At 43.4% G+C, this 140204-nt stretch overlaps 1 protein-coding gene and 1 long non-coding RNA gene across 3 annotated transcripts; both read left to right on the forward strand.

Moving 5' to 3' along the window:
* The first annotated feature begins 15694 nt into the window (after nucleotides 1-15694).
* UBL3 (ubiquitin like 3) lies at nucleotides 15695-78531 on the forward strand. Its single transcript, XM_058688627.1, has 5 exons — nucleotides 15695-15828; nucleotides 67143-67251; nucleotides 71996-72082; nucleotides 75407-75484; nucleotides 75805-78531. Exons 1-5 carry the CDS (start codon nucleotides 15802-15804, stop codon nucleotides 75855-75857), a joined length of 354 nt encoding a protein of 117 aa, XP_058544610.1. The 5' UTR covers nucleotides 15695-15801; the 3' UTR covers nucleotides 75858-78531.
* A 16316-nt stretch (nucleotides 78532-94847) lies between these two features.
* On the forward strand, nucleotides 94848-100879 carry LOC131487719 (uncharacterized). 2 transcript variants are annotated; one of them, XR_009249917.1, is made up of 2 exons: nucleotides 94848-96698; nucleotides 100719-100879. It is a non-coding gene; the product is annotated as an uncharacterized LOC131487719 (long non-coding RNA). The 2 variants fall into 2 exon arrangements; XR_009249916.1 differs by lacking the exon at nucleotides 100719-100879 and adding an exon at nucleotides 99582-100461.
* The last annotated feature ends 39325 nt before the right edge of the window (nucleotides 100880-140204 follow it).

Raw genomic sequence — 140204 nt, forward strand, 5'->3', positions numbered from 1 at the left:
TTGTTTCTTTGTTTCCAACTTCATTGAAGTGTAGTCGACGCACAATAAACAGCCTGTTTTCAAGTAGCTGATTTGACAAAACATTTTAAGAATATCTGGAGACCAACATAGGCAAACAAACGTATTAAAAAATACATGACAGTGATGACCTACTGTGAACCATTTCAAAAGAAATTGTTTTAATGCCAAAAGTAAGTAGGGAGAACATTATCTATAAACAAAGGGCTCGTGTTCAAAGTGGACAATATCACTTTATGGAAAAACGTACCGCATTATTTTCAACATTTTCCCACAGATCAATGAAAACTCTATGCTGCGTTGGTGTTTGGAACCTCTGACATTCAGACTTCCTTAGAGGGTATGAGCCTGGATGCAGGGGGGCAATCTGGGGGGCAGTTGGTCCCAGTAAGAAATGGACCGAGGTTATGGGAATGGGTAGGGAGATGGGGCGACAGATTCAAGAAATACTAAGAAGGCAGAAATCAGTAGGCGTTGGATGTTGGAGGTGAAAGATGGAGAAAGTCAAGGATGAACCATGGGGAGAGGGAGATCCAACATAGGAGGAGAAGGAAGTTTGGTGGAGAAGCGTGTGATCCTTTGCTCAGGGGTTTCCATGGGGCATCCTAGTAGCAAGGTCTAATGGGCAGTTGGGATGCTTGGATCTGGAGCCCGGGAGAGCAGTCTATGCTTGAGATACAAAATTGGACACCATCAGCTTTAGTGAAGGTTTCAAATACCTAGAGTAGAGCGTGTGCAGAAGGGGAGGAGGGGAAGATCGGGGGAAGAAGAGCCATTGGTATTTTCTTAAGCTCCCCACCCCAACCAGAGAACTTTAATGAGCAGCTAGGAGTGCAAAGCACCATAGAAGGAAGCAGGTAAGCTACTAACCTTTGATAAGATCCCCTCATATTTGTAGAGGGATTTAAAGTTCGTACAATTCTTTTGCATCAAATGCCTTACTGAATGTTTGCAGTCATCCTCTTAGCTAAGAAGTACACCCAGGTAAGGAAACAGAGGCCAAAATCAACATTTAAGGATCAGATATAGCACACAAATTAGGGAGGAAGATGGAAAAGGAGAAAGATAGTAGTTGGAAAACCTGCAAAGGGGGAGAGTGTAGCAAACTGTGTGTCATTTTTTAAAAGATAATGACAGTGAACTTTTCTAGAGTGCCTTTTATCTACCAGACATTGTGCTAAGTGCTTTATAAACTATTTCATTTGGCCCCCAAAGCAACCCTCTGAAGGAGATACTATTATTAACCATATTTTACAGTCGAGACGCTCACATTTGACACCGATTAAGTAAACTTGTTCACAATGCTGTGAGTGGTAGAGTTGGAATCCAGTCCCAGAAGGTCTGACAGCAGATCCATCCAAGGGCAAGGGAGCGGTCAGTTACATCAAGGGCTCAGAGAATTGGTCAAGGATGACCAGGCCCGAAATGTGTCCATGGCATTTGGTAGCTCAAAATCTTAGCTCGAGAGTCCGGGTGAAGTGTGAGGAAAGCAAAAAGGACGAATGTCACATTGAAGCGGATACGGCTGCCACGTATGGTCTTGAAAAATGTGTGTCGCCTCTGTTATGAGCAGGGTCACTCCTCCCGCGTTTGACAGGTGTGCAGCCTGCACAGCTCCAAGCAGCAGCCCGGCGTGAGGGTTAGATGGAGTACCCGGGACACCCTCCTATATACTTTAAAGAAACTGATGTTAAAGGAGACACGAGGGAGGGGGGCGCCTAGGTGGCTCAGTCAGTTACGCTTCTAACTCTTGGTTTGGGCCCAGATCACGACCTCACGGTTTGTGGGTTTGGACCCCGCATCGGGCTCCACGGTGACGGTGCAGAACCTGACTGGGGTTCTCTCTCCACCTCTCTCTCTGCCCCTCCCAGGCTATCTCTCTCAAAATAAATAAATAAGCTTGAAAAAAAAAAAAAAAGAGAGAGAGAAACCACGTAAGTCAGGAGTTAGAGTAGTAAGAAAAGAAAGAGCCCCCCCCCCCTTTTTTTAAGATGAGAGATATATAAGCATATTATAATGGTAAAGAAGAGGTTGCCTGGGATGGTCCCAGCCTCCCTGTAAAATTGTCAACAGTGTCCCCTTTCCTCCAGCTTTTCCTGGTGAGGACAACATATTATATGGTCGTTCTAAGTAGAAGAATCTTGGGAGGGGGAGAAACGGAAGATGTAAGAGAGAAGGGCTGTGTGTTGGAGCGAGGTTCTGGAGATAGAGGGGAGAGCTCCTGGGCAGGTAGAGGGTTGTCTTGGAAGGAGGGCCACAGGGCTTCCCCTGAAGAAGACAGCCATGAGGTCAGAGGAAGTGTGGATGCTAATGGGTCAGGGGCTGGATACAAGTTTGTGAGATCTCTTGCCTGACCCCTTTTCTCTGTGAAACCAGTGGCCATGGGGTCACAGTTTAGGGTTCAAATCTCATGTTCAGTTAGCTTTTTAGTTTGTTAGCCATGAAGCCAACCTTTTCACTTAGGTGTTTCCACGGTTCTCTATAACAAAAGCAGACAGTGTGGGAGATCCGAGCTGAGCCTGAACAAATCGATGAAAATACATGCCCTAAGAGAAGGTGATTTAGTCGTGTTACTATGAAAATGTTAGCACAGAATAGTAGCATGAGACAAATCTACACCACTAATGCTTGAAGCGTCTCTCCAATTTCACTGTAATTATAATAGTAGCTTATTATTGAAAGCTTATTATGTTCTAGAAAGAATTCTACTTTAAATCTATATTTTAATATAATAGTCTAAACGTATGCGCTTTTCTATTTTTATGATCCCCCCTTTTTTATAATTGGTGGGAAAATCGAGTAACTCACCCAAGTTCACATACCTAGTAAATGGCAGAACCAACATTTAAATTCAAGGTTCATACTCATAACCAGTGTTATCATCCCCTCCCCCTCTCTCACTATAATCTGTTGATTTTTTTTTTTTTAATTTTTTTTTTTCAACGTTTTTTATTTATTTTTGGGACAGAGAGAGACAGAGCATGAACGGGGGAGGGGCAGAGAGAGAGGGAGACACAGCATCGGAAACAGGCTCCAGGCTCCGAGCCATCAGCCCAGAGCCCGACGCGGGGCTGGAACTCACGGACCGCGAGATCGTGACCTGGCTGAAGTCGGACGCTTAACCGACTGCGCCACCCAGGCGCCCCACTATAATCTGTTGATTTAAGTTCATTTCAGGTCTTCTCCTTTATCTGTGGCGTTAATCAAAGTTGTCCTTACGATAAAATGACCACTGAATCCCCCCCCTTGAAAGAGATGAGGCAGGAATCTGATACGTAGGCTGCCGACACGTGGGACCAGACCCCCGGTTAAACAGGGCATCGGTTCTTTGATTGTTGCTGCCCCTATGGGACAGTTCAGTCTTGGCTGCCATGTGAAGGCTCTAAGGGGCATGCTGGGCGACGCTATGCTGGCTGGATTACTCAGTTTGAGAAACACGGTCACGAAATTCAGCCATGGGGGCAGTCGCCCAGTAAAAGAACTGAAAGACTGAATCAGCAGTGACAGAGGCCACTCTCTGACTCCGGTCGTTCTCCAGCTGTAGTGACCTCCCTGTCGATGTTAATACGTTGGAAGCTTTCAAGAACAAGCATAAGGCTTTGGAGAAATCTCTTTGATTCTTTATTCTGCTCTTTTAAAAATTTTTTTTTTTTCAACGTTTTTTATTTATTTTGGGGACAGAGAGAGACAGAGCATGAACGGGGGAGGGGCAGAGAGAGACAGGGAGACACAGAATCGGAAACAAGCTCCAGGCTCCGAGCCATCGGCCCAGAGCCTGACGCGGGGCTCGAACTCACGGACCGCGAGATCGTGACCTGGCTGAAGTCGGACGCTTAACCGACTGCGGCACCCAGGCGCCCCTATTCTGCTCTTTTAAATATTAATATAGTATGCAACATGTTTGTTGATTATGCCACTATCTCCTTTGGGGACTAGAAAAACAATGTGAACAGTGTGGGATAATTATGGCTCAATCGATCAAAAAACTAGTGTCAAAAAATGACTACGGTAGAGATTGTTGGGACACAAAAGAAATAGAATTTATAGTTCGTGTCACAAGATTAGTGATCAGGACAGTTCTCTTGGCTACAGTGACGGGGATATAATGCTGATTTAGGAATTTTTAAAAATTGTCTAAGGTTTTATTACTTTTGGCATTAAAAATTTTGTTTTTCGGGGCACCTGGGTGGCGCAGTCGGTTAAGCGTCGACTTCAGCCAGGTCACGATCTCGCGGTCCGTGAGTTCGAGCCCCGCGTCAGGCTCTGGGCTGATGGCTCAGAGCCTGGAGCCTGTTTCCGATTCTGTGTCTCCCTCTCTCTCTGCCCCTCCCCCGTTCATGCTATGTCTCTCTCTGTCCCAAAAATAAAAATAAAAAAAACGTTGGAAAAAAAAAATTAAAAAAAAAAAATTTTGTTTTTCATTGAATAACCCTATTATGGTGGGCTGATTCCTATGACAATGAAAACCAAGAATAATGTTGTATATAATAATATCAATTTGATAATATATCTTATATTTATTGGTGTATTTGTCATGACCTAACACAAAACTATAAAATAATTCAACAATTGCATAATGTCACTAGGAACCATTTTGCCTCTTTGTTTCTTGGAACATATTAGAGGAAACGCATTCTTTTTTTTTTTTTTTTTTTTTTTTAAATCTCACTCCCTAAGTAGTAAGTATATTTAGAGGAAACTCATTCTTATGCACATCTGCCAATTACAGACAAAATGTGGCTGCTTCTCAAGATGGGTCTATTTCTTCATTTGTTTTTGTTTTTGTTTTAATTTTTTGTAAGGTTTATTTTATTTTTGAGACAGAGGGGAGGGGCAGAGAGAGAGAGAGAGAGAGAGAGAGACAGAATCCGAAGCAGGCTCCAGGCTCCGAGCTGGCAGCGCAGAGCCCGACGCGGGGCTCGAACTCACGGACCGCGAGATCGTGACCTGAGCCGAAGTCGGCCGCTCAACCCACTGAGCCACCCAGGCGCCCCAGATTTCTTCATTTGTTAGAAAAGATGGACATGATAGCATCTCTAGGTCCCTTCCAGCTTTAGCACTGGATGCTTCAACAGTGTGAGCAACAGTAGGGTCAGGTCAGGAAGAAAGGCATTGTGGGACATCTGTAGGGAGCAAAACACAAGAACTACCATTCTGGCGGCTTATGAAGTCTCAGACAATTCCAAAACAAAACAAAACCAAACAAACCAGCTAAAAACAGGCTACTGCTAAAAGATGCAACTTTTGTTTTTCACAAAAAGGACCCAGCCTTCCCCCAGAAATTGTCTTCTTTTCTGTTGGCATATTCTCTTAGTCGCAGGAGAGCCATCGAGCGAAGCCTTGTATATCATTTCTGTGGGAATGAGACACGCCTCTAGGCCCGAAGATAATACGAGAGGGTAATCCCTGGCTTTACACAAATCACAGAAGTGGGAAAGGCATTTTAGAAGTTCATCTCTTCAATGCCCTCATGGACAAGTTTTGGGGAATGCTGTTTATTCACTGGTAGGCTCTAGGGATACAAAGATGAGTAAAAGTCAGCTCTGGCCATTCAGGAGTTGGTAGCTGGAGTAGGTGGAGACCCATGACACCCATGGACGCACAGGTGGATGCGGTCTATGAGATAAATAACAGAGCTGCCAAACTGTAGCAAAACTTGGTGCTCCCTCCTCCATCCCTGATGTGGTGGCCCAGAGACTGTATTACATCAGTAACTTTTTGTAAATCTGGGAATAACTTCGGAATTTTAGCAAATTGATATTTGTCCTAAAATGACCTTCAGGGTGGAGACAGTGGGTCTACAGTCCAAAAGCAAGCTCCCAGATGAGTGGCCCTCTGGGGGAACTGGCAGGTCAACCACAAAGCACAGGGTATTTTTTTTTCTTAGTGTAATAAATTAGCATACACGGGCAGGGACAGCTCCCAAAAGTCTAAATAGAAGAGGTTTTTCTATATGGTGTGTGTGTGTGTGTGTGTGTGTGTGTGTGTGTGTATGGATGTGGGTGTGAGTATGAAGCTGAGCTTGCAAAGCACACACTTGTTTTTACTTGGAGTGTATCTTTCGTTGGAGTGGGGAGGAATGGATGAGATGATCTAAGAGGGGCTCACACCCCTCTCTGTTACCACCGAACACTGATGCGGTGTCAACAGAATACGTATGTATCATAAATGTGTAGATACAGCTGTAGGTACATATGACGGCTGGAGGTAGGGTGCTAACATTGGTATTCTCGTTCATTGGTAGCATTCGTTTTTGTAAAGATTAATTTTATTTGAGAGAGACAGCATGAGCAGGGGAGAGAGATAGAGGGAGGGGAGAGAGAGAGACAGACAGTCAGAGACAGAGAGAAAGAGAGAGGATCCTAAGCAGCTTCCACAGTCAACATAGAACCCAATGCGGGGCTCAATCCCACGATCCCGGGATCATGACCTGAGCCAAAACCAAGGGTTGGATGCTCATCCGAGTGAGCCACCCAGGAGCCTCCAAAAGTATCATCCTAAGCAGGAAAATAACATGGCTGTGCGGTTCAAGAACCCCAGGAATGCTCACAGACTTTGACTCAGTGATAACTGTTTCTGGACTGTTGCCTAAACAAGTAATTCAAAATGCAGAAACCAAACAATTGTTGCAAAAACCGTATGTGCGAAAACCAGACAATTGTGAGCGAACCTTTATGTCCTCCAAATAGAAAGCGATTTCCTAAGTTGTAGCACATTGATGCAACAGAATAGTATGCGGCATTTATTTTTATTTTATTTGTATTTTAAAAAATTTATTTATTTATTTATTTATTTATTTATTTATTTATTTATAGAATTTCAGGCAGGCTCCACCCTGTTGGCACAGACCTCGATGTGGGGCTTGAACTCATGGAACTGTGAGATCATGACCTGAGCTGAAACAAAGAGTTAGGCGCTTAATTGACTGAGCCACCCAGGTGCCCCAGCATACAGCATTTAAAAGTGAGGAATAGGAAGTTTACGTAGCCATTTGTAAACATGCATATTTGTATAACGTTCAAAAAAGGAGTTTTCATTTAATATTTAAATGAAAAAATTATGTATCCCATAAATGTATGAAGATTCGTGCACAAAAAACCTAGACGGAAATATACATAAAATGAAAATGTTTTTCTAAATTCCTGAATTTCCAGAATATTGATATTCCTCTTTGTTTCAGAAATACCAGACAACTCAATTGTTTCTGTGGAAAGTCTTAAGGAATGAAAACAAACAAACAAACACAACTAGAACTAAAACATAAGTTTAGCAAGGTAGGTATCAGAATACAAGGTCAACATATAAAAACCAGTTGTATCTCTCTATGCGAGCAGTAAATAATTGGGAAACATTTTAATTCATTGCTAACAGTGTTAATAATAATAACATACTGAAGAATAAACTTCACAAAAGACATGTAAAATGCCTATGTTGAAAACTATAAAACATGACTGAGACAAAGTAAAGAAGACCTAAAAAATGAAGAGGTATATCATGTTCACGGAGCAGAAACTCAATAGTGTTAAGATGTCAATTCTTCCCATATTGACTTCCAGAACCAATGGAACCTCAAACACCAGCAGGCTGTCTTTTAAAAATAGATATTGACAAGTTCACTCTGAAACTTATATGGAAATGCAAGGCATCTAGAATGCCAGAACAATCTTGGAAGAGAAGAACAGATCTACCGGACATAGGCTGCCTGACTTCAAGACTTGAAGAGATCAATGGGATAGATTATGGCAGCCGAGTCCAAGAATAGACCTATTTTCATACAGTCAGTTGACTTGATCTATCTATCTATCTATCTATCTATCTATCTATCATCTATTTATTTTTTTTTATAAAAATTTTTTAAATGTTTTATTTATTTTTGAGGCAGAGAGAGACAGAGCGTGAGCAGGGGAGGGGCAGAGAGAGAGAGCGAGACACAGAATCCAAAGCAGGCTCCAGGCTCTGAGCTGTCAGCACAGAGCCTGACGCGGGGCTTGAACTCACAAACGGTGAGATCATGACCTGACTGAAGTCGGATGCTTAACCAACTGGGCCACCCAGGCACCCCAGTCAGTTGATTTTGAACCAAGACGTCAAATAAATTCCATGGAAAAAAAAAAGTTATTTCACCAAATGGTGTGGAACAACCCTAAAAGTATATAATAATATAAATAGGAGAGCTAAAACAAAGTAGAAAACACAGGATAATATCTTCATGACCTGGTGGCAAGCAGGGAGACGGAATACCATTAAAGAAAAATATTTGTAACTAAGACTTCATCAGACTGCAACAACTATGCTTGCCAAGAGATACTGTTCAGAAAATGAGAAGACAAGCTACAGCCTGGGGAATATATTCGCAAAGGACTTATTTCCAGAATACCCACAATGGAGTGAAAAAAAAAGGGTCAAGGGGCACCTGGGTGGCTCAGTTGGTTAAGCGTCCGCTTCATCTCAGGTCATGATCTCACAGCTCGTGTGTTTGAGCCCCGCATCGGGTTCTCTGCTGTCAGCACAGAGCCCACTTCGCATTCTCTGTTCCCAACTCCCTCTCTGCCCCTCCCCAACTCATTCTCTCTCTCTCTCTCTCTCTCTCTCTCTCTCTCTCAAAATAAATAAATAAACTTAAAAAAAAAGTGTCAAAAGAAACACTAATACTGTGTGAACCTCACATATGTGGAACCAAAAAAAAAAAAGGAGAGAGAAAATACATCTTGGGATGAATATACGTCATGTAGTAGAATGACTAAAAGTCCCTGTTTTTGTGGGACTTTGTTGGCAGGACAGGGAGTAGAGGAATAAGCGTTGTATTGCGGAGTCAGTCCTCATGATCAGGTGGCTTCCTGATCTGTGAAATGAAGAGTGGGGAGTTTGACAATCCCCCAGACCCCTTAAGAGGTTTTAAATTATGTGGATCCAAGAGGTCACACAACAGGACAACTAACCCAAAATACACAGAGAAGAGGTGTCATTAGAGTTTGAGGCCTTTTCCATCTTTCTATGAAAACAAATCTTATCATCATGCTTCCCGTTGGCTCCATTTGCTCTCACGGTAAATCCAAACTGCCCTGGAAAATCTGATTTAGTGTCTAAACCGTAGAGTCCTGGGGGACTGGGCTCCGTTTCTCTCTGTTGCCATTTCCTTATCCCACCCCTGTCCCTACTCCCAAGCAGGAACCTGAACTTCAGTTACCTCCCCTTCCTGCACCCCTTAGCCTTAGTCTGGGTCTTGACCCGTGTGTTCTCTTCCTGACCACCCTGCCTGCTCCACTGGCTTTTGCCTGGTTCGACTCCAGACACCTCAATGCCAAATTTGCCTTATCTCCTGGGTGCTTATTCCTATGGTGGCATTTATCAACTCATCACACGGCATTTTCATTTTCACTTTATCTGTCTCTACCTCTTCCTGGACTCTGAGCAAAGGAGAGAAATGCCTTAAGATAGAGAGACTTGGGTTCTATCAGAGGTGAGGTCAATGCCCTGGTGGCTAAATGAGTGCAATGGGGTGGGGGGCGGGGGACAAGTGCGAAAGCTTGTTCCTTAAACCACTATGACTGTGGCCAAAGGTCACCTTGACAAATCACAGTACCTTTAGGTTATCAGTCCTATAAAGGAACCTTGATGGGGGAAAAAGAGGGAATTGAACTTGAAGGTATTTAGCTTACATAGTGTTTCTCAACTGTGGCTGCATGTGAGAATTACAAGGGGGAACTTTGAACAATACCAGGTCCAGGCCCTGCCCCCGGAAAATCTGATTTAGTTGTTCTGGGCTATGGCTCAGGCATCTATCTGTCTTTTTATTTTTTTTTTTATTTTTTTTTTTTTAAACCATACTAACCCTAAGGAGACAGAAGCTGGTTGGCTATGCTATTCTAAATTTTTTTTTTTTTCAATGTTTTTTATTTATTTTTGGGACAGAGAGACACAGAGCATGAACGGGGGAGGGGCAGAGAGAGAGGGAGACACAGAATTGGAAACAGGCTCCAGGCTCCGAGCTGTCAGCACAGAGCCCGACGCGGGGCTCGAACTCACAGACGCGAGATCGTGACCTGGCTGAAGTCGGCCGCTTAACCGACTGCGCCACCCAGGCGCCCCTCTATCTGTCTTTTTAAATGGCTCCTAGTGGGGCGCCTGGGTGGCTCAGTTGGTTGAGCGCCCGACTTCGGCTCAGGTCATGATCTCATGGTCTGTGAGTTCCAGCCCCGCGTCGGGCTCTGTGCTGATGGCTCAGAGCCTGGAGCCTGTTTCAGATTCTGTGTCTCCCTCTCTCTCTGCCCCTCCCCCGTTCATGCTCTGTCTCTCTCTGTCTCAAAAATAAATAAACGTTAAAAAAAATTTTTTTTAAATGGCTCTTAGTGACTCTGATGAGGACCAAGTTGAGAATCTCTGGTCAGGGAGGTATAGGGTGAAAAGGGCTGGCCATGTTTGCAGTGTGTGTATGGGGGCTCCTGGGAGTACAATTAAGTCAGCCCCAGTGTCCCATCTATGACTTATACAACTTAATTCCATTCTCCTTATCCCAAACTCCTTCAGATCGCAATTCTCAAACCAGAAGCCCTCATGCATTCATTCTGCTCCTGCAAGAGTAAAGACTACAGGGGACAAGTCCATGACTAAATCAGTAAGCAAATTATCTCTACTTTCAGAGGAAAGACCTTGGCCGGTTGTGCCAGGGAATTACATTTCTTGAGACCCCTTGTATGTTAGGAGTCTTTATATTGGCATTAGGGGGCTTCCTATAGACTTTCTCAAGAGAAAGAAATGTAGAATCCTACAAAGGGACCCTTTGAAATGATTCTTCCACGGGAGCTAAAGAGGACCGGGCCAGCCTTGGGCAAAATTGGACAGATGTGGCAAAGGGTGTCTTCGGGGCTCTTGCTTCTATTTTCTGGCCGTACCAAGGTGTCTGTGCCTCCTTGCCCTCTCCCTCCCCCACCCCCCCAGGCATTGTTGGAGACCTTTCTCTGCCTCTTGTGGCATTTTCCTACTCTCAGAGCTTTAATAACTGACAACGAATGGTATAATGAGATAATCAACCAAAGTAATACTTGATTAAAGGTTATTGGTCTCATAGAAAGAAATACTTCTGTCTAGTTAAAATTCATGAGTTTCCTTGAGAAAGCCCTTAAGGAAAGATCCTAAGATGGGAATCATTTCAGATCCCTAATGGCAGATGGGGGACGATATATTTTTAACAATTTCATTGATATGCAATTTACGTATCATAAAATTCACCCATTTTGCAATGGCCAAAAGGTGGCAGTAACTCAAATGTGCACCAATGGATGAATGGATAAACGAGATGTGGTGTATATATACCACGGAAGATTTATTCAGTTTTAAAAAGGAAGGGAGTTCTGACACATGCTGTACCATGGATGAACCTTGAAGACATTATGTTAAGTGAAATAAGCCAGTCACAAAAGGACAGTCACTGTCCGATTCTGCTTACATAAGGTACCAAGAGTAGTCACGTTAATAGAGACACAAAGTAGAATGGTGGTTGCTAGGGGCTGGAGGGAGGAGGAAATGGGGGCTTGTTCGATGGGTTTGGAGCCGCTGAATTGTGCCCCTGAAGACGGTGAAGGCGGTAAATTTTATATTACATGTATTTTAGCATAATTACAAAAATAATAAATTCACCCATTTAAAGTGTACAATTTAATGGTTTTTAGTACATATAGAGTTGTGCAACCATTGCAATAATCTAATTTTAAAACTTTCCCTCCTCTCCCAAAAGCCCCTCCTCGTACCCCCGAGGAAACATTTGGGGAAGATATTTTTAACAGGCCACAGGTGTTACTCAACACTCATAGACTCTTAGAGAAGGGACCTTAGAGATTTAGTCCTACCTCCTCAGATGAAGAAATCGAGGGTCAGGTAGGCAAAGCGTCTTGGCAAAGGTCTCATAGCTAACTCATGACAGCGTCAGGCCGTTTCATTTCCTGGGAAGTTATTTTTGCTGGTACCAAAATGCTGTCTCTCGCGTTCTTTCAAACTGATGCTTACAGTAGATGAATAGTCTCTGGAGGTATCACTGCTCCCGGTCAGGGACGACCGGGCTCTTTCTTCAGCCTCCCTTCTCGTCTGCCTGAGCTAGGAAGCCGAGAGTAAGAGGAGAAAAGTGGGAGAATTTGAAAGTGAAAGGAACAGCTTTGAATCCAAATGACAGCCCTGCCTTAGTTTAAAGCTAGGTTCTCTTTTCTGCTTATTATGGATCTTTGATAAGAAATATAATTGCTGAGAAGTCTGTTTTGCTTGCTGTTTGCTATGAGCATTGTGAGACCTTTCCTGATTGTAACCCGCTGTAGAATGGGCTGTAAAACTTCCTAAATGTAGTCTGATATGTAATGGAATGAGTGATTGTATACAAACTAACCGGCATTTCTCGCTTCTGTAAACCTGCTTGCTTAGCACATTCCTCACCTACCCCCTTCCCCCTTTCTTCCTCCCGCCACAAGTAAAAACCTCCCCTGTGCTATTTGTCTCTGTCTATAAAAACGCTATACCAACCCTAATCGTGGCCTCTTGTGTCACCGGCGACGAGTGCGCAGAGGACCAGGTTCGAACCTGCAATAGACGACCCTTGCCGCTTGGCTTTGACTTACGACTCTGGTGGTCTTTTGTGGGAGGTTTTGGAACTTCAGGCATTACAGAGAGTGTTCATTAATGCTCCCTTACGCCTTGGATTCTGTTAGGAAAGAGTTATAACGAGCTTTACTGAGAATGATGTCTCCGCCTCTCTTAGAAGAGCGATCGGAAACACAGCTGGGCGCAGCGGTTTTCCGTTTGAGAGATGTGGCCTTTTTTAGTGGCGGTAGAGGTGCCCGGCAATGAGCAGCATCATGCGTCAGAAATGTCAGGGTCTCGGGCTGGCAGTGGCGGTCACTACGTCCGTTGCCGTGTGGCTACTAGAAGGCCGCAGAGGAAGTGTGAGCCAGAGTTTCTGTGGGTCCTGCCAGCCTCTGCCTCCTGCCTTTCTACCTCCAGTTGCGTTTAGGCCTAGCGCAGCCTGGGCCAGGGCGGTCATTGGATAAAGGTTGGAGTTAGGGGAGTGGTGGATAACTAACTTTGTGAGTTAGTCCGAAATGTGTTTCGTGCTCCTTCTGAACTCATTGGTCAGTTGAAGCATTTTCAATGGCTCTCATTCCGGGAGGCCTGGTGGGAACAGCTCTGCGGTGGCTAACCATGAAGAAGGAGCAACCAACGACCAGAGGCCCTGGGAAATCACATGGCTAGAGAGTCAGGAATTTCTAGACCCAGGCCTGGAGCCTAATTGTGGTGAGATTTGGGCCTCTTTTTTTCTTCCGTCCTTCGGTTTCTCTGTGGATGGGAGCCACCCTCCCTCCTGGTTACCACCCTAACTCACCACAGGCTGATGTGGGTCCCTAGGAGTGCTTGGGATTTCTCCAGTCGGGCTACACAGGAGGCACATACTCCCAATGTCCTGTGAGTTTCCATCCTAATGAGACAAACCTGACTGCGGAGATTGCTGTGGGGAATGACATAGGCTTCTCAACAATGAGTTCCCTGAGGACAGTGCCTAGATTATTCATTTTTAAACTCCTGGTGCCTAGCAGAGAGCCTGGATCGTGTGTTTGCTGAATGAATGAGTAGTAACATTTCACATCAAATGACGCCTTATTATTTACAAAGTGATTTACTTCCCATGCATTAACTCATCCGCACAACTGGATGGTAGGCAAGACTGTTTTACAGATGAGATCACATCGCTGTAGGTTGGAGAGGTGACTTTCAGACTCTAAATCTGTTGACATTCTTTTATAAGTGTCTTACTGAGACTGCCCTTGCTAAGATACTCTGCCAAAGCACTGAGAGATCTGGACAGGGATTCAGATAGACGTTGGTGGTTTCTGAATTTTGTTCCTAAATCTGGAGTAGCCATAGTCTTCCTCTAAGTTTCTCCCTAATGGTATGATTTTGTGCTATTTGCTAATCACTGTGGGTGTGTAGGGTTTTTATTACATTCGAGTTAAATAAAATTTGGGGGCTGGCCTGGTAAACTGGTGAATCCCCATGTAGTTTGTAGCAGCTATTTCCTATTGATACACAATTGGCGTGATATACTACTGTACCTCATACAGGTTTTGGTAATTTCAATTAACTGGATTGTAGCTTTGTGGCCCTAGGTCTTCAAGAAACACATGTTCAAACATTCTCCCCGCTTAATGAGATCCTTGTTCCTGTTGAACTTCTACGACCTTATTGGAAATCAATGATTGCTTCTGATCTTCCAAATGCAATGCTGAAAAGACCTAGATGAAATCACTATACAAAATGCTTTGAGATTGCAGGATGTGGAGAGCGCGCTGTCATTAAAATGAATGATTCTTCTTGGAGGTAAACCGTATTTTTAGTCTGTGCGTATATTGTGCTTGAGGGGATTTCTCTGTGCAGAATTATTTTCTCCAAATAATTCACCCGCTCACAGGACTCCTGGTAGCAGGTATCACCTAACTCCTAGAGGGCAGCTGAGCTAAAGCGAGCTTTCCTTTCCTAGCAACTGTTGCTAGGAGGGGCGTGGCTTCGGAGTCCCGAGAGGCCGCCTTAGGCCGCCCCCCCCACCCCCCACCCCCGGCGTAGACTACACTTCCCATGATGCTCGAGGGTGGTCTCCGTAGTGACGCACTGGGTGTCCGCGGAGCGAGGGGGGAGGGGGGGCGGGGAAGAAAGGAAGGCGGGGGCGGGGGCGGCGGCTGCGAGGAGGGGCCGTGCTCTCCCCGTGTCCCCGACTTGCGCTCAGGCGGCTGCCGCCGCCGCCGCCATGTTGGCTTGAGAGGCGATGACAGGAGGCGGCTGCGGCGTTTGAGACTGAAAAGTGGAGGAGGTGGAGGAGGAGAGACAAAGCTCCGAGAGGAAACCATTCCCGGGCTGAGGAGAGGGAGGACCCGGCCTCTTCCGGGGACCAGCCGAAGTCGGCGTCGGAGGGGAGGGGAAGGCGGCGACGGGGGGTGGCGGAGGCAGGAGAGGAGCGCCGAGAAGCCGGAGACGATGCGCCCCGAGACCCGCCGCTGCCCGGAGGCGCCCGCGGCCTGAGCCCCGAGGGGCCGTGGGGTCTCCCGCCCGGCCCGAGCTCCCCGCGCCCCCACCTCCCTCCCCGCGCTCGCCGCCCCGGGCTTTCGCTTCGGCCCCCAACTAGTTAAATGCCCTTGAGCGCGGGTTTCCGCGGCCCGGCTCTGAGCCCCGGCAGCGCGAGTTGAGCCGTTTCCCCGAGCCGACCGCCGGCGCCGGTTCCTGCGCGGCCGCCACTCACTGCTCACGCGTCCATGTGTAGCCACATAGTTATCTGTGTACATCCACGCCGGGGCATTTTCCTCCTGCTTAATGAGGACTTGACTCGGGAGCAAGTGTGAATCACTGCCGGGCTGGGAAAGGAGGAAGGCGGATTTAACCCCCTCCCACCCCGCTCCATGTCCGTGTGTCACTCGGCTCGGTCTACCTGGCGCGGCCGGTCCTGGAGCTGCTGCTGCTGCTGCTGCTGCTGACGACGACGACGACGACGACGACGGGGGCTGCTGCTGTCCGCCCGGGAGTTCCCTCCGGCTCCGGCCACCCAGTTCCTGGGGATTGTTCCTCTTCGCTCGGAACCTCGGCCAGGCCGGCGCTGTGACTCCGAAAGAACTTATTTTTTGGAAAGCACATCACGAACCGATCGAGATCAAGGTTGATTTCTGTAGCTTGAAGACTTCTGCTCTTTTTTGTTTGTTGTAATTTCCCCCCCCCCCCCCCCCCCCCCGGTAAACATCTGGGTGTATATCAAACGGCAAGATGTCCAGTAATGTCCCGGCGGATATGGTAAGTGAAGGATAAGTTACGACACTGATTTAATTGTGGTTTCCAATCTTATTTAATCAGAAAGGATGCAGGCGTGGGGTGAAGGTCTGCGGGGGACTGTTGAAACGCCACGGTGCGGGAGATTTGGAGAAGTTGGAGGTTCTGGTGTCCCCGTCTTAGGAAGTACCGCTTTTAATATGGCTTTTCTCATTTGGTTGTGTTTTCTGAATCATTTAAGACGATGGAGAAGTAGGGAAAATGTGGCAATGTAGCTTGAAGTGGAGAAAATCTCCTCCCTGTCTGTTAGAAGCCTTTGAACACTTGATCTTAGAGCTTCTGAAAACGTCAGTGACAGTGGGCAGAGCTGAGGACGGGTGTCCTTACTAGATACAGAGGTAGACAGGAAAACGGGAATCTTGTTCTGTGACACTGACGGGATCATTAATGCAGTAGATACAAACTTGATGTTTTCAAGCGCAGGGACGTGTAGGTCTGCAAGAAAAAGTCTACTGGAATTCGCTGGGAGCTTTCCAGTATGTCTGGGTGAACAAGTACGGCAACAGAAATGTTAAGATGTTTTGGAATTTTTACACATCTAGACTGACCGCATATTGGTGCTTCTTACGGATTTTCAGGACTTTCAGTAGCAAATATTTACTCGTATTACATCATTGGACTTTTCAAAGCTAATAAAACAAATTATTGAGCCTTGATCCTTGAATGTTGAGAACTTGAAACAAAAAGTACTCTTGCTTATTGATGCTTTTCTTTGGGTTTCTAAAGGTTCATGTTTGTTAAAATTGTGAGTGTGTTGGCTAACAGTAACCGTGCAGGCTTACAGTGCTGGGAGGGGGTGGGTTTGTGCGAATTGAAATTACACTTCGCAGTCTTAGGGACGAACATAATGCAATTAACAGGAAGATGAATGATCTTGTTTATGAAAGAATTGAAGTTAACATAACATTAACATTTGAGTGTTCGTGTGTTCCAGTGAAAAAACAAAATTGAACTTGGCTGGTTAAATTTTAAAATGTCAGATGTTTCTATAGGATCGAACCTCATTTACAGACTCACAAAAAACCCAAAAACCACCCACCTGAATGGCTGTAAATGGCACCTTTGACCTTGGTTTCAAGCCATTTTGCTTACGTTTGATTTGCCATTTAACATGCTATTTTAATGTATAGGAACCACAATGTTCTGTCTCTTGTGTGGCCACACAGCAACTTACACTCTCTTTCCTGAGTCTTAAAACTCCTGCATCGTCCCTTTAGTTTTCCTTTCCCTCCTGGTGTGCACACCCCAGAATGGTCTCCTGCCTGCCCCATTAATGGTAGCTGGATATGGTTTCCTCCACTCCACTCTCGAAGTTGCCTACATAGGTCTCTGGACTGAGCTGGAAAGTGCTATTTGCCCTGTTAGTTGAGTGTTTTTTGGGCTCATCACCCCCAGCAAAGATTGGTTCTCTAAAGCCTCCATGTTATATCCGTGCAAGGTATGTCCACTCTAAGTACTGTTTATTCTGCCACAGAAACTGTAATGAAATAGATTTGTGTCATTAAAACAGTGCCACTACTTTCTTCAGGCCCAGTGCCGGAGACAAGCTGGAATGTGCGTAGCATCAGTTACAAATTGAAATGATTTGGGGAATACGGTTTCCAAGTCAGAAGGTTCGGAAGCTAATGCTCGGATCAGGGGGACGGGAACTAGTGGCAAGGTTTTATTAATAGGTGCAGTTATAAAATATAACTATTTCTGTTTTAGACTGTATTTTAAGGCCTTGATTCGGTGGTGCTTTGAGATCCCTTGATTAAAGGTGATATGCAAGGGCAAAGCAGTATTATGTAATAAACATATAATGCCCTGATGATGCTGTTTCAGAGTGTGCCTAATCTACACCTCAGATTAGATTGTTCTGAGTATTTTTCATGTCTAGTTTTGAAGTTGCTCAACTTGTTGGAAGTCTTGAGGCTTTTTTCCTCCTATGTCACAACCTCTTAAAGCTTCATTTGCTGTTACTTCCTTAACATTGCATTTTTGCTTAAAAAGTGCCTTCATTAGATACGTGCCTAGAATTCTCAACTTTCTGAAACATAGCATGACAAATATTGGTTAGAAGTTGTTGATTAAAATGTTTTGTATTTGTTAAACTCTTCGTATCAATAACTGATACTTTGCGTTTACTTTCAGAACAGTTTTACCACTTCGAATCCTACCCTACCCCCACCGCTTTCCACAGTCTGACCTTTTTTTTGCAGCATAAACTCCAAACTGATCAGGATACGTATGAATACATACATTTTTGCTAGGTGCAGTAAAATTTTCGAGTTTCTAAGTGGTGACAGCTAGTCCGTGCTGTGTAGAAACAAATGTTACGCTCTTTTACATGTTAATGATGCTTGTCTGTTGTAAAGGAAAATTCATAGTTGGGAGATGAGGTGGGTGGGGCAGTGAAATTATAACCTCTATCATGTTTTCATTAAAGATAATTCATTCTTGAGCTACAGTAATTGCTAAATCAATTGATGTTTTTGATAAAGTCTTTATATGACAACGATTGTGACTTTTTTTTTTTTTTTTTAAATTTTTATTTATTTTTGGGACAGAGAGAGACAGAGCACGAATGGGGGAGGGGCAGAGAGAGAGGGAGACACAGAATCGGAAACAGGCTCCAGGCTCCGAGCCATCAGCCCAGAGCCCGACGCGGGGCTCGAACTCACAGACTGCGAGATCGTGACCTGGCTGAAGTCGGACGCTTAACCGACTGCGCCACCCAGGCGCCCCTGTGACTGACTTTAAAATAGGTTTTTTAGCATCGTTTTTTGTTTTATAAATATAACTCACATTTCCAATTTCTTTCGAAACATTCAATAAATTTTTGTGTTTACCATAAGGAGTCTCTTTTTTTATAATCCGAATTTAGCAAATCCATCTTTTTTGGAGGGGGAGTGGCACCCCTAGTGAATGGATTTGTAAAATTTACAGTTGGTACTTTAGCAATTAACATTCTGTAAATATGATCTATAAATAAGTGTATTTACATAAAATACTGGTTTTTCTTTTGCTAAGCGTGATTGGGTTTGAACTAAGAGATTTACTAACATTCTAGTGTAATAACTTATTTGTGAAAAAAGTCTAAAAATATCTGAACAGAATATCATTGTAATGCATTGTGTTTAAATGATTCATTTCCTTTATGTTTGTTTTCCCAGCCCAAATCATAATTCATGATGGGGCAGTATTGTTAATAATTGTAGGATGGATTATGTTAATGAGTTTAGGTTTTCTGAAAGAGGGTATTTACTCTTTCTGCTAATAGTAAGGCCTAAGGCTGGGTAGATAAGGTGATGATTTTGTTTTCTGGACTGGGAAAGCTATCAAGAAATAAATTACTGTATTTATGAAAGTATTATAGAAAACATTTGAGCTACTGTTTAGAGCTTTGGACTAAAATTATATTTTATGCTATCTGTAAAATTGAAAGCCCTACTTAAGAAAGAAATTGGCCGTGTGAGGATAACAGCAAAGCAATTTTGGTATTTGAAACATTTTTCGGTGATGAAACTCTTGGAGAAAAGCTCTATCTTTTTAAGCTGTTCATGTAGAAATTGTAACAGATAGAACAATTTTTAGTCTGAGGTTAAATAAGATCATGATAATTTGAGTTTTTTCGGTGCTTCAGGACTATTTTTATTGTAACGGATCTCTTCCATTTGTGGAGAAATGTGGGAGCCCTCTGGTGGACAGGAAATTACCAAAATGAATTTCCTTTCAAAGTGAACTTCTATCACTTTTCCAAGTTGAAGTAAAATGAGCGACGCAGAGTCTACCAGGGGAAGATGTCATGCTAGAAAAAGGCCCAGGGAACAGAACATTTTTAACTTCGAAAAAAGAGGATGTAGTACCTCACAGGTTCTCCTTACCTACAGCTCCTTTTAATTTTTCTTTCTCTTGCTGGAAGTCTTCTTTCAAGTGTAAGTGGAGAGGTTTTATGAAGCTAAAGGGTGGATAAATAAGTACGTTTATATATAGAAGTATGTGACCTGAGGAACAGCTTGAAGAATGTATCTCCAGTGGAACGTTCTTCTAAAATTGTTTGCCTTGAGTATGTCTTGCATTCGGTGTTCTGGATGAGACACTTATTGTTAAGAAAACAGAAGACAGGGGCGCCTGGGTGGCGCAGTCGGTTAAGCGTCCGACTTCAGCCAGGTCACGATCTCGCGGTCCGTGAGTTCGAGCCCCGCATCAGGCTCTGGGCCGATGGCTCGGAGCCTGGAGCCTGTTTCCGATTCTGTGTCTCCCTCTCTCTCTGCCCCTCCCCCGTTCATGCCCTGTCTCTCTCTGTCCCAAAAATAAATAAAAAACGTTGAAAAAAAAATTAAAAAAAAAAAAAAAGAAAACAGAAGACAATTTACCTCAGCTTTGAATGCCTTTTCCTTTCTAGCTCTGAATCCTACTCCGGCTCATGTTCCCCTCCTGTGAAAATGGCTTTTAGTTCATGGCTAGCCCTCACGTGTGAATCCTTTTCTGTCAGTGCGTTTGAGATTCTTCTTCTACGATGACAATTATATAGATATGTCTTATTTCTGATTTTTAAAACAGAATAGATATTTAAGAACAAATGAGTGAATTTTCTTGACTCATGGAGCATTATTTTCTTTGTTACTTATAGAAAAGGTAGATACTGTTGCATACCACTGCTCATTATGCTGTTAAATATGAAGTGTAGGATGTCGTCTTCTCTTTCTACTTTGCATAGGAAAAATGTATTTTTAATATTAAGGCTTGAAATTATTTTAAATCAGTGGTTGCCTAATAATGGCTCTAGTTTTCATAATAAGGAACAGTAAAAGTATTTTAGGAGAGCGAAATGTATGCTTCTTAAATATATTCTTTAAGAATTCCACTCATTCTGGGAGAAGAAATTGAAAGTGATTGTAGAATATATGGTAACTGGAAACACTGGGGAATAAGTCATTCTAAATCAGTAAATTTTCTGAGTACGTGAAGGCTCTTTTGGAAATAGTTCAATCTAACAAGTTGGATTACTGTCCTGTGTACTTAAGCATAATACACTACACATAATTTAACTTATTTTGGGTGATCTAGAGTCATCATTTGAATAATATCGATTGGGTTCAATGAGCGTTCCTTGTTGAGTACTTCTCTGTGTAACGTATCATTATTCTATAAGCTACAATTTCACACCCTGAACACCTAATATAGATTGTGAAGCTTTATGCCCCTTCGCTGTGTCAGTAATTTACAAAGTGACATGAGGCAAGTCAGTTGAGATGTGAGAATGATAAGATTAGAATTTGTATCGGTTAATTTTATGCTCCAAAAAGGGGGAGGCATTGAGGTTTTGTATTAATATATGGATTGTCTCTGAGGCTTTTCTAGGCCCACATTCAGATGGTTACAATGAGTGTGGTTTGCTGCGGGAACTTAGGGGAGTTGTGTAATGTAGAAGCCAACAGCATGAGTTTTCTCAGAAGTTTTGTGGTGTTTCTGTGGTATATTACATAGTTACTTTAAAAAATGCCTTTTAAAAGACTATGACTTTGAATTGAGATGGGGAGCAGAGGCTCACTGTCCCAAGTATTTAAAAGGGTTGCAAAAAAAGGACTTGTAGAACTTAAACCTGAATTACACATTTTATTATAGATGCTGATTTTTTCCATGGTGATAAGAAGCTATCAGTATTATGCTACCTAGCAGATATTTTTGAGAAAACAAACAGTAAGTTGTCTCTACAAGGCAAAATTGACATTTTAATCATTAAGTGAGAAAGTATCTGCTTTTCAGAAGAGACTAATGTTATGGAGAGAGCATTTTGAAAACATGTTTAGACATTTCCAGTCTGTTGAAAAATCTTACAGAGAATTTCGGTGGACTTTGGACCCATTTGTTAGAACCTAAAAAGCAACACATTTTACTCAGCTTGCAAAAATATCTGACGTCAGGAAAAAGAAAATGTTCATATCGTTGACATCTGGTAACTGACTTTAAATTTTTCTTTTTCTTTTTTACTTTTTTGAGTTTGTTTTGAGAGAGAAAGTGAGCAGGGGAGGGGCAGAGAGAGGGACAGAGAGAATCTCAGGCAGACTCCACGCTGTCAGCACAGATCCTGATGTCAGGCTCAAACTCACGAATAGTGACATCGTGACCTTTTTTTTGGTTTGTTTTAATTTTAATTTTTTATTTTTTAAAATTTACATCCAAATTAGTTAGCATATAGTGCAACAATGATTTCAGGAGTAGATTCCTTAGTGCCCCTTAATGACATCATGGCCTGAACCAAAACCAGGAGCTGGATGCTTAACCCACTAAGCCACCCAGGTGCCCCCAGTAACTGACTTTGAATGAAAACTTGTGCGGGGGTGCCTGGGTGGCTCAGTCAGTTGAGTGTTCAGCTCTTGATTTCGGTTCAGGTCATGACCCCAGGGTCCTGGGATCAAGCCCTGTGTGGGGCTCTGCGCGTGGGGCCTGCTTGGGATTTTCTCTCTCCCTCTGCCATCCTGCGCCTCCCCCCCCCCCCCCCCCCCCGCCCCAACACCGCACTTGCTGCGCACATGCTCTCTTTCTCTGTAAAATTCAAACAACAACAACAACAACCAACTTGTGCATATTTGGTGATGGAAAAGTGATACAGTTTAGTAAACCAGTAAGTGACATGTTTTTCCATAAAGATCTATGCATCTTTGTGAACTAAGTTTTTCAGTTAGGATTTATAGCAGTGCTTTTTTTAAAGTTTGTTTTTATTTATTTTCATAGAGATACGGAGAGCAAGTGGGGAACAGGCAGAGAGAGAGGGAGGCAGAATCCCAAGCAAGCTCCATGCTGTCAGTGCAGAGCCCAATGCAGGGCCTGATCCCATGAACCCTGAGATCATGATCTGAGCCAAGATCATGATCTGAGCCGAAATCAAGAGCCAGACTCTTAACCAAGGCGCCCCTGACTTATAACAGTTCTTAAATCGTCAAAATACATTGAACTTTACAAATTGAGAAAGCAAGATTTCAAAAAAAAATTTTTTTAATGCTTATTTATTTTAGAGACAGAGTGTGAGTGGGGGAGGGGCAGAGAGAGAGGGAGACACAGAATGCAAAGTAGGCTCCAGACTGTCAGCACTGAGCCCGATGCGGGGATCTGAGCCAAAGTCGGACGCTTAACTGACTGAGCCACCCAGGCCCCAGGAAAGCAAGACTTCTAAAAAGGCATGTTAACAGTGCTGTCACTTAAAATGTTAATTGTAATAGCGTTTTTAGTGATTGCAAGATTAAAACAAATTAATATTTAACATGGTCAATAGTTAAAATTGAAAACAATATTTTAATCTTTTAATTTGTTTTGGTATTTGTTTTATAACGCACATAAAATATGATTTGTAAATGAAGATACATATATTGGAGGTATATGCGCAAGTATTTTCGAGCTGGGATGTTTAGTCAAAAGAATTTAGAACCATTGCATAAGATGACTGCAGATTTCTGAGCTTTTTGAGTTACTGTGTTCGATATTTATAGTTGTTTTTGTCCCCTGCCTTGTTGAGCAGTTATATTTTTCTTTGGTCAGTATGCTTACCTCTCGCTCTCTCTGACCATTTACAGTTGCTGATTCTTATTTGCTATGGATGTGGAAGACAGATTTTCAAAGTGTATTAAAGTATGTTAAAAATATCAAATGGCGTCCAAGTAGGATTTTCAGGAGTTGCCGTATAGCAAAGTGCATGATCTTTATTTCATGGACTTGATCATGTCTATTCTGGTTGCTTAGAGTTCTGTTCACTTGAGGGGCTCATTTTCTGATCTTAACTGTGTTTTGCAGAGATGTAGATTCTTGATAGTGAAAGGTACATGATTAAAACAATAAAATTACACGTACAGCTTTATTTTGAGCCGAGAGCAAGGAGTAGGTAGTCTTTGCTGTGTACTTGCTATACCAGGCAGCTGCTTGGCATTTTATATATCATTTTACATGATAACATTTCCTTTAAGTGACCCTGGGTAAGTAGAGTTGGTTTATAGGTAAAGAAGCTGCCACTGCCTACCAGGGTAAGACCACCAGGAATGCATCTGGAATGAAACAAATTAGGTTAATGACATGCTGCAGCAAGGAAGGGCGCCTGCCCGAGGAACCATGCCAAGCCTCAGTGACAGGAAATGGGAGAGGTTTGGGGTAGGGTTTGGGTCGTGCTGCATGATTCTAATGAGGAGCCGGGGGAAGTACAGACTAGCTCTGGATTGTATACCCTCAGCCACGAAGTGCAGGTGGGTTAGTAATCTCTCAGTGATCTCTCAGCTGTCTTTGTTTAGGAGGCAGGAGAAATAAAGGGGCTGGGGCAGATGTTAGTCATTTTGGAACTCTGGTGTGGCCGTGGGAGAAGTTTTGTTGCCTATTGGTCTTCTCTTGGCCTTGCTGTGTCTTGTCCAGACATCACAGGGTGATTATCAGCAGAGCTGCTTTTTACTTTCTCACAGTCGAGGTTTAGAGAGGGTAAGGAGGTCATAGAGCCAGTAAAAGGTAGAGCCGGGATAGGAATTTGGGTCTGATGGTAACAGTGATAAGTGAGCTAAGCCCTTTCCCCCTCCTGTACCTGCTATATCCCTCAAGCACATTCTCCGAAGCAGAATACCTTAGATTCCTTACCAACACCTTCCTGCTGGCGTTCACTGCTGGTTGGTCTGAGATAGCTTGGTAAGGTAGAGCTGACACCTGTTTTATAGATCTTGGCAAAATACCGTATAACCTCTGGGTTGGAATGATTGTAATGAGCGTGGATTCTTTTATTAATTGCTAGAATTAAAGGGAGTTTTCTTTAAACTTGTTGGAGCTTTGAGAATATATATATCATACGGTAGAATTTTTTCCTATAAACTCACCACTTTGAATGTAGAAACTATTATTGCTTTATATATCTAACGCAGATTTTTAATGGATTCAGTGCTTTCAGAGTATTTTGGTTTTGTCTTTGTACTGTAGATACTTTTGTATTGCAGGTTTTCTATTGATTGGTTCAAATCCAGTAGCATTTTTGTGGTCTATATAAAATATATGTGGGCAATTTTCTGTGAACTAGATTCTGAGAAGAAAATGTTCTTCCTGCTGATGAAAATTGTCTGAGGCGTTAAATCTTTTGTTTATGAACTTAAATTAAGATGGTAATTCATTATGTTTAGACAAAATGTTCTCATGATACATGTTCAATTTTCCTTACTTTCATATAAAATTAGTGTTTTTGCCTTAGAAATATTCCTGCTTTTGTATGCTGCTTTTTTCACTTAGTCATATGTCATAAAGAGCTATCCATACAAATAAGTGTAGAACCATATTATAATTTTGAACTGATTCTGATGTACATAAATTGTTTAGCTAATTTCATACCTATGGGCATTTAAAAGCTATTATAAACAATGATCTAATGCATATTTTAAAACATATCTCTGTACCTCGTCTGATTATTTTATTTAGTTTTTAAAAATGTTTGTTTTTGAGAAAGAGAGAGAGCACGAGCACAAGTGGGGGAGGGGCAGAGAGAGAGGGAGACACAGAATCGGAAGCAGGCTCCAGGCTCTGAGCTGTTAGGGCTCGAACCCACGAGCTGTGAGATCATGACCTGAGCTGAAGTCGACGCTTAATGGACTGAGCCACCTACGTGCTCCTGGTTATTTTCTTAGGATAAAACTCTTAGGAATGTAGTTGCTGTGTGTTAGATACGTGTTAAAATTTGGGGGGGGGGGGGGAAGAGGGATACATATTTATAAGTTTAAAGCATCCTTGGAATACTCAGTAACTTTAACTTTTGTTTGTGCGTTACCCTGTTCGTATGCTAGATTATATTTCATTCACAATGTTTGCATTTTTGTTCATGAAAGAGGTTGACTAGTAAAGGTTTAGTTGTCAAGCTTATGATGACTTCATAAAATGAGCTGGGAAATGTTTTTGTATTCTTTGGTAGAGTTTGTGAGGATTGATTTTATTTCATCTATAAATGTTTGGAAGAATTCACTGGTGAAGCCATCTGGAGTTTTCTTATGGGGATTGTTGACTCTTTCTTACATACATACATGAAGGACTATTCACATTTTCTGTTACTTTGTCAATTTTGACAAGTTTTGCTTTTCAAGGGATTTGTCCATTTTATCAAAATTTTCCGATTTGGCTTACAATTTTACACGCTTTTTATCTATCTATCTGTCTATCTATTTGATGTTCATAATATCTGTGACGATACCTGCGTTTTAAATCTGCTTACTGGTGATTTGTGCTTCCTCTTTATCTCCATCAGTTTTTAAAGAGCCAATTTTCAGATTTAAAACATTATTTTCTAATTGGTTCCTGCTTTTTTTTTACCTTTATTTCTTTCCTTCTAGCTTTTTATTTTTATTTATTTAAAAAAAAATTTTTTTTAACGTTTATTTATTTTTGGGACAGAGAGAGACAGAGCATGAACTGGGGAGGGGCAGAGAGAGAGGGAGACACAGAATCGGAAGCAGGCTCCAGGCTCTGAGCCGTCAGCCCAGAGCCTGACGCGGGGCTCGAACTCACGGGCTGCGAGATGGTGACCTGAGCTGAAGTCGGACGCTTAAACTGACTGAGCCACCCAGGCGCCCCTCCTTCTAGCTTTTTAAAAAAATTTAATTTGCTGTTCTTTTTCCAGTTTCTTGAGATGGATACTCAAATCATTAACTGTCAGTCTTCTTTTCTTAATATTTTTTAATGTTTATTTATTTTTGAGACAGAGACAGAGCATGAACGGGGGAGGGGCAGAGAGAGAGGGAGACACAGAATCAGAAGCAGGCTCCAGGCTCCGAGCCATCAGCCCAGAGCCCGATGCGGGGCTTGAACTCACGGACTGCAAGATCGTAACCTGAGTTGAAGTCGGACGCTTAACCGACTGAGCCACCCAGGCTCCCCAGTCTTCTTTTTTTAATGTATGTATTAAGTCATGGAATTTCCCTATAAAAGCAACTTTAGCTGGATCTCACAAGTCTGATATGTTTTTTTGTTTGTTTGTTTGTTTTTTTTAATGTTTATTTATTTTTGAGACCGAGAGAGACAGAGCATGAGCAGGGAAGGGGCAGAGAGAGAGGGAGACACAGAATTGGAAGCAGGCTCCGGGCTCCGAGCTGTCAGCACAGAGCCCGACGCGGGGCTCGAACCCACAAACTGTGAGATCGTGACCTGAGCCGAAATCGGACGCTTAACCGACTGAGCTACCCGGGTGCCCCTGATATGTTTTTATTTATCACTCAATCCAAATATTTAAAAATATCCATTGTGGTTTCTTATTTGATCTGTGGGTTATTTCACCAGCTGTGAGATCATGACCTGAGTGGAAATCAAGAGTTGGACGCTTAACTGAGCCACCTGGACACCCCTGGGTTGATCCATTTATTGTCATTATCTCTAGTAATAATCTTCGCCTAAAAGCTTGCTTGCTTATGTATGTATGTATGTATGTATGTATGTATGTATGTATGTACTGGATGTAGTATACTTTTGGCTTCTGTTTCCATCTTTTTTTAAAATGTTTCTTTGGGGGCGCCTGTATGGCTCAGTCGGTTGAGCGTCCGACTTTGGCCCAGGTCATGATCTCATGGTTTGTGAGTTCGAGCCCCGCGTCGGGCTCTGTGATGACAGCTCAGAGCCTGGAGCCTGCTTCGGATTCTGTGTCTGCCTCTCTCTCTCTGTCTGCCCCTCCCCCACTCATGCTCTGTCTCTCTCTCTCTGTCACTCTCTCTCTGTCTGTCAGAAATAAACATTTTAAAAAAATTGTTTAAAAAAAAGAGGACTTTTCAAAAAAAAACAAAAACAAAAACACTTCTTTGTCCTTAGAGATAAGATGAATCTCTTCACATACCATATAGTTGTTTGTTTTTTTTTTTTCTTAAACTTGATAATCTGTGTTGTTTCACATTTAATGTAACTGCTTTAGCACAATTTGGGGGTTTAAATTGACCATTTTTATTTGTTTTCTACTTGTACTATCATTTATAACATCTTTCCTCATTTTTTGCTTTCTTTTTGATTAAACATTCCCCCCCCCCCCATGTTTCCCCTCTTAGCTTTTTTGTTATAAATTCTTTTATTATCTCCTTACTGGCAACCTTAAGATTACAATATACATCTTTGACTTATTTGAGTCTATCGTAAGTTATTTCCTTACTGCTTCCAGGAAAATGGAAGGGCCTTACAATATTTGAATCCCATTTCTGTATTCCATGCTTTGCTTTATTGTAAACCCCCAAAGATGACATTATTGTTGCTGCTGAGATAATAGTAATGGTAGTAGTAATTAGTAATAACAGTGTTGCTGTTTTTATTAAAATAGCCGTTACTCATCACTTTATCATCGCATTTACCCTTTTTGGAAGCCTTCATTTCTTAATGTTTCGCTGCAGTGACCTCTGGGTCATTTTCCTTTGTTATAAGGAGTTCCCTGTAGTATTACTTTCAGTGCAGGTCTTCTGGTAATAAATTCTCTGCCTTCATATGCCTTAAAAGTGCATTTGTTTTGCCTTCATTTTTAAAGGGTCTTTTCTTTCTGCACTTTCAACTTATTTTATAATTTCTGGCTCCCCCTGTTTCTGTTAAGTCAGCTTTTGGTTTTACTGTTGCTTCTTTAAAGTCAGTGTGTTTTTCTTTGACAGTGTTTAAGATTTTATCTTTGTCTTTGGTTTCCAGCAATTTTACTATTGTGTGCTTATGTATGACTTTTATTGTAATTATTCTGTGTAGAGCTTGTGGAGCATCTCAACTCTGTGGCTTGTTATCTTTTGTCACTTTGGGGATTTTCTTAGCTGCTATTCTTTAAATATTGTTTCTGTTCAGTTCTCTCCTTTCCTTCTGTGACTACAGTTACATGTATGTTAGGTCATTTCATAGTTTCTGACCACTCACCCCTACCCTACTCTGTCATTTTGGATATTTTTTTTTTTACTGATTTCAAGTTCACTTACCATATCTTCTCTGTGTACTGTTCACTTATACCCAATTATTAAACTCTCAGTTTCAGTTTCTGTATGTTCAGGCCTAAAATTTACAAGTTCTCACAGTGTGTACATAAATTTTCTTGAGCACATTCATCATTGGTGTACTATTCCTGTCCGATGACTCTAATACCTAGATTACCTGCGAACCTGTTTCTGTTGTCTGGTTTTTGATCATTTGATCCTTTTTCCTAGGATACTTGGTAATGTTTTATTAACATTATGATGAAAAATTATAGAGGATTTGAATGATGTTATCTTTTTACAGGTAGGTTTTAATATTCTCTGACAGGCAGTTAGGAAAACATTGGTCACTTTAATTCATCAGTGATTGATATGACATGAGGCTGAATTCTGGGCTGTCGGGAAATTCACTCCTAGTTTGTAACCCTTCTGTACTCTCACTTGAAAGTTTGGAGTATTTACCAAGATGTTTCTTTTTGGTAAGCCTTGGCAATTGTAAGTACAATTAACCCTTGAACAACACAGGTTTGAGCTGCACAGGTCCACATATATGTGGATTTTTTTTTACAATACTGTCAATGTATTTTCTTTGTGATTTTCTTAATAACATTTTCTTGTCTCTAGCATACTTGATTATAAGAATATATATGTATAATACCAATAACTTACAAAATAAATATGTGCAATAATTGTTTATCTTATTGGTAAGGCTTCTGGTGAACAGTAGGCTGTTATGTTTTGGGGGTGTCAAAAGGTATATGTGGATTTGTGACTGCAGAGGGATTGGCACTCCTAAATCCCCATGTTGTTCAGGGGTCACCTGCTGATGAAAGCCCTGCTTAGCCTTTTAGTCTCTTTGCAACATCTTTTTGCTGGGTTTTTCTGCATTTCAGTCCATGTTTATGATTCAGCACATTTCTGGAGGGCAAAAATTGAACCAAATGTTGGGCTCATTCTTTGAGATTCCTTTTTATCTGAGATCCTCAATTCCTGTTTACCTCGGTAGTACAGAATTCCAGTTTTGTCTTCTCAGTCCAGTGAGACTGATGCAAACACCAGGATGTGCTTTGTGTTGGCTTTTATGCTGTGTATTGGTAGTTGGCAAATACCCAAAGGGGAAAGAGTGGCGATCGCGAGGTGTTTCTCTTCTCTGTGGGCTTTTGGCTCCCAATGTCCTGGATGTCTTGGTTGCTCCCTCTATGCCTTCAAATAGCTGAGTTTCTTTGTTTTCTTAATTTTATCTCACTTTTATCGTTGTTTTCAGTGGGAAATTTTGTTTGATATTGCTATTCCCTCATACCTTGACCAAACTCCTCTCCCCACCCCCACACTCCCATTTTGGCCCTGCACTCACCAGTTCTCTCTCTCTTTTATTCTAATGGTAATTGAGAATAGCTACGATTAATTAAATACTTAACTATGTCACTTCCCATGCCACCATCAGCCCAGCCGTTGCTTAAGTTAGGAGTCATCTTTGATTCCTCGCTCCCCCCCCCACCCCCCCATCCAGTCCATCGCCAAATATTTCTGGAATCTGTCAACTGCTCTTTATCTCCATACTACCACTGCAGTGCAAGCACCGTCTTTCTCCCCTGGACTCTCCTGCATTAGTCTTGGAGCTAATTCTTCTCCTTCCATTCGCATCACCCTATACTACATTTTCCAAAAATGGTTTGAGTGATGTTTATAAGACATAAATTGCATTCTCTTTGCCTCTGAAAAACAGAAAACTTAAGCAGCTTTCCATTAAAGAATAAATTCACATAGAATAATATAACAGTCCCAAGGCCCTTCAGAGTCATCATCTGGCTCCTGCCTATCCCTCTGATTTTCTATCATTTGACTTGTGAGGCTTCAGTTACACTGGGTTCTTCTCAGTTCCTCAAACAAGTCACAAGCTCTTTTCCACAGCTAGTTTGAGTCTTCGCACATTTCAGTACCTATGCCAAAAACACTTAGCAGTATACTTCTATGCCCTCTGTATATGGCTAATGCCTTATTTTTTCTGTCCTCAGAAGATACTTCCTGACCATTATCTAAAGTTGAATTTCCTTGCCTTCTTGGTATATGCCTCTGGACTCATTAGTTTCCTCCATAGAACTTGTCACACCTTGTAATTCATTTGTCTGTCTTTCCCAGTAGACCACAGATAGAGTCTATGAGAATAGATATATATAGCTAGTACTAGCATGGTGCCCTTTGTATAGTAAGTTCTTCATAAATAGTTGTAGATGAAAGGAATAAATGGCTGTGATGGGAACTGTACCAAGCTTATTACTCGAAAGATTGAATCCTCCAAAAAAACCCTCAGAATAAGCCTGTCAGGTAGGTAGGTTCTAGTGTTAGCTGTATTTTATTGCTAAGGAAAGTGAGATTTAAGATGTCTGGTCATTTTCCTGAAGCCACTGGCTAGGTGGGCTTTTTTGTGTTCTTGGATTGTTTTTTACTTTTCCAACTTTTGGACCATTCTTTACCTCGCTTACGTCATTTCCTCTTCACTGTGTGTTTAAAAGTAACTGCTGTGATCATACAAATATTCTGGTATTGCAACTTAAGCTTTTTGCCTAATAATAGCCAAAATGTCAGAAAAGAAATTAGAAATTTGTAATGGAAGTTGAGAAAGTATTAATAGGACTTAAATACTTGAAGTGGTGAATTTTCAGTATGGCTGTCAAGTATTGTGACTTTCAAGCTATAAAATCTCATCCTTTTGTGACTAAATAAAAAGGTTACGTTACAATTAACTACATATATTTGAATATTTATATATATTAAATACCTATTTGAATAAAACATTTTGAATCTTTTATATCTAAAGGAGATCAGTTACACAGATTTTTGATTTTTGCACTCAAAATAATTATAAAATTTCCATGGTAGACATCATTTTATGTCTATACTTATTAGTCTAATATAATAACCCTGCCCTTTTTATTTCTTTGCATTATTCATTCAGTTAATCAACAACTATTTGTTGAGGATACGCTGTATGCCAGACATTTTTTAGTCTCTGGTATACAGTGGTAAATGAAACAAAGTCGCCCCCCCCCCCCCCCCCCCCCGCCGTGGAGCTTACATTTAAGTAGTGGGAAGACAGACATTAAACAAATAACTGAAATGTATAGTAGATGTTCGTAAGTACCACAGAGAAAAATAAAGCAGGAAAGAGATTGAGAGTACTGAGAGCATGCTTGTGTTGGTCGGTTTTAAATATTGTGTTCAGGGAAGAGCTGACCAAGATACTGACATTTTTATATGGATCTCAAGGAGATGGGGAACGAGCCATCCAGACATTTGAGGAATCACGTTCCAGGCTGTGCGAATACTGCCTCGTTTGATTTCTCATTTTTCAGTTTCGCTCGCTGTTTCTTCTGCCAGCCCTCCCCTTAAATGTTTGTGTTTCTCACGGTTTCTGTTTTCTTTCCTTCTGCGTGAACTAGGTGATTATTACCTTCCTCACAACTTTTTGCAGCAAACATTTGTTGGATTCCATTGTGCCAGATAGATTCTGTCAATAGTTAGAGCCCATCAGTTTTCTGTCATGTGTCTCGGGTCAGTTTCCTCTTATCTCCACTACCTTCAGCCAGGTCTTCATCCAGATACTGGTCTGCTTTCTCCAGTACTATCTACCTTTCACTCTTTCCCCAGGTTTGCTTTTGAAAACACACATCTCCTCATTTGACTTTTCTACTTAGTGGCTGGCCACCACTTAAAGGCCAGTCCAGGCCACACTGCTTAGTTGGTGGCATTAAGGCTCTTGGCGGTCGGGTTTTGATCCGTTCTCTTCTCTTGCTGCTGCCCCTCGGATGTGGCGTGTGCTCGAGTTTTGATGGCCCCCTTGCTTGACACACATCTTTCTGTTAACCGTTAGCTTCTGTCTTTCATCTTCTCTCTGCTTAGGACGCACCGTTCCTCCCCCTTCTGGTGCCATTTGTACCTGAGACTTGTTCTCAACTGCAGTGCTGACTGGTAGCATCTTGTCATCTTGTCAGGCACTCGGGCACCATAGGTATCACCTGCTGGAGGCTCCAGACCAAGTGACAGTTGAGGCAGAGCTGCCTCCTAGGAGGGAGCAGGGGAGGATAGCCAGAGGGCAGGACTGCTTTCTTCCGGCAAGAGTTAGCCACAGTGTAAGGCACCAAGTCCAGAGAGATGGGGCTTAAATCCCGTTTGGGCCTAACTAAGCACCTCTGGTTCTGAGTCCAGAGATTTCTAGGTAGCGGCGAGTCTCAGCATTTCCTGCTGAACCATCGTAACTCCGGATGAAGAAGGCCAGATCTACAGAAAAGCCAGGTGAAAGGATTGGAATCCTAGGCGACTGGGCAGGAATAAAGGTTGTTTCCTCTACTCTGGTCCTTGTAGATATTTCTGTCTGTTCCTTCTACTAGACGGAGAATCTGTTCTTTGAGGCAAGAGAGAAGCCCTGTCTCCCTCATCTTGCTCTACTCCTGCACCTAGCGCTGTGCCTCTTATGCAGAGAATACTTCATGAATGTTGAATTAGCACTGCAGCTTTGTCCAGTAGAACTTTCTGAACTGATCAAAATGTTCTTATCTGTGCTGTCCAGTAAATAGCCACTAGCTGCGCGTGGCTTTTGAGCACTTGCACAATGGCTAGTGTGACTGAGGGACTACATTTTTAAATTTTATTTTAATTAACTTAAATGTAAATAGCTATATGTGGCTAATGGGCTGTATTGGACAGTGCAGTCATATATAGTTTACATAGTTAATGCTCTCAGTGGATTAAAGAGATCTCTGGGTTTTTTTGTTTTTTGTTTTTTTCCTTTCTCTTTCTCTTTTCTTTTACTTATTTTCCAAATGGTCCCAAGTTGCTAAGCTTTGGGTCCTGTTTTGTGTGTGTGTGTGTGATTTTTCTGTTCTCTCAATGTCAGCATTCATTTTTTGCTACTATTGCTATGTATATGGTCATCAGCCTTACTTAAAGCTTTTTGGATTTTAGTCTAAGTGGCATAAAAAGACCTGTAATCAAGCTTATAGCATCCTCTTAAAAAAGAGCAGATAGGTAGGAACCTGGGAGTCATCTCTGACCTCTTTTTAACCCCAGTAAGAATGTGAAATCAGCCTTCAGGAAAGAAGAGAGGGCTAAAAATATAAATAACTGTGCACAGGCCAATTGAAGAAAAAATCGTATCAATATGAGATTACATGAATTCACCAAGAGAGAGGGGACAGCCCAAAAGTACAATACCTCTATTTAGAGATGGGAGAGAAAAAGAGCAGAATTACAGGATTTTTTTTTAAAGTTTGTTTATAGTGAAAGCCACGCATGGAGAAACTCAAGGAGGAATAGTCTTGGGCGATAGTAGGCACTGCAGGAAGTGAAGAATAAGGACGAATTAAAGTCCATTTTGGGTAATATGGTGAAGGCTATGTGGATCCTAACTCACTGTCAAGTATTTCAATGGGGTCAAACAGTGTTTTCCTTGTAATTCTTCCATATTGAAGTGCCAGGCTTTGATGGATTCAATATGGCCACTCTTTTTGAAGTCGTTACTGTTTTTGACTTTCGTGTCCACATCTACCTTTTCTCAACCCTTGCTGTGTGTCCAAATGTTTTGCTTTGCTACTGTATTATCTAGACAGGCGTTAATGGTTCTTTTTGCTCTGTCATTGATTCTTTTTAATCCTGCACAGGTGATTTTCCCTATTACCTAATACTAGGGCTGTTGTTTCAGTAACAACCCTTCAGTTCATGCTTTGATGCCGGGTTTACTAAGAGATGTCGTTTCTTGTTAAATTATCCATGCCCGGAGAAAGACAGTTTTGCTAAAAATTGGGGCAACTTGCCTCTTAGGGGTGCTGTCAGACTCCCAGTGGCATAGGAAGCAAGCAAACAGCTCTTTCATTTCCCAAAGTGTTGTCTACTTTGCGCCTTTGGGACTTAGGGCAGGCAGCCAAGAAAAATAAAAAACTGGGAAAATATTTCCCCTAAATATCTTTGTTCTAAAATAGAGATGGGTTCATTCTTAGGTTGTGTATAGTGCGTAAAGCAGATGAAAGCTTATTGTACTTTTATTTTCAAATTATGCCAACACTGGTCTTTTCTGAAATCTCGTTTCTCAATTAGAACCACCACATGTACAGCTGAATCCTTCCTGGAATAATTAAAGTGGCCATTGCAGTTGGACACAAGGGGAGAGCAGTCTACCCTGAATTTGTAAAACCTTTTCCTTGTTTACCAGGTGATTTGAATACCTTATGTCAGTGATAGTTACCTGGGAAATGCACTAGAGATAGTCATAAGTACAAAGGGAGATGTCTGAGAATAGGTCCATCAGAGAGTAATGAGACAAGAAGAGTGGTGCCCACCATTTTCCTTCTGTTTGAAACAGTCAGTACATATATTCATTTTAGCTAAAGAATAACATTCTCAATTTGACCATCCTTGTTTTGTTAGTCTTAGCATCTATTATTTTTTTTAAACGTTTTATTTTTTGAGGGAGAGAGAGAGAGAGAGAGAATGAATGAGCAAGGGAGGGGTAGAAAGAGAGGGGGACAGAGGATCTGAAGCAGGCTCTGTGCTGACAACAGAGAACCCGATGTGGGGCTCTAACTCACGAACTGTGAGATCATGACCTGAGCCGAAGTTGGACGCTCAACCGACTGAGCCACCCAGGCGCCCCAGCATCTGTTTTTTGTTTTTTTTAAATAAACTGTTTAGAAGGAAAGGTAATCATAATTCTGCATTATCAAGTAGGTTAATGAGGTTGCCACTCAGCAATAAATGAATGTAACTTATCTTACATAGTAAAACGAAATGATACTTAATCCTTTCTGTGATCTCTAGATTTACTTGTCCAGTGTTTTCTAAAGGGAAGTATTTATCTGGCTTGTCTTATTTTGCCATTTTTTTGGCCATAATCTATTTATTTTATGTATTTGCATTTACAAATCTGAATTTCATTGTTTTATTATTTTATTCTAATTTTGTAACTGATTAGAAAAGCAATAGCATTATTGTAAAACTTGTAAAATAGAAAACATTTTAAAGAAAATAATGCCATATAGAAACTTCGTACAAATACTATTAATGTTTTTGCTCTCGACTCTGTAGACTTTGTGTGTGTGTGTGTGTGTGTGTGTGTGTGTGTGTGTACAGTTGATGATTCATTTTGGATTGTTCTGATTTGGGGAGGTCTTAAAGGTCAAATTTAAGTGTAGGCACTTTAGGTCAACTCAGAAAAAAACCTTTATATATTTTTAAATGTTTATTTTATTGAGAGAGAGAGAGAGAGAGAGACAGACAGACAGACAGACAGAGGATCCAAAGTGGGCTCTGTGCTGACAGCAGAGAGCCCGGTGTGGGGCTTGAACCCACGAACTGTAAGATCATGACTTGACCCAAAGTCAGACACTTAACCGACTTAGCCACCTAGGCACCCCCCAAAAGCCTTTAAATCTTTGACTTTGTCCAAAGAGTGAAGTAGGCCTCTTTTTAACACATCGTATCTGTACCATACCTTTTTTTTTTAAAGATGCAGTCTTTCTGGACTTTCTATAGAGTCTAATATGGATGTGCCTAATTTTAATTCAGTAATTTCCCTAAAGTCAAAGCAAAGCAAATATTCACCTAAATCAGAGTACTACTTTATTTTAGTAGAATCAAAAGGAGGAGGAGTTGGAGTATTTTTATATTTGAGATTTGCAGAAATGCTTAAAGTCTTTCTAATCTCTCCAAAGGACTCAACTTTTTTTTTTTTTTTTTTACACCCCCTCAAATAATAGTTTGCTTTATCCTATTTCTAGTTTGGAGACACGTATATAGTATATGATAATAACATCTATATACATCTTTATAGTACACAAGAGTTTTAAAAGAATCTTATACTTTGAATTTTATTTATACTTTATTTACTCCCCTGTCCACCTGTCAAATAAGGTAAAAACAAATTCCTAAATGTAGAACTTACAAAATTTGCACACTGTGTTTACTTTTTAGAAATCACATTTGTGTAAAGGTCATTGGCTTACTGAGTTTAGTCTCCGTCAGTTTATAAGCTACTTTGCTTGCCAGATCTGTTCAACCAAGCAGAGTATTCTAGTGGTGGTATTGTTAATGATACCAAAATTAATAACATCAGCACTTTTTCTCAGCAGTCCTGAGATGAGCGATTTCTGCTTCTAATTTAAGTAGTCCAACAAAGAGGGCTTTAAAAAGACCAGTTGCAGTCACCTGGTGACTACTTACAAAATACTTTTTAGTTACATCTAAGTTCCTTAAGAACCACATTTGTTAATGATTCTATTTTAGGAACTTATGTGCAGTCAGGTAATTCAGATTATGTATTTCTTTACCACATCAGTACGATACCATAAACCAAAAGTAAGTTTAAAGAACGTTGGTCAAAGTTTTTATATGCCCTTGTACTAGAGAAGTATTAAGCAAGTAAGTTGGCATACTAAACCTTGTTATCTGTGGAATACATATTCAACGTTTTTTTGGGGTTTTTTTTTTTTTTTTTTTTTGGGGGGGGGGACAGAGAGAGACAGAGCATGAACGGGGGAGGGGCAGAGAGAGAGGGAGACACAGAATCGGAAACAGGCTCCAGGCTCCGAGCCATCAGCCCAGAGCCTGACGCGGGGCTCGAACTCACGGACCGTGAGATCGTGACCTGGCTGAAGTCGGACGCTTAACCGACTGCGCCACCCAGGCGCCCCTGGAATACATATTCAATGAATAAAGGATACATTCAGTGATTAATGAATGAATAAGGAAAATGGTAGAAAATTCAACCAAAGAAGTTAGCATATTTTTTTGGAAAGGACAGAGTCTTCAAGTTCCAGGTGAAATTTAAGATGCAGAGGAATAGTAGCACAGTCTTTGTTTGAAAGGTTAGTTAGACCTACCAATAAACTTTACGGAATGGCTTTCTGAGCAATTTGATTAGTTACCCGAGAACCGTGATTCCTATGAAATAACGTAGTACAACTGTAAATAATAAATACAAGCTCAATCCTGATATGTATACAGCTTTGCTATGTCATGAGGAAATTATTTTTTCTCTGTGATGAATCTCGTATACTAAGATATGTAGTCTACACATAACAGATTTAAAAAACACACAAACATCAGATATACTGAAACACTGCTCAGATTTCAGTCTTTTATAACAAGATCCTTTTGGAGCCTAAGTCAGTATGCCTTCTTGTCTGGTTTGTGTTATTTTCAATATGTAAATACAGTTTAGATTAGCATGTATTGAGTGGTCAGGTGGGCAGTGTTTTAAGTGCATCAGACGTGTTCAATAAAATTTCCCAAAGTGCTATCAGCTAGGTATTGCTATTCCCATTTTATAGATACGGAAACTGAAACATGGAGAAATTGAGCACTTTGCTTGTATCTGGTGGAGTTAGGATTCAAACTCAGACCTTCTGTTTCTAGGGCCTATTATGTGACGTAGGTAATGTCTCTGGATTTCTGGGAAGTTGTGCTATATTATGAAATACTACATATATTAGAAATGAAGCAGTTCATTTTACGTAAGCATGTGGTGATGTTAGAAATACGGCGGCCTTCATTTAACAAATAAGAGTAAAAAAGCTAAAGGGTTTACGTTAGTATCTTTAGCATGCAGTTAAGTTTACAAAGTTAAAGGGTCAACTTTATTATCTTTAGCGTGCAGTTTACTGTTTATATCATGGTCGTAACCTAACATGTTGATTTGAGCAATGTCCATCCATAGTCGATTCTTGAGATGAGGAGAACAAAAGTAGGGTGGAGGGTAACCCAAGGACGAAAAACCCTTGAATGTAATGTTTTAAAATGTCTAATACCACTTCAAATATAGGAACCATGAATGCAAAATAAACTCCAGGGTTGCAAGGAATCTGGTAGTAGCCAAGATCTAGAATTCATTTTATGTTACTATAAAAATCTAAGGACCTCCCGGTGAGATGCTGCTAGTCTCTGGTACATCTTTTTTGCAGAGTCACTAACATACCACTACCACTAGGGTCTTCATTAGAGAAGCTTCTTTCCAGAAAAAAATAAAATGCCGTATGTTAGAAGTGCTGTAAGAGACATTATTAGGCTTATCCGAACACCATAAACCATTCTGTTGAGTTTATTTGTAGAATCTCTTACAATTTCTGAAGTGGCTGATATTTCATCCTTGCAGTGGTCTCTAGAAAAATCTGCGGGGGGGTGGGGGGGGCGGGTAAGGAATAGGGGAAAGGGATCATTATCCTTCCCTGTGATGGAAGCCTCAGGTCTTTTAATTAGCCTTTGACATTAATGAATGTTGCTCATTAATTCTTTTGAGGGGTTTGGAGTCTTTGTTTTTTTAAGTTTACGTATTTTGAGAGAGGGAGGGAGGGAGGAAGGGGGAGAGAGAGAGAGAGAGCACATGCACGAGTGCACAAGCTGGGGAGGAGGGGGGGGGGGAGAGAGAGAGAGAGAGAGAGAGAGAGAGAGAGAGAGAGAGAATCCCAAGCTGACCCCACACTGTCAGTGCAGAGCCAGACACAGAGCTCGAGCCCACAAACCATGCGATCATGACATGAGTGGAAAATCAAGTCCGATGTTTAAAGGACTGAGCCACCCAGGTGCCCCAAGGGGTTTGGATTCTTTCTAAACCATTTCTCTCTAAATTGCTAATATGTTTCTCTTTTAACTTTTCCTATTAAAAAAAAAAGATGTCTGTAAGAGCAGATTTTATTTTAGAAGACTCATAAAAAAAAGAAATCTATAATTTTCAGTGCCGTAGTATTTTAATTTATTATTATAAGTAACCAGTAGTTATCCAGAATCAGTTACAGAAAATGTAACTGCTTTATTATATCAGGTCTTCTAATTCCATAATAGGCGGGTTAAGTTTTTTCCCAGATTTGTAGTACTATTAAAACCATCTTCGTAGTTTATGGACTTGGCAGAATCTTGTATTCGCAGGTGGCTGTATTTCTTTTGAAGTCTGTAACCATGTTTCTTTATTCCAGGACTTGGGCTGTGGATACACACTGCAACAAAACAGCTGGCCTTGCTTGGTCTTTCTCTTCAATCTTACACTGACTGTTCATTTCTCTCTCTTCTTTTTTTTTTTTTTTTTTTTTGTCCCAAGCTAGATGACCTGCCCTACAGTTTGACTCAACTCTTTATAACATTGGGAGTCGCTTAGGTGGCAGTTTGCAAATGCTTAAAGTTCTATGAAAAATTGCAGACGTACACAGAAATGGAGAGAGTAATATAATGAAACCACTATGTATCCATGTTCCAGCTTCAACAGTTCTCAACTCGTGGTCAGAAATGTTTTATCTGTAAACCTGCTCTACTTGCTCCTGGGTTATTTTGAAACAAATCTCAATTATGTGTGATATTTGATACATATGTTGCGATATATGATAACGACTCTTTGTAAACTGCCATAATACCCAACACAGCTTCAGAGTTAGCAGTAATTACCTAAGATTACCAAACATGTAGACGTAGAGCATATAAAGGCAAATTTTTATATTACCTGTTAGCAATTTGAACTGAAACCACTGAAAAATTAACATTTCAAAATGTGGTTAGCATTTAAATGGTTTTTGTCTTAAGAGCATTGAAAAGTAGAGAATACATAGGACAGATTTTTTTTATTTTGTTTTTTTTTTTAATGTTTATTTTATTTTTGAGAGAGAGAGAGAGAGAGAACATGAGCGGGAGAGGGGCAGAGAAAGAGGAGGACACAGGATCTGAAGCAGGCTCCAGGCTCTGAGCTGCCAGCACAGAGCCCGATGCGGGGCTCGAACCCATGAGCTGCAAGATCATGACCTGAGCCAAAGACGGACGCTTAACCGACTGAGCCACTCAGGCGCCCCAGGACAGTTCTTTTTAAATCCTACTTTAGACAATATTCTAGAGTTCTGCTTTTCTATCTTACATCAGAAAGAAATAAAAAAGCATTTTGACTTGGCCGTCAGAATACATACATTGGCCGCGAATGTCAAGCACATACACATTTGTGACATACATATTCTGTGAAGTAAGATTTTTTTTTTAAGTAACAAACTTTTTGAAAGGCAAAAAAAAAAAAAAAATATGCCTCAAGATCTAAAAATAGTTCTTGAACAGAAATTTCTTTCTGGTGATTGATTGGCTTTACTTTGGGAAATCATTATGTTGCTGTCTTCCTTTTTTATTGAGAGGAAAAGGAAGAAAATAAGTATTTTTACCTCTGGTCAAGTGACCTAAATAGTTTGTTCTCTTTTTCCTTTGCTCTGCAATAGATTAGTATTTATTTAAATAATTGATGTTGAGTGTCCCTGAATTCCTGTGGTTTGAAGGCTTTCCAGATACTATTAACTTTCTCTTCCCGACAAAGAGGATGTGCGTGATAGTATCTTTTTTTCTTTAGTCAGTCTAAAATTAGACTTCTTGATAATGAATTAAAAAGCTTGTGAATATATGTGAACCAGAGGTGAAATACGGCTGTATTCTGATTTCTTCGCTGTTTCTGCTTCTTAACTTCCTTTTTTCACTCCTTGATGCAGTTAAGGGTGAAAGGAGAGCTAAATATAAACGTTTGCAAACAGTTCAAGCTCGAAGTTATGATTTGTATAACTTTGAATAAAAGCAAGTATTTATAAAACTCTCTAAATCAAATTTAATTTGCAGTTCTTGGCTTACAGAGAACGCAGTTCTTTATGTCTGGTTGCCGTTTACCCAGCTCCCTGCTTTTCCGTCTCTCAAAACCTTGACCCATTTCGGTACCAGAGTAGGGATTGGCCACGTGTACGTGTGAATTTAACAAAGTTGATCTTCTGTTACCTGGAGGTCATTTTTTCTATGATTACTTTCTCCTTTTAGAGTTGGATCACAGATTGACATTTAAAAAATTAAAAACCTTTAGAAACCTTGTCTTCTCTAATACATTTAAACTATTTTGTTTATGGCCTCTTCGCGTGACTCCATTGACCCATTCTGTCATTCCCATCACTGCAACTGCTAGCCTTAACTTCGAAACCCTAAGCATCCCCCTCCCCCACAGCGCCCGACAAGGGTGGGCAAGGGACTGAAGCGGTGATGAAAGTATGGGCACAAGTGTAAAATGGCTTAAATCATACTTTTAAAAATTCAAGGCTTCTGCTGCCTCTACATGTATGCCACACGGGAGGCAAAGGAAACAGAGAGACTGAAATTTAATTATTACAATTTATATTTTCATTCGGAACACTTAACATACTGCTGTAGTAACTAGCAGTCCTCCCCCATATTGACCTTCAACATCTAAACTTTTCTGGTTTAGATGCCTTTTTTTTGTTCATTTATTCCAGAATGCCTCCAATATAGCAGACAGATTAAGTTTATGTATTCACCTTCTTCATTCACCTTCTTTCTACTCATGATTTTAAATTTTTTTTTTTTTTAACGTTTATTTATTTTGGAGACAGAGAGAGACAGAGCATGAACAGGGGAGGGGCAGAGAGAGAGGGAGACACAGAATCCGAAACAGGCTCTAGGCTCTGAGCCGTCAGCACAGAGCCGGACGCGGGGCTCGAACTCACGGACCGCGAGATCATGACCTGGGCCGAAGTCGGCCGCTTAACCGACTGAGCCACCCAGGCGCCCCTCTACTCATGATTTTAAAGAATGAAGTGGTTCATCACTTGGCACCGTGGCTTGGGTTTGAACGGTCTCAGCACAGAATTTGCAAGGCTGAAGAGCACGCGGCATAGCACATTGCCACAGAGTCTGTCTTGCTCTTGAGGTTGTTGCATGCAGCCAAGACAGCTTGAGTTCCATATCTTCAATCAAGAAATGATGCAGCCTAAGGTAGATAATCCCTAATTTGCCTAGTGGTTATCTTTAAGCAATCTCTGCTACCTGCAGCTTAGCTAAGACCAAGAAAGTAACGGCAAAGGTCTCCCAGACAGCAAAACAGTAACGACGACAAAGATCACACCAAGTCTGGTAACCAGATTGATAACAGCTTATTACTAAACGATTTCAGAGTTCAATGTTGGCGGCATAGTTGCTCTCATTTTATTTAATATAATTTATTTTTTTTAATGTTTATTTATTTTTGAGACAGAGCATGAACAGGGGAGGGGCAGAGAGAGAGGGAGACACAGAATCCGAAACGTGCTCCAGGCTCTGAGCTGTCAGCCCAGAGCCTGACACGGGGCTTGAACTCACGAACCATGGGATCATGACCTGAGCGGAAGTCAGACCCTTAACCGACTGAGCCACTCAGGTGCCCCTGGGATTCCTTCTTTTGTAACCATGAACATTATTTCATTAGAACAGTGTCACTAATATTTACTAATGACACCTTTTTCCTCTAGGATTTTCATCTTATTTCAAAAGTGATTTTGATTCTCCTTCTCCAAAGTATATTAGAGTATTGTGGTGTATTAATTAAGGTTACTTTATTTTCATTGAAATGAATGAACTATGCAGAGTGAATTAGAAAATGAGAAATAGCATTTTGAAGATTTGGATACAGTTTTTAGTATTTTCCCTAAATTTGCCTTTGCCTGAAATTGTTTTTAATATTTATCTAGGCTCTGATTTTTATTTAGGGTTGCTTCTTAACTCATTACCAAAAAAAAAAAAAAAAAAAAAGTGTGTCTGTCGAAAAGAAAAATAAAATCAGAGCAAAGAGAAAGTAAGGCAGAATGCTTTTTTCCAGGGGGCAAAGCAAAAAGAGATACGTCATTTTTTAAATGAGGTTAATAAGGTTAACACTGTAAAGCAGATTTTACCAGTTGCTTAGGAAAAGGAAATTGTTTTTCCTGGTCCTAAGTCTGAAATTCTTACATAGGCGTTTATAAAAGAGGTATCAAGGGGCGCGTGGGTGGCTCAGTCGCTTAAGCGTTAATCATCCAACTCGGGCTCACGATCTCGCAGTCTGTGAGTTCGAGCCTCGTGTCGGGCTCTGTGCCGACAGACAGCTCGGAGCCTGGAGCCTGCTTCGGATCCTGTGTCCCTCTCTCTGCTCCACCCCTGCTTGCATGTGCTCACGCTCGCTCGCTCGCTCGCTCTCTCTCAAAATAAATAAATAGACATTTGTTTAAAAAGGAGATATCAAGGGGCGCCTGGGTGGCGCAGTCGGTTGGGCGTCCGACTTCAGCCAGGTCACGATCTCGCGGTCCGTGAGTTCGAGCCCCGCGTCAGGCTCTGGGCTGATGGCTCGGAGCCTGGAGCCTGTTTCCGATTCTGTGTCTCCCTCTCTCTCTGCCCCTCCCCCGTTCATGCTCTGTGTCTCTCTGTCCCAAAAATAAATAAAATAAAAAAATAAAAAAATAAAAAGGAGATATCAAGTAGTATAGTAAGTAAATACAGGGAATTTTAATGTCCTGTTCACAATTTGGTAAAATGATTATTTAAAGAATAGCACTGTCAGTAAAAATACAGTGCAACAATAAATATAATTAAAATTTTTCTAGTAGCCACATTTAAAAAGTAAAAGAAATGGTTGAAATTAATGTTTTTAACCTGATATATAAAAATATTATCATCTCAGCGTATAATTAAAATAAAATTATTAATGGTATTTTACATTTTTTTCGTACCAAGTCTCTGAAATCCGTTTACAGCACATTTCAATTTAGGTGTTAAATTTTCATGAGAAATAGTTCAGTCTGTAGTTAGATTACATAAAATTTACACTGATAATTATCAGTGAAGTAGTATAATACTTCAATTTGAAGTATATTAAATATGAATTGGGAAATACAGCCCCACAGTAGGAAAAAAGATAGATGTTATTGTGAAGCCTAGAACCGCTTCATTGACACGGAAGCTACTGCGTAAAGCATCAGCAGTCACAAAACAAAAAACTGAATTAGGAGTATGCACGTGTATCACTGGGTCAGGAGCGAGGACAAAGGCAAAGACAGCATGTCTTTTCAGGGAATGGCCATGTGATACACAGAGACAGATTTCAGAATGAAGAAAGTGGTTTTGTTTTGTTTTAAGTTTATTTACTTAGCGTGCATGGGAGGGGCAGAATGAGAGGGAAAGAGAGAGAATCCGCGCAGGCTCCGCACTGTCTGTACAGAGCCCAGAGCAGGGCTTGAACTCAGGAACCACGAGATGATGACCTGGGCTGGAACCAAGAGTCAGATGCTTAACCGACTGAGCCACCCAAGCACCCCAAAGAAAGTGCTTTTTTAACGCAATATGTATTTAAGCTGAAGAACTCCTCACTTAGTGTATAATGAAGCAAAGATTTTGGGATAATTAAAAAAAGCATTAGACTGGGATCAGTAAATACGTGGCATCGTTGCGCTACAGCTTTGCTCCGCCGGCCCCCGAGCCCTACCCGTTGCCCATGATAGACGTGGATAATTAACCACAACTCCTGTTATACTGAGCCCAGAGATGGCTGTGGAATCCCTCCTAATGGAGCATTTTTGGCATCTGCTATAAATCAGTAGGAATTGGCAAGAGTAATACGCCCCATTTTCCAGCCTGGCATTAGATATTTTCTGGTTATCATTACTATTTTTTTCTAAAGTAGACTAATGTAAAGGTTAGTATGTCAATCAGTATGAAAGAGGAAGTAGCTACCCACTAATTCAGTAAAGGACTTTTTTCCCTCCATGACACAGTTTTATCTAATTGAATGACTTGCATGTAATTTACTAACAGACGATACAATCTGCTAATTAGGATGCACCCCAGTTTATTCTAGAATGGGTCCATATTTTCCCATATTTTATAAATTTTTATAACTGTATAATGTTCCATCAGCTTGGTCTGCCTATTTTTCACCTTTTTCTTTTTTTGGATATTAAATCTATACATTGTTGGGGTTTTTTAGAAGTAAACATTTTTATATGTCATAGCTTCGTTTTCCTCTGCTTCTTTTGTTTTTTTAACAACTTACATCAAATGAATTTATAGGAGTGGGATCTATCAGTAAAAGAGGGGGACCGGTTTTTACAGATCATGACTGCTAATCACCAAATGACCATCCAGAAGGGTTTACACCATCTAAGCTCCTCTTGCTCCTGAAATCTGTCCACCTATCCGCTATCAGAACTTACTCATCTAGGGCCTGGAATTTAAACCTCTCCTCATTCACTTAATTAGGGTCAGAAGGGGAAATGAGCTGTAATTTAAACCTATCAGTCATATTACTTTGTTGGTATCTTTTGTCAAATATATAGTAGAAGAAAATGTCAAAAACTGGTATTTCGAAAGACATTTTAAAATTGTGAAATTCAGGGGTGCCTGGGTGGCTCAGTCGGTTGAGCGTCCGACTTGGGCTCAGGTCACGATCTCGCGGTTTGTGGGTTCCTGCCCCGTGTCAGGCTCTGGGCTGACAGCTCAGAGCCTGGGGCCTGCTTCCCATTCTGTGTCTCCCTCTCTCTCTGCCCCTCCCCCGCTCATGCTCTGTCTGTCTCTCTCTGTCAAAAATAAATAAACATTAAAAAACATAAATAAAATTGTGAAACTCAGTGATTTATCTGTTTGGATTGGCTGTAGGGTGTTTGGAGAAGTAAAATCCTTGTAAGATCATAAATATAGACATGATAAAGAATGATTGTTCGGCAGTTGGATTTTGAAAGAAACTCTTGAAACCTTTAGATAGTAATATAGTCGTTCCTTCCCTTTTGCCCTCATCCCAGAATCATTTTAGGAATTTTTATCCTACATCCATGTATCCTGCCATTGTGTAAAATACTTTTACCCTTTGGACTTTTCTTTTGGTACTCACAGTTGTGGCAAACGCTGTCCTTTAAGATTTGGTCTTATTTTGAAAGCAAGCAAAAGTCATTCAAAACAAAGTCTGAAATAAAATGATGATAAACTCTATAGTCTTTGTATATGGAAGGAAATAAAATAAAATACAGTAGTGTAATTTATTGAGTTTAAATACCATCAAAACATTTTTACTTACACATAGAATATCTTTAGTTATTCTTATTTCAAATGGTTTGAAATATCCTTTTTTGCTGTGTAGTTTAACACATGAAGTTACTCGTTGCCTTGGATTTCTCCAAAATGTAGTCTTGATGATTCAACAGGTTAAAGTGCTTAGTCTAGTGTTTCTCAACCAAGATGATACTGCCCCCCTAGGAGACATTTGGCAATGTCTGGGGACATTTTTTTGTTGCCATTACTTCTTAGAGGGTGAGGTGCCACTGGCATTTAGTAGAGAGAGAGAGAGAGAGAGAGAGACTAGGGATGACACTACACAGCCTCCAGTGCACAAAACAGCCCCTCACAGCACAAAATTGTCCATTCTAAAATCTTCAGTCATGCCGAGGTTAAGAAACCCTATCTCCGTCTAAGTTCGTGGTTCAGAGGTAGTCAGAGCTGTATTCAGTCTTCTACTTGACCTTGGCAAGACGTTTAATCTCAGTTAGGCCTCAGTTTCCCCATCTGGAAAATAAAGATAATAATATCCTTTTCATATAATTGTAGTTAGCGTAGTTTCTGACACATGGTAAGCAGTCAGTAAATCTTAGTGTTATTATGAGCACCACCACCAATAATATCAACCATGTCAAAAATTACTAGAATGGTAAAGTTTGATGAGCGCTTACGAAGATCCTACAATTCAACTTCTTTGCTAAGTTCCGTCAATTGAAAAGTAATTCATATATGTGTTCTTTGTGTAATAGCTGTGCAATTGTATACCTAGGAGTCTTTGTTTTCTACATCTTCTTATATGTGCTTCAGGCTACCTTATTCAGATTTAAATTATCAAAATACTAATGGTTTAAAGACTGAAAAAGTGTATAGAATGATTGTAGGTGTTCAAGGACCTTGACTCTTTGGAAGAAGGATGGTTAGTAAGCATATGGGCTATAACTGCTGCTTTTTAGAGCCGCCTTGTGAGTGGTTCCTGTAGAAATCATGCATTGGCGATCATGGTAATCATGGTATTTTTGTCTTCCTCTCTAATGGCCCCCTGATGATTTTATTGACGCACATTGGGGAAGATAATCAGATGGCTCAGTGCTTCCACCACGCCTGCATTAAGGATATTAATAATGCCACCACAAATACCCACTCTGTGAAAAGCTGGCTAGTGGTGAAAGCAAGTAGAAGGAAGTAAAGACACAAAAGGAACAGAAGATATTGTGATTCTTGCCCTTGAGGAGTTTATAATCTAATTGAGGAGTTACACCTTACTTACAAGTTTAACTCCTATTCACAGAGGATTTATAGGCTTACACGTATGTTAGACCTCCCATATAAAGTAGGAAGTAACTGAGCAAGGTTAGGAAAGGGAAAAATCAAGGGCTGCCATTTTATTTGAAGCTAAGTATATCTTTTATATAAATATGAGACTAACAGTATTTTAAGGTCTTAGGATTTACACTATATGTTCATACTTTATTTGATCTTTGCAGTAGCTGTAAAAGGTAAAGTAACCGTTCTTAAAGTGCCTCCCTAATGCATGGAGGTCATGTATGTAATGTGAATGAAACTGTAGATTTGAACATGTATTGGGAAATATCTGTGTGCAGTTAGAAGAGTAATAGTCTGTCTCCAGCGCTGCCCTGGCCAGTGGACATAAATGTGTTAGGAGACCTGAAAGGAGATTACCGGTGTTCACCAGATAACCGTATCTTGACAAAAATATCCTACAGTGACATTGCACTCCTTTAATTCTAGGATTCTGTCTGCACCTTTCAGACATATTTTACTTAACCAACATTTGATTTCAGCTCAGATCATGATCTTGTGGTTTGTGAGATAGAGCCCCGTGTGGGGCTCTGCACTGAGAGCACAGAGCCTGCTTGGGATTCTTTCTCCCTCGCTCTCTGCCCCTCCTCCATCCCTCTCTCCCTCCATCCCTCTCTCTCTCTCTCTCAAAATAAAACTTAAAAAAAAAAAAAAAAAAAAAGTACAATTTTAAGAATACCAGGATGATTCCCAAGGAATGACATACTGTTCTTAGGCAGATTTGATTACTCTGAAGTCAAGTAGCAAGTCAAGGGAGAAAAAGGCATTGTCCCTAATTTGAGGGGTCATATAGTGTGATCAGTCATGTGTCCACTGTTGTTCTACCTGGAGGGAAATTTCCCACTGGTCTGTTCACTTATACCTGGGTTGAGGACAAGATTTTTATTTCGCACTCCTGCCCCCATAGAAGGTGGTCTGAGCATCTGGGATTGTTGACCTCAATTGTCCACAAGTTATCAGGTCAACAGAAAGTCCGTACTATACCCCTGATCTTTGAGTCAGTGATTTCTTTTCCCTTTTCCTTGGGGACTCTGTCTCCATTTCTTTCTCCCTAGTTTGAATCATCATTAAGCTTTTGCTCCATCTTCCAAGCCCTTCACCCCCACCTCAGTCTTGTCTTCATGGAAAAACTACCCTCAAATGCATAGCAATAAATTTTTCTGATTTGAACCTATGTTCGTAGTTTCTTTGGGTGGAATTCTGCTTTTGTGATTTTGTAGGCCCGATGCCTTTAGTTCTTCCCCAAAACTGCTTCCAGAAAACATTCTTGGGGTAAGTGGGTGGTGCTACCAAGATTGGTGTTACCAAGAGCAGTCAGTGGTGGAGGGAAATTTACAGAAAATGAACAGATGAAACTATCCAGCTATAACCCTGCCCTTAGTAAATGTACAAGACAACACTTAGAACTGGAATCAGAAGTTAATTCAGTCTATTTCCAGAATGATTTATAGAAGTTGTGGCAATACTTTCCCTTACAGTTAACTTTCTAACAGATGGTTGGGTTTTTGTTTTGTGTTTTGTTTTTTGTTTTTAAAGCCAGAACAAGTCAGGTTTATTTATTTAGGGAGCCTATATTTTGGAAATGAATGGGGCAGTCCAAGAGCTTCAGCTTACCCAGAATCTTTGACCATATAGCTAATCCTGGAGTAAATTCTGTATAAAGGTATGCGAGCAATTCAGTAAGTAAATAGCAATGAGAGAAGTAAGAAAACCATTCAACTTCAGAAGAACCTGAAATATCAGAGGAGTCATTTGAAGTGAAACCCTGGTGTACTTTAAAAAATTTGAATGCTCTACACAGTTAACTAAAACTTTTTAATAGTTATAGGCAGTTTAACATAGTGGCTAAAAGCACAAAGCTGGGAGCCAGGATTGGATCGAAACCCAGTTCTGGTACTTCTTAACTGTTGGACCTTGGGCAGGTTCTAGAGTCTCTGCTTGAGTTTCCTCCTCTGTAAACATGGACATCATAATAACTTTCCTGTCGGGTCACTGTCAAGAGTAAATGAGTCAATATATGTAAAATACCTAAAAGAGGATCTTTTAGGACATAGTGAGAGTTGCATGTGTTTGTGATCATTAATAGTGTTACTACTTTTCACTGCATGTTAGGTGTATGTAGTCTTATTATTAGATTAAATAGACAAAGGAATTCTCTGGGAAACTGACAAGCCATATATAGACTTTTTTCTATAGAAATGTAATTCAGGTCACAAACAATGGATGTACAAATGAAACTTGGGGACATAAAAGTTTATTAATTAGAATTGGTTGGAATCCAAATTATTTAGTATTTGCTAAATTTTTTTAGTTTTTTTTATTAAAAAAATTTTTTTTTAAATATTTTGTTTATTTTTGATAGAGAGAGACAGAGCACAAGTGGGGAAGGGGCAGAGGGAGAAGGAGACACAGAATCCGAAGCAGGCTCCAGGGTCTGAGCCGTTGGCCCAGAGCCTGATGTGGGGCTCGAACTCACCGTGAGATCGTGACCTGAGCCGAAGTCGGACGCTCAACTGACTGAGCCACCCAGGCGCCCCAGTATTTGCTAAATTAAAGCCATTTATCATAGAGCTGTTCCTCGAAGGCATTAGATCCTGTATACATAAAAGCTTATGTGTAAGTATATGGAACCAAAATCCCTGACTCCAATCATGAGTGAACAGCCTGAACACTCAAATGTGAAATGAATGGTTGCAGTGTTAGCAGCTTAAGACTGCCAAGGATTGTTGGCTTCAATAGGTAAGAACTGTAACAGTAACTTTGGGTGGAATCCTGCCTTTGTTATTTCATAGGCTTAATGCATTCAGTTCTTCCCCAAAACTGCTGCCAGAAAACATAATCAAATATATAGCCAATTTCATGATCTTAGAAGCACATACTAAAGTGTACCTGCTAATTTCCCTTGATTTTGTAGGTCTTAAATATTTAAGCATTCACATAGTAGGCCAGCAGTAAGTGTCCAACAAATATTTGTTGCATGGATGAGTTGTAGGACAAGGATTAAGAATGGCACGGGGGAAGGGGGGTGGCGCAGAATACCCAGGAAGACCAATTAGTAGGAGACTACTGGTAAGAGTCTAAACTAGGATGTTGACAGAATGGGGGCAAGGGGTAGGGAAAAAATAAATGCAGTAAACACTGCAGAAGAAAAATTAATAAAATCTGGTAACTGAGGAGCTATGGAAAAAATAGTTGTGATCAAAATAATATTTTATTATTTTTTTATTTAAAATTAAAAAAAAATTTTTTTAATGTATTTTGAGAGAGCACGTGCACAAGCCGGGGAGGGGCAGAGAGAGGGAGAGAGAATCCCAAGCAGGCTCCGCACCATCAGCACAGAGCCCCATGCGGGACTTGAACTCACAAACTGTGAGATCATAACCTGAGCTGAGATCAAGAGTTACATGTTTAACTGACTGTGCCACCCAGGCACCCCTCAAAATAATATTTAAAATCATATCCACTAGCAGCCTCCCTTGTTGAGGAATCTGTGTTCTTCGTATCTTCTAACTTTTTAAAAAATGTTTATTATTTTTTTTGAGACAGAGACAGAGCATGAGCAGGGGAGAGGCAGAGAGAGAGGGAGACACAGAATCTGAGGCAGCTTCCCGGCTTGGAGCTGTCAGCACAGAGGCCAATGCGGGACTCGAACACACAAACCGTGAGATCATGATGACCTGAGCTGAAGTCAGATGCTTAACCGACTGAGCCACCTGGGTGCCCCTCTTCTTCTCCCTTCTAGAATCATTATTGTATTCTCTACATTAACCTTTACAGGGTACCTATTTGTCACCTGACAAACAGAAGTAAGCTAGAAGGGTCAACATACATATGGGTACGAGCGTGTGCGTGCGAGTGTGTGTGTAAGATGGAGGGTGGTAGCTGCAGTGTTAATAGGGAGTGCCTCTTAGCTTCGTTTGCTTCTGCAGAAAACTGGGAAAAAATAATCTTATTATATTACCTAAAATATCATCTTTTATGCCATAGTCCTACTTTATGAAACTTTGAAGATAAAGTAAGGACAGTTCCTTAGGGATTAGTAATTTTTCACACACTAATGTCATGAATATTCTGAAAATAAAATCTGATCTAGGAAATGAAAGTGATAGGAACACTGTCATTAGTTCTTATAGTAAGAGGTCCACAGACTCATTAAATATCTTTCCCCGACTTTTATATCTGTTTTATGGTGTTAATTACTCTGTTATTGTTGATAGAAGTTAGCAACTTCTGAAATTTCTCACATATTCTGCAGATGGTTATTTAATACACATGAGCATAGGCTAGTTCACTGGTTTAAAAAAAAAAAAAAAAAAAAAAAGCCTTGCTCAGCAGATAGTCCAAGTGACACTTAACTGCTCAAATGAAGAGTTCTATCTTCTGGTTCCTTTATAACCTTACACGACGTTTCTTTATCTCGGAGCCTAAGTTTCTAAATTTGCAAAAAGCGTAATGTATTTGCAGCTCAGTGCTGGGGGTCCTTTAGTTCCTGAATTATTTGTCTGGCAACGATACTTCCTGATCTTTTCTTGTTCGTGTCTTCAGATAATTGTCTAATCTACTCATAACAATCTTTCCTGTTGATAAACATTTCTTCTTTTGCTGTTAGTCATTTACTTTCTTCCAGGAGTTCACCTGACCTTTTCCTTAACTATTTCTTTGTGAACATTTCCCTTTTATTTATAATTTGTACTTTACTGCCCTGCAGTTCTCTGTTTCCCCTCTTTGAAACCATCTGCTATCATTTGTTTTGCTTTCTGTATTGTAATACTAAATGTTCTGATGTTGCTGGATTTATGTTCTGTACCAACTCTTTATGGACATTCAGGGTTTGTTTTTTTAAGATGCATTCATCTCCAGTGACGAGCATTCGATGATTATGTTAATTAACATTCTTAGATCTAACATTCTTGGATAGTATATCCTGCATAGATCTTATGCTGTGTTGTACTGAAAATCGTACTTAATGTTGTATGCCGATGTTGATGCGTTTATCACATTTGCCTGTTTCGCTCCCTTTTTGTTATGTACAACCGTGCTGCTGAATAATTCGTCATCCTAATCCTAAGTGAACTGATAGATTATTTGTTACAGTTTCAAAATTTAATAAATAATAATTAAAGCATACTTGTATTCAAGTAAGAATCCATGGGTATTCCAGAGACAGTAATTTATAAATGAGAACCTCAGTATTAAGAGCACATGAGGTCATGGCTATCTGGGGCACCACTAAGTGACAGTATCCCTAGTCACAGGTTGATGCAAATTGTCTGTGCAAGCTGAATAGGACTGCACAGCACAGGCAGCCTGGAACAATCGGTTTCTTCATGGACAGACAAATGTATTCTTCCTAAATAGGAGAGCGTGCTATCACTTTTGAATAATGAGTTGACTGACAAACATATTGTAAAGAATAGAATGATTTTTGAATGTCTTTTTCTTTTTTCCCTTTTCAGGGCAACTGTTTTTCACTCTCACTGTGGTCTGTTTCAGGGTTTATATTGCAAGATAGTTGTGTGTGGAAAATAGTCTATCATCACCTAACTGTATAACAGTAAAAAATATTAAAATACACTTTCTTCTTGGTAATTGTTGGTAGATCTCCTTCGTGGATATACTGTTACGTGTACATTATTGAAATATTCTAGGAATGTTGTCTCTAGTCTGGCATATTCTAGTACATTATTCATTCATCTTCCAGTATATTATGTACCTACTGTTTTTCAGGCACAGTTAATCATATGAGGTTAACTATGTGCATTAATTAAATATACATGTTTTTCTTCTTTTGATCTGAAATGAAGGTTTAATTGGGAAACACAAAACAGCCAAAGGCACCTCATCTCCACAACTGTGCTTATTGCTATGTTAGCAACTTCTGAGAGAACTATTAAGAAGTTTTAAGATTGATTTTCCAGGGGCGCCTGGGTGGCGCAGTCGGTTAAGTGTCCGACTTCAGCCAGGTCACGATCTCACGGTCCGTGAGTTCGAGCCCCGCGTCAGGCTCTGGGCTGATGGCTCGGAGCCTGGAGCCTGTTTCCGATTCTGTGTCTCCCTCTCTCTCTGCCCCTCCCCCGTTCATGCTCTGTCTCTCTCTGTCCCAAAAATAAATAAAAAACGTTGAAAAAAAAATTTTTTTAAAAAAAAAGATTGATTTTCCATCCTCAAAGACCATGATTTAATTGGAGAGTTAAAACATATATAAAATGTATCTTGCTACAATAAATGATAATAGATAGGATAACCTTATAATTTATTATGTAGATTAAGATACTTTTGAGAGCAAAAGGGAGCACTGTTCCTCCTAATAGTAATCCCACAACTGTAGATCCGAACTGTCCCAGATGAACCATGAACACATAGGGCCGCTCCGGCACATGCCATGATTGGATGGAGGCCCTGAGGGAGGAATGGGCACCGTCATCCAGAGTGGTCACAAAGGCTTCAAAGGAGGCATTAGAACTGAATGAACAGAATCAGGAATTCATTCTTACGATTCTTGGCAGGATAGAATTATAACGAATTTGGCTGGAATAGAAATTTGGGTAGGGGAAGAGTAGTAATTGGATTGGACTGAGAAGTTTGGATTGTGAACCATGTGGTCTTGAGAAGTTACTTAATCTCAGTGTCCTAGTTTACCATCTACAACATGGAGGTGGTGTCTCATGGGGTTGTATAACCGTTAACTGTGTACCTCATGCAAAGTACTGTATCACTTGTAAGTGATTAGTAAACGTTAGCTACCTATAGCACAGTGAGAAAATTTTAAGGTGTTGAAATTGTTTGGCAATGTGCAAGATGGATTAGGGGTGAGAGGCAGCAGAGAGAATTTGCAAGAGTTTAGGAACCCAGTAAAGGGAAAAAAAGCGCAGAGTAACTGACAACCCTGAGCCTTCAAGCCTGAGTAACTGGGAGACCAGGAGAGTTTAGCAGAAATGATAACTGTTATTTAGGAAGAAATAAGTTTAAACATAGTCTTTGAGAGGACAACAGGCTATCCAATTAGAAATGGTCAGCTGACAGTTGGAGAAACAAAATTGGTGTCCCATGGAGAATTAGTTTGGGAATGTTCCACACAGGTGACAGTTGAAGCCCTATCCACCCCCAGAGTGTGGGGAAGGTGTTGGGGAAAGAAAAGATTGATGAGGGAACCTTGGAAGGCCCATATTTGGAGTACAAGAGGAAAAAGAAAAGCTAAAAGAGAGGGTCAGAGAAGCAGGAATAGTATTCCCCAAAGTATGTTTTACCAGACACTAGATCTGTGGGGGGTGGGAGGAGTTGGGAGGGGGGCAACAGGTCATATGGGAAAGAACATTGGTTCTGTGGTTAAATACTACAGCAGTCTTGGGTGAATTTGTTCACTGCAATTCTCTGGGTTTTTAATGTTAACACACATGACAAATCTCCAAGATGGAAATGTACGAAGCAGTGTTTTGCAGATTCACTTGATCACTGAACTGTTTTTTTCTCCCAGAATCCTTCATGGAGGCCAGTGTTTCAGAAAACACACTCGGGGAATTACAGAAACCTAACGAGGAGAGGAATTAACTGTGTCACATGTTACAGAGAGACTAAGGAAGATGAGAAATGAGAAGAAGCCATTTGATATTTCTTATTAGATGGTTGTAAGTGACCTTCAAGAGTACGGTTCAGTAGTGTGGCTTCCAAGGCAGATTCACAGGGAATTAAAGAGCGGAGTTAGTGATGAGGAAATGAAGGCAGTGGGTTTACATCATTCCACCTCTATGAATTCAAGTAAGAAGTGTGACTGATAGGAATAACAGGGTCATTAGAATGTTTCCATATCCTACATATATTTTTTATTATGTATAATAAAATTCTTATATTTCTAAGTAACATGACCTTTTTGTTTAATGCTAATCATATGACATTAGAGCTGGAAGGGACTTGAATAGTCATCTAGGACAGTCCCTCAGAGAACCATTTGTTTCCCTTTCATAGGGCAAAGGCACACATGAAAATTATTTTGTTTTCTAACCATAGTCATGGCATCAAGTCTAAGCCATTTTCCTCGTTAAAAAAAAAAAAAAAAAAAAGTTTAGGGGCGTCTGGGTGGCTCAGTCGGTTAAGTGTCCAACTTCAGCTCAGGTCATGATCTCACGGCTCATGAGTTTGAGCCTTGCGTCGGGCTCCGTGCTGACAGCTCAGGGCCTGGAACCTGCTTCGGATTCTGTGTCTCCCTCTCTCTCTGTCCGCGCCCCCCCCCCCCCCCCCCCCCCCCGACTTGTGCTCTGTCTCTCTCTCTCTCTCAAAAATAAACATTGAAAGAAAAGGTTTGTGGAAAAATAAGTCTTTGCAATTGTGCATTTTTATTTTTTAAGTTTTTTTTTTTTTAATGTTTATTTACGTTTGAGAGATCAAGAGATCATGACCTGAGCCGAAGTCGGACACTTAACCCACTGAGCCACGCAAGTGCCCCTTAGTTGTGCGTTTTAAGATGTTCATCTTAATGTGTATTGTAGTCTAATATTAAAGGCCATTTCTGGGTATATCCTGCCCTTTCAGCAGTGGTGCAAATATGTAATTCACAATTATACCGCAAAAAGGAATGTCACTGTGACATCCTCTAACAATAGGTATAAAATAGGTTATTTTAATTACAACTATTTCAACATTTTGTATGATAAAATATTATGCCATAACACTGATGGTTGATTTTTTATTATGTGCAAATCAGGTTCCACGTCAATATAGTATGTCTGACAAATTTGAAATTCAGTAAACCAACTTTTTCAGTGACCTGCTTATGTTAGCCCCACTGCCTCCTGAGGTGATTGAATGCTTTATCGCAAATCCTAAGTACTTATGTTTTGATCATCTTTGTATCTTCTGTGGCATCTAGCCTCGTATCTTGTTTAACAAACATTTGTGTGTTCAGTCTTTTGAAGTATCAGCTCAAAGTAGCTTTATCGGTCCCTCTTCCCCTTAGAGATTCACAAGTTCATTTGGGCGTATGAATGACTCTGAGGAGTTTTGCAGAGAAGAAACTGAATTTTTAAAAAATATTTTTTGGTTTTTAGATGGTGGTGAAATACACATAATATTTACCAAATTAACCATTCTTATACTTCGTATAAAATGAAACACTTTATTGTATCAGAATTACCTAGATGAGATTACTCCCCTACTGTTTTATTATATTTCAATAATTTAAAACTTCAGAGGATCAAGATTAATTATTAATGGGAAGTTATTTTTTTTCACAAACCATTGTCTTTGTGTTCTTAACTGTTCTTAAATGTACAGTTCAGTGGTATTAAAGACATTCATAATGTGCAACCATCCCCACCGTGCATTTCCAGAAGTCTTTTCATCTTGCGAAACTGAAAATCTGTAATCATTAAACATTAACTCTCCGTTACTCTCCCCACCAGCTCTTGACAGACACCTTGTTTGAATTTTTTAACCTGGCATTTCCAGATTTATTCTACAGTGTATAATGTAGAACTCTTTTTCTCTTAACATTTACTTATATTCCATACAGGTTCTATCACTCAGAGAAACAGGATTAATTTTCAGCTACTATGGAGCAGATTAAGGAATATTTTGTCTCACAAGTTGTGTGAATCCTAAGAGAAGCAAGCCCTTCTGGAGTGGCTGTATGAATGAGACAGAAGTCCAATGTTGAGAAAGCTGTAGGAGGAGGTTGAGAGAGAGTTTGGGGAGACACTGAAGTATATGCTAGAACAAACCCTGACCCTGGAGAGAGAAAATCTGGGTTCTGTTTGGCCTCACCACTACTTGGCCGGCCTCTCGGGGCCTCTTTTCCCTTGTGCATTCTCTACCTGTGAACCAGAGGAATTCTGTACAAGTTGAGTGGTTGAGGAATATTGTGAAAGGCATAGTACTTAGAGTAGTGCTGAGAATTCGATAATAGCATAGAAGCAGCAAGGGAAATTGATACCCCAGCAGAAGGGCAGATGCTCACCTCGCGGGGAATATGGCCAAGGCTCAAGCAGCGGCACAGCCAAGACAAGTGAGCAAGTGTAGAGATCTAAAAGATTCATCCTGCGTCATACCTGGTTTTATCAGAGCAGCTGCGTGATTAGAGGGAAGAGAAAGTACTGTTCAGGAGCTACCAAGATAGGACGTGGGCTGGAACTACTCAAATGAGATACTGCATGTAAGGAAAACTTCTGTTGCGTAGCTGATACTCAGTAAATACTAATCTCCTTCCCCACGACTTCAGGCTATTAGCCAAAGAACACAGACCATCGGATCTCCACTAATGGGAGATGGGCAGAGAAAAGGAAGTTGTCATCCTCCTGAAATACGTAATAGATAATTTGTAATATTATAAATACAGGAAAAGCTACTCTCTCCCTTCCCCAATGTCCTCTTTATCGCTTTGCCTTTGCCAGTTCCGTTTCTCCTATCTATAATTTAATATCTTCGGTGCTTGCTTGACACAAACAGTTGTACTGAACTGTTGTTCTTTTTTTTTTTTTTTAATTTTTTTTTCAACGTTTTTTATTTATTTTTGGGACAGAGAGAGACAGAGCATGAACGGGGGAGGGGCAGAGAGAGAGGGAGACGCAGAATCGGAAGCAGGCTCCAGGCTCCGAGCCGTCAGCCCAGAGCCTGACGCGGGGCTCGAACTCACGGACCGCGAGATCGTGACCTGGCTGAAGTCGGACGCTCAACCGACTGCGCCACCCAGGCGCCCCTGAACTGTTGTTCTTAATTAAGCGAGTCCTAAGGCCTGAACGTCTTTCTCAAAACAAAGGTTTCCCTAGATACAAATCCAGTGTCCCAGAGAGACTGCTTTGGTTAAATTCAAATTCGCTATTTAGTCCATAGTATGTATAGGAAATTAGACCGCTACACTTGCATGTTGAAATCTCGTTAAAGCAGCTAGCTTGTATCCTACTGTCAGGTTTTAATGTGAAACAGAACCATAATTCATTTTCAGAACCAACATGTTTTCTAAGTTTACAGGATTTGGAACTTGAAAGATGATAATTCTAAGAATGATTTGGAAGGCTTTCTCAAGAAAATATGTTGTTCAGTCTTCTCATGGAGTTTTAATTTTACCAAGGTTTCCCAGACTTGTTTTGTACTCTATAAAGTATTTAAAGAAAGAGCCTTGTATAGTTAGTATAATGTGATCTACTAAACTAACAATGGTTTTGATGATGACAGTGATAGATAATTTGTGATAATGGCTAATTAGACACTGACTGTGTGCCAGGCACTAAATGTCATATAAATTTTGAGCTACGTTATTTGATTCTGAACTGTGCTTACAAGAACCCAATGTGTTCTTTGTTTCTTCACTGATGAGTAAAAAAAAAAAAAAATCAGTCGACATTTTGTAGAAAGCAAATAGGCTAATTTAATATTATTAATTCATTTGTATAGCCCAACAGTTTCTTGTGTTCAGTGCTCAAAAAATAATAAATAGCTGGCAGGTTCATATAATTTAAAAAGCATGAAATGCTGCTTTGGTATGTCGTTCTCCACCTACATTTTAAAATGAGTTAGGTGTTCTGGAAAATCACATGCCAACTAAAATGAGATGTCATGAAAGTTTACTTTGGAACTTAAACTGGAGAACTCTCTAGCCTCCCCTTTGCCTATGGTTCAGGGCAGGTAAGTGTTGTCACCTATAAAGATTTTATATTCCGTGTGTATTAGAATCGACATCATGCTGAGTGCTAAAAAGAGTGTAGAAAAAGATCCCATAGTTTCAAGGCATTTAGCAGATCTCAATGTACCTTAGTTTATGACCCCCCAATACAAGTAGATTCATAGACAAGAATTTAGGTGTGTTTTCTTAGAGGTAAAAATCTGTTTCCTTGGATGCCTTAACTTCTCCACAAATAGGACTTCTGCTTCGTTCCAGTGGGGAATAGGAACGCTTTCTTGGCTTCTCTAATTCTATTTTGAATTTTTTTTCTACTGTTTTCTTCAAAAATTTTGTGTCATTGCTCAGGAGGATTTATTTATGCCGTCCCACCTTAAACACATCGAAGCCAGAGTGTGTGGGGCTTGGGGTGGGGAGCATAGGGCACCCAGCGTTCTACACACAAGGGCCTTAAGCAAGTAAGAACTTGGCAGTTTTGAGGAGCTGAAGAAAGATACCTGTGGTCAGAGCATAGGGAGGGCAAGAGTAGTTAAGATGATGACCAATAATGGAGACCTCGGTAAGGAATTTGCCGCGACCACCTGGTTCACTTGACCCGAGGGGTGAACATCAAATACTGGGCTGTTAGCACACCCCGGTTCAAATCTCAGTTTACCCACTTATTAAAGTCTCTAAATGCATTCCCACAACTCTAAACTGGGAGTAGGAAGAACTGCTTCAGAAATGGGCTGGGTGACTAGTAACTAAGTGCAGTACCCAAAATACAATTAAAGCCACACAATAAATGGCAGGTGTTAGCATTTCTGCTCCTTTATTCACTGTACCGAAAAAAAAAAAAAAAAGACCCGACTCTGGAATGTCGGATTCCAGGTTCTCCTTTTTGTTTTTAAAATTAATTCAGCTAATATTTATGAGCACTTAAATTTTACATCCTAGCTACCCCTCTCCCCCACAATGATGTCTCTCATAGTTTCAAGGTTATGAAATCCTCAAAGGCTTTCATAATAAGTCTTTTGTAATACAGACACCAAGCACACTGTCTGTTTCAGAAAATATTTGAAGAAATGAACAACTAAAAGCAAGTTTATGAAATATGATTACCATAATTTAGCACTGCAGTTGTGTGAATAATTTGTTTTAAATCAGTTCTATGTAAAAAAAAAAAAAAAGCACATTTCTTCCTCATTCCATTTTTCTGTGATGTTTAACAGAAATCCAGAATATACCATTTATAAATCTATAACTCTAGGAAAAAGAAAATATGCTTATCTATTTTAAAATTTATACATTGTCTTAAAATAAGTCACTGATAGACTTATATACTTTTTTCTAGATCAAGTAGCTATTTTAATACAGTATTAATTTTTAAAAAGCATTAATTTGTCTTCAAATGCAAATAAGTAAAGACAGACATATAATACCATATACATTTTTAGCAAGCTGAGTGCTTAGTTTAAAAAAAATTTTTTTTAATGTTTATTTTTGAGAGAGACAGAAACAATATGAGTGGGTTAGGGGCAGAGAGGGGGGGAGAGAGAGAGAGAGAGAGAGAGAGAGACAGACAGACAGACAGACAGAGAGAGAGAATATATATCCTAAGCAGCCTTCAGGCTCTGAGCAGTCAGCACAGAGCCTGATGTGGGGCTCGAACTCACGAGCTATGAGATCATGACCTGAGACGAAGTCGGATGCTCAACCGACTGAGCCACCCAAGGTGCCCCTGAGTGCTTACTTTAAAAAAAATCTTTTTTTTTTTTTTTTGGTTAAATGTTCTTTATTTTTTGTTTTGTTTTGTTTTGTTTTTTTCAGTATATGAAGCTTATTGTCAAATTGGTTTCCATACAACACCCAGTGCTCATCCCAAAAGGTGCCCTCCTCAATACCCATCACCCACCCCCCAAAAAAGTCTTATTTTGAGATAATTATAGGTATGCATGCCCATGTAAGAAATGGTACAGAGGAATCCCATATTCCCTTCACCTGGTTTTCCCTGATGGTAGCATCTCACATAACTGTAGGACGGTTATCACAGCAGAAAATGGACTCTGATAAAATCCACAGACTTTATTCAGATTTCTCCAGCTTTACATGCACTCATTTGTGGGTGTGCGTTTGCGTTTAGTTCTGTGCAGTTTTATCACATGTGCAGATTCATGTGACCACTCACCGCGGTAAGACACAGCACAGTTCCATCACAAGCATCCCTTGTGCTTCACTTTTATAGACACAGCCACCCCTCCTCCTTCTCTTCCTAAAACCTGGCTACCACTAATCCGTTCTCCATTCCATAGTTTTGTCATTTCAGGAATATTATGTTAATGGAATCGCACAGTCTGTAACCTTTTGCGGTTGGCTTTATCTACTCAGTATAATCCCCTTGAGATAAATTGAGAGCTTCGGGGGAAAAAAACTGATTTGCAAAGAAAGTCTAACATCTCTCCACTGGCCACTTGCTTGCCCTTGAGCAAAAAGGGCAGGAATGAGCACTACAAGGGCTAAGGTTCCTCACTTGAACGTGCAGTACCCCAGTACTCATTTTATTCTTCCGAAACTCAGAGGAGAAGTCGGGAACTCCTTTTCTGGTGAACCTGTTGATCTCTTGGTAGAAAACAGCCCTATTTCTCTTAAAGGACATGGTCCATCTCCATAGTTGTCTGTCTTATTTCTAAAGACCATTCCAATTAATTCCATCTTCCATTCTCCCTGTTTACTTCTCTAAGTTTTTTTCATCCTGACCAATTGAATACAAATTGTTGTGTGAATTAAGTTCTAGATGCGGTTTCTCCAAAGTGCTGTAATCTGACAAATAGGAATGACAATTTGACTAAAAACTTTTTTTTAACTTGAAATTACATACATAGAAGAATCCTTATCATTTCCACTGGCCTTAAAGAAAATGATCGTGGTAGCTACCTCACTAATAGTCTTGTTTTGATTTGTTTTGCCTCAAAAATAATTATGAAATGTAGCACTCATTTGGATATCTAAACGCCATCCTTGGGGATTGTATGACATAATAACTCCATCTCATGAAGTCATTCAGAGTCCTCATTAACAGTTTGATTTTTAGACAAGTATGTACATGTGGTATATCACATTTTAAACTGTAAGAGGTTTTTTTTTTTAAATTTTAATGTTTATTTTATTTTTGAGAGAGAGACTGAGCACAAGCAGGGGAGGGGCAGAGGGAGAGGGAGACACAGAATCCGAAGCAGGCCCCAGGCTCCCAGCTGTCAGCACAGAGCCCAACACAGGGCTTGAACCCGTAAACCATGAGATCATGACCTGAGCTGAAGTTGGACGCTTAACCAACTGAGCCACCCATGCACCCCAAGAGTTGTTTTTAATCCATGGTTGATGAGCCAAGAATCCTACTGCTTCACAAGCGAAAGTTCTTTTGAGGTACTGACTTAGCTTTTCAAAGAAGTAAAACGATCTTTCATTAATAAATATTTAATTGGAACATAATCTTTGAAAAAATTTTTTAGGGGCGCCTCTGTGGCCCAGTCGGTTGAGCGTCCGATTTCAGCTCAGGTCATGATCTCACAGTTTGTGAGTTTGAGCCCCTCATCGGGCTCTGTGCTGACAGCTCAGAGCCTGGAGCCTGTTTCAGATTCTGTATCTCCCTCTCTCTCTGTCCCTCCCCAACTCATTCTCTCTCTCTCTCTCTCTCTCTCTCTCTCTCTCTCTCTCTCTCTCTCTCCCTCCCTCCCTCCCTCCCTCCCTCCCTCCCTCCCTCTGTCTCTGTCTCTCTGTCAAAAATAAACATTTAAAAAAATTAAAATTTTTTTAATCTTTTTTTTTTTTTGAGAGAGAGAGAGAGAGCGAGAGTGAGCATGAGCTGGGGAGGGTCAGAGAGAGAGACAGAGGCATAGAATCCGAAGCAGGCTCCAGGCTCTGAGCTGTCGGCACAGAACCCGATGCAGGCCTCCAACCCACAAGCTGTGAGATCATGACCTGAGACGAAGTCGGACACTTAACTGACCAAGACACCTCTGGAACATAATCTTTTAAAGGAAACTAGCTCACATTTATAGGAATGCCCTGCATTTACTGACAGTAGCTATAATTAACATTATTTATCTGAATAAGCTTGAGAAAATTTTTACTATGATAGGAGTAGTTAACTACTGACCCACCTGTGTATCCAGATGTTTATCTGGGTGATTGCTTTCAAGACTTTTCCTAAAAAGAGGCTATGGGATTTGCTGTTTTCCTCCATTGGTGTTACAGTCCTAAGATACACTTGACTGTATACTGAGGCAGACGGAAGCTTCTAGTCTAGAAGCAAGGTCATCACATAGAGAAATAAGCGTAAGAACAGATCTAGACTCATCCATTGACTTCCGCGTCAGTAACCCAATCTTCAGCCTCTTTTGAAAATTGGGTACAATATACATGTTGAATATGGTAGATCAGAATTAATTTTATTTTTTGGAAATGCCTTACTAACTGACACCATTTGTGTAAACTGTGGCACGTTGCTCACAGTGACGATCCAGAGCCTGACAAATTGAGCACAGAGGTGGTCACATGTTGGAAGTATCTGTATGTCCATAGGACTACCAAGAAATGATTATTATCCATTCTTATTCTCCATACCACACTGGCCATTTGATAAAATGCCCAGAACGCTGAGGCCTGGATTTGAATCCTAGTGCTTGACTTTTCCAGTATATTTCCACTTGGATATCGAAACCGAAGAAACTGAACTATTGGTAAACAAATAACGCATACTGTATGCCAGGCATTGTACCAGGCACTGGAACTGTGTTGGGCAATGTGTTCCTTTACTCGGCAACTTAATTTTGTGAGTTTATTGCTGTTATTTTTAATTTGGGACATAAACTTCATTCCCGAAGCGGTCTTTAACTGTTATTGTCAGTTTTAGATAGTTTTAACTATAAGATTTGATAAGTTCTAGATTTATATGTTCATACAGACTTAGAGTTTTTCATATTCTCTTTCTTCCATACCCACAGAGGGGATTAGGTTCTCTCTGAGGTAGATTTTGAAATCTTACCTTGCTTTTTGTTCTGATTTTGTAGCCCAAAGCCACTTTGAGACGCTACCATGAGTTACAAACTGAACTGTTTTCTGGGAGCAGGCAGGTATCTTAAGGGCATGAAGCAGGCCAGTGTGAATAACCAGTAGGGCTTAGTAGGCCTGTGTCAAACTGAAAAGTTTATGTCAACCCATAAACATTAAAAAAATTTTTTTTAACCTGTGACAAACACAGCTAGAGGCCAAAAGTTTCTAACATTCTGAAAACTTATATGCACACAGATTCTTTAGACCATTGATTATGAAGCAAAAGTGAAACATCAGTTTGCTGGTGACAGTGATTGGTATCAGTTTTAAAAAAAGAAATGCTGAGAACTTTGCTGCATGAACCCATTTAGTGTTACGTATTTATGCGGGGGTGTGTGTATGTTATTTTGTTTAATCTATTATGGACACCTTTCCTGGTCAAATCATATAGATCTATATCTCATGTTGTTTAATGACTGCAGATTTCCATAGTAAGGATGTACTATCATTTATTTTCCTGTTTCCATATTGATGGATGTTAGGGAAAATCTGAAGTACGCTTTGACGTTGTCTTTACAGATCCTAAGGAGTCTTTTTTTCCCTTTTTTCTTCGTTATTTTTAGACATTATAATTTGAATAAAAGCCCAGTAGAAATTAATTTTGAACTTAAAAAGATGATTCTGAGAAAAAGTAGATTCATATCATTTACATAATCTTTAGGAGGCTTGAATTTAATTATCTTTCTGGTTAAACACATGTGGCTGAGCCATTATGAGGGGCATAATTTCTTGGGCATTAATGACTGAAGGGCTCGTATACTATTGTAGAAGTGGGAAGCCATTGAAAGTCTCCATATAATTTCAAAGCATAGTGTATATTTATCAATATTCACATATAAAGAGATTGCTATGAGTAGGGCATCTCTGACAACTAAAATTCGTATTATAGGCTTGTTGGGTTTCTTGCCTTAAGAATCACTCATTACTGATTTGTTATAGGAAATAAGTATGTGGTGCTTTCTTAAAATGTAATCGTCCTTACAAACTATTATTGAATTATTCAGATGGAACTTGAATTTACTTGTTTGCTGCAGTGTGATTTCATCAGATTTCTTCCTATATTAGGCTCTTTGGTCTGATTCCATTCTGGTTAGGAAAGGCGGCAAGAAATTCTTACTGAACATATAGAAAGCTTTTCACCCGGAATATAGATTTTTCTCTGATCTTCTAAAAAACTTTTTTATGGAGATACAATGCACATACAGTTAGAATACAATTTCTAATATTGTATCTACCCCATCTAATATGGGATCCAGCCACATCCCAGTGAATGAGGAATTGTTTGTGCAGAGCATTTTTCTAGAGGAGTTATTTTATAACTTTCAATACTTTTTCAAAGTGCTGAGGCACTGGGAAGTGGCATTGGCCATGGTGGTGAGAGATAGTAAATCAGTGACCTGGTATCTTTAATGGGACTGTGTTAGGAGCCAATTTATTCACTGTAGACGTGGCCATCTTCAAGATGTTCTGGTATTTTTTGTTTTTTTTTTTTTTTTAGAGGAAAAAGTATTGGTAACTGAAGAAGAGAGCTTGGCTAACCTGGGACTGGGTACAATCAAACCAGTACAATGACGTTCTCTGTTCTTTATATATAAAGCAGCTGGGCCGGTCCCAGGACTCCGCTCTGGAGTAGGCCTAACTTTGGGGAGGGTCTTATTTGCCCTCTTTAACAGTCCCAGAAGTACAGAAAACCCCACCTGCATTTCCGTAACAGAGAAATGAGTGATACCATAGTTTTTAAAAATAACATCAAATTAATTCTGGATAGCGAAAAAATATTTTTAAAAATGAACATTTAGAAATGTGTTACAAAAGGTATAAACAAATATATTTCTTTGGAAATGTAAATTCATTGGATCTCAAAAACTTTATTTATTTACGTTAGTTTATTCACTGAGCGTGAATTTATGGCCTTTGTCACACATAGCTCCTCCTTTACTGTCCCCAAATAAATGATTGCGTTTGGGATTGATACACCTACTATTATTGATTCCTCCTTTAACCACTGTAAAGTCTTTATTGTTTCTGGTTAGTTTGTTTAGACTTGAGTGATTTTTATAGGCCTAAATGCTATGTATAATTTATTGTTCCCTCCTCATTTTTTCTAAGAAGTAGATTATCAACTAAATTTTTTTCCCATTTAGTGATGTGATCTGCAAGGTCAACACCTTTGTTTTTCAATGGGTAGTATGTATATTACAGTAATAGTGATAACATATAAAAGTCCAATTCTGAACATTGTTAGAGCAATTAAATATAAAAGTATGATGAATTTTGGTTTTCCTTTGTTCATTTATTAAGGCAAATATATCTGCCCCATACATAATAAATAAAATAATGGAAATAAAGTCATATGCGAAATTCCCATTCTTTAAAAAAAGAAAGGCTTTATAGAATTTAAATAAGTAAAACCCAGAAAATGGCATTTAGTAATACTTTAGAATGTGATTGAAATGAAAAGCCTAGAGTCATATTTTTACTTTAAAAATGTCAAGATTTATATTAAAAGAACCATTGTCTTCTTTCAGATAAATTTGCGCCTCATCTTGGTAAGCGGGAAAACAAAAGAGTTCCTGTTTTCTCCTAATGATTCTGCTTCTGACATTGCGAAGCATGTGTATGACAATTGGCCAATGGGTGAGTGGTGTTTTTCTCTTGAGAATGAATAATGTTAATTCTTGATACCCTACCTTGTTTCACAAACATTTTGAAAAAATTAGAAAGATACAAAAGAAGGACAAATAATTGAGGGTATCAGCCTTCAGCGTTAAAGGGGAAGGAACACTGTGTTCATCCTTAGGTTTTGCTCTCCTGCTACCTCATTGCAAAATGGGGAAGGAGCCAGTTTGCAAAACCCCTGTTTTTGCCTCAGAACCATTTTAATGTAAATGAAAATTAGTTTTTAAAAGGAAAACACAACATAGCTAACACGTGCACACGCTTTCATATCAGTAAATCTATTTAGACCAGAATACAAAGTAAGAGGAAAGAGAAACAAGGTTTTAAAAAAATTATAATGCATTCTCATTGTTCTATCCTATATGTAACCAGTTTAACATTGAGTTTAACACAAAGTTCCTAATTCATGTCACTTCATGTGTCCTCTGATCTACAAGGGGCAAGAAGGTATAAAATCCATTTACGCGTTGCATTTTCAAGCCAGTATCCATGACAAAACAAACTTTGAGAGAGGGAAGGATGGTATTCCTTTCTTCTCTGATTCTTTTCCAGGTAATGAGACTTTGTCTTGCCATCCTAAAGTGAGTCGTTAGCTTGTGTTTTTCCTTTGAACTTTGCCTCAGTCATCTAGATCCTTTTTAGGGCATGTGTTATAGTGATAATGAAGGTTTCAGCTGATTTCACTTAATTTTACTAGTGAAAACAATTTGGACTTTTAAGGGACAAGACTCATTTCAACAAAGAACACAGTGTATTCAAAATGAATCAATCAGATCAGTGTTTCTGAACCTTAAATAATATATGGAACTCCTTTAGAGGAAGAAAATTCCTGCAGATTCCCTAGTGCTGATTCCAATTATTTTTGTTAGAGTGTTTTTTTTTTTTTTTAAGATAGAAACATAAAACCCAATTAAGATGCTTTATCCTTATTAACTCATATACAACCACAAGCACAAGTATAACTCAAAAACCAATAATGTTCGAATTAACAACATTAATGTGCCAGATGATGTATATTTGCTAAAACCAACTCCCTCCTTGCACCACAAGTGAAGGACCATTGAGCTTGGCTTGCCTCTGCCACTGTGTGCTGTATGAGGACCCAGTTATCTGCAGGTTCACCACAAAAGCTTCCTTCACACAGTGTACCCAATTGTCACTTAGCAAGAATGCATTGTTTACGTATTTAGCCAACCTCCGTTCTTTTCTTATGAGCCTCTTGACAATTAAAGAGGTACTGCTTGGTGCCAGTACGATCATAAACTGCATATGTGGGCAATAAATCCCAAGGCAGTACAAGGTGATTATTTGAACGATGTGGATAATCTCTTCCAGATTATCATTAAAATGAAAGCATGATTTAAAAATTCTTGAGGAGGACTTTTAGACCCTAGGAGCACGGCTGTGTTGTTCATGAACTCAGGATTCATAGACCTGTGCTTGAGAAACACTGGTTTAGACAAATACTTTCAAATGACTGGATCTTTTTTCCATTGGTAACCAAGGGACTAAGGGTAACCTCTAAAGGTTAGAGGTAAGAAGGAATTTCAGAAAAGCGGAAGAAGATTAAACTTGGGGCTCTAAGAATATTAGATTTTCTTCATAGCCAGGCAGGACAGATAACTATAGTAGGAAAAGCATTTAAAATTTTTTTCTTTTAATGTTTATTTATTTTTGAGAGAGAGACACACACACAGCATGAGCAGGGGAGGGCAGAGAGTGAGGGAGACAACAGAATCTCAAGCAGGCTTCAGGCTCTGAGCTGTCCACATAGAGGCTGACATGGGGCTCGAACTCATGAATCATGAGGTCATGACCTAAGCCAAAGTTGGACGCTTGACTGGGCCACCCAGGTGCCCTGGAAAAGCATTTTTAAATACCTGTGTAATAGTGATGTTTTACTAAATATGATAGAGAAGATTACTTCTCTGATTTGGGGAGGAGAGGGTAAAGGTCAGTTTGGACATCGATGGTATTGTAGAAAATGTTACACAAGACAAAAAAGGGCAGTCCCTCTTAAACAGTAATTAGTGGAGGGCAGCATTGTAACTTGTGGCAAAAAAAAATACCTTTACCATCATAATTGTTAGACTTAGATATTAAAATTGCTTTTAATTCCTTAAAAATCCTGACAGAGTAAACAAAGACAGGACTCAAGTGCAGGTGTTTGCCATAAATGGTGTCCCAAATGAATGAACCGCCATCTACGAGCACTGAAATCGTATCAGTCTTACGTTACTTATTTTCACATACAAATTTTTGAGCCCAGCCTTTCCTAAGTTTACCACTTATGCTTTGCAGTTTTAGACAATGCAGGGAATAGGAATCAGTCGTTTTTATTTTTTTATTATTTTTTTTTTTTAATTTTTTTTTTCAACTTTTTAAATTTATTTTTGGGACAGAGAGAGGCAGAGCATGAACGGGGGAGGGGCAGAGAGAGAGGGAGACACAGAATCGGAAACAGGCTCCAGGCTCCGAGCCATCAGCCCAGAGCCCGACGCGGGGCTCGAACTCACGGACCGCGAGATCGTGACCTGGCTGAAGTCGGACGCTTAACCGACTGCGCCACCCAGGCATCCCAGTCATTTTTATTTTATATAAAATATTTAAATTAAAAACCTAGCTCTACATTTTATCTCGATACACCAAAGGTCAGCACATGTAAAGATTTGCTAATATGAAATATTAGTGCTAATAATGAAAGTGTAGTAAACATTAAATGAGTAGAAAAAAAAAACCACTTGGTGCGGTGTATTTTTGGCAACAGTTAGCTGTCCTTGGTCTGCTCTGGCAGTTTAGCGGCATATTGCTAATAGGCGGAGTAATCAGACACCTAGCTCTTACCGGGTTGGGGTGCAAAACAGTAGCCACTAAATACATGTTACTAGTTGCTGAAATTCCTCCTTAAAGCATTGTTCTTCTGTAGGTCTTGCTAAATTTTAGATCCTCTGAGAGGGGAGGGTAGATACCATATTAAACCCATGAAGTGCATGGAAATCACAACAGTCTCTAAAATCATGAAGTATGTAGCTTTAAGTTTCTGCATCTCAAAACAACAGTTTAAATATTTTTAGAATATTTTTTTTTCCAGTGAATTAGACCCTGTCATTTGTCTTTATTTATATGGACACTTTCATCTTGACCAGAAATAGTCTATTAAACAGCAATTTGGGGTGTGGTGAATTCAGAGTAGCCCATACTAAAATGGTAAAGGCTTAGTTGATCTTTCTTTTAGAAGAAGAGGGACCTGAGAGCACTAGGATCAGAAGGCAGCAGAGGCACATAAGGGCGGGTGGGGGGACGGACCAGGAGAAAAGGTACCGGGGGCTGGGGGAGAAATGACTCCAGTGCATGTCTCCTCTCCCACTTCTGTTGTGCTGAGTCAGTGGGGGGCACGCTTTTATCAAGTTCATATTCATCATTTTGAACACTCAGAAGGAAAGTGCTCTACTTACCTCTTTTCTGTCACTTCTCTTCAGGATATTTTAAACTCATCCTTGTATTGATAGTTACCTCCTGGTAATAGGAGCTTCTGTAGGAAACAAACACATCATACTAGAATTCTTGAGGGAGATAATAGAATTCTCAAATCTTTGTCACAGTAGGAACTGAAATTATTATATCCACCAGCTAGTAAAATGACTAACCCTGGACCCTGGCCAGTACCAGTCCTTGTTAAATCATTATTTTAAGAGAGTAGTATTCCATATTTCACTATAACATACGTTATACACAAAGTGAAATATTCTGTTACCCATCCAGTTTGTCTTTTGATTTTCTTTATATACTTCCCTAGCTTTCATATTTGTGTAGTATCTTCTAATATATGTTATTTTTCGAGTTTCGTCAGAGTATTTGGGCAAAGTGAACTAAAAGTTGTGTCTTCTATAATGTTTATCATTTGGCTTCAGAAGACAATGTAATAAATCAACATCCAGAAGTAAACATCGTTAATTTTTTTTGTTATTTTAAAATTTTTTGTTCTCCAGCCTTATTGAGGTATAATGTTTTTGTTATTCTCTATATGGGTATATTAAAATCTTTGTTAAATTGTTTCTAGCTTCAGATACATAATTTAACAGGTACGGATATCAGAACATTGTAATATTTGTTAATTACTGGTAATAGCAATTAATTTTCAAATGACATTTCACTTTACCTAGGATTAGATTTTTTTCCCCATCTTGTTTTAAGTTTTAAACTTCAGGACTATATTTTGTTCTTTTTTTTTTTTTTTTTTTAATTTTTTTTTCCAACGTTTTTTATTTATTTTTGAGACAGAGAGAGACAGAGCATGAACGGGGGAGGGGCAGAGAGAGAGGGAGACACAGAATCGGAAACAGGCTCCGGGCTCCGAGCCATCGGCCCAGAGCCTGACGCGGGGCTCGAACTCACGGACCGCGAGATCGTGACCTGGCTGAAGTCGGGCGCTTAACCGACTGCGCCACCCAGGCGCCCCTACTATATTTTGTTCTTAAGCAAAAACTAGTCTTTCTGTAGCTCTTATTAATGAGAAGCACTACCAAGAACCAGGCCTGCAGTGATTGACTGTTGTGAGTGGTGACTGTTTCCATTATTGGGAGGCTCCAGGTGTCTTCTTTGATGTGTTCTCTGTCCGATTTGCATCTGAATGTTTTGACCAATGAAATAATACCTTAACTCTGTCTTTAAATACACCTAACAGTTCACTCCTTCTTTTCAGACTGGGAGGAAGAACAGGTCAGCAGTCCGAATATTCTACGACTTATTTATCAAGGACGATTTCTACATGGAAATGTCACATTAGGAGGTAATAATCACCTTTGTAATGGGATTTAATGTTTACTTCATGCAGCATTATTCATTTGTTTGTTTAAATGCCTTGTCTGGGGCACCTGGGTGGCTCAGTTAAGGGCCGCGCTGCCTTTGGCTCAGGTCATGATCTCACAGTCTGTCGGTTCAAGACCTCCCTCGCGCTCTGTGCTGACAGCTCAGAGCCTGGAGCCTGGTTTGGATTATGTGTCTTCCTCTCTTTCTGCCCCTCCGCCGCTCGTGCTCTGTCTCTCTCTGTCTCTTAAAAATGAATAAATGTTAAAAAACATTTTTTAGGGGCACCTGGGTGGCTCAGTCGGTTAAGCGGCCGACTTCGGCTCAGGTCACGATCTCGCGGTCCGTGAGTATTGACATATGTGAGAAATTTCCCTTACATCTTTCATTATCTTTTTGTTGTGGCCCCAAAGTTTCAACTTTGTATTAAAGGAAGATCATGGGATTTGTGTTAAAATCAAGCTCCTGATTCATTCCCATTAAAGTGTAAATTTTTACTAGTACTTCTTTGGAATTTGTGTTTGTATAATTAACAGATTGACTTGTTGTTACTGTTTTCCTTCTGTATTGCTGTCAGTATTTTCAAAAACAAAATAAACGACTTCTGGTCTTAGTGATTTAGACAAATAACATGAAAGCATAAGCCAGACCTTTCAAGTTGATCAGTATACCTGGGTGTTTGATAAAGGTTGAATAATAACATCCAACTGTTTGTTTTTTGGTCACAATTGTTCTTTTTAGTCTCCGTGTGTTCTTGTGGATAATAAAGGAGACGGTACACAGGGCCGTAGTAACTGTCTTCAGATGTTTGAATGGCTTGTGTGGAGAAGGGCGTAGGCTAGGTTTGCATGGCTTGAGACTTGCTCTGGTTTAACCTCTAAATTAGACTTAGGACCAACAGCTGGAAATCAAGTGGACAGATTATTCAGTACAAAATTATGTGAACATGTCAGGCTGCCTAAAGAAGGGATATAACACTAAGGGAAAAGAGTGAAATCCTTGTTATTGGTTCCGTACAAGTAGTAGGTACAGCCATGGGTGGGGTTCAGGCACTTTGTGGGTGGTTAAACCAGGAGACTTGGTGCTTCTAATAATTTTTTTGTTACCAAGTTTCCTTAAAACATAGCCCTGAATGTCCTTTTTTGAGATACAACCTTTTAGTTGCATAGAATTTCAGTCTACCAAAGAAATGGTATGATAACTGTCTTATTAAGGATAAAGAAGGATAAAAGAAAATAAGATCAGCTACAAGTTTGACATCCAATACATTCCAGATCATTGTTTCCCAAAATGTGCAGGAGACTCTGGCATAAGAATCAGCTGGAATACTTATTTTGAAAAATGCAGATTTCTGCTTGCTGGCTAGTTGGAGGAAAGCTCTCTCTCTCTCTCGCAGTCTCTTTCCCTCCCTCCCTCTCTTTCTCTCTCTCTCCCTCTCTCTTTTTCCCCTCCCCCTCCCCATCTCCCAGTCTACAACTGGAATAATTGAATTCCTGGGTGATTTTTATGTAAGGTTGAAAACTGTTGTGGATATTGTACGGTGTCACAGTAGAAAGCAGAGGCATCCGCAGAGAAGGAAAGAGAAAGCCTCTTACATTCTTGTATCCCTCTTCCCTTTACCTTCTTTGATACTGTTAGCATCAGTATCTACTATTTCTAGTTAAAATTCAAATGCAGAAGAAAAATAATAATCCCCATCATATGTGTAGCTTCAAATGGTAAACCTTTACCCAGCAGCTTCCCAGGCCTGTGCAGCGTCTCCATTCACTTACCTGTTTTCTGAGATTCGTTGCTTTCTCAAACTGATGATGACCAGAACAGGGTGGTGTTTACCGCCTGCCTTCTTTGTTCCGAGCCCCGTAAGCACTTTCCTTGGATTACTTCATTTAATCGATACAGCTGGAAGGGGCAGGTGGTGGAATTGCCATCTCCAATTTGGGCACGGGAAACTAAGGCCTGGGAGCAGGTGACTGACTTGCCCGTGACTCGTCTCCTGTTGGCAAGTCGCAGAGATGTGATTTTCAACCCAGATCTGGCTTACTAGATAGAGTCCAGAAATGGAAGGGGAGTGATATGCAGCTTTAAGTGCAGTCAGGTTTTCCCAGTACACTTAATGAGACTTTTTATAATAGCAAATCTTATTTGCATTTTATTGTTAAATCAAACCTAGGGGATTCTCCGGAAAAGTCCCTCCTCTTCTTTCATCGTAGTGTGTATTTATGAGCCATCCTACTTCACTTGAACTTGAGAAGTCAAGAGAGTAGACCAAATAATGGCTGACCAACTTTAAGTAAGGTAGAAACTCACCTTGGTTACGTTAAATATTAATAGCATTGAAGGTATTTAGTACTCTTCTTTAAATCTGCATATTAACCATCATCCTATAGAGCAGGATTTCAGAAGCAGGTAACGGGAGGGCCACACTTGCCTGATTATAAACCTGCCTTAAGTTTGTAGTTATTGAAGAGAACGTAGTTCTGGATGTCAGACCTGAAACATCCCGCCTGTGGCAATAACTTCCTAAGTTGTTTTATACTGGTTGCTTCTAATTTTATATACAGAATAACAAAGACATTCACCATGAAACTCAGTGTTTGTATTTGCTTAAGTGGTTCGTGGACATATGGGTGTGTGTTACATTATTCTACGTCTCAAACTTTTCATAATAAAACCGTTCTATTAGGAATGAGAAAAACCTTTTAAATTAAGACTTAATTAGAAAACAAGTGATTATTAAGATTATTAAGAATACCAAGACAGTGATTCTCTTAAAGTAACCTTTGAGAGAAAATTGTTTTCTAACTGAATTCTACAGGGTTGAGAATAAATATTTAAAATTAAGTTTGTTGTTTCTTCTGTTTCGACACCACGGTGGTATGTTCAAGGCAGTAATTTTCTTAAGTGACTGCATATTTCACAGATAATTAGATTTAGAAACAAGTCTGTCTTAATCTAAACTTTTCCCTAATCTAGAAAAGGTAGTCTCGAAACATTTTTTTAGTTTCTTTTCTCCTCTTGTCCCCTTTACTCTTGTCCCCTTTCTTAAGCATTTTCTCTTGTCCCCTTTTTAAGCATTACGGATATCTGTGTCAGACTAATGGCCATAGCTGGGCAGAATAATTTCTGAATTGTTTCTGAGAATATTGACCTAATCTCATTTTGTAAGACGTGCTCTAACTGGTAAGAAGTTCAGTCTGCTGAGGAAGTCCTGCAGAAAGCGATCGATTCTTTAAGTGGTTTCAGTTCCGACTGGTGATTTCAGTCGGTCGGTATGTATGTCACAAACTACCTTCTGCTTTTCCCATAGCATTAAAACTTCCTTTTGGCAAGACAACGGTGATGCATTTGGTGGCCAGAGAGACATTGCCAGAGCCAAACTCTCAAGGTAAGCCGGGTACCGCAGAGGTTGTTACTCACTTGAGCCGTGGAGACAGGCACTCGAAATGGTTCTTGGTTTTTTTCTGAACCTTCTGAGGGAAAGGAAGTTTTCATTGTTTATGGACAGAGCTTGTTAAGCAAATAACCAGACATCCTGGAAACAGGGCTATAATGAAAACAGGCTATAATTATAATTACAGCTTTTTAATTAAAAAAAAAAATTGCAGACATTAAAAACAAATTCTTACTATGTTTGGATGCCACCCCTCCCCCCCAGCCCCTGATTCGAGCACTTTTGTAAGCAAGGCTTCTCTGCATTTTCTCTAGGTCAGAGGAATCGCGAAAAGACTGGAGAGAGTAATTGTTGCGTAATCCTGTAGACACCGTGTGCTGCGTGTGCTGTCATGTGGTCTATGTCTTTCACGCTGCTGGGACAGAAGAGACCCGACATTGCTTCGGAAACCCTTAGGAAGAGTCTGCCTGTAAATCCATGGACCTGAATGATCCCATGAACACTGTCATCTTTCCTCATCAAAGTAAAAAGAACCAAGAACATTTTTTCACCGTGCGTTTTTATTTCTAGTATCTTCGTTTCTGTTGAGCAGTTTTAAAATCTATTGGTTTTTGGATGCTGTCAATCTCTAGGCGCACAGTTCGCAAGTTACCTTCCTAGCGGAAACCATTTTGCCGCCACAGAAATTTTCATCACCAGAACTAACAAATCAAGTGTTCCAAATACAGTTTGCACTAAAAAAGATTGACATTATTTTCTTCATCAGCAGATTTTACAACATGGTTTATGGTACCTTAAAAGTGCTCGGAAACACAATTCCGCACTGGAAAACACTCAGCAATTAATGAAGTTAATTAGTGGGCCCACTGGAGAGGGAAAAATGGAATAGAAATGGAAATGTTGGGTGAATTCTATCAAAGTCAGCCATGGTGGCTGCACTGGCACAGAGTACAAAACTGAGTGTGACTATTTTCATGGCAACAAATGAAAAAACAAAACGTGCCTGTTGTTTAAAGCACTCGGCGGAGAGCTGACGAAACGAATTGCTTTTCCTTTCACACCTGCACTCCTCAGTCCCGCGGTCACTGAGTGCTTGTCCACACAGCACAAAAGGGGTGCGAGTGCGCTTCCTAGCCTTAACGTGGGAGGGTCAGTTCCATTCTCGTAGACGTTCATTGCCGCACAGAGATAATAGAAAACCTCATTTACTTATCAATTTTATGTATTTGAAGATCAGCAAATTGGATTTTTCCAAAATTGCTCGTCTGTAAGTGTCCAGTGTCACACTCACTCATTGGGGTTCAAATGAATTCTTAAAATTGAAATAATTCTCCATAGTAACCGATTTTGTTTCTTTATGTAGTTTGCATTTGGTATTAGTGCTTGCAATTGTATTAAAATCAAAAGCTGATTTTTAAGGCGTACTACATGATTAAGGAGGCCATTCTTTTGTTTTGTACCAATAATTTAAAAATTGATAATGCTAAAACCAATTTGCACAGCACTAAAGCATGAGCTAGTTTCATCTAAACCTGTAAAGATATAAAAGATTTTATATTTTTTCACTGGGAAGAAATTCTTCCTGGATGAAATTACAAATATGTGTAGAATATATTTAATAAAAAACTTATAAAATACCTAACTATAGAACTTAAATATAGATTGGCGTGTAGTATATAGAACAATATTCCATATAAATAACTTTAGCCTTTATGAGAACGAAGTTGCAGGCTGACATTGTGTTCTGTACTTTAAGTGTCCATGGCCCTTAAGAAAACTTTAAGTGTAAATGGTTTCCAGTGGTCAGCTTTGTCTAAAGGTAATCAGGTTGTTTTACTCATTGTCAGTGCTTTGATGAAAAGGCTTTATATGCAGTAGATCTACGAAAATATTGTTCATACTGATCAGAATTAAATTTGTATAGAGCAGAGTTTTAAAATGAATGTAAATAGCACTAAACATTTTCTTTCTGCAACCTGTACTTAGAGATTCTTTCTGTAAACTAAAAATAAAATATCGTAGTGCATTTATTTCAGTGGTAATTTTCAAGGTCTTGATTAAGTTGATTGTTGTTTAAGCACCGTCTCATCCATGTTAAAATTGTGTTCTACTTTTAGTTCTGAGTCTTTAAAAATTTTGTGTCATATTCCATTGTTAGTTTCAGGAGTATTCACAGCGTATCTTTGATATTTAACCTGGTTAATTTGTGCACAGAGCAACAATGGGTAGAATTATGCAGTCTCTGTTATCACTAAAATGTTGTATCTGGATGTTAAATATTTATATGCTTTGTTGACTAGCTCAAATGTGAATTCCGTTAGTGTTTGACTAAAGAAGAATCTGGTAGTTACTACATTGGGCAATTAAGCCATTTCTGGCTCTGTTCTTTTGTGAAGCAAACTACTGGTGATTATTTTTAATACCTGTTTTAATTCTAATTGCTCTTCTGTTTTTCCAAAGTTAAAGACTATCAGTTCATTATGATTGAATTTGTATGATGGTTTAAAAAATATTCTCTATTGGTTTTCAATATATTTTTCTGTGTGTTCTCCTGTTACAAATTTCCCTTCTACAAGACCTCAATTTAAAGTTTGCAAAATGGATAAACTGGTTCATTAGTAGAGAAAGAATTGTGTCACTTAATTCCTAATAACATTGTTGTGCAAAATGAAAAAAAAAATAGCAGTAAAATTATATACTGAAAACACCAAAAATTTAGATGCCTTAATAGTATATACACGAACATACTCAACTATCCCTCTTAAAATAGTTCCTTGGACTGCCTGATGATTACAATATGATTTATCATATCCAAGGCTACTATTGAAGATCCCTCTGCCAAAAATAACAGCTCACTTACCGAAAGGTAAAGGCTGCATAGATCTGGTAATGTAAATAAAGCCTGAATTATGGGCCTGTGACCCTGCCCAGTGCTTGGTATCTAACTCACCTCTTTTACCTAAATTATCCTAGACTCTGTTAAGTGTTCTGGACAAGGCGAAGCTTTTCTTCTTTATTAAAACCTCAGCATGTCTCCTTGATCTGACTTATTTGCTTTCTCTTCGAGATAGGTTGTATCTTCTCCTATCATGAAAAATATAGTATCTAACATCGTCAGTCACATTAAATGAGGTTTTCTCATAACAAACATTTATCCTTAGTTTTATGTCATCTGACCAATGTTGCAGAAATTTCTGTTAGCTGATTGTGGTAAACAATGTTTAATGTGAAAAGAAATTAAAACTTTCTTCATCTGTTGTAGAATATTTTCTTCTTTTAAATGGCTTCTGCTTGTAATTTTGGTGCATTTTCCTATTCTTCACTGCTTTTCTCTTTTTCTTTCCTTCGATTTATTTCCTTACGTCCTGCAGTAAAATCGCACTGCACCAGCCTTTACCAAAATCAAAGGGAAATGACTCCTCAAACTTCGGCATGCCCTCACCCCATCCTTATTGGTAACTGTCACAGGCAAGCCTTCGGTTTTTTCCCCATAACGGCTTTGTAGTAGGCAGACAGCTGACAGTCGCTTCGTAGCCAGACAGCAGACAGGTGAGAGGAGGGCTTGAGGGGGGCGGATAACCTATCGTTCTGGCCGCCAGCCTCTCTCTAACAGCGGGCACCCCAGCCTGGTGGAGTGGGCGTCTTGGCCACGGCAGTGGGTGGCCACTGCGGCCCCCTCGGCTTCTCCCCCCACCCCCCGCCACCTAGTGCGCTTTCTTCCCAAGACCACAAGGCACGCGAAGCTCTTTTAGGGATTCGGCAAGAGGGGCGTGGCTCCTGGAAGAGTTCATGGGCAAAATTAAGTGAGAAACCCGTAATCCTTGGGGAGTAGAGTTTAAACCACTAGAGTATGAAAACATTTTCCTTACTATTTGGTGGTCTTTGACAATGCTCTCAAATGTTTGTCCTTGAATACTATTTTGTTGTTGTTGTGGTTCTGCCTCTTTTTCAAGATCACAGCTTTCAAGAAATACAGTGTAGACATAGGACATCAACACTGGAGAAAAGGGAGTGTCAGTTTCTCCTAGGATTTCCACCAATAAGAAGAGGTAAACACACATTTCTTAAAATGCCTTTAGAAGGGATTTGTGTTTGAGTTGTGAGAATCTATCTGGGTTTAAAGAATAGTTACTACATATTCAAACATTACTACCTAATTTTTATTTTTTCCATTTCTTGAGCTGTGTTTTGGCGTAAGAGAAGTCTACGGTGTACTGAGAGCAACTTTATTCAAATAATGCACTGAGGGGACAATCTAGAGGGGAGTAGTGGCTGACCGGAAGTGGTCCTGGAACCTCGGGTTCTGCTGGGGGCTGCTTCTGGACTTGCCAGACGCTGCACACGACGATAAAACTTTGGGGGCTGTTTAGTTCACAGCGGTCTGCCTGATAAGATCGTTTTTCCAGTAGTCTGGAACCTGGCCGTCTCGGGTCCCCTGGTTCTCTGGGGGCATCGCTTCCTGGGTTCCACCAATCTGTGTGCCACTTTTTGCCCTTGTGCTTCTCAGAAGCACTTTTTAACAGTCCATTCGACTGGTCCTCAGTCCTCAGATTTCAGAATGCCATGAGAATACCCGGGCTTCGGAGTCAGGCCTGGCTTCAAGCTAGCGACTTGAAACAAGTTGTTTCATCTGCGGGTTTTGATCTTTTTTTTTTTTCCATATAGAATAAGAATAATACCTATTTTGTAGCGTCATAAGGTTATTTTAAAATAAATATCAAGAGCACTGTTTTGCCTAAGAACTTATCTGGCAAGCTGGCAAAGCTGTCAGAAGTCTTTATGGCAAAAATTAAATGCCAGGCATCAACAGGGACTCTACAAAAAGTAGCTTGCAAAAATGTCAGAAAGTATATGGAGACTTGTAAAAAGTTTTTTTACCGTTTATTTTTGAGAGCATGAGCAGGGGAGGGGCAGAGAGAGAGGGAGACACAGAATCCGAAGCAGGCTCCAGGCTCCGAGCGGCCAGCACGGAGCCCGACACGGGGCTCAGACCCGTGAACCTTGAGATCGTGACCTGAGCTGAAGTCGGACGCTCAACCGACTGAGCCACCCGGGCACCCCTATGTTTAGAGACTTTTAAAACGAAGACAAGAAGTGGGGAGATCTTAAAAATAAGCCTTACGTTAGAGGAAAAGTAGAGGACCCAGTAATTCACCAGTGAGACATGGCTTCCGATATGGATACCAGGTTATAGAGCTTGGACGATAATCCTAGAACTAGACGTGTTAACAGAAGAACGCGATTCACAATTTGAGATGAGATTTATTGACTAAAATGTAAAAACAGACGTGTACGTTGTTCAAAAGAGGCCGAAAGGGGTGGGAAGCAGGGCCGTGCCTAGACACATACATGGAACTTCACAGATGTGAGGGGTGAGGCGGGTGAGAAGTGTCTGATGATGGGGAGAGGAGGCAAAAATAGGGGCTAACGCTTCAGATTCGGGCTACTGATTTCTGAATCCAGGAACCACTGAGGCAAGCTACTTGTGCCGAAGGAGCAGGACCTCCCTGGAGTTCTTTTTTTTTTTTTTTAACGTTTATTTGTGAGAGCACGGGTGTGCGTGAACAGGGGAGGGGCAGAGAGGGAAACAGAAGATCCGAGGGGGGCTCTGCCCGTGACCCACGAGCCCGATGCGGGGCTTGAACTCACAAAAAGTGAGATCACGACCTGAGCTGAAGTCAGACGCTCAACCTACTGAGCCGCCCAGGCGCCCCGGGACCTCGCTGGAGTTCTACTCACCAAGACGATCCGTTGGCTCTTGACTCGTGGAAATGCCGTCTCATAGTTGTGTCCTCGTAGATTTCTGTGATGATCAAAGTAATTAAGCCTGACCCTGCTGAGTGCTTCTCCAACACATTCCCCTCTTCCTCGCTGGCGGGGCTCTGATTTTTTTTTTTTTTTTTTTTCCACTCTTCGCCCTCCTCCCCCATGTGGCTCAGGGAAGCCTGGCCTTGTCCCAGCTCCCAGGCTAACTCCCATTCCCTTCGGCGTGATGGTTTAGAGGCGGCCATGGGACCGATCCTGGCAAATGGAACTGGAAGGGAACTTGGCTGATGGTGTTTCTAGAGAAAGTTCTCACTCCCAAGGGGACCTTACAGGAGACTGTTTTGCCTCCGGACATTATTATGGATGTCACGATGGAAACCTCTATAGCCACCTTGTGACCCTCAGGTGGGCCGGCCTGGGGCCAGAGCCAGTGCCTTGCATTTGCAGAGCAGAAAGACGGAAAGACTCCCGGCCCCCGAGTGTACCGCAGAACCGCTTTGCCCGCGTGAAGCCCGTGCTCGAGACCTCCCGAGAGCCCATCGCATATATTTATTGGCGACATAAACATCCTTAATGACACCTAGAAGGGACGGCTAGACATCGACGTGCCCTCCAAACCGTATGAAATTAGCGTGCAAAAAGATGAGAGAAAACTACGAAATGATTCTGCGTTCGCATCTCTCAAGAATCGATCTCTGTCGCAAATCGTCCTGATGGTGAAGGAAAAAAGAGACATCTGAAGACGATCAGGCCACAGGTCAGCTCTCCGATCTTGTAACGTTTTAGAAGGCATGAGCCGCAAAAGGGAGGGTGGACACAGAAATCAGAGATGGAGGTGCTTAGCGTCCAGCCCTTCTGAGAATAGTGTCAGAAAGACTTGGAATGAGGTGGCGTTGACAAAATAATAAAAAGTACATGTTTGCTGTGTTCAAAACAAAAGAAAAAGGGATATACCACTGGTCGTCAACCCTGGCTGTCCCTTAGAGTCACCTAGGGAGTTTTCTTCCTTCCTTTCTTTCTTTCTTTCTTTCTTTCTTTCTTTCTTTCTTTCTTTCTTTCTTTCTCTCTTTCCTTCCTTCCCTTTTCTTTCTTTTCTTCCCTTTTCTTTCTTTCCTTCCTTCCGTCTTCCTTCCTTCTTTCCTTCTTTCTCTTTCTTTCTTTCTTTCTTTTCTTTCCTTTTCTTTCCTTCCTTCCGTCTTCCTTCCTTCCTTCTTTCCTTCTCTTTCTTCCTTTCTTTCCTTCCTTCCTTCCCTTCCTTCCTTCCATCTTTCTTCCTTCCTTCTTTCTTTCTTTCTTTCCTTCCTTCCTTCCTTCCTTCCATCTTCCTTCCTTCTGTCTTCTTTCTTTCTCTTTCTTTCTTTCTTTCTTTCTCTTTCCTTCCTTCCTTCCTTCCTTCTGTCTTCTTTCTTTCTTTCTTTCCTTCCTTCCTTCCTTCCTTCCTTCCTTCCTTCCTTCCTTCCTCCTTCCTTCCTTCCTTCCTTCCTTCCTTCCTTCCTTCCTTCCCTCCTTCCTTCCTTCTTTCTTTTCCTTTCTTCCTTTCTTTTTAATAGTAAAGCTTGGGCCTCTCACATCAGCCAGATTGATTCTGCACACTTGTGGCTTGGAGCAGTTGCCCGAGTTTCTGCAGAAAACAGAGCCACGTTAAATACCAGGAATACAAAGCAACACAGTGGAGAGGTGGGAATGTAGAAGTGAAAGTGGGATTGGAAACCAAGTGGGATGCTGGAGACAGGAACAAGGCGCCAGCTACGCTGGGCTCAAGCTCCCAGACCCCGGCCAGTTAACGTTTCAGGATTCTTCAAGGACGCATGCACTGAGTGACAGGGTCATATGGTGGCCGGGGGGGTGAAGGGGGAGCCCTAGACCCCCTCCCTCCTGCTGGCCCTCCCACGTGCTCCCCACCGCCCCTGCTCTGGGAGCCCAGGAAGGCCCAGCCAGCCCTCCCAGCATCCTTAGCGCTGTCCCTGATCTCTGTGTGGCCCGGGATGCCCACTTCTGTTCCCCTTGCCTCCCCTCATCCCAGAAACCTTCTCACCGGGCCCTGAGGAATTCAGGATCCGGCAGAAATCCGCCACGTTGCCTCGACCTGGACGTTTTCTCTCATTTTCTCACTCCCCCTGAAGGGTGCTGCCTCCTGGGCAATCCCGGGAGTACTGTTTTCAAAAGCTGTCACTGCCTGAGTGCGTCCGTGGAGACAAGCGTCATTCCATGGCCGTGCCGTGGGCTCGCACTACGGGGGAGAAAACAGGCCCAGAGACGTACAGCTTAGTTTTTGACCCAAGAGGTTCACTTTCCTAGGCAGACACTGTTCCCGAAAAGAATCTTTGTTGTTTTCTTTTGTTTTTAAAAGTAATTTTTGCTCATTGTACAACATCTCATGATTACAGAAAAGCATGAGGAAAAAGAGACTAATCCCATCCTCCAGAACCAACCACTAACATCTGGGTGAATTTCTTCTAGTCCTCTTTGTTAATATGTATACACTAAAAATAAAAACAACAGACACTACAAGCCAAGTTTATGTATTATTTTTCATCTTGAACATAAGTATGCATCCACAGACTATTAAATCTTTGCACACACATTTGTTTGTAGCTATATAATAGTCCATTTTGGAGGCATATCATTTTCATTGATGCATTTAATAAATGTCTAATATAAAAATTGCAATGGAATAGTAGCTCACCGGAATGGCTAAAAAATAATTTTAATGGTATTTTTTTATTTTTGAGAGACAGAGACAGAGCATGAGTGGGGGAGGGGCAGAGAGAGAGGGAGACACAGAATCCGAAGCGGGCTCCAGGCTCCGAGCTGTCAGCACAGAGCCCGACATGGGGCTCGAACCCACGAACCACAAGATCTGAGCCGAAGTCAGACACTCAGCTGACTGAGCCACCCAGGTGCCCCTCGAATGGCTAAAATCAAAAGGATGACAATATCAAGTGTTGGCAAAGATGTGAAGCAACCCGAATGCTCACGTATTCTTGGTGAGCCTGTAAATCAGAACAACTGTTGTACAAAAGGCTCTTGTCGTTATCTACCAAAGCTAAAAATATGTATATCTTGGGACCTAGAAATTCCACTCCTGGATGAATAGTCAACAGAGACGGATGTTTGTCCATGAAGGACATGTACAAGGGTCTTCATAGCTACTTGATTCACAAACAAGAGGCAACCCAAGTGCCCATCAACAGCAGAATGGATTTCTAAATTGTGGTATCGTTCATACAGTAAAAGATTATAGGGCAGCATAAGACAATAGCCACTGCTACGTACGACAGCATTATTAAAGGGAGAAGCTAGACATAAAAAAATATATATACTGTATGAGGTCATCTAAATGAAGTTCACAAACAGGCAAACCTGGTGTTTGGTGATGGAATCAGAATAACGTTACTCTTTGCTGGTGAGGGGTGCGATTACCTAGGAGAGAGAATGAGGGGGTTTTCCGCGGTGCTGAAAGTGTTCTCTATGTTGAAATGTTTACAAGGGAGTGTGCATACACCTCTAACAACCGAGCTGTTCGCTTAAGATTTATGTGCTTTATGTAATCTCTGGATATGAGTTAGAGCTCCATAAAAACAAAGGGCAAAGAAAGAAATTTTGAACGCACACCAGGAAAGACACGAGGCACTAGGGATTTAATGACAGTAGTCCAGGCCGCCTCTGAGCTTCCTGGATTTCACCTAATTTTGGACATGTAAGCTATTTCAAGCATTTCTACACATAAATCAATACGAGAAATTATTAGGAAAATGTTGAGGCGCCTGGGTGGCTCGGTCGGTTAAGCCTCCAGTCATGATCTCACTGTCGTGGGACTGAGCCCCGTGTGGGGCTCTGCACGGACAGCACAGAGCCTGCCGGGAATTCTCTCTCTCCTCTCTCTTCCCCACCCCCACTTGCTTTCTCGGTCTCTCTCAAAATAAATAAACTTAAAAAAAAAATTTCCCCAACTTTGCATCTGGAAAACTCCAAACCCACAGGAAAGTTGCAAACATTGTCTAATGACAACTCATATAGCCTTCATCTACATATCCATCATTTGTTACCGTTTTGCCACATTTGCTTTCTCTCTAGACCTGTAAAGACAAATAGGTACATGGAATACAAAGAAACAAAGATTTGGGAGGTGAGTGCTGAATCCTTTGAAAGGATTCGTGCCCCTTTACCCCAAAATCCTGTAGCATCTATTTACTGACAAGTATTCAGGGAATTCATTTCACAGTCAGGATATTTAACTGATTTGAAGCATGTTATTTAAAATACAGCCAATATTGAAATGTCCCACAATTGTCCCAATAACACTCTCTAAGCTGTCTTCCCCACCCCCAATCTAGGGTCCAATCAAGTTATCACACGTTTCATTAAAAAAAATATTTTTTTAGTGTTTATTTATTTTAGAGAGAGACAGAGACAGAATGCAAGTGGATTAGGGGCAGAGAGAGAGGGAGACACAGAACTCGAAGCAGGCTCCAGGCTCTGAGCTGTCAGCACGTAGCCCGACGCGGGGCTTGAACCCACGAGCTGTGAGACCATGACCTGAGCCAAAGTCAGATGCCCAACCAACTGAGCCACCAGGCGCCCCACAGATTTCATTTAATTTCACGTAACCTTAGTCTTCTTCCTCCCAGGGGAATCCCCTGTTGTGTTTGTCTTTCAAGACATTGATATTCTTGAAGGGTCCAGGCTAGTTGTTGTGTAACCTCTTGAGAGACTTTCGAGTCTTTTTACTCCTGCTTCTCTGTCCTCCTTGCTCCTGAGGGACCATTCTTCCATCCCGGCTGTGAATCTCCTGCCATCAGACCAGAGAACCCATTAACCTTTTTCCTGTGGTCCTCAACTCCCATGAAGGGAACCGAACTTCCGCCCCCTGGAGGTAGAGAGCTGCGGATGGGGGGGGGGGGGGCGGTCCTCAGTCAACCCTCCTGGCTGGGTGCACGGGCCACTGTCACACTTAGGTGCTGGGACCAGTGAGCACAGCTGGGTAGGAGAATACATATAAAAATAGGACACAAGCTGCCCCAAACACTATTATGTGGCCTGGAAATCTTATTTTGAGAACATTATATTCTAAAATTGAGTGAAGCGAAACTGGAGAAAAGTGAGAGTACAGGAAAGCCATGGAATGAATATAAGGAGCCCAGCCTCCTGTACGGAGCCCGATTCACACTTGTTTTCTTTCCAGATCATTTCCCAGCAGCAGGGTGCAGAGCATCTGTGATATGTGAAAACACCTCAATTAAAACTCCATTCTACTGTCGATGCACATTTGGGTTGCTTCTTGATTCTGAACGAAGAGGCCATTAAGATTCTTGTGTATGTATTTTAAGGACAAACACAGTCTTCTAATGTGATTTCCCTGCTCACCCCTATGTGGGATCAGAAAATTGGGCACATGTATGGTTTCGGAAGCTACGTGTGATGGCTAAAATTTTGTGTGTCAACATGACTGGGCCATGGGGGGACAACCAGATGTTATTCTGAGTATTTCCGTGAGGCTAGTTTTGCATGAGATTAACCTTCAGATTGGCAGACTGAGTCGCCCAGATTGCACTCTGTGATATGGTGGGCCTTATCCAATCAGTTGAAGGCCTGACTAGAACAAAAAGTTGCCCCTCCTGGGCGTGAGAGAGGATTCTTCCTGCCTGCTGGCCTTCAAACTGGGGACATGGGCTTTTTTCCTGCCTTTGGACTACAACTGAAATATCGGTTCTTCCTGGGTATCAAACCCGCTGGCCCTTAGGCTGGAACTATCCCACCAGCTTCTCTGGATCTCCAGCTTGCCAACTGCAGATCTTAAGACTTGCCAGCCTCCTTGATTGCATGAATCAGTTCCTTATAATAAATCCTGTCTCTACGTGTGCATACATCCTATTGGTCCTGTCTTTCTAGAGAACACCAACACAGTAGGCAACGGATAATTCTTAAGAAATGTTAAAGATTCAGCAATATGGGTGGGGTGTGCTACCATAAAAGCTCCCAGGGAGAAAGCATCTTCAGGGATCCTATCTCACTACTTTTTTATTTAGTCTTTTTTTTTTTTTTTTTTAATTTTTGTTTTCCCCTTTCCCTACCAGCTTTGAACTCTGATGGGTCTGCATATTAGAACGTCTGTGGGATTCTTATGCTCTCTGACATCAGTGGTCCAGCTGTTTTTGTTTTTTTTTTTTTCAGCTGTTTCACTAGAATATGCTGCAACCTTGGCCGATGAATCCCTTTCCTAAATATAATCGAGTGTTGCCTGTGCTCTAAGCATAGGTGAGCCATCAGGGATTCTGAGTCAAATGGAATGATTCCTGCTCTCAAGAAGCCAATAGTCTAGTGGAGGCAGATGATAAGCAGAATTTATAAGCCAGCAACTGTGATATAACCTGACAGATACGATTGTATATCCACGAGATTTCATGAGAACACAGTGGGCCAGTACCAATCCGAAACAGGGTAACCAGGAAGGGCTTTTGGGAGACAATAATGTCCAAGTAGAATCTTTAAACACAAGTAGGATTTTGGGGCACCTGGGTGGCTCAGTTGGGTAAGCGTCCGACTTCGGCTCAGGTCGCTTGATCAGGTCGCTTGAGATCGCATGATCTTGCGGTTTGTGAGTTCGAGCCCCGCATCGGGCTCTGTGCTGATGGCTCAGAGCCTGGAGTCTGTTTCGGATTCTGTGTCTCCCTCTCTCTCTGCCCCTCCCCTGTTGGCACTCTGTCTCTCTCTCTCAAAAAATAAATAAATAAATAAATAAATAAACATTTTTAAAAAATGAGTAGGATTTAGGGGTGCCTCGGTGGCTCAGTTACACACCACCTCTTGATCTCAGTTCGGGTCGTGATTTCAGGGTTGTGAGTTCAAGCCCCACACTGGGCTTCATGCTGGGCACGGAACCTACTTAAAAGAAAAATGAGAAGGATCTGTACATCAACGTTCAGTGTTCAGCATTATTCGCAAAACCCCAAAGGCGGAAACTACCCAGATGTCCATCAACAGATGAACGGGAAAGCAAAATGTGGTATTTCCATTCAATGGAATACTATCCGGCCTTTAAAAGGAAATTTTGGCACATGCTACAACACAGATGAGCCTTGAAGATGCTATTTCACGTGAAATAAGCAGACACAGAAGGACGAATATTGTGGAGGTAAAAAGTAAAATAAAGCTTGCCAGGGGCCGGGGGGGAGGAAGGAATGGGGAGTTAGTGTTTAATGGGGACAGCGTTTCAGTTTGGGAAGATGAAAAGAGTCCCGAAGATGGACGGTGGTGATGGTCGCACAACAGTGTGAGTATACATAATGCCCCTCAATTGCACACTTAAAAAATGGGTAAATGATAAATTTTATGTTCGCATATATTTTACCACAATAAAAAATAATAACATTTTTTCAAAAATATGAGTATTATCCAGGGAAAGGGGCATGGTGGAGTGTCAGAAGGGTGGGGTGGGGGCACCTGGCCAGGAGATTTTGAGATTTTGAAATACATGACCTTGAACGAGTACGTCAGAAAGTTGAGGCTAGAAAGGTGGGCAGGGAGCGTGTCATGAGGAACCTTGGAAGCCCTGCCAGGGACTTTGGACTTTTTCTGAAGACAGCCGCCCAAATAAGTGTCACCCACTTTCACAGCACCCCGGATGGGCTCTGATCATCTGGGCGTAATTCCCACCAGCCTTTCTAGCGTGAGAAATTATAAATTGCTCTTGTCAAAAAATGCTTGTGATCAGGGGGCACCCGGGTGGCTCCATCAGTGAAGCGTCCAACTCTTGATAATCGGCTCAGGTCAAGATCTCAGAGTTTGTGAGTTCGAGCCCCACATGGGCCTTTGTGCTGGCGGTGCAGAGCTCGCTTGGGATCCTCTCTCTCCCCCTCTCTGCCTCTCCCCTACTTGCGCTGTCTCTCTATCAAAAATAAATGAATACATTTAAAAAATGCATGTTATCAGAGTCAGCCTTATAAATACAGAGAACAAACTGATGCTTGCCAGAGGGGCGTGGGTGTGGGATGGGCAAGATGGGTGAAGGGGAGCGGGAGACACAGGCCTTCAGGGATGGAGTGACTAAGTCTCGGGGACAAAGGCACAGTGTAGGGCAGGCAGTCAGTGGCATTATAGCAGCCTTGTGTGGTGACAGATGGTAGCTATATTTGTGGTGAGCCCAGCAGAACGCACAGAGTTGTAGAATCACTGTTTCCACCTGCCACGAACGTTACGCGTCAGCTACGCTCAAATTTAGAGACTTTAAAAGCAAAACAAAAACTGCTTTTTCATGAAGAATTCAAACAGTCCTAAAGATGGAGAGATGACCTCAAGCCCCTCACTCCTAAATAAGACCACGATCTGAGTCTTTTCTATTCACACTGTGGGTAGAGACAGTTAATGAGCAAAATCACTTTTAGAAACTCGGGGTCGTAAAATAGAAGCTGTCTTGAATTCTGTAGGCGCTGCATTTCAGTTGCACTGGACAAAAGAGACTCAGGGGAGGTGAGAGTTACTGAGGTCAAAGGTCACGTAAAAGTTTCTCAGCGCGAGAGGGCTGTTTCCCAAAGATCCCTGTAGGATCAAAGAAAGCAATTATGAAGGGGGGAAAAAAAGAAAAAAGAGGCTGGCTTATTATTTATTTCTGTAACTTTCTGTATCAATTTCAGATAACACCGATCGATTCCTTTCTCCAACGGATGAAAACGTTTATGCTTCTTCCAACTGAACTCCTCTGAATTTTTTGTCGGTTGTGTGATAATTTTAGTATTTTTCAGATTCCTAACACATACACTGTGCTCCGTAATTACGTGTTCCCATGACTATTTAGTTTTGACCCTATATTTAAGTGGATTCCATCTTCCAATCCCCTGTCTAAGGCTTTGGTTTCTGTGCTCAGTCTCACTTGCTTCTTTTAGAGCTGATGGTGTTTTACCGGGTGACTGGAAACTTCTCCGCGGACGCCAAGAGTTCAAAAGCTTCTCCAGGGTGAGCCGCGGAACAGGGCCTTGAGGCTGAACATCTGCAGGATCGTGGGGTGTACTTTAATCTGCAGATTCAGTTCCCTCTGGGAAGTTTTTTTGTATATCTCTTTGAGCACATCTTCTGTTCTACCTGTCAGTCCTCTGGTGCAGGGACGCCAATTATCCTTATGTTGGATTATCTTCATGTTCGCACCGTATCTAGTATCTTCCCTGTTTGCTTTAACATTCGTGTCTTTCCCGTCTGCATTCGCTGAGATTACTTCAAGTCTTCCTTCTGTGTCAGCACTTCGGTTTGCAGCAACAGCTAGTCCTTTGGTTTTTAAACGTAGACCTTAGTGCTCTAATTATGATGCTCCGGGGGTGTGCGGAAGGGGGCAGGGGCAGAGGGGAATGGAAGGAAAGGAAGAAGGTTCAGATGCAGTGCTGCGCAGTCCCTGCGGAGAAGCTCCAGCCTGCCCTCTCTGTCCTGTGGCTGAGCCAGGGTTCCCTCCGCCTGGCCGGGGTGCCTTTCACTCCCACATGGGTCCACCCTCAAGGTGCAGGCTGTTTTCCCGGGACCCTTCTGCTGCAGAATCCGGACCATTTGTTACTGTCTCCCCTTTCTCTACCCCCCAAACTCCTCAGTCCCTCTCTTGACTCTTTGTAAAGTGCTCTTTCTATTCACTTCTCAGGCTACTGGCTACACGGAGGGAATAACAGAGCCACCAACGAACTCATTGTTTTAAGTAGTTATTTGATCACCTACCTGCCTTTTGACAATCACTTGCCATGTTTGACTTCCCTTCTCGTTCACTCGTTCTTTGTTTATTGATCACCTACAAGCCATATATGGGGGGGGGGGGACACCGAGAGTTCAAGGACAGGTGATACAGCCTCTGCACATAGATTATGATTCATTTCGTGACCCGTCTCCTCAGTCATCAGATATTCGCAGCTTGCTGTTAGCTATTATTCTGTTCCTCTCTACCCCCGCCGCCCCCACTCTGTGCTGTCGGCATCTCTGACTTTAGAATATTACAGCAACCAGCTCCTGCACAGTCCTCTTTGCCCAAGACTTCTCGGAGACATATCTCGTCTGAATAATGTTTTTTTTTTTTTTAATTTCAATTTTGTTTTTTAAACTATATTTTAAAAAAATATTTATTTTTGAGAGAGAGAGAGAGCAAGCAGGGGAAGGGCAGAGAGAGTGGGGGGACAGAGGATCTGAAGCAGGCAGCACGGAGCCCGAATGGAGACCCAAACTCACAAATCGTGAGATAGTGACCTGAGCCGAAGTTGGACACGTAATGGACTGAGCCACCGGGTGCCCCTGAATAATGTTTTTACATAAGTCTTTTCAAAAGCACTGTCTTCCTGACTCTGCCCAAGCACTCATCAGCGACTCCTTTTTTTATTTAATTTTTTTACGTTTATTTAGTTTTGATAGAGACAGAGCACAAGTTGGGGGAGGGGCAGAGAGAGAGGGGGAGACACAGAATCCGAAGCAGGCTCCAGGCTCCGAGCCGTCCGCACAGAGCCCCACGCGGGGCTCGAACCCACAAACCGCGAGATCATGACCGGACGCTTAACCGACTGAGCCCCCCCGGCGCCCCATCCTTACTTCTGACCATAATGCCCAAGCTCCCAGGCACGGTCCCGTCCTGGGGCTCCAGGCCCTGCCTCTGTAGTGAATATTGCGGACTGGCTTGTCCACCATCCATTCCGGACCCTTCCAGTGTTCCAACATCAGCTGTACAAGCGGAGGCTAAAACCCCATTTTCCTGACTCCCGCGCAGCTAAGTGAGCGTTCCAGCTTTGATCGTGATCCCCGGGGTCGGATGCACTCGGGTGCCATTCTGAGGCGGACCTGAGGTCCCTGGGAAGAGAAACAGGGCACAGAACATCCAGTCTGCCGGTAGGGGTCGCGGCAGGGGCGGTGGGTTCTGGTTGGGAAGCGGCGACTTCCGGCGCACACAGGCAGCACGTCCTAGCCGGCAGCTTTCCGACCTTGACGGAGGCCTCAGCTCCGCGGCAGCCCGGCGTGGCCGCACAGCTCCGGGGGTCATTGTCAAGGGGCTCGGCTGGGAAGCCCCGTGCTCGCCCTTTCCTCTCCGCTTCCCTAGCCAGCTCGGTCGCCACTTTCTGCAAGGATGACCTCTGACCCGTGCCACTCAGCTTCAATTCTCCCTGCTCCCCCAGGCCGGCCTCCCCTCTGGCCCTAGGAGCACCCTATTTGCCTTTGCCCCATGGCTTCCTTTCCACTCGCTCTTTCCCCCGTGGGCAGCCCTCTCCCCCGAGGCCTCCGGTTCCAGAATCAGACCCGGCCCTGTCTCCCCCGGGAGCCTGCGCCCTGCTCCGTGGTCTCTACTGGGCAGGGGGAGCACCGCACCCGCAGTCAGAGCAGCCCACGGTCTCAGCTCCCCTCCTCCAGCGGTGATCCCAGAAAAACTAGTCGCCGGTCTCCGTTGCCGTTAAACGCGGAGGCCGCCTCCCTACTCCAGAGAGCCAGGCTGTTCTTAGCGCCTTTCATTCCAAGTTCCGTGGCATCTTCGGTCCCTGACACCTTCTCCCCAAGGTTGGCTGTGCGCACGTGGGGCTGTTGATTTCAATCGCTGGAAAGAAGTCCCCGCAGCTGGCACAGCCGGGCACGGAATGGCGAGGAGCTGAATTCTTTCTTAACAAGGCAATTTCTCCCCAGTGTCGTCACTGTTTTACGGACAGAGGGAACAGCTCGCATATGTTCGGTTACCCGGCTTGTCCGCCGGACTCCCGGGGCCCCCGCTAAGGCCCGACTGGGGAGGGTCCAGGACCAGCTCCCCGAACATGTGCTGTGGGAGATGCCAGGCTTGGCCGCAGGCGCTGTGAAGGTCGGCGCTGATGAGCGTCCACTTACGGAGCCTGGGATGACTGACCGGGCAGAGCCACGAGGCCAGTGTGACGCCACACTTGGCCCTTCTGCTTCAGAGGAACGGGCTGCTCTGATTCCCCTCCACTGCAAAGGCCCTGGGGTCACCAGGGGGACGGGCTTCCCCAGAGGAAACACCTTAGGGCTTCTCTGCAGGCGGGTTCAGCAGGCCGTCCCAAGGCACGGGAACCCTGCAAAAAATGCTCAGCTGCTTTTAGACCCATTTGTGCCAGCTATTCCTTTTGTTTGTTTGTTTAACATTTATTCATTTTCGAAAGGCAGAGAGAGACAGAGTGCAATTGGGGGAAGGGCAGAGAGAGAGGGAGACACAGAAACAGAAGCAGCCTCCAGGCTCCGAGCTGTCAGCACAGAGCCCGACACGGGGCTGGAACTCACGGACCGCAAGTTCATGACCTGAGATGAAGTCGGACGCTGAACTGACTGAGCCACCCAGGCGCCCCCCCCCCTTTATTTATTTATTTTTGAAAGAGAGAGAGAGAGTGGAGGAGGGGCAGAGAGAGAGGGAGACAGAGAATCCTAAGCAGGCTCCAGGCTCTGAGCTGTCAGCACAGAGCTCGACTCGGGGCTCGAACTCATGGACCGCGAGATCATGACCTGAGATGAAGTCGGACGCTTAACCGACTGAGCCACCCAGGCGCCCCTGTGCCAGCTATTTCTGGACGGCTCTTCATCCGAGGCTGACATTCCATTACTTGAACCGCCCACAGGAATGGCTTCCTGGGGCTAGACTGGTGTCACCTTTAATCAAGGGATGATGGAGGGGCGCCTGGGTGGCTCAGTCGGTTAAGCATCTGAGTCTTAATTTCGTCTCAGGTCATGATCTCACGGTTCGTGGGATCGAGCCCCACGTTGGGCTCTGTGCGGAGCCGGCTTGGGATTCTCTGTGTCACTCTCTCTCTGCCCCTTCCCTGCTCATGCTTGCTCTTTCAAAAATAAATAAACATTTCTTTTTAAAAGCGAGCGATGATGTAAAAAATGGCCAGCTGGAAAATGTTTATGCCTGTTTGTATGTCTTCATATGTGCACCCAAAGGTGTTACTTAAACAAAGCACGTAAGCAGATTGCCTCTGGGTCGGGGATGAGTCCAGACCTCCCCTATTTCCATCTGCTTTGACCTTCCCAAGCACTGTCTCCTTCATCTGCCTTTGTGTGTACGCGCAGGCACACAGACCCCCCCGGGCCCAAACCCATGTGGCCTGGAGACCCCGCCCTGGCCTGTCCATTCTAACTCTGGCCTGGCGTCTCCTTGGCACCCTGCCTCCAGTAATTGTGACTCCCCTCCCCGCGCTGCCCGCGCTCCCTTCCACGACTGAACCCGCTCCATCGTGGCCCCCGGTTTCCGAGGGAGGGAGATCAGACAGCGCCTGAGTGGTGGGAGACATCGGGCATGACTGTACTGATGCCATAACTATAAAAGGCCACTGTAGCAAATTTCTCTGAAAGTCTCTTTTTCCTGAGGAATTGCTCTGACCTACTTATCAGATGAGAGCCCGCAATCTGTTCCTCGGTTGTGTGGAAACTCTCAGCTCTGCTTTATACCCATTTACAGCATTGATCCCTGGCCTGCTTTTCTGCTTCTTGTCTGCACAGCAGCCCAGCCTTTACATAACCCTGCTGGTAACGTGGACAAGGCACCAGCCCGGCAGTCAGGCAGATGTGGTTTGTGAATCCCCGGCCTACCGTGAGTCGAATGAACGTGGGCATGCAATTTAACTTCTCCAAACGTCAATTTCTCCCTGTGAAAACAGAGACATAATACCTAGTCTCCAAGTAGGTTTTATCTTTGTTGAGATTCAGTGAGCTAACGTCTGCACAGAAGGCTAGCCCTGCTCCAAGGAGGTGGATTCCCTTTCCTTTTTCTTTTCCAGATGAACCCCTCCTGGCCGTGTTTTGCATAGGGACGCATTTGCAGAACAATCCTTAGCGATACATAGTGAAATAAACAAACAAGTAAACAAACAAGAAAGCAAACATTAAAACTGGGACTTTGTGGCGTCTGACCCACGGCCGCTGGGATACGTGAACTGTAAGCCACAGAATATTCAGGACCTAGCACCCCGCAGGATGGGGGATGTGCATCAGCCACACGTGCAGATTGGTTCTCTATCTCAGTTCCCCAAGCGGCTCTGGGGATCCCCGAGACCCGCTTCCGCGTTAAGACCCGCAGCCGAGGCGGCAAGGTGTTGAGAATGGTCTCCGAGACGATAAACAAGCGTGAGAGGAGGAAGTGGGTGTCACCGCACACAGCCCGTGCCGGCCCGGGAACGCAGGCCGAGCTGTTTACAAATCGGTGCCTGCAAAAAAAAATTTGCGCTGCAAAGCTCATTTCTTGCCGTCTGACCCCTCCCCTGGGGTGGGCCTTCCTTTAAACAAAGGACAGCTTCAGCAGCACTCAGAAACAAATGTTTGCTTCCCCGGAGGGAGAAGGAGGGAGAAGGAGGGAGAAGGAGGGAGAAGGAGGGAGAAGGAGGGAGAAGGAGGGAGAAGGAGGCGCCCTGCGCGATGCCAGAAATAAGCCTTCCTCCTGTCACTTAGGAGCCTGTGGCGTCTTGTCGGCAGGAGACACCGCAGCAAGGGGACAGGCACCTGGAGAGAATCAGATTCCACAGATAATTACAGGAAGGGCAACCACAGGTCCCAGTGAGGCCAGCTGTCTGCGGGCGGTTTTCATCGGGCTCTTTTTCACTCTATTGACTGATCTGCACGGAGTCAGTCTCCCCGAGGTGCCGGAAAGTATCGCACACTGGGCGCCTTACACACAGAAATCGATCGCCCCACGGTTCCGGAGGCCAGAAGCCCAAGATCGAGGCCTTGGCAGGGCTGGCTTCTTCCGAGGCCACCAGCGAGAATTTATTCCATGCCTGTCTCCTGGCTTCTGGCTTCTGCTGGCAAGATTTGACATTCCAGAAGCATCGTCCCGGTCCGTGTCTTGGTGGCCACGTGGTAGGCTCCCTGTCGGCATGTCTGTGTCCAAATCTGCCCTTTTTATGAGGACGCCGGTCATCCTGAATCACTCCGGGATGGCCTCGCCGTAACCAATGGCACCTGTAATGACCCTATTTCCAATATGGCGACCTTCTGAGGCGCTGGGAGTTAGGTCCTGAACGTGTACGTTTGTGGGGGATACAATTCAACTCCTAACACCTGCTGTGTGGCACACCTTTGCTAGAAGCTGAGGGAGAGAAAGAGGTGGTGACACACAGCCTGTGCTTGGCTTACCCACAAGCCAGCCTGGAACACGGCCAGCAGGGCATTCTGCAGCCCAGGATACGGTTGATGAGCGGGACAGTGGAGATACGAGCCAAGTTCCATGGGAGCAGGAAGGAGGGCACCTTACAGAAATGGCATTTGAGGACTGGGTTGAGACGTACAATCTTTAAGTTGCTCTTTAGTGTGACGCTGAGGGGGGCTGTAGTATCTGAGACTTGGTTTACCAGGACACAAGTTCAAAGTCCTCCCTGGTGTATGTCTGGTCTCTCTCTGGTGCAGAACTGCATGGCCGTTGTTAAAGCCAATATGCTGTGGAATATACACAGGCCGGTCTGGAGTATGAAGTGGAAATACTTGAAGTTTCAAGTAATCAGTCACGGTGAGCCTCTAATTGTAATTTAAATTGTTTGGGAAATGCATTGAAGTAAGCGTATAACCAATGTTCAGATGTTCATGAAGAATTGTACTCCTCATGTGGTTTATTAAAATGGTTTAGTATTTGGGGCACCTGGGTGGTTCAGTCGGTTAAGCGTCCGACCTTTTTTCTTTTTTTTTTTTTTTTGGGGGGGGGCAGGAGGCACATGCAAACAGGGGAGAAGCAGAGAGAGAGGGAGACAGGGAACCTCAAGCATGGGTGCAAAGCCCCGATGCAAGGCTTGATCCCACGACGGTGAGATCATGACCTGAGCGGAGATCAAGAGTCAGACGCTTAACCAACTGAGCCACCCAGATGCCCCAAGCGTCTGACTCTTGATCTCAGCTCACGTCCTGATCCCAGGGTGGTGAGTTCCAACTGCACGTTGGGCTCCACGCTGGGTATGAAACCTCCTTAAAAAAATAACAATCAAAATCGTGTTGCATTTGATAGAAGCAGGCTTAATTCCCATAACAACAAATGAAATAAAACGAACACCCTGTGTTATGGGCCGAATTGTGTCACCCGCCAAAGTCATGTGTTGAAGTCCTCAGCCCCGGTACCTCAGGACGTTGACTGGACGCAGGTAGGATCTTCAAAGACGTGATCCAAGCTACTGTGGAACCTTTAGGGCAGGCCCTGGTCCAATATGGCTGGTGTTCTCAGCAAAGGATATGAGTCCATAGAGGGAGAGTCCCCCGGGGGATGAGCACCCATCTGGAGAAAAGGCCGCGGGGGGACACAGGGAGGAAGGGCCACCTGTGAGCCGGGGGAGAGGCCTCCGGAGAAAGCAAGCCTGCCGACACCTTGGTCTCCGACTCCCAGCCTCCAGAACCGTGCGAAGCCAGATCTCTGTTGTTTCGGCCCCTCCATCTGTGCTATTTCGTTACGGCTGCACTAGCAGACTAATACATGCTGCGACTCGTTCAGAAGCCTCGGGGTTCTCGGTTATTTGTTGGCCTGTTTGCACCTGGTTTTGCTCTGCTCCTTAATGTCTACCTTCAAAATAAGACCCAGACACGTCCCCTTTGCGCCCCGTTGCGATCTCCTCTTCCCGCGGGGTCCTTGTTACAGTCTGGAGTACGTGAATGCATGCCTCTAGAGGATTCTTTTTTTAGAAATATTATACGTATCATTCGGCAATTTTGCTTTTACTTAATCAGACAGCGCTGAGGTCTTCTGTACTTTATGAGCATTTCCCTTATTGATATGCTTTTAAATTGTTTCCGGGGTTTGCTGAGAAAGACTTTATGTCACAAAATAGCTCTTTGGGTCGAGCTGGTAGTTTACATAGTCCAGTTTCTTTAAACTTGTCAGGGAACAGGAGCGGTGATAGCAGCCTGAATAAACTGTCGTGCCTTTGGAAAAAGCAAAAAGAACCAAAGCCCTCAGTTTAAGAAGTCAGCAGAGCCAGATTCCTTAATGTCACGGTTTCGACGATAAAAGACAAAAACCCGAAACTCCAATACAGCAGTGCTGCTTTTCTTCCATGTGTACAACTTAAACCCAAACCTAAATTGATCTCTGATTTATTGGCACTTAATTCCCTAAAATGTTGACTGAGTGTTGCCAGGAAGGCATGGTGGGGCTCCACTTAAGTCTTTAGCTACAAACCGGGAAACGTACAAGGCCTGACAATCATTTGTATTTTACTGCAACTTGGTATGGAGCTGAATTGCTTTGCTAAAATCAACTCCTAGATTAAGAAAGGCTGATATCATTTATTGCAGGCACTGAGTGACATACAAGAGGCGACAGCCTCTCTGATTTGCCATTACCTTGGAGAGATTTAACTGTGTTTTACGATACTTTTCGGCGCATACTATTGTTTTATTCTATTTCCAAAGGATTTTTACTTCAACGAGCCCTGAATGTTTTGTCAATTATTCCTGGTACGTTTTAGCCATTCAATTTAGCGGCGACCAACTTCTATTGGAAGTCTACAACAAAAGCGAACACAATAACCTGAAAGAGTGCGTGCTGATTGAAACAAACCTGTGAGTTGTATTGAAAAATCAATTTGAGGCAAAGAGCATACAGCATGTCCCAATGCAAGTTGATAGTAAGTTCCTGCTAGGTTAGAACCCACAACTTTAATGAAATACAGTGATCATTTCAATTTAATTATTTTAAATATTCACAGTACCCACTAAAGTGTGACCTCTGTGGTGCCGAACACTGAAAACAGTAAGCTTTCATTTTCAGTTGTCATCAACACTGCCACACCAGAGGTGTCTCGAACACCCTGCCACGTTCGCGGCAGATCACGAATCCACCAGGAAGCCCCAATCAAGGACGGTTGAGTTAGGTATCTGAAAACCGTACCCCATAGTAGCAATAATTGTGGTAGTATTAGCAGGAAGAGCAGGAGTACTTGTTATCCAACTTAATTTTTTTTTTTAAGTTTATTTATTTTTTTGAGACAGCCACAGAGCATGAGCGGGGGGAGGGGCAGAGAGAGAGGGAGACACAGAATCCGAAACAGGCTCCAGGCTCTGAGCTGTCAGCACAGAGCCCGACGCGGGGCTCGAACTCACGGACCGTGAGATCATGACCTGAGCCGAAGTCGGACGCTCAACCGACTGAGCCACCCAGGCGCCCCACTTGTTATCCAACTTAATAACTGGACCACCTGCAGTTAAAATTTTACAGGAATTTGAACTTGAGGAAAGCCTCCTCAGATGTTCCTATAGACAAGGTTCTCCTCATTCTCCTAGTGGGTTACCCAGCCTTGGAAGCAAGAGTGAAAAAAAGAAGACCGTTCTCCGTTTTATTTGTGCTTTGTTGTTGTTGTTGTTGTTGTTTTTGGGGGGGGGGCTTTTAAAATACAGTTTATTTATGTTTGAGAGAGAGCGCGCGAGAGAACGCGTGCGTATGAGCCGAGGAGCAGAGAGAGAAGGAGAGAGAGAATCACCGACTGTGAGACCATGATGTAAGCTGAAACCAAGAGCCGGACGCCTAACCGACTGAGCCAGCCCAGTGCCCCACGTCTCCATTCTATGTGGGGCTCGCAACGCCCTGCAGAAGGTAGGGTACCTCTGAACGGTGGCCAGTTCGGTTGTTTCACCCTATGCAGCTGGGGACTTGGCTCCGAAATTCCATTGCCGTGTTCTGGCACAACACACAACCACTTCAACCCTTCTTCCTTTTCTCTTAGAAAGGCTGGGGCTGTGTTCTTGCAAAAACACAATTTCGGGTGGTTCCTGCCATGAGCTAGGGAGGCAGAGCCGAAAAGGCTTCGGTGTCAGACTGGTGTGGGCTCAGCTCTTGGTTCCCACACTCAGTGGCTTGGGGATCTTGGGGACGCTACTTAACCTCTTGAAGGCCTAGTGTCCTCAGCTGAAACATGGTACCAGTGCCACCCGCACCACAGGGTGACGTAGTGATTGAGAGAGACACTTGCCGTATGCCGTGCGAACGTCTGTCCTCTTCCTCTGGGTGAAAAGCCACATGGCCTCAGTTTGGCTCAGGTACACCAGCCCAGTCAAGATCGCAGCAAGTAAGCTAGGAACACTGTGATCAACAAACCCGATAAAGGTCAAACTTTCCAATCGGCGCGAACCATCACGTAACAGACAGAGTGCCCGAGGGCTGGCCTGTCTCCCCCTCTGGCCTGGTTTCTGGAGCCAGGCGACAATAGTGATCGCAGAACTGAAACAAAACAACAACGTGGGCATGTTGTCCATATCGCTTTGGATTTATAATGAAGTATTGGCACTGGCACTAATATTTTTATGACTGCAAAATTTATTAAATAAAAAAAAACAGTGAAAACAGAAATTTTATATCTTACACATCAGAGGAAATATGCTTGTAAGCATAGTACAAATAGCAAGAAAAGCACTTATAATTGTTATGTTTTGGTTGTTCAGACATTCAATTATTAGGAAACCTCACTAAAAATTGAAGTGTTTGGAAACTGAGCAAAAACGACATAAAATGAAGAACACTTAATCCTCAGTAATGGATCTTTTTTTCCCCCAGGGTTCGGTCCTAAGAAACAAAATGGCCCGATGATATCATTGGTGAATGGTGAACATATTTGTGTGGAAAATTTTGCTGCCACTGGAAAAGTTTATTTTCATCTTACACCAGTTTAGAAGATGTCGGGAGATACTAATAAACCAGATTCCATCTTCAAATAATCTTTTCCCCTGTTTGATGACTCCCAGAGTTCTTTCAAAGTAACTCTTTAGGGGTTTTGGGTGGAGAATGGTGGTCAGAAACTGGAAGTTTTCACTGATAGCGACTTGTAGTTTTATTCCTCGAAAGAGCACTTTAGTCTTATCTTTATCCTTGTTGCTTTGTCGCCAATAGAGAGTCAATTCAGTTTCCGTGTTACTCTCAAAGATATTCCATTTATATCCTGCTTGCGAGAAAATGTTTTCACTGGGGTAAGAGTCTTCCCATAGAAATTGTCCTGCTCCAATGTCTTCTAAAGGAATGTAGCTTTGTTCTATTTGAAAATTAATGCAGCATGGAATTCTCCGAGTACCTCTTAAGAAAATGCAGGATGTCAATCGCAGATTATTTAAGTATTTCCCAAAAAGGTTTTACCAACAAAAGTATCTATAGGTCAGTAATCAAGACTAGAGCCCTTACTGACAGAGTATTAGTTATTGATGCTATCCTTATGCATTCATGCAAAAACCATTCTTTGAGCACGGGTTATCTGCAGGGTGTTGCGCTAGGCATGAAGGAGAAGTGACAGATGTTTATTATCCCTGTCCTTGGGATGCTTATGGTCTAATGGGAGCTGCGATAAACAAATGAATAAACAATTGCAAATGGTGATTTGTGCATGAAGGAAAATAAGGGCTACGGCAGAGAATAGGGTGGCCAGCGAAGGTCTTCCTGAGGAGGCGACATTTTGACTGAGTCACAGCTCAAAGACAACACCGGGCAATAGAGGAAAGTGATTTAGGCAGAGGGAAAAGTGGGTGCCAAGGCCCTGGGGCAGAAAAGAGTTTTGTGTATTCCAAGAACTTAGGGATGGCCTTTGTGCCTGGGACAAAGTGAGAGATGGGAGACAGACACGGATGAGGTCATAAAGTCAAGAGGGGCTAGAAGAGGCAGTACCTGGGGGACTGGGAGAAGACATTGGCCTTTATCTATCGGGCAACGGAACATCATTGAAAGATTTTAAGTAGCGAAGCAGCGTAAATAATTTGCCTTTCAAAGAATACTCTGTGGAAAATTTCTGTTGTGAGAAGAAGAGAGAAAGCAAGAGAGACAGTAGTGGGACCAGTTAGGAGACCGCTTGGTCAACCACAGGAAACATGACAGTAGCTTTGACCCAGATGGTTGTGGTGGAGGCCACAGGGAGACAGGCTCATCCCAGATGTATCTGAAGGAAAGCAAATAGAACTTGCTATTGGGTTAGAGGAGAACAGAAATGCAAGGGGCCAAGGATGGTCCCCAGTAACCCGGGGACATTGCTAATCAGGTGCGTGACGGCGGAGGAGTAGCAGAGGGCCAGAAGAGACTGACAGACGGGCTGGTGCAATAGGACAAACAAGGACAGTGGGGTGTCTTCCATGACGAGGCAACGGAGCTTCAAGATGGAAAAGGTGGTCGAGTGTGTCTGACAAAGCGACGTAAAGACCCAAGAGCCTATTAGACTGGCCAACATGGAGGTTGTCGGTAACCTGGACACACGGTTTCAGAGCAAAGGTGGGTATGGGGAGAGGCTGGTGAGGAAGCACGTAGAGCGTGTGTAAGCGGCTCTTTTGAAAGCTTGTCCTTTTTGCCAGGCAGGGGAGCCCAGGACGGAGCTCGGGACCACTGGGCAAGAGGACAGTCATTTCTCTCAGTTAACCACCCTCAACCCTTTAGCCCAGACACCTTTCCCAGAGAGTAAGAGACTCCTTCTCCACCTCTCTACCTTCATCCCCATAATCCTCATAATTACCCTGGCGAGGGCAGGCGTGACAAAGAACCACTCGCTTTTGACCTCTTAGGTGGACGTCTGCCCAGTTTTTGGCTCCGGGACCCTTCTCCCCTCCTGTCAATGAGCCCCAGGCCTCCCTCCACACCGTTCTCACGTCGGCCAGCTCAAGGTGAGCTTCTGACTCACACACGCTTTCCTCTTAAATTTCCTCGGCTTTCTCACTTAGCCAACGATGAGGTAGGACATGAAAAAGTCTAAGAAATGTCGGAGGGCAGGAGATTAAGGAGGGCTTGTAAGGACGCAGTTGTTCTCACGTTTTTGTTTTTCAAATTGCATTTTGTTAAACTAACCACGTTAGGGGAAATTGCCAATGGAGGAATATTGATCTTTCAAAGCGACGCACGCTTTAGGAGGAGATGACATGGCTTTTACTGAAATTGCAGAATGGCTTTACTCTGTACGTGCCCTCTGTGATGGCCTACGGGGAAGGATGTGTGATATGTGTAAGAAAAGGAGTAGAAGGAATTTCATTAAGGGTAGGATGCTAGAAAGTGAAGGTTCCAGCGCTTACGTAATTGACGAAGGGTAGAAGTTGCATTTCAGGGAATAAAGGAAATCAGGTGCCACAAATTTAACTGATTCTCATCACCAGCCAGTTAAACTCTCTTTTGCAGATCAGACACCTTTCCTCTATTTGCAGCAAAGCTTCAAAGCTGCGGGCTGGGCATCAGGCCATCAGAGTCACTCAAACCACAATGATGACATTTCCTGGAGTCCAGCATCCAGCCCTCATCCCTCTCTCCCCTCATCGTCCTCTGTCCTGTCACCAAAACAGAAAAAGATGGGAAAGGAGAATATTGTTTCCTTCCTGCCTCAAAGCTCCCTGGGCCTCCTAAGAATACAATATAACCCCCAACTTTCCCCAAATCTCCACATCCTAACTAACATTTCCAGGAAGTTATAAGCCATGGGAGTCCGGGCAGACCCAGAAGAACATGTGTCTTTTTCTCTAAAAGCCCTTGTGGAAAGTCCCCACTATTCTGTGGGGGAGAAACAGTGTCTGCTTTGTTCATTCTGTCTCTAACGCCTAGTACAGTGCCCGGTCCAGGATCAACAATAGTGTTTCTTTAATGAATAAACAGGCGAACGAGTGAAGCTTTCCAAGTGGATATATTCAAATGCTAAACACTTGGGCTCTACGTCTATGTGCTTCCATTTACCCCTAAAGAAGTTTCTCCTATTTGTTTTTGTATCTTTATTCCCTGGGAACAAGAAAATCAAAACAGTGAAATGACTTTCTGCTGGGTCACAAAGCATGAAAGTAGAAGCATTAGAGCCTGGCAAGTCCGTGAGGCTGCTGACAGCTTTGATGTGTTGACTTCTCTTCCAGGGTCCCGTTCACGATCTCCGTGTCCCTCCTCACCTCTCCATTTCTCTTGATCCCCCTCCCACTCTCCCTGATTTCCCGGGCTCAGCTGTGAATTCAGCTGCCTACCATAGAGTTCATGAAGACTGGACTCACCTAGGGTTATTTGAATTTTGGTAGAAGATTCTTGAACTCAAAGGAATAACACTGAGCGTTAAAATTTCCAAGGGGTGGAGGCAGGTGGTTTAGAGAGACTTAATTTTCCCATGTCAAATTATTCCAAATAGGCAGTTATATATTCTGGCCATTCATAAGGCCAGGTCTGCTCATTGTTCACTCTGCTGGACCAAACTGGATTAGGACCCAGACTAGGGTTGCAAGATCATCTTTAAAGAGTAACTACAATCCCTGTTGTCCATCCATTCATCCATCTATTTCATTCATTCGTTTGTTCACTGGAGACCAATGGTGAGAAAGGCAAGGACGTGTCAGTTTTCTAGCAACTTACAGACTCAGGGAGAGAGATAGTGATCTCATAATCCTGCAACTGAAAGAAACACCTTGGATAAAAGGAGTCAAGCTCAGGGAGTTTACAGAGGAGCCACAGAGGCTGGGCGGGTCTAGAGGTGCTTCCCAGAGGAAGGAGGAGTGGGAGTCAAGGGTGGATAGACAGAAGACCCAATGGGAGAGGGAGTTCCCTGAAGGTATAAAAAGCAGGCTGGAGTGGCTGGTGTTCGTTCAAACCTCCAGGTGGACAATCGGCCGGGGAGGAAGGCAAAAGCCAGAGCATTTAGTCTCTTTGGGACCAGATTTAAGGTCGTATTCTTCATCTTAAGGTCGATAGGGAGCTCTTGAATAGTTTTAAGTGGGAGAGGAGCCTGGGAGGAGCCTGGGCATTATCCTGCCTTGAGCTACTCGCAAATATATTCGTGTATTGCTGTACTTTTCTTCTTGTGCATGTCTAACTCAGCACATCTCTTCCTGGGGAGAATTAAGACTGGTGCTTTCCTGGGTAGCAGAAACAAAGACAGGGTCAAGGTTCAACCATTGGCTTTCACTCCAGAGATAACAGTTGTAAAAGCCCAAGCTCTGTTTTGTAAGAGCAGAGCTCTCAGTGAATCAAAAGGCAATGGCCAGAAGAGATCGAGGGGATAAAGTTCCCCTAAAATGAGTAGATAATAAACTGGCCCCTGTGTGGGGAGGAGGGAAGTGATGAGAAGCAGGAGGGCTGAGGCCAGAGAGACTTCTTGGCTGGTGGAAACCACGTAGAGGGAAGCGTCCTCTGCATGGAGACACTGCCCCACCTCTGCCCCAGCAGGCATCAGAGAGCCAGCTGGGAACCTCGCAGTCCCTGCAGACTGCACCTGTTGGGGAACGCGCTGTGTGAAGTGTGAAGGTGGCCCGGGCTGAGGAGCCGGTCTTTCTCACTGCACTTCGCCCATCGTTTACTTAGCAGGAGTGAGAATCACCTCTCAACACACACAAACTATCCCCCCACCCTCCCTCCTCAAAGGCTCAGGACCCGCTTTCTCCCCTGAGAGCTAACAGTGAAATAGTTAACCTGGATACAGTCAAAGGCGGTACAGTGACGCTGTGGATGGGCAGGCCCCCTCGTTATCTGTACCGAGGTGAGAATAATAGAGTCACTCGGGTCAAGATCGCGGTGAAACCCAGCCCAGTTGTAAAATGAGGTTGGCCATTTTCAAAGGTTAATCTGGCTGCGGGGTGGAGAGCTGAATGCCAAGGGGCCAGAGCTGAGGTCGTGTGACCAGACAGGAGCTTATGTCAGTGGTCCGGGCAAAAAGTCACCATGGCTTGGGTTAACATGGTGGCCCTGGGGATAGAGAGGAGTGACTGGATTCGAGAGATGTAACTGAGGTAAACAGACAGGACTTGAAGGAGCAGGTAAGGCAGTATAAGAGAGCTTCGTTAATTGGGTTTCTATAATAGATCCAAATAGCTTCGATGGTTTCCACCACAACGTTGAAAGCAAACAACCCCAAGTTCTCAGTGGCTTACGGTAATCTTTTTGTCTTTCTTGTTATATAGGTCTGCAGATTGGTTGGACATTTCTGTGTCAGGTCATAGTCGGTCCACGTGTCTCTTACTCTAGGACCTATGGTTACACGGGGGTGAGCTCTTCCAAGGCGGGTGGCAGGAGGCCAAGGGCCCAAGCCAAAACACACAAGTATGTTGCAATCCTCTAGCTGGACAGGGCCTAGGAAATGTCTACTCATATACCATCGGTTGAAGGATACTAGGAGACAAAGCCCAAAGACAGCGGGGCAGCGAACTAAACTGCCCCAGAGAAGCCATGGCAAGACTGAATTGTAAACAAATAATGCTCTCTGTCTTAAGAATCAAGGGTGGCCCCTAGGTTTCTGGATAGCCCAGCTGGATATATTGGGGTGCCCTTCCCTGAGAAAGGAAACCTAAGAAATGAATCAGGCTTGGGAGACCCCCTGGGCTCAGTCTTGGATATTCGGTTTGGGATGTCTTTGGATAGCGAAGCGGCAGGAGCTACGGAGAAGCATGGCCTGGAGTTATGTACTTGGGAGATTATGGCAAAGACTTCCAGTTGTACCCGAATATCCATCCACTTACCCCTTCTTCTTCAGTCGAACCTTGAGTTTTTCTTTTCTTTTCCAACCTCTCTTGAATGGAGTAGTTGCCTGACTACATTTTAACCAATGAAATACAGGAAGTGTCAATTTTGACTTCTAAAAACTATCCTAAAAGGAAAGAGTATGTCCTTCCGCCTGTTTTATTGGTTCCTGCTGGCAGAAATGTGGTTGTGATGGTTTAAGCCCCAGGGGTCAACCTGGGCCGTGAGGTAAAAGTCCGATGTTGAGAACAGCAGAGCAATGGCAGAGAAAGACTAGTTCCCTGAAAAGAAAAATCACTTTTATAGTATTTAAGTTACTGCCACTTGTAGTCAAACCCAGTCCTAACTGTCACAAGTCATGGGAGCGAGGAAGTGCGAGACACCGCTCAATTTAACACCAGGTTTTCTTTTTTTTTTTTTTTTTAATTTTTTTTTTCTAACGTTTATTTATTTCTGAGACAGAGAGAGACAGAGCATGAACGGGGGAGGGGCAGAGAGAGAGGGAGACACAGAATCGGAAGCAGGCTCCAGGCTCCGAGCCGTCGGCCCAGAGCCCGACGCGGGGCTCGAACTCACGGACCGCGAGATCGTGACCTGAGCGGAAGTCGGCCGCTTAACCGACTGAGCCACCCAGGCGCCCCAACACCAGGTTTTCAAGAAGAGAATGTGGAACGAGAGGTGAGGAGGGCCCAGGACTGAGCTTCCAGGAGCTCTAAGTGCCAAGTAGAGGAGGGGACCACCCACAGACAGAGACAGACGCAGCTGAGGGGTAGAAGGAAAGTGAAACTTGGTTGTTCTGGACAGGAAAGAAGGAGAGCATGTCAAGGAAGAGGAAGTGGCCAAAAGTGGGAGACCATCCAACAAGTGAACAGCAGAGGAGATGAACTAAGTTCAGAAGATGACAAGGACGTGGGGGAACGCGGCCTTTGATTCGCAAGAGTATCCTCTGAAAGACTTAGGAACAAAATAAGGCTGTATTGGGGCTATTAAAACATGATTCCTAAAAAAAAAAAAAAAAAAAAAAAAAAAAAAAATACCCATAATTCCAAATATTTCTAAACCACCAATGGCCCAGAGTACCGTCCAGGATGCTTTAAGAGGAAAACGACTCCGTTCTAGACTTCTATTAGGAGGTAAGCGGAAGTGATGGAGAAGACAGATGAGCCTCAACATGACTTTCTGTCCTTACACGTCAGGTTTTCCTCTCCACTCCTCTCCTTTGCCCCCACCTCTGCCTTCTGCACAGCTTCCGGCAAAAGCCTCCACCTCTCTGGCCTGTCCTTTGTCCAGTCCCCACACTGCTTCTCATTGTTTTCTTAGGAAAACATGATAACTTCACTCTCTTGCCTCAAATCCTTTCAGGACTTTCCACTGACTACGTTTTCAAGTTTCAGTTCCTTAGGCAGTCATATTAGTCTTTCAAGATACAATCCTGACTTTTCTCTCTCATCTATCCATATATTCTGCCTCGACCATATCAAAGGACAAGCTCCAGTCAAAATCTAACTGTAGTCACATGGGAAACCCCAAGGAGTACCACTCGTCTGTGACCAGTCAGAACGAGAAAACATTAAATATTGCTGTTTTAAGACACTAAGTCTGGGCGGGCGGGTGTGTGTGTGTGTGTGTGTGTGTGCTACACAGCAATAGATAAGCAGAACAGAAGTGGGTACCAGGAGGGGTGGGGGGGTCTGGCATTAAAAACTTAAACCATACGGCATTGGCTTTGGAACAGGCCGTGGCCTATAGAGTCTCGGGAAGATGGTTATTGGGGCCTATAAGAACAGTGAGAAAATTGACAGCGAGGGAAATCATTATTGGAAGCAGGAGTAAAGTGACTAGCAAGGCCGTCACCTGCAGTAACACGGAAAAGAAAAAAATGTACCTAGTGGATAGTGAGACCGGCTAAGGAGATTTCAGGCGGGATGTTGAAAGTGTCACCTGAGTCCTGTTAGCCATGGATGGTAAGGGGCAGAGAGAAATGAACAAGAAGAAGAAATTGTTAGGTTTCAGATGTAATTTAGAGAAAATGAAGAGAATCCAGGATTGCCTAGGTTCAAAATTAAGCTCCTTGGTATCGGCCTCCCCCCACCCCCCGCCAGAGAGTAAATTATTTATTTTCTTATTTATTTTAAATTTTTTTAGTGTTTATTGTTGAGAGAGAGAGAGAGAGAGAGAGAGACAGAACATGAGTGGGGGAGGGGCAGGGAGAGAGGGAGACGCAGAATCCAAGGCAGGCTCCAGGCTCTGTCTGAGCTGTCAGCACGGAACCCGACGTGGGGCTCGAACTCACAGACTGCAAGATCATGACCTGAGCCGAAGTCAGACGCTCAACCCACTGAGCCGCCCGGGCGCCCGGAGAGTAAATTTTTTATAAAGGAGGATGACCAAAGAGCCTCTCAAGGATGTGGCTCTACTTTAGGACTTCAGAAATACTTAGGGGTGTGCCTCCTACCTAGAACCCTCAGCGAGGCAAAAGATTTCTAAGAGTTTTAACAGCATTGCCCCACAGAATCCTAACCTTAAGCCCCAAACCAGACAGGGTCCTATCTCAAAAACACTTGTGAGTGTGGCTTTTGTAAACTGCAAGATTCCTAGGAACCCCACAATGTGTTTATGAGTTTGAGTGGATGGGTGCACCATCAGCCAGCGTGAACTAAAAGGGGCAGAATGACTCAAAACTGAAAAGAAGCCTCTCGACCTTCGAACTTCCATGGGCAGGAAGCCGGCTAAGGGAGCTATTCGGTGGCAAAGGTGAGCCATCTCCGGATTTCAGAAATGCCACCGACAAGTGACTGCTCTACGTGCCTCCCATTCTTCCTGCCCCCTCTGAGCAGGAGTGTCTCCTACAGGTATTTGTACACCCCAGTGTATATTGGGTGCTTGTGTGCAGGGGTGCAGGTAGCCTGTCTTTTTCATTCACAGGTAGTTCTATTGACAGGAAACTGTTTGAGGAACACCACCGGAAGAGGAAGCCATTTGTGCCTGGACTGTATTTAGATGACAAGTTCCAGGTTTTTCCATCTGATTCTTACGCGCTTTGGGGGCAGGTGCAAAAGGGTGTGAACATTTTTGCTTGAGGGAAGGATGTGAATTATCGTGCCTGGAGGGCAGACGGGATTTTCTGAAGACAGCCACCACAGAGTCTCCATCCCCCAAGCTCTTCCGCACTGGTGGGAACTCGCCACTTCCTCATCAAGAGGTGAAGATTATTTCTCTCTGCCTGCTTCTACTGGGAAGGGCCTGTGTCTGCCGTGACCAGTAGAATATGGCAACATCACTGCTGGGCCCACCGTGTCCACTGTGTCCACACAGTGTTTCACTGGCCTGGCAGGTTTCACTTCCTGCCTTTTAGAACACTCCCTCTGGAGCCCAGACTCCATGCTGTGAGGGCCCCAAGCTACACAGAGGGGCCACAGCCAATAGCCCGCATAAGCTGTCAGCGCCATCTTGAATGTCCGGGCCCAGCTGTGGCCAACATCTGACCAAGACCACGTAAGGGACTCCAGGTGAGAACTACTCACCGAACCCAGTCAACCCTCAGAGCCACGAGAGGTAATAATACATTGTGATTTTTATGTTACTAGGTTTCGGAGTGGTTTGTAACGTCCTCAATGCTTGTTCGTTGAATTTGTGACCCAATTCACTGCACCTTGGAATTTTTAAAGCAAGTGATACCACAGAGGACAAAGACAAATATTTATACCACATGCTAACTTGCAAGGTTATCAATTTTTTGGTGTGAGGTGATAGATGACCCGCCTGTAAATGGCTTAAATTGGGGATCGGCAAACACTTTTATAACGGGCTAGATAGAAAATATCTTAGGTTTTGCCTCTGTCACAGCTCTACAACTCTGCCATTGTAGCTGTAGTCAGTAAGTAAAGGAATAAGCGTGCCTGTTTCCTAATAAACGATTTTACTTACAAAAGCAGGCTGCAGGGTGCTTTGGCCCACGGGCCATAGTTCGCTGACTCCTGCCTTTAAACATAGGGACTCATTATTTTGTAACAAGAATTGAGAGTTAATTCAAATAGGTCAACAATACAAGCACGAACGTGGGTTCTCTCCACCTTTCTGCTCTGTTGTCCTCAATTCTCTGAATTTGGTTCTCAGGCTGGTCCCTTCACCTGGTTGTAAAATGGCTGCCACTTCCTCGTGCCTCCGGGCATCACATCCTGACACCCACGTCCCCAGTGGAGAGAGAGGACTGCTTCTCTGCATCCTGTTTAAGAGCTAAGAGAACTTTTCCAGAGGTCCTCCAGCAGACTGTCACGCCCCATGGGCTACAAGTGCATCTCACATCCGTTCGTAAACCATGAGTTACCATTATCTTGGCCTCAGACTACTCCAGCTTCCCCCCATCGGGAGCTTTGCTCGATACGGGAACAAGATGGGGTTCCGTTAGCAAGGAGTCTAGCTATTGGGTATTTCTGGGATAACCCAGAAAACCAAGCAGAAGCCCAGAGGCATTGGCGATAGGGTGCGCAGAAGATTCGAGGGCCAGATCCTGATGCCCAGCTTGGTTGGTTAGGGGAACAACAAGGAAACAAAGCACGTGTCGTCCAGTGGCTTCCGGAAGTTCCTAGTCCACAGCGTCAAGGAGCTTGAAGTGCTGCCGATGCCCGACAGATCTTACTGTGCAGAGATTTCTCACGATGTCTCCTCCAAGAACCACAAAGCCCGTCTACAGATTGCAGGTGGCAAGAGGCGTGAGGCTCTCTGCGAACGCCAGGCGGCCAGGCCCAGCCGAGGCCACGGAAACAAAAAGCCCCAGCCTTTCGGCGTGTACTGCTTGAGGTCGCTTTCTCCATGGAGATTTTCCTGAGCCCTCCCTCAGGAGACACTGCCGGCTCCCTCCTTCGGTCCTCAACCCACACATCATGCCTTCGGCCCCCTACTTGTCTATGCCCCCCTGAACTGGGACTTCCTTACTTTGATAAGGCTGCTGCCATTCCTGGCCCACAGAAGGCCATCACACATGTGTGATGGCGGGCGGAGGAGGGTGCAGAGGAAGTCAGCCCCCCCAGTTCCGTGGGTCATTAACGTTAACACTGTGGAATTATCTCTGCCTTGCTCTTCTTTTCGGAGCAGTGGCCTCAAGCTTGCAGACTTGTGCCCTTGAGCCAGGATCCCGTCAAGCTGAGAAACCCAGTTTGCTTGTTTTCCTTTTAGTTGGGGCCGGATAGGAACCCCGTGGGCAGTGTTGGGCCATAGACTTTTGGCAAGCGGTGCCATGGGCTTGACTCTTAACTTTTCCCACATTCCTTCAAACGGACCCTCTGCCCTGCAGGATGGCTTTTAGTGGAATGTCACATGTCCTCGGCACTCGTCTGTGGTCCCTGGGACGGCACCTAACACGCTATTTAGGCTGCGTGTCTTTGGTCTGTCTCTCCTGCACGATGACCAGCTTTGGGAGGACAGGCGTGCTCTTAGGATCATTTCTGAACCCAGTGCCTGGAAAACGCAGAAGAGATGTTTAACGAATGGATGAATGTCAGTGATGTTTCTGTAAGCACACACACACACACACACACACACCCCTTTCTTTTTTCTTTTCTTTTTTTAATGTTTATTTATTTTGAGAGAGAGACACAGCATGAGCAGGGGAGGTGCAGAGAGAGAGAGGGAGAGAGAGAATCCCGAGCGGGCTTCCCACTCAGTGCAGAGCCCGACTCGGGGCTTAATCCTTGGAACCATGACCTGAGCAGAAATCAAGAGTCCGATGCTTAACCCGCTGAGCCACCCAGGCGCCCCTCGCGCACACACCTTCCAACGGCCCCAGAATCAGATGTGTTGGCGAAGGCTGGCGCCTTAATCCTTTAACCTGGCTACCTCCCAAGCACCTCTGCTCAAAGCCATGGAACCGCCACTGCCACAGGGAAGCTCTGAACTGAGAGTCCTTGCCAGTGATGGCCTGTTGATCTACCCCAGTGCCTCTGTGTCCCCTGCAGCCCCAGCCAGCCAATGCTCGCCTGGCCAGCACTGCCCGGATGTGTGCTGACCTGGGGATGCGCTGCGGGTCGAGGGAGGCGCCCACGCAGAGCTCACTCCGGGGGTGGCCGCCCTCCTTTCATCCTGCAACACGGGCAGAATCGGGAGCCCCAGCAACCTGAAATTCACAGAAATCCTGGAGTGGACCGAGGAAGGGTGGGAACAGGAGGCACACGTGGCAGCTTGTCCTGAAGGCGACACGATGTCTATTTGCATATAATAATTACCGGGCTCCTAGCTGCACCAGCCGCTGCCGAGCCCGCGGCTTGCACCGGTGCACTTAATGCCGCAGCTGTGACGGGAGAATTTCAGCTGAGTCATATCCCCGCCTTAGGGGGCGAGGGGGAGAGTTGAGCCTGGGGGAAGGTAGCTGACTTGTCAAAAGTCACACGCAGCTAGGAAGCGGGGGTGGGGGTCAAGATCAGAGCCAGGCCGGCTTGCCCCAAAGTCCATCTTCCTGATCACTGGAGCACACTGCTCGCGAAGAAGCAATCGATCAGCAGCTTTGAACGTTTCCGTCTGTGGACACAGTCTGGTTGACGCACTGCCTCTCTCAGGAGGGGGCTGGAAATGTGTCCCCAGTGGAGCAGGATATCCCTCAGGTTGCGGGGCCAGCGAGGTCGATGAGTGGGGCGCAGGTGGGCCCCAGGCCCTGGCGTCCTGGGCCTGGGGTGGAATGTTCCATCCCTTCTAGCCTCGGAAGGCCTCGCTCCGCGTGCTGCTCAGATCTCACCCTCCCGGAAGGGGCTGGGCTCCCTGGCAGCTTGTGCTGAGGACTGGTTATCCCGCCCCTCCCCCCTTCCCTTACTTTGTCACTGACAAGGGCAACTTCGTCTGGAAAGGGGGCCAGGCCAGAGTCACCAGGCTCTTAATGGAGCTGTGCAAGACACTGTCGTGGCCACTTTCTCGTCCACCCTGGGGGGTGGGGGGGACAGCGCTTGTGATGTCAAGAAGTTCACAGAAGCGAGTCCGGGCATGGCGGGTGTCCGGGGCCTGATCCTTGTCGCGCCCCACGTCATGAGAAGGGGGATGCCCAAGGCCACGGGCAGACCCCTGCCAACATCTTTATGCCCCCCTGTGTCTTTATGTGGGAGGAGAATGTGCCTGGAAATACAAGCAGATGAGCCTCCCCTCCCGCATCCATCTGGTCCCCCCATCCTCAAATACACCCAATCTGAGCCCCACACCCCCGTCACCTCCGTGGCGCAGCTGGGTGACTCGGCGCCAGGCCCTTTATGGCCCCGAAGTCACACACAGTGCCGGCCCGGACCAGCCAAGCACCTTCAGCCCCACACCCACTCTTCCCTCTCTCTTCGGGTATCTGTGAAGGAAGGTTCCCGAATCCCAGATCGTAGGCTCCCCCGACGGTGCAGCTGTACTCCTCACGTCCAAGTAGTCGTGGACAAGCTCCCTAACCATCTGTGGGCCTCCATTTTCTCAGCTGAACAAGGAGGATGAAAACAACAGCTTCTCTTCGCGAGACTGTGGCAAAGACCAGATGATGGAACACACGAGAGCCCTCTGCACACTGCCTGGTACCTTCCCCACCATGAGGGCACGGTCGGGGCGGCCAGCCCTCAGGACCGTGTGCACGAGCCGGCTCCTAAGCCACGCAGCTGAGGAACAGCAGGGCTCATTTCCTCTGCTGGCCTAGGACTTCCCTCAGGGTCCCCGCGTCTCTGGTGTCTGAGTCCCCGTCTCCTAGGCGAGTGTGACCTCCCTCCGTCTTTCTGCAGAGGCTCCCTTGGGAAAGTGGTATTTGGCAGAGTCTCAGGACACTGAGCTCTGCTTATCTCCGGGACTTGAGTAGTTGCAGAAATGAGACTTGTGCTTCCCGCCTGCATCGGTCCCAGCCCATGACCTTCAGGGAAGGTCATGCTTAAGCAGAAAATTTCAGCAGGTTTCCTATACAGCCGTGCTCACCTACAACTGCCTTTAACTGTGTTAACTAACATCTGTCTCCACGCAGCCACCCTCCCCCCTCCGCCCCACGGCCACCGCGTATAGGGACCTCGCGAGGCTGCCCGAAACGCATATTCAAACACAGCTTCTCTGTTTTCCGTTGGGCAAGTCCGTTTTCTCAACTATAAAATGAGACTGTGATGCCCCGTCGATCTCGCAAAGCTATTGAGTGGAACAGATGAGGTCCGTGAGAGGGTTTTTCCTAAACCACGAAGTCTGCATAAATGTGCATTATGGTAGTAGTAAAACTCTGGAAACTTGGCTCACCTGGGTGGCTCAGGTGGTTGAACGGCCGACTCTTGATTTCCGCTCAGGTCATGATCCCAGGGTCAGGGGATCGGGTCTTACAACGGGCTTCGTACCAAGCTGCGTGGAGCCTCCTTGAGATTCTCTCTCTCCCCGCCTTCTCTCTTTCTGCACCTCCCCCACTCTCTCTCTCTCTCTTTCTCTCTGAAATAAACTTAAAAACAATACATAAAAACAAAAAAGTCAATCTCAAAAGGTAACTACCTTCGGCTGGCATTGATTTAACACTATTGACGTTACAAATCAGAAGTTGGGGAGTGAGTGAGGGCTGCGCAAGGGCAACGTGGGGGACCCCCGTGGGGGCAGAAGTCTTCTGGGTCTTGATTGTATCAGTGTCAATAGTCTGGTTGTGATCTGGTTTTTTAGAATATCACTGGGGAAAACTAAGTCATCTCTCCGGATTACTTCTTTGCAGCTGCATGTGAATCTATAATTATCTCAAAATTAAAACTTTAATTTAAAAATGTGCTGCAGAGTTATCTAGTTGGATCCAAAGTTTATGAAATAGCGACTGTATTTACTGATCTTGCACCATGCGACTTTATCTGTTTGGCTCACTTACTTGTGCAATGTACCGCTGTTGGCCTACTTTGCAGATAATAAAACTGGGCGCTGGAAATAGTAAGGCCATAAAAATAGTGCGTCACATTGTTGGGGTTCGGAGCCCCGAGCCACTCTGCACTACAGTCAATTCTAATAAGACATTAGGCACACTCGGGATTTGAACCAAGCGGGGCTGAATCCTCAAACCAGTTCTGGGTATATTTACTTAAGTACAAGAATCACCAGCAATGGGAAGACTAAATTCAAAGGTCATTGTTTAGGGTTCCTTTGGGGGATGATGACAGTGTTCTGGCTTAGATCCTGGTTGTGGTTGTACATGTCTGAGGATATATTAAAAACCACACACAGAATTACACACTTTAAAAGAGTAAATTTCATGGTATGTGAATTATCTCTCAATTTTTAAAATCAACACCACTCCCCACCTCCCCCCCACCCCCCCCACGCCCCGGCAGAAAAAGTTCTTGTGGTCTGGAAGTAAAAAAAGTTGACCTCTAGTGATAGTGGTGGTAGTAAGGAAATCTCCAAGGAAGAATTAACTTCTGAAATAAAATGGGGATAGGGGCGCCTGGGTGGCTTAGTCGGTTGAGCGTCCGACTTCGGCCCAGGTCATGATCTCACGGTTTGCGAGTTCGAGCCCCACATCGGGCTCTGTGCTGACAGCTCAGAGCCTGCAGCCTGCTTTGGATTCTGTATCTCCCTGTCTTTCTGGCCCTCCCCAGCTCATGCTCACACTCTATCCCTGTCAAAAATAAATAAACTTAAAAAAAATAAATTGGGGACCATGGCAAAGACATAGAAAGTGTCTAAGATCCTGCCTCTGGTGACAAGAAGGAGAAGGGGGCACAGGAGGTCATAGAGGTGTGCTGAACTTGAGATGGCTTGAGCAGCCTCTCCTAGGGACCTCTAGTGGACTGATTAGGGGTGGAAGCAAAGACACAGAGGTTTGGGATCCGGAAGTAGATGAGATATCTCAGGGAGACAGGATGAACCCGGACGATCATTTATTAGGAGGAGTCAAAGTGGAAGGCATTGATTTCCAACAGAAAAGTAGAGCTCAGCATGCAAAATCTGTCGTCTCTAATCACGCACCAAATTCACAATTTTTCTTTCCTCCTTCAAAGGGCAAAACCAGATCCAGTGACAGAACATGACTCATAAGAGCAGAGTAAGAAAAATCATGTTCCCCTGGGAAAGCACATCACCTGGTGCCTTTCATTTATCCTGGTTATTGTAAGGTTTCTGTTGTTCCAGAGGAGACTCTGAGCACAGAGAAGATGGCTTCGGTGTTGAAAATTAATATGCAACTTTTTTAGGGTACCATATTCTAAAATCCAGGTTCTCACAAGCTTTCAAGTTAAATTTAACAAAGCTTATTATTTTACTTCTAAGTCTATTCAAAGTCCCGTGACTGTTTTCGAGAAGACTTCGGAACTTGGTTAATTAAATTCCCCTGACCGGTTCAGAGTCCATTTATAGTCTAAACATGTTTAATTTTCTTGTAAAGCACTTTAGGCATCAAATAAACAAAACTCTCCCAAATACTTAAATAACGCTCGCAAACTGAATAAGCCAACCCTTACACACATGGTGAGAATGAAATGCTCTGAAACAGGGGGCCACTGGCTGCATTGGGTGACGCCCCAGACCCTAGCGGCCTAGGAGCGGCCTGGCGTGGACCACTTGTAGGAGAAGGTAGGCCCGAGAGGACAGCTGTTCCCTACAAAGAGCAGGAGAACTGGTCTGGAGGACCAAGGATGTGGTACAAACCCGCCCCTGGAAAAATCTAAAGTTGTCCATGCCTTCCAACAGGAAGACCTTCTTGTGCCCGATCCACATGTCAAATTTGGGGCATCATCCCTCTCTCACCCTCCGTCTGTCCAGATTCTACCCACCACCCAAGACATATTCAAGGCCTCTGTCCTTTGACTACCCAGGTCTCCAGGAATGGCCCCATCTCCTCAACTCTGGTTTGTATATTCTCTCTCACTCTTCTCTAAGTATTCCAGCTGTAAACATCTTTTCAACGTATTCACACATTTCTTCAAGCAATTCTTACCAGTTTTTAAAGCCCCAAGGGGCTTATCACAAAGCCTGCCACATGGCTCTACTCTTCGGTAGAGAATCTGTAATTCACTTTAAAACAGTTCAGCTGAAACTTATGGTATTATGTGGTCACTGGTTAGTTCAAGCAACAATGCTAGAGAAGTCAGTTGCCAGTTTTGAGGATTCACACTCCAGAAATATTGGATTGATAACCAACCATTGATACCCAAAGCTCTGATACCCAAATCCTTAGCAATATTAAGGCTTTATGAACGTGTACAGTAAATGTCTGAAAAGGGTATTGATTAGCAATTAGTCACTAATGAATTAATATAATGAACATTGGAATGGATCTCATTGATAAAAATAAAGGTGTTCAAAAATACGAGTTGGCTAAAATATTTAAAGGACACACTCCCACCCTGAACAGAGAGTCTAAGTCTAGGGGTATCTGTGGCCTGTATTCTTCAGGACGACACTCAGGCCTTGATCTGTGAACAGCCCTGTGTCCAGCCACGGCTTTAGGAGTGTCCCTGTGCCTAATGCTGACCATGAAAGTGACAGAGGCTGTGTCAGAACACTATTCTATGTACCTTGGGATCCTTCACAAGGTGGGGGGGAGGGGCGGTCAGAACACCTAAAATATGGGGATCTGGGACATCTGCAAATTTACAAAACAGACTGGGGGTACTATTTTGGCCTTTTTTAGTGGAAATACGTCTGTCTTTATTAGCGAACAAAGTAAAGGGAAAATACATAAATTCACAGGTTAGAGTCACAATATTTCTCTCAATCTAGGAGTATGGAAAGCACATAACAACAATTTATATGCCACCCTGCTATTCATAAGTTGTATTTTTTAAAATAGAGAAAAAAACAAGTGACAAAATACTTTAAATGGGTTCAGTGGATCTGATTCACTGGCAAAATGTTTCAGATTCACGGAAGCATTTCAAGTATTTTACCACTGTGTAGTTACTCTAAGTCAATACCTGATCTTTATAATCTGTGAGTTCCTGAGGAGTCCAGATTGCCATTTTTTTTCCCTATTTCAAAATAAAAGTTCACATAAGAATTTAATTTCTAATTGTTTTTAATAATAAAGTATGGTAACACATTAATTTTACATAAGGCATTTACTTTATGTTCATCTCTTTTTTTTTTAATTTTTTTTTTCAACGTTTTTTATTTATTTTTGGGACAGAGAGACACAGAGCATGAACGGGGGAGGGGCAGAGAGAGAGGGAGACACAGAATTGGAAACAGGCTCCAGGCTCCGAGCTGTCAGCACAGAGCCCGACGCGGGGCTCGAACTCACAGACGCGAGATCGTGACCTGGCTGAAGTCGGCCGCTTAACCGACTGCGCCACCCAGGCGCCCCAATGTTCATCTCTTTTTATGTGAACTTTAGAAGTTGAATTATAAATTAACTAGAATCCTAGTTTGCTACAGAAAAAAAATGGGACTCCAACTGGGAATTTGGCTTGGTTTTGTCCCTCAAGCTTATGTTAGTTGTATGCTCGTATTAATTTTAAATTTTAGGAAACTTAACTGAACAATTAATTTCATCATTAATAGTTTACGTACCCTACCCCAAGGATCCTATCCTTAGCCTATCCTTTTTATCAAGGTTTTTTTTTTTGTTTGTTTGTTTGTTTGTTTGTTTTTTATTTTTGGGACAGAGAGAGAGACAGAGCATGAACGGGGGAGGGGCAGAGAGAGAGGGAGACACAGAATCGGAAGCAGGCTCCAGGCTCCGAGCCATCAGCCCAGAGCCCGACGCAGGGCTCGAACTCACGGACCGCGAGATCGTGACCTGGCTGAAGTCGGATGCTCAACCGACTGTGCCACCCAGGCGCCCTAGCCTATCCTTTTTAAAAAAATTTTTAAACTTTATTTAAATCAAATTTAGTTAACATATAGTGTAATAATGATTTCGGGGGCAGAATTTAGTGACTCATCACTTATATACAACACCCAGTGCTCATCCCAACACAAGTGCCTTCCTTAATTCCCATCATCCATTTAGCCCATCCCCCACTGAACACCCCTCCAGCAACCCTCAGTTTGTTCTCTGGATTCAGAGTCTCTTACAGTTTGTCTCCTCTCGGTTTTTATCATATTTTCCTTCCCTTCCCTTCTGTCCACCTGTTTTGTGCTTTCTTATTAATAAGTGTTTGTTTGTTTCCTTAAATGAATGTGACAGAATTTGATTTGAGACTTCTTTTAATTACAACCTGGTTAGGAAGGTTGTGGAGAGGACTAACTCTCTCCCATCAACATCTTCCAAAAAGGCCCTAAGAGCTGTGTGTGGTCAACAGGCTGCCCTCTAGTGTTTCTGTGAGCCCACTGTTGGGAGGGTCAGACCGATGAAGGGAGTTCTGTGTTCAAAAAAAGCTTGGCAGGAAAGAATTCATATTGTTCCTCTTGGGTTTCCACAAGTGTCCTGATGTATCTCTGAGGTAGCTTGGGAGCTGTCTTGCATTATGATCCCCTGTAAATATAGCCGAACTCCACCTCCGTGAACATGAATGCCTTTTGGGCCAAATTGCCTTCAAATGGTACCCGTGCAGCATTCTAGGAAACCAACTCTTGGGGATTGACTTCAAAATGGGTTTTCCATTTTCCGTATTCTAAAATTTGTTTTAACGTTCATTTAGTTTTGAGAGAGAGAGAGAGAGACCAAGCAGGGAAGGGACAGAGAGAGTGGGAGACACAGAATCCAAAGCAGGCTCCAGACTCTGAGCTGTCAGCATAGAGCTCAAACTCATGAACCATGAGATCATGACCTGAGATGAAGTCGGACACGTAACCAACTGAGCCACCTCGGGGCCCGTCCATATTCTAGTCAGTAGTAAATAGCAAGAGTCCAGATCCTAAGAACATTTACCGAATACCTAATATGCATAAAGCAATTTCATTTATGGTTTCTCGTTTGTTCCTCAAAAAATCTTGCGAGAGAGTTCATATTGTCACCAGTTTGCAGCTGAGCAAACAGAGGACCGAACAAAGAATTTTTCTTTGCAGCGATTTCTGCAGCTGATGCTGATTTGTCGACAAGCCTCCTTCCTCCCTGTCACCTCTTAGCAATAACTTATAATATTGATTTGTCCAGCCACCAAAGGAAACCCAGACGGCATCTCTTAGAACTTATGAATTTGGCCCAAGCCATGGGAAACTCTGAAATCCAGTCCATAGGGTTCTGTATTCTTTGGGAGAACAGCTGGAGGTTCAGGAAGATGCCACCAGTGTGGACAGATGGTTAAGGCACAATAGCACCAGCTCTGAGGCCAACACGGAAGCCGTCTCCCTGCCAGCTCGTGACTCGCACTCCAACTAATTAGTCACACTTAATTTGACTGTTACTCCAGGAGGTGGTGAAAACTCATGCCTGCTTTATTCTGGATGAAATGCTGGACCAGAAGTCTGGGAGCCCGGAACTGTGTCACCGCTCAGCGGATGGTTCCATCCTGGGTGCTCATCCCATGCCAGCCTTCAACACTCCGGCGGAAAGAAGCAGACGTGTGGAGCAGTGCACACGGCTGGGTCCCTGAGTGCCCACGTTGTGTCTGGCTCTCCTCGCCGATGAGGCCCCGCCCACAGTCTCAGCAAACACAGGCCCTGTGGCTCTATGGCTGGGGTTTGGGAACATCCATTTAACAAGGGGGTAGACTTGGCCATTTAGAAAATGTATCTCTAAGACTGTGCTTCATTGGATTCCTGCCATGGCGCGGGGGGAGGAAATGAGCCAAGTCTAGTCCCTGCTGCCAATGGGCTAACTGCACGGGGGAGGACAGAGGGCAAGAAGAGTCACGGCCTCCTCCCACGGTGACTCTGGGGGACGCAAGGAGCTGAGAACAAAAAGACCCAGGCACACAGAACTGGAGAGGCTGCTTCCAGTTGGGCCAGTGAGGGAGGTGGCAGGAGGCCCTCGGGTCCGTGTAGGAACTCCAGTCCCGAGGAAAGGCCCCACGAATTGCCCTTGAACTCCCTGAGCCCTCGTTCCCACTTCAGCCAAGTCCAGGCGGTGGGGGCAGGACCATCTTCCGCCTTTGACCCCTCCACCGTGGCCAAAGCCTGAAAACACAGTGGCCGCTCTCAAGTGGCTCTTGCTACGGAGCAGAGAGGCCTGTGTGGCGAAGGCTGACGTACCTGAGACGTATATACTCTCACGAGTGGTGGAGCTCAGAGGGAAGCCAAATGCTTGTGCCCCAAGACCGCGTTAGGAAACGCTGGCCATGACTCTTGGTGTGGTCCGGGTATTCACGTTGATCAGTGAGTAGCTCAGGTCTTAAAGCCCTTTTATTAACATGGACCCGGGTTGGGTATGAGGGGTGAGAGGTGTGAGAAGTGTGTCTATCATCTTGAAAGCCTCCCCTTGAGGAGTCAGGGTGGCTGGGCTAACAGGACACGTGGGCAATCCCTTCTGACCTGCTGGGGGAGTCAGCATAATTGGAATAGCTCCCCTCTCCCATCGGAGCACAGAGATGCCTGGTCAGCTCTGCCTTCAGAAATCACTTATTTGGAGTCCATTTATTAATAGGAACCTGCACTCATGCCTTTACAAAGAGAAAAAAAAAAAAAGACACGGGCTGAGGCACATTGATTTGTTAAGACAAAAACCATAAGGCTGTTACTCATGGCGAGATAGGGGCAAGTTATTTAAGTCTTTGGCGCCTCTGTGAATCCTCGCTTGCAGGGGTTTGATTGGGGGCAGAACAGTGCCTCTCAATTTTTAATGCACTTACAAGTCACCTGGAGATCTGGTTAAAATGCAGATTCTGTTTCGGGGCATCTGGGGCGGGGGCAGGGGTTCCTGAGAGTCTGTATTTCTAACACATTCCCCAGTGTCGTTGCTGCTGCCAGTCCGTGGACCGCACTTTGAGGAGGCAGCGACCAGACCACGGTCTTATGCGGGGTCTTCACAAATGCTGTTCCCTCCCACAGGAAGGATCCCTACCTTGTGGCAGAGTAAATGTTCATTCGGTAATATCAAATGGATCATATGTATACCCAAATGAGCTATATCGTAGTTCATGGTCATGTTGACAATTGATACATGAGAGCTAGTTTTATGTTAGAAGGCTTGACCTTCAGGGGTAATCTATAGCGTTGGGACGGGTGCTGGTGATATCCGATCCCTCTCTTTTCCTTAGACCCTTGGACCAGTGGCTCCTCTGGTGACTTGGGTCAGGGTGAGACTGCCTTTCACTGCCTTCAGATTTGCACAGGGGCTTTTCAGGCCGCTGCATGTTGCATACGGAGTGCTCTATCTGGTTCCCTCGGCCCCAATACCCCGGACTCTGACTGGATTTGTCACACCTGGGCGGCAGGTGGAACATTCTACATGCGGCCTATGAGGAAGCATGAAGTGCACCTGTGTTGGGAGCTCAGCATTCTGGGACATAAAGGGAGGTCATGCCTTTTGCGGTTGCTGACTCCTGCACCAAATTCACCTAGATGCTCATTTAAAATACAGATTCCTGGGGCACCTGGGTGGCTCAGTCGGTTAAGCGTCTGACTTCAGCCAGGTCACGATCTCGCGGTCCGTGAGTTCGAGCCCCGCGTCGGGCTCTGGGCTGACGGCTCGGAGCCTGGAGCCTGCTTCCGATTCTGTGTCTCCCTCTCTCTCTGCCCCTCCCCCGTTCATGCTCTGTCTCTCTCTGTCCCAAAAATAAATAAACGTTAAAAAAAAAATTTTAAATACAGATTCCTGGGGCACCTGGGTGGCTTAGTCAGTTAAGTGTCTGACTCCATTTCAGTTCAGGTCATGACCTCCTGGTTCATGAGTTCAAGTCCCACATCAGGATCCTCTCTCTCTCTCTCTCTGCCCCTCCCCTGCTCGTGCTGTCTCTTTCTCAAAAATAAATAAAAAAATAATAAGAATAAAATAAAATGCAGGTTCCTGGGCCTCGCCTCAGATCCACCTAATTGAGGTCCCTGGGAGCAGATTGGAGTCCTTTTGCGTGTTGGATTTTGAGACTCGCTTCACCGCCCAAGGCCGGCGCGGAGCAGGCCGGGTGTGTGTGTGTGTGCATTTGTGTGAGTGTGAGAGCTGTAGGCAGCTCTCCTCAGAGCAAGGAGCATCTGTAGGTTTCCCCCAGGGACACGAACACCCGTTCCGCAAGCACTCCCCTGAGCCCAGTTAAGGACGTGGTTTCCTTCCCTGGTGATAGGGTGACAGAACCTTTTTCTCCTTGGAATGCCACCATACCCATTTCACGGGCAACCCCTTTCCTGGAGCTTCAAGGTGAGGCCGGAGATGTTGGTCTTAACTTACACACACAACAACGTACCTCGAGAATATGGAGAAATCGGCACAAACACACCCGAATAATCCACGAAGTGGGGAACCTGGCGCTCACAAGAAAGCCCCGGCTTCCCAGGCTCGAGGAATCAGGTGGGCAAATGCGAAGCGACCCCCTCCGCAGTGGCTTAGCTTTCCCAGAAGGTGTGTGACAGAGCTGGTGAGGAATATCGTACCAGGAAAGAACTGTTCCGCTTCGTCTAGGCCAGGTCTTCTGGCTGGGTGAGAGGCCAGGCGCTCTGACCGACATTTAAGCTGTTTTCCACACTTCGTAGGAAACCAATGCCTGTCCCCCGCCCCCCCCCCACCCCCACCCCCCGGATGAATGAATTTGGAGATGGTGCCAGAATCAGAAACGTTTCTGTGGAGTTCTCCTAGAATTTTAAGGGTCTGTAAATCCTACGGCTGGCTGGGAGCCTACTTTGATTATTTTTAATGCAAAAGAGGATGTATTTGAGCATCTGGCCTAGAAATCGACTAAATCTGTCTATAGCATGATTGGTTCGGAAAGAGCTGGAAGACAAATGGAGACTGGTGGTTGTAAATAGGAGAAGAGGTGGCAGAAAGGGAGCCAGATGGATGGGCTCAGACATGAAACACACACAAACAAAAGCTGCCTGAGAGACCGGGGGAGCACATTTGCATCTGGGGTCTGGAACTCGGCTGGCATGAGGGGGCCTCGCGGGCTTGCGAGTGTTCAGACCCAAAGCCTGGCTCCCAGGACAGAGCCTGCGCTTGGCTGGCGGGACTCAAAGTCGGCGTCGCTGTGACGGGTGGTCCCAGATCGGCCTCGGTGGGGAATTCGGAACACAAATCAGAGAGAAACCACTCGGTTCTTTAGAGAATGGAGGCTCAAGGCTGAGGCAGGGGTATGATCAGAGCCAAAGATGAGGGGAGGTGACTTTTTGGTTACTTTGTGCAGCTTTCCCTTTTAGGTGGCATCTTTCCGAGGCGGCACGTAGCAGAGCGTCTTGCACGTGGTGGTCCTGGTTTGATCAAGCCTTGTCGCGGCAAGGAGGGAGCCGGGAGTTCAAAACATCTATCTGCCGAGCGCCATCCCCGGCTCGTTCGTCAGTGGCGACGGTGAGAGCATCCTGTCCAACAGGCACAACTTGTGCCTCTACCCAACAGATACGTGTAATTGAAAAATAACACAGGTTTCGTTTGCTGGCAAACACTGAAAACCCTTTCCAGGAGGACCAGGAAGAGCCTGGCAGGGACGGTAGCTGTATCACTGTAGTTAAAGAGCACATCAAATAACGAGCAAAAGCTTGTTTTGAGCAAGACGCCAGACGCAAAAGGCCCCACGTCCCATGATTCCATGTATGCATTTATACATTCCATGATCCGTGAATTGTTAGAACAGGCAAATCGGTAGAGACAGAGAGTAGATGAGCGGTGGCCAGGGGCTGGGGGCGGGGGTGGGGGCGCGGGGAGAAATGGGGAGTGACTGCTAATGGGTGAGGGGTTTCTTTCTGGGGTGAGGAAAATCTTCTCCAGCTGATCGTGATGCTGGTTGGGAGACTCTGGCAATATACTAAAAACCACCGAGTTGTATACTTTAAATGGGCGAATTGTACCCTATATGAGTTATATAGCTCAGTAAAGCTGCTCTATTAAAACAAAAGTTAATAAAGACTTAACCCACAGAAATGCTAGAAGGGAAAAACAAAAAAGGTCGTGCTCGGTCTTTCTGCCAGCGAGCACTCTCTGTACTTTCAGGGCCCTTCACAAGAGGCCGGTTATTCATTCTGGAAGGATGTGGTAACTCCTGTTGGCCTCTGGAGGGCCCCTTGCACACAACTCCTGCATTTTCACGAGGCTTGTAGGATCAAGAGAAGGAGTATGAGGTTCTTCACAGTCATTGCTGAGAATCAAGGTGTGTGGGTTGGCCTTTAAGGGGTGGGAGGTGTCAGTGGGGGACCCGCATCCTGAAGGCAGAGATGAGCCTAGTAACGTTTAAGCCCAGTAACAATGGTTGTTGGCTGGAGGGAATATGGCAGAAGATTCTGAGTGGGACTTGCCCTTCTTCAATCGTGCCCCTTGCTAGTGGCTTCCCAGTTAGGAAGGGGGAGGGAAGAGTTACAGGTGATGGTGGAGATAGGTATGGGGACAGGAGTTATTCTCCCCGTAGGAATTCAGTCCATTATTCCTCATGCAGCACAGGGTCAGAGTGGGAACAGACCTGCTCATTTAGGCACCTCTAGGAAGCAAAGGACAATGATGAAGGGTCCACTTGACAGGAGGACCCCTCAGCCCCAGGTCCTTTGAAAGAGATTATGGGACCTGTAATATACCCTGCTCCCAATCCACCTATCGGAATTGGGTCCCTCATTCAAGGGAAGGGAGTTGAGCTTGAAATCTATAAGAAGATTGAAAATTTACATTGCGCATTTTTATATCCTCAACCCCTGCCACAGGGCTTGGCACTTAGCAGTGGTTGTTTGGGTGGACGGGTGGACAACAGGGTTCACGTGAGCAGAAAAGGCTACGATACAGCCTGGTGTCTTGGCCCAAGGCTAGGGTGCTGGGTCCAGGCCTCCAACAGAGGGCGCTATACGCCTGAAAGAGCAAGCGTGGGTCCAGCGCCAGAAGCCTGGTTGGCACGTTAGGGCGACGGAGCTGTTGGCTGAGTGCAGACGGGAGGCGGAGATGGGGCGTTGAGCATAGGAGCTGGGGAAGGCAGTGAACCCAGTGACCACACGCTCAGGGCAGGGAGGAGACAGACCCGTTCTCCTGCCTGGGCATTTCCTCAGCATTAGGGAAGGAAAGCCAATCGCTCCTGGGGAGGATAGGATCCACGTCAGTTTTGTTCATCAGTCAATCCACAGGTGTCCAGCATGATGCCTGGTACAAGGAAGGCTCACAAAACACACTTCTCAAATGGAATGAATGAACACACGAGTCTAGGGAAACTAATTCATGCTGGACCGTATTATTCTTGGACTAGATCTAAATACATATGTTCTTGGGGCGGCTGGGTGGCGCAGTCGGTTAAGCGTCCGACTTCAGCCAGGTCACGATCTCGTGGTCCGTGAGTTCGAGCCCCGCGTCAGGCTCTGGGCTGATGGCTCAGAGCCTGGAGCCTGTTTCCGATTCTGTGTCTCCCTCTCTCTCTGCCCCTCCCCCGTTCATGCTCTGTCTCTCTCTGTCCCAAAAATAAATTAAAAACGTTGAAAAAAAAAATTAAATACATATGTTCTTAGGCTACATCTCTGGCCTTTGCCTCGTCTGTCTCAGAAACCAGAGTTATACATAAATTCCTGTAAACTGCCCAGTGGGGTCAGTACCTGGCTGGTCTTCGCACTGCATAGAGCTGAGTGCTGGCAAGACCAATGGTGAGTCTAATTAATTTTGCAAGATCAATCCCTATTCCCCCGCCTTTCCTACCCCCGAAACCATGCGTGTAACGGAAACTAGGACAAAGCCCTCCCACTGGGGCTACAACGTCTTCAGGTGAGAGTGTTTGAGAGTCTGAGACACAGCTGTTGGGTGAATCCAGGAGGTGAATCTAGGAATGAACGCGGTGGAATTGAATATGCCTTTTGCGGAGAGCCCCGACATATTAATTCCTGCTCTTCCACACTAGCGTCCATTTCTTCCTCAATTTTCCTGTCTGTCTTTACCATGGTCAAGGAAATCTGCAGAGAGCGCAGTCAGGAATGGATGGGAGGGCCACAAAATGAAGAAACGGAAGGCCCCTCTTCCCCAACCCGGGGCCAGTGGCAAAGCACATCCATCCCAGGCAAATCCTCTGGGTGGCAGTCTTGTCTCTGGGAAGGTCACTCAAGGGCAAAGTTCATGAAAACAGGAACAATGAGTCCCTCATAGCCAGCACCTTCTACCTGAAAAGGCGGGTTATTGCAGACTGTGAAATTCTTGTGGATTTGGAGTTCTCTGTAAGCTTGAGTGGTTGAAAGCATCTGTGAACTCCTTATTTCTTCCCTTAAATTCTCCTGGGACAAATTCCACTGAATCTTAAGATGTTAGAGCTAAAGAGGAAAAAGAGTAAGACTTTCAAAGCTTCTCCCTTTATTTATAGTTAGAGGAAGACAAGAACTTTGGTGGCCAGTGACTGACTCCCACCACAATGCACACACATTCTCTCTCTCTCTCTCTCTCTCTCTCTCTCACACACACACACACACACATATACACACACTCACACACATACAAGGGGGGTGGGAAAGAATAGCAAGAAAGACTCTGCCATATGTTAAACACCAACTAAAGATCATCACTTTGGCTCCTTGCTTATAGCTACCCAGCTCACATCAGGAGGGCCAGTTGTGTCCCATGGTTGTAGACCCCAGTACAGCCCCATTAGCCATCTTGCCAATGAGTGTGGAGTCCCAACCACACAGTGCCTCCCCTACTTCTGGAGAACGTGCAAATTGTCCTTAAGTGAAACTGGATGAAATAAAGGAGATTTCCCACAACTGTGGAAACCGTCGGCAAACATGACTAAAGAAATTGGAACCATCCAAACACAAGGTGACCCAGAGAGGAAAACTGGCCTCCGGTCATCATGTAGTAAGTGGGGTCCTGCTCATGCCTTGTTCAGGGGAAGGCAGTGAGAATCCCCGGGGTGAGTCTGTGGGCCTCAGGGCAGCACAAAGAGAGGAGGTTAGCGAAGCCATACTGGCCACGCGACCTCAGGTGGGAGAGAGGGTGCCGGTTAGTGCCTGGCAAGGTGGCCCCCAGAGCCGTGCTGGACCTGAGCCGGGAGGCTTTTCTTTCTAAAGATGGAGCGCAGCCTACGTTTGATTTTCTGGCCTGGGGCTCTGCCCACACAGGGAGAAGGCACTGGGCAGACGGTGACCTCCCTTTCTCCATTGTGTTTCTCTGTAAATAGGTGACCCCTTTTTCTGGGGGTGGACAGGATGCGTGTAACTAGTGAATCAGGCCCCAAGAGCAGGAGTGGTGGTCGCCTGTTAGTTTCTCGTGGCTCTCTTCCCAAACGAACACAAACTTCGTGGCTTACAACAACAGAAATTTCTCCTCTCGCACTTCTGGAGGCCAAGAGTCCAAAATCAAGGGGTCGGCAGGGCCAACACATGCTCTGAAGGCTCTGGAGGATCATCCTTGCTTTCTTCTTCCAGCTTCTGGTGGCCCCGGGTGTTCCTTGGCTCATGGCGGTCACCACTGTGTTTCTGGGTCCGTCATCATGTGGCCTTCTCCCCTGCGTCTGTGTCTCAAACCTTCCTCTGCTTTTTTGTCTAAGGACATCTGTCATTGGATTTATGACCCACCTGAGATTCAACGTGATTTCATCTCAAGATCCTAAAACTAATTACATCTACAAAGACGCCTCTCCAAATAAGTCACGCTCACAGGTTCTGGGAGTTAGGACTTGGGCATGTCTTTTGGAGGGGGCACAGTTGAACCAACTGTATACCTCAGGGCCCTGGGCCTGCCATGTAGTGCCAGCCTCTGAAGGGCACAGACTTTCACAGGGAGAGCCAACATACGGGACCATCTGGAGGCGAACTGCTTTCACTGAAGATGCCCCTTCAAAATGCTGTTGCATTTTGTGCCCTTATGTTAAGCCGACTTCACCACCGGGTCTGAAAAAGCACCTGTGAGGACCTGGCTGGCCCAGGGCCTCCCCTTGGACCAAACGCTCAGCCTTGAGGGTCATATCACCTGAGACCAAAGGGTGTGGGGAATTCTTCCCTCTGCAGTTAATGTCTCAGCAACTACCCAGAAAGGAGCTTCTAAAGAGGGTTGCATGTGCTTGGGTGTGCGGTCAACAAGAAGCCAGGCTAAGCCCGTCCATAAAGCACACAATTTCCTCATCTCTCCCCTCTGCGGGATCATAAAGAGAATGTGGCCCGGGTCTGCCAATCCTAGACCGTCCCTGTGCTTTGGCCCCTCAGTCCTGAATGTGCAGGCCAGCTCCTCAGGGAGGGCGGCTGAGAGTCTGACAGACAGTGATGGGGCACAGCCTAAACTTACAGGCCGTGGGTAAGTCCCTAGACTCCACAGTCAGTCTGGAGTTGAAGCCTAGACCTGCCACTGACCAGCTATGTGATTCTGGGCAAATTCCTCAACGTCTCCCAGCTTCATCTAAAGAACGGGTGGTTGTGAAAATTGTTACTTTTCTGGGTAGACGGCTTACCAGGTGCCTGGCTCACAGTATGTGTGCTCAGCAAGTGCCCGTTGCTATGGTTATTACTCAGAGGAAGGAAACTGGTCGCACCCCTTTATCTGAACCCCCCAAAGCTGGTCACACCCCTTTATCTGAACCCCCCCAAAGCTCAGGGCTGATGGATTGGAAACAGAGCTGCCAACCAGTGCCCTCCACCCCGTGAATTCCTCCACTTTCTAGCCTAATTGCCATTACAGATGGTTTTCTTTTTCAATCATTGACACACCAAGACTTTCTTTTCATGATCTAATTTATGTAAAATGCAAGGTTGATTCTAGAAACAGGGAACCAAGGGGAAGGAAGTTATTAGAAACTGCTCTGCCTTGTCTCCTGACCATTTGTCCTGAATATCTGGGAGAATTTCTATTTGTCGCCTCCTCAATCTGTAGCTCTCTCGTTGTGTCCTCGGAACAGGAACTAATTTTTCTCCAACAAAAGAGCCCAGTGAGGCATGCGGAACAGTTGACAGAAGGCCTGGCAAGTAGAACGCAGCTCTAAGGTCTGTGAAAGAAAGGACCAAATGCCTCCCATATGCGGGGTCCTGACTACGTGGCATGACAGGGCCTGGGACACATAGCATTCAGTCCTATTCCTGGTCCCAAAGTGAGAAGAAATCAGGATGAAATCTGCCTCCCCTCACCTCCTACACAGTCCTGTAGGAGTTAACCTAGCCCACTCACTACCCCCTAATCATCCTGCTTTTCTTTCCCTCAAATGTCCAAGTTGTTCCCACCTCAGGGCCTTTGCACAGGTCGTGCCTCTTGCCAAATACATTCTTCCTGGGGTCTTTGCAAGGCTGGCCCCACTGCATCACTCAGGTCTCAACTCAGATGTCACTTCCTCAGGGGTGATGCCATCTAAACACTCCCCACCCTTCATTTGCAAGTCACGTAGCTAGTTTTATTTTCTTCCGTCAAGGAGCAAGAATTTCCTGTCCCTTTCAAGGTCCTTCTCATAGGACTAAGTATCAAATTGACAAGAGCCAGATTAACAGGAGAAAAGAAAATTTAATTTTGTATGTACAGGGAATCCACACAGACATGGGGATTCCAAAGAGTCAAGGAAAAATGAAGTATCTATGTCATCCTGAACAAGGAGAAGGGGCTAGAGGGGTTCAAAGGGAAGGAACGCAATTCACAGGGAGATGAAAAAGAGCAAATGTTTGGTCAACGAACGAACGTTTCCTGGGCCACTAAGAAACAACGGGACAAAGAGGACTTTGGTCAAACAGGCCTTGCTGGATTCCTCCCTGTTCACTGTATGTAGTTCATAGTATAAAGAGTTATCTGCGGAGATAGCTCTCTTCCTGGAGTGAGTCCTCTAAATTCTTTTTAGGTACCTGTAGGGGAGGGTCCTGAATCTGCTGGGTTTTGATTGCTTTTTAACTTCAAATAATCTTCATGACAAAGTAGTCCATCTTGGGGCAGCCTGACCTTGGCCCCTACACTTCACAGTGCTCTGTATTTTGTCTTTTTTTTCTGCGTTTGCCAATTTATTGTCTGCCTTCTCCTCTGTGGAGGGCAAGGACATCTGTCCTGGCAAGAGGTATGTACTGTGAAGTTTCCTGAGTGCTGAGGGTAAAGAAGAGGGGAAACGCGGGGAAGATTTCATGGGTGTGGTGGTTACTGAATGGCGAATACTGTTTGGAGAGGTGAAGAATGGAACAGCACTCCCAGGGAGGGTCCCAGCAGAAACGAAGGCTCTGGGGCCAGGATGATGGTGCAAGTTCTGTAAGCGCAGTGGGTTCATCCTGAGGTTGAGCAAATGACATCTACCATTGTCACTCTAGCCTCATCAAATGCTGCCCGGGACCGGGATGGGAAGAGCGGAGAGGAATGTACCCAGGAGGGGTACAGGAGGGGCTGGAGCCCTGGAAGCCAGGGAGAGGTCGGGGCCAGTAGGGGCTGAGGAGCAGAGCATGAGACATAGGACCCCGGGGTCCTCGCTCTGTGTGCTAGAGCAAGCCTGGGAGCAGGAAATGAGTCACCAGAGGCCCCCGGGGCAGACGGCAAGGTGCACCTCTGAAGTGAGAGGCCACAGTCAAGCTACAAGCCCTGACTCTCACAGAGAGGGAGGCATTCTTTAATAGCTATCTGCTGAGTGAGCGGTGGGTGAGTCAATTTAGAAAGGGCGGGAGAGGCAAGCGCTTGCGGTGCTGATCGCTGCTGCTCCCTGGCTCATCTCACGGAGCGCATCGGTCCGTCTGCCAGGAGCCCAGGTCGCTGCGGCTCAGCAACAGGCTGTCCGTGGCTCTCTCTTTGTGGGATTAGGCGGAACTGTCCACTCCCCACCTGTCTCTTAAGGAAGCTGGGAGGATCATCCGGTTAATCTTTCCAAAGCTCTTTGTAGACCTTTTGTGCAGAATGTCCCAAAGATTTCTGGAATAGTGATACTGTACTTTGAATTCATGTGGCTATTTTCTTTTGAAAACCTTAGACGGCCTTATTGGCGGTGGAGTGGATTTTCTTACAGTATCGTTCGGCTTCTGTTTCTTCACCTCTAGAGACATATAAGGTGAACTTTGCCTTCAGGATCTTAATCAGGACCACGTACTTACTCGTTTATTCGATGGTTAACCCATTTATTATTGAGTTATGAGTTCTTGCTATATTCTAAATACAAATCCTGTGTCAGTTATATAGTATCAATATATAGTATAGATATAGTAAAATTTTTCCCAATTTGTGATTTATCTATTAACTTTCTTTCTTGTCTTTTTTTTTTTTTTAAGAGAGAGAGAGAGAAAGAGAGAGAGCACGAGTGGAGGAGAGGGGCAGAGGGAGAGAGAGAGAATCTTTTTTTTTTTAATTTTTTTTTTTTAATGTTTTTTTATTTATTTTTGGGACAGACAGAGACAGAGCATGAACGGGGGAGGGGCAGAGAGAGAGGGAGACACAGAATCGGAAACAGGCTCCAGGCTCCGAGCCGTCAGCCCAGAGCCCGACGCGGGGCTCGAACTCACGGACCGCGAGATCGTGACCTGGCTGAAGTCGGACGCTCAACTGACTGCGCCACCCAGGCGCCCCGAGAGAGAGAGAATCTTAACCAGGCTCCACACTCAGCACAGAGCCCGACGTGGGGCTTGATCCCAAGACCTAGGATCATGACCTGAGCCAAAATCAAGAGTCAGACACTCAGCTGATTAAGCCACCCAGATGCCCTAATCTACTAACTTTTTGATGGTGTTTTTTGATGGGCAGAACTTTTTAATACTGTGGAGTCCAACTTATCAACATTTTCTTTTATGCTTGGTGTTCTCTGTGTCTTAGGTAAGTAATTTTTGCCTCCTATGTGCTTGCAAATGTAATCTCCTATGTATTGTAGAAGCTTGATAGTTTTGGCTGTTACATTTAGGTTTATAATCTATCCAGAATTAATTTGGAGGTAGGGTGTAAGGTAAGGTCAAGATTGATTCTTTCTACATGGACATCCAGTTGCTCTGGTACCAGATGTTGAAAAGATTTTCCTTTACTCCATCGAATTGCTTTGGCAGTTGTAGTAAATACAAATTGACAATTTAACTGTGGGTCCGTTTCTAGACTCCATTGATGTACAGGTATATCCTTATTCCAATACCATATCTTCTTGATTAATGTACCTTATAGTAACCCTTGAAATTTTGTTTAAAAATTATTATTTCATCATTTATAGTTATTTAACGGTAACTTTTGGAGCTTGTTCAAAATTAAGTATTCTAAGTCCTTTTTACTTCTTTATAAATTTTAGAATCTGCTTGCAAGTTTCTATAATAAAAGTCTTCTTGGACTTGATTGGGATTGCATTGAATCTATAGATCAATATAGGGGAAAATGACATCAGGTAACAATATTGCTTTCCAGTCTATGGACATGGTATACCTTCCTATTTATTTGGATCTTCTTTAATTTCTCAACATATAGGTCTTGATCATATTTGTTAAATTTATCTCTACATATTTCCTGATTTTGATGCAACTGTAGTGTTTTATTAAATTTCATTTACAACTGCTCATTGTTAATATATAAAAATACATCTAATTTTTGTATATTAACTTTCTATCTTGCAACCTTACTAAATTTGCTTATTATTCCTAAGATTTGGGGGGAGGGAGTTGGAGGGTTAGATTCCTTGGGATTTTCTACGTATGCAACCATGTCAACTGTGAATAAAGACATTTTTACTTCTTTCTTAAAAATTTTTTAATGTTTATTTATTTTTGAGAGAGAGAGACAGAGTGCAAGCAGGGGAGGGGCAGAGAGAGAGGGAGACACAGAAACTGAAGCAGGCTCCAGGCTCTGAGCTGTCAGCACAGAGCCTGACACGGGGCTCCAACTCACAAACTGTGAGATCATGACCAGGCCGAAGTCGGCCACTGAACAAATGAGCCACTCAGGCGCCCCTTTGCTTCTTTCTTTACACTCTTTATGTTTTTCTTTATTGCACTAAGCCCTTCAGTACTATGTTGGAAAGAAGTGGTAAGGGTGGAAATCCTTGCCTTATCCTCAACTTTAAGGGGATACACTCAGTTTTGCATCAGTATGATATTAGTTGTACATTTTCACAGGTGTCTTTTACTGTTGTTATGAGCTGAACAGCGTTCCCTCACCTTATTCATATGTTGCAGTCCTAATCCACAGTACCTCAGATGGAACCATATCTGGAGACAGGGTCTGTACAGAAGTGATACAGCTGAAATGAGGTCATTAGAATACACTCTATAATAGTTGGACTGGGATAAAAAGATGGATAAAGACCATGTAAGAATATAGAGAGAAGACAGCCATCTACCAACTGAAGAGAGAGGCCTCTGAAGAGACCAACCCTGCTGGGACCTTCATCTTAGACTTCTGGCTCTCAAAATTGTGAGAAAATAAGTCACTACTGATTAAGCCACCCAGTCAATGACAGCCCGAGCAAACTGACACAGACAATGAGGAAGTGCTTCTTATTCCAAGTTTGCTGAGAATCTTTTTTTTTAATTATAAACAAAGCATTGAATTTCTCAATGCTTTTTCTTTTTTGTTTTGGCTTCAACTGAAATGATTTTTTTTTAAGTTTATTTATTTTGAGAGAGACAGAAACAGCACAAGTTGGGGAGGGGCAGAGAGGGAGAGAGAGAGAATCCCAAGCAGGTTCAGAGCCCAATGCTGGGCTTGAACTCATGAACTGTGAGATCATGACCTGAGCTGAAACCAAGAGTCAGATGCTCAACTGACTGAGCCATGCAGGCGTCCCTGAAATGAGTTTTAAAAAATTTTGTTAATGAGGCAAATTACATTGATTCATTAAATTAACTAAAATAACTCTAATTTGCATTCCTGGGATAAATTATTTTTTTTAATTTTTTTTAATGTTTATTTTTGAGAGAGAGAGAGAGAGAGAGAGAGAGAGCGAGCGAGCAGGGGAGGGGCAGAGAGAGAGGGAGAAACCGAATCCGAAACAGGCTCCAGGCTCTGAGTTGTCAGCACAGAGCCTGATGCGGGGCTCCAACCCATGAACCATGAGATGACCTGAGCTGAAGCTGGAGCTTAACCAACTGAGCCACCCAGGCACCCTTTGGGATAAATTCTAATTGGTCATAGTATGTTGTACCTTGTATATATTGCTGAGTTTGACTGGCTAACATTGTCTCAAGGATTTTTGTGTCTACGTTTATGAGGAATATTAGTCCGTTTTTAATTTTTGGTCATACATATTCTTTTCTGGTTTTGCTCTCAGTCTCACTCAAGGTTGAAACAGAGAACTAGAACCAGGAGGAGATGCATTAAGGGACTTATTGTGAGGAATATGTGATTGTGGGGGCAGATGAGGCAAGTCTGAAATCCCTAAGGCCATCAGGAGGGGCAGGCCAGGACTCCCAGGCATGAGCTGAAGCTGCTGTCCACAGGCAGAATTTCTTCCCGGAAGCACAAACTCTGCTCTGGATTAGCCTCACCCACAGCATCTGGGATAATCCCCCTTGAGTAAAGTCAACTGATGATGGACTTTAATCACATCTGCAAAACACCTGCACAGCAAACTCAGTGTTCCGTAACTGGGGCTCTGGTACAGCCAAGTTGATGTGTCAAGAAGACCATCACGGTGTGATGCTGGCCTCATGACATGAGTTGGAAAGCATTTCCTCTTTCTATACTTTTTTTTTTTTTTTGAGATATAATTCATATACCATAAATGCACCATTTTAAAGCGTACAGTTCTGTGGTTTACTAAAGATTTACATGACACTGTGCAACCATCAGCACCGTCTAATTCCAAAAAAGAAACCTTGTCATTCACGAGCATTTTCCATTTACTCCTTCCCTCAGCCCTTGGCAACCACTAAGCTACTTTCCGTCTCTACGGATGTGCCTGTTTGGGACATTTCGTGTTAATGGAATCATACAACAGGGGGTCTTTCGTGTTGGGCTTCTTCCACTGAGCTGACATTTTCCAGGTGCATTCCTGCCGCGGCAAGTACAAGGACTTCACTCCTTTTTAAGGCTGAACAATATTCCATTGTATGGATGTAGTGCTTTTGTTTATTCATTCAACAGGTGACGGACATTTGGACTGTTGCCACTTTTTGACTATTAAGAAGAACGCTGCTGGAAATATTTGCATACAAGTTTACGTGTGAATACGTACCTTCAGATCTCTGGGGTACATACCTGGGAGTGGAATTAGTGGGTCACATGCTAATTCCATGTTTAACATTTTGAAAAAAATACCAACCTGTTTCCTGACAGCGATGTTCCAATTTCACCACATCCTCACCAAACTTCTCCTTTTCTGTTGTTTTTTTTATAATAGCTGTGCTGGTGGGTGTGAATTCACATCTCATTTTGATTTTGACTTGCGTTTCCCTAATGACTAATGTTGTTGAACATCTTTGCTTGGGCTTAATGGTCATTTTTATATCTACTTTGGAGACACGTCTACTAAAATCCTTGGCCCCTTTTTAAAAAATGTCCTTTCTAATGCTGAGTTGTAATAGTTTTTTTCCCCCTAGTTCTAGCAGAGACAGGATTCGCGAAGTTTTTCTCTTATTTTCTCTTCACTTCTCACTTTCACTTTCTTGAGAGTGTACTTGGAAGCGCAAAGCTTTACATTTTGCTGAAGTCTAATTTACACAATTTTTCTTTTGTTACTTGTACTTCTGGTATCATATCTAAGAAATTGCTACCTAATCTCAGGTCCCAAACCTAAGTGTTTTACATTTAGCTCTTTGATCCGCTTTAAGTTCGTTTCTGTATATGCTGTGAGGGAGGGGTTCAACTTACTGTTTTGCATGTGGACATCAATTGCCCCAGTGCCATTTGTTGAAAAACCTGTTCTTTTTTCTCTATGGGTGGTCTTGGCATTCTTGTCAACAATTGGTTGGCTGTATGCATATGGGTTTGTTTCTGGCCACTCTGTTCTATTTATGGACTTTTAAACTCCCCATTCCATTGATTAATAGGTCTGTCCTTAGGCTAGCACCACACTGTCTTGATTACTGTAGCTTTGCAATAAATTTTGAATACAATAAATGTGAGTTCTCTCAATTTGATCTTCCTTTTTAAAACTCAATGTATTTAAACTAAAAACAAAAGCAGTTCACTCATTTCTCCCACCCTTCCCCCCACCCCATCTCTGGTAACCGTCCATCTGTTCTCCGCATCTATGAGCTTCACTTTTTTTATTCATTTTTAAGATTCCACTTATAACAGAGATCATATGGTATTCGTCTTTCTCTGACTTATTTAGCATATTGCCCTTGACATCAATCTATGTTGTCACAGATGGCAAAATTTCATTCTCAGTCTTATTTAATATCTCTCTCTCTCTCTCTCTCTTTTTTTTTTTTTTTGCCTTTCCTGACTTCTTGTGATTACCTCAACGTTTCTTAGCATTCAGTTTTTCTTCCTTTATTTAACTGTACCTCTTTGTTTCATTTTATTCACTTATTTATAATATATTAATTGAATACCTGACATCTTCATGTCTTTGATTTCTTGAATCTCCACACCAGCCATTAGCTTCCTTGAGGTGGCAGGAGTGAAATTAATACAGGGAAGGTCAAAGACCTGACTTGAAAGAACTCTACCACAATAAGATGAGAAGCTTAGAGGAAGAAGAAAGAAAGAAAGCAGTAGGTGAGCAGAGGGATGGAGGGGAGAGCTAGAGGAAGTAAAGGCAGACAAGAATTTCAAGAAAGAAGTGATGGTCGAGAAGGGAATTGAATAGGAAATTCCCCCCAAAAGATATGCAAATGGCCAATAAGTACATGAAAAAGATGCTCAACAACATTGATCATCAAAATCAAGATCACAGTAAGATACCACCTCACACTAATTAGAACTGCTATTATCAAACTCCTCTCTACTGCCCCCCTCCAAGCCTCAGAAAATAAATACTGGCAAGAATGTGGAGAAATTGGAACCCATGTGCATTGCTGGTAGGAATGTAAAATGGTCCAACCACTGTTGAAGACATACGTATGGCCGTTCTCCCAAAAATTCATAAAATTACATACGATCCAACAATTCCACTTCTAGGTATATACCCCAAAGAACTGAAAGCAGAGATTCAAACAGATATTTATGCACCAAAGTTCATAGCGGCATTATTCACAATAGCCAAAAGGTGGAAACAAGTCAAAAGGCTATCATCAGAAGAGTGAATAAATAACATGTGGTATATACATACAAGAGAATATTATTTAGCCTTAAGAAAGAATGAAATTTAGGGGCGCCTGGGTGGCGCAGTCGGTTGAGCGTCCGACTTCAGCCAGGTCACGATCTCACGGTCCGTGAGTTCGAGCCCCGCGTCGGGCTCTGGGCTGATGGCTCGGAGCCTGGAGCCTGTTTCCGATTCTGTGTCTCCCTCTCTCTCTGCCCCTCCCCCATTCATGCTCTGTCTCTCTCTGTCCCAAAAATAAATAAAAAACGTTGAAAAAAAAAATTTAAAAAAAAAAAAAAAGAAAGAATGAAATTTGGATATGTGCTACAACATAGTTGGACCTTGAAGGCATACTAAGTAAAATAAGCCAGACACAAAAGGACAAATATTGTACCGAGAATAGCCAAATCCACAGAGACATAAAGTGGAACAGAGGCTGAGTGTAGGAGAGAATGTGGAGTTAGTGTTTAGCTGATGCGGAGTTTCAGTTTAGGATAATGAACAGGTTCTAGAGATGGATGGTGGTGATGGTCACACAACAATGTGAATGTACTCAATGCCACTGAACTTAAAAATGCTTAAAATGGGGGGCGCCTGGGTGGCTCGGTCGGTTAAGCGTCCGACTTCGGCTCAGGTCACGGTCTCGCGGTCCGTGAGTTCGAGCCCCGCGTCGGGCTCTGTGCTGACCGCTCAGAGCCCGGAGCCTGTTTCAGATTCTGTGTCTCCCTCTCTCTCTGACCCTACCCCATTCATGCTCTGTCTCTGTCTCAAAAATAAATAAAAACGTTAAAAAAAAATGCTTAAAATGGTAACTTATGTATATTTTAGTTGAATAAAAAAGTAAGAAGTGCCCGCAAAAGCACTGCATTTCTTATTTTATAGATAAAGGAAACACAGCACAGACTAAGGAACTTATTCAAACTTGCACTAGGGAAGGGCAGAACTAGAATTTGCATACAGAGAATTCAAAGGCTGTGGTCTTGACAATTCGCCACATTGTCTCTTTCCAAAGTAGTTACTGTGTTAGTGTTTATAATAGCAGAAATATGGAAACAACTTAAATGTCCAAAAATAAAGCTCCATTGTGAACTGTTATAAAGCCATTAAACTTCTGTTTCGAAAGACTTCTACTGCCATGGATATCTATTTACGCATTAAGTGGGGAAATGGCAGTATACAAAAATGAACGTACGTTATGAACCAAGTTATATTTTTTAAAACGACATGCATTGAGCTTAAGTATGTTTGAGCCTAAAAAGAAGGAATTTTAGGGCTCCTGAGTGGCTCAGTCGGTTGAGCATCCAACCAGTTCAGGTCATGATCTCACGGTTGTGAGTTTGAGCCCCACACGGGGCTCACTGCTGTCAGCGCAGAGCCATTTTGGATTCTCTGTTCCCTTCTCTTTCTGTTCCTCCCCTACTTACACTTTCTCAGAAATAAATAAAACATTAAAAAAAATTTTAATTGGAATCTTACAATCGGAATTGTAAGATTCGAAGTGATTTCTTTTTCACACTTTTCTGAGTGTTTTCTGTACTAGTTATCCAATTGCTGTGTAACAAATTGTCCCCAGACTTAGCAACTCGAATGCACAACGAATACGTATTTTCTCTCACAGTTACCATGGGTCAAGAATTTTGGAGCAGCTTCATTGGGTAGT

Source organism: Neofelis nebulosa, chromosome 1 (genome assembly GCF_028018385.1).
Source record: "Neofelis nebulosa isolate mNeoNeb1 chromosome 1, mNeoNeb1.pri, whole genome shotgun sequence".
NCBI classification, from domain to species: domain Eukaryota; kingdom Metazoa; phylum Chordata; class Mammalia; order Carnivora; family Felidae; genus Neofelis; species Neofelis nebulosa.

Coding starts and splice junctions, on each gene's coding strand:
- UBL3 (XM_058688627.1), top strand. CDS start 15,802: ATGTCCAGTAATGTCCCGGCGGATATG. Junction 72,083..75,406: donor TGGAAATGTCACATTAGGAG/GTAATAATCACC, acceptor CTTTTCCCATAG/CATTAAAACTTCCTTTTGGC. Junction 75,485..75,804: donor GCCAGAGCCAAACTCTCAAG/GTAAGCCGGGTA, acceptor CATTTTCTCTAG/GTCAGAGGAATCGCGAAAAG.